At 36.1% G+C, this 116,923-nt stretch overlaps 2 protein-coding genes across 5 annotated transcripts; one reads left to right on the top strand and one right to left on the bottom strand.

The window, feature by feature from the left end:
• The first annotated feature begins 17,651 nt into the window (after window positions 1–17,651).
• LOC129242684 (zinc finger protein on ecdysone puffs) lies at window positions 17,652–27,334 on the top strand. Of its 3 annotated transcripts, XM_054879472.1 has the most exons (5): window positions 17,658–17,810; window positions 18,959–19,114; window positions 19,238–19,583; window positions 22,992–23,209; window positions 25,641–27,334. In XM_054879472.1, exons 2-5 carry the CDS (start codon window positions 19,104–19,106, stop codon window positions 27,106–27,108), a joined length of 2,043 nt encoding a protein of 680 aa, XP_054735447.1. In that variant the 5' UTR covers window positions 17,658–17,810; window positions 18,959–19,103; the 3' UTR covers window positions 27,109–27,334. The 3 variants fall into 3 exon arrangements, with proteins under 3 accessions (XP_054735449.1, XP_054735447.1, XP_054735448.1); XM_054879474.1 differs by lacking the exon at window positions 22,992–23,209 and having other exon boundaries at window positions 17,652–17,810; window positions 25,641–25,820; XM_054879473.1 differs by lacking the exon at window positions 18,959–19,114.
• An 8,295-nt stretch (window positions 27,335–35,629) lies between these two features.
• Window positions 35,630–111,885, bottom strand: LOC129241430 (prostaglandin D2 receptor). 2 transcript variants are annotated; one of them, XM_054877731.1, is made up of 6 exons: window positions 111,376–111,885; window positions 110,909–111,232; window positions 44,909–45,125; window positions 39,534–39,726; window positions 37,117–37,403; window positions 35,630–36,995 (listed from the first exon to the last, which is right to left on the bottom strand). In XM_054877731.1, exons 2-6 carry the CDS (start codon window positions 111,157–111,159, stop codon window positions 36,747–36,749), a joined length of 1,197 nt encoding a protein of 398 aa, XP_054733706.1. In that variant the 5' UTR covers window positions 111,160–111,232; window positions 111,376–111,885; the 3' UTR covers window positions 35,630–36,746. The 2 variants fall into 2 exon arrangements, with proteins under 2 accessions (XP_054733706.1, XP_054733705.1); XM_054877730.1 differs by having other exon boundaries at window positions 110,909–111,885.
• Between the last annotated feature and the right edge of the window lie 5,038 nt (window positions 111,886–116,923).

Here is a 116,923-nt window from a genome sequence, read left to right as displayed (position 1 = left end):
AACAATAAGTAATTGATGTTGTGTTGCGTAAAATGTGACACACAGATGGCGCTTCAAGCAGTAAGAAGGCGTTGTTCTTAGGACTGGTAGAGGCAGGCTAATCCCCTACCCTGTCAGAAATCAAAAAACAGATTAACGAAACCAACGCAAGACTGAGTCTTGTCGAGGCCATAGGCTCCCGAGAGGAGTGAATAAGGAAAAAAAAACTGGTGTTGGGGTCGAAATTAAAATGTCCCTTCCCTTTGGAAAAGAACATTATTATCTTTGGTGATATTTAGTTAATATATAATTTTTGGTTGAAGTTCCTTTTCCGGTATCAGTCTCATTTCATAGTTTTTGTGCTCTAATAGTCGCAAGATATGCTTACTGCTGCTTCTTTTGACTGTTTCAATGACAGTGTCTATGCCGAGGTCGCGGTCGCGGTGAATATCGTCAATTCATATATACCAATTTGCGTTTGTGATTGTCCTTAGCATCTTAGATTGACTTCTCTGTATAATTTGTAGATTTGATTTACTGGCAGTCCCCCAAATTTCTTGTCTGTAGGTACGTGTTGGTCTAATTATTGATTATTAAATAAGCTTTGGAGCAAAATTTCTTGCCTGTAGCTACGTGTTGGTCTAATTACACTGTGCGACAGTGATTTTATACTTTTATGGAGACCTAGTACAACTTGTAGGTACTCCAATAAATATTATGTGTTTATAATGACACTTGTTATCATTTTCATGCTTCGATGCCTACATACCAAATTAGTAAAAAAAAAAAAAAATCTTAAAACTCACACAACTCTATTAATTTTAATTCAATTACAGTCAATTACAGTCAATATCGGATAATATCGTAAAAATTATGTCAAAGTTGAAAAAATAGAGAAAAAATAAAAAAATTCCAAATACTTCCGTCTACAGTCTCGTCAGTTGTCATTTCAGAAAAATTGTCAACATACTGTCAAAAAGGCTTGTTTTTGTTCTTTCGAACTAAAAAAACAAATTCGAAATCGGATGGAAATTGGCGAAGTTAGGAGTGATTCTTCACATCAACCTACTGAAAAACGGTTTTATGGCCATAAAACGAGATTTTGGGGGTGTATTGGAAATTTCTCCTATACCATTTTGTTTAGTTTTTCTATAGCCACAAGTTGTGCTAGGTCTCCATAAAAGTATATTTATTTTTTTTTTGTCACACAGTTAGAGTTGGGTTTCGGGAATTTCCCGACGGGAATTCTCGAGAAATTCTCGATATTTTTCCATCCCGAATCTCGAGAATTGAAATTTTTAGCATTTCGGGAAATCCCGAATCTCGAGAATGTTTCAAGATTTCTCAAGAAATCCATTTTTTTTTTTTAAATTTTTGTTGTCAAATATTAAGAGAAAAAACAACAAAGCAGCATGTTTGAAATGCAATAAAATCATTAAATGCAAGTCGTCGTCAACATCTGGACTTCACTGTCACATGGAGAGGATACACAACATGAAGCGAAGGGAACATGAGGCTCCAAAAGAACAGCCACCAGCCAAGAAGACGCGAACTCTTCACAACTTTTTCAATACTTCTTCCTCGCCTGAATCGCTTGAACAAATTGTTGCAAAATTGGCTGCAAAAGATGGAATTCCAATAAACGCGATAACAAAAAGTGAGTTCATTCGTAATAGTATCAGCCGCTTAGGATTTCATCTTCCAAAGTGTCACAAAGCTGTTCTGGGTTTGGTTATGAAGTACTGCACGAAAATAAAAAGCGATTTGAAGATCAAAATTGAAAATTTTAAATCTGCACAGCGTAAGTTCAGCTTGAGCATCGACGAGTGGACAAGCGTGCGAAACCGACGTTACATGAACATCCATATATATTATGACGATGGACAATCTGACAAGCTTGGCCTGGTTCGCATTCAGGAATCATGTCCCGCTGAAAAAGTATATGAGCTCATAAATGCAAAGCTTTCAGACTTCAATATAAAACTACAGTCCGACATCGTGGCTATTACAAGTGATGGTGCCAGTGTCATGATCAAATTTGGGAGACTATCACCAGCGCATCAACAGATTTGCTACAATCACGGCATACATTTGGCGGTCATGGAGGTAATGTACCAGAAACGAAAAGTCGCAAACAGGATATACGATAGTGACGTAAGCGATGGAGACGATTCGGATGATAGAGGCTCCGATGAAAATGAAAACAATGCAGCCAGTACTTCATTTTCCGACATTAATCCGGAAAACGCTTCCGATGACGAGGATGACAATATCGTATTTGTTGCTGACAAGACGGTCACTATAAAGTCTGCATTTGAAATCGTAAAAAAGGTTCGCAAGATAGTTTTGAAATTCAAGAACTCGCCTGTACGGAATGCCATCTTGCAGGATTATGTTAAAGAGGTCGAGAAGAAAGAGCTTTTCTTGCTGTTGGATTGCAAAACACGTTGGAATAGCCTGGAAACTATGCTGGCCAGATACATTTGCATCAGCAAGCATGTTCGTAATGCGCTCGACACTCTTAATTTAAATTTTATGGCCACTACTGACGCAGAAGGAAAGTATTGCGAGGATATCATAAATGCTGTTAAAGCTATACCTGTTGCTGTAGAAGCACTTAGTCGCCAAAATGTGAACTTACTTGCTGCGGATTCTATTCTCAAATTTTTGTTCACAAAATTGGAGAATCAGCACACCGAATTAGGCAATGAATTCTTATCCAGCCTAAAAATAAACTTAACAGCTCATAGATCTAGCCGTTTGTTATCGGCCTTTAAATATTTACACGATCCAGTTAACAGCTCTAGTGACAAATCTGAATTTTTCCACCTGTTCTAAAACAGAATTGATAAAAGAAGCCGAAAACTACTTGGTTCGTCTATTTTCTACGAGCATTCAAGAAGACCAAGCAGTGTCTAGTTCTAACGATGATGACGTATTTGCAACCAACAACGTCAATGAAGAAGATATGGCGAAACAGCTTGAAAAATACGTTCTGCAATGCTCAAAACTGAAAGCAGACATTGCGCAACATGCGGCGAACCAGATGTTTTCGTCGCTTAGAAACGAGCTAAAACTATATGAAAAAACTGGAGAGAAAACACAAAATGTTGAAAGACTGATCGGGGCTTTTAACACTGTTAAGCCAACATCGATTCAAAATGAGAGGAATTTTTCTACAGCGGGTAATTTTGTGTCCAAAAAGCGTACGCGATTGTCAGACGAAGCCATTGACAGTCTGTGTTTTTTAAAACACCATTTTGGGAAATAATGTTTACAATCACTTTTTTCCCCTATTTTAATAAGTATAATCTTGAATTATTTTTGTTTTGAATTTTTTTGTAATTATTTTTGTTTCACTTTTTTGTTTGCAATAATTGAGATAGTAATATTTTCAAATATTTTTTTATCTAATTTATACTTTAATAAAAATAAATAAAAATAATATTTTATGAAATTCATTGCTCTTACACTGGTTTTAGATTTTTTTTTTAATTTTTTGGAGTTTTTCCCGAATTTTCGAGAATTCTCGAGAAATCTCAAAAATTATTTTCGGGAAATCCCGCATCTCGAGAATTGAAATTTTCGTTATTTCGGGAAATCCCGATTCTCGAGATTGGGATTTTCTCGGGAAATACCCAACTCTGCACACAGTGTTATTGATTATTAAATAAGCTTTGGGGTGATTGTTTTCCTAGTAGCCAGTAAAGTTGTCGAACTTTGTCTTTCATCTCGTTTCTCTTGTTCAGTATGTGTTGTCTCCATGTGAGTTTTGAGTCAATCGTGATGCCTTAATATTTTACACTTGAGTGTATTTTTATGCCTTATCCATTAATTTAGATTGGATGTCTTGCAGATTTTCTCTACGCGTCTATTACATGTTGTGTTTTGTCTTTATTGACCTCAATACCCCATTTTTCAAACCATTGTGTTGTAGCTGACAGCGTATCTTGCAGTATTTTTGTTGTTGCTTCTTCATTTTTGTTAATTGACATTAAAATTGTGTCGTCTGCAAAAGTAGCTATCATGGAGCCTCAAGTAGTTGGCGTTGGTATATCTGTTGTGTATACTAGGTATAGTATGGGGCTCAGTACGCTTGTAGGTAGTCCTTGAGGTAGTCCAGCTGTCGCCGTCAAGATTTCAGAGCACTCATCATTGTAGTGTCTATCAGTTATGTACCTTTTAAGGATATTAAATATGTTAAATGGTAAACAGTTTTTTAGCTTATATAGAAGTCCTTTGTGGCCTACTCTGCCAAATGCTTTCGCGATGTCCAAACACACGGCAATGCAATATTTCTTCTTATCGAAGTCGTCTGTAATTTTGTTTACTACTCTGTGAATCTGTTGCACAGTCGAATGTTGTCTTCGGAAACCGGACTGATGAGAGGGGATAGCGTCTTTTTGTTTTAGAATCGGGTAAATTCTGTCAAGTAGTATTTTCTCACACGATTTGGAGATCATGGGCACTATAGCAACAGTGGCGTTCTTGTTTGGCTTGGGGACCGCTATAACTTGTGCAACTTTCCATGCCTTTGGAAAGTATTGTAGCCTAGTTATTCCGTTGAAAGGGGTATTTCCCCTTTATTTGGCCATATCCCGGTGACTTTTTGTCTTTAAGCTTCTTTATATATATTAATATTTTATTTCTTCTTTTGTCGTGTTTTGTATTGCATTTCCAATTGAGTTTGGCAGCTTAATGCATTTATTATCCATGCTATTTGTAAGTATTGTTTTAAAGTGGTCAGCTAGTATTTCAGGGGTCTCTTAGCTTGTTCTTGCCCATGTGGTTGTTTTTATTGGAGGCTTGTGTATGATTGTTTTAGTGAGCAGCGATTTTCTTTGTTGTTAAAGTGTCAAATATTGGTGTCGATGATGTTACTGCTTGTATTATGTTATCATTTAAGTACATATACAATTGCATAGTTCAGTTCGGTGGTGAATTTCAAAGAGACTCAATTTTCCATGTTTTCTTTTATGACATCACGAAATATATTCCAGTTCGTCTTATGGTTATATAGCGAGGTGATGATTTTTCCAACAGGTCTATCCTGGAGCGTTATTATTATTGGTGAGTGTCTGTTGATAAGTCAAGGCATGATTTTATTGCAATGTTTTCATTTTTTTTTTTTTTTTTTTTTTTTTTTTATTACAAACATAGATACAATATAAAATACATAACAATGTTTGTTGGCACTGCAACTAGTTACAGATAAACTAACGAGCAGTACAATTTTGGTAACATAAATAAAATTTTGTGAAGAGATTTTCATAGTCCCTTCCTTAAATTAACAGCCATCATGCCAGATCATGTGGTTTAATTCGATGCAGTCGTCGAGTTAGGCCTGAGGTGTTGAGCAGATTGCTAGCTTCCTCGTTCACGTGCCTTTGAAGCCTATGGGAGTGGGCTTCTGCTTGTTTTTTAATTTCTTCAGCGACCGTAGGGATATTGAGGTCACGGTGAATATCCTTATTGCGAACGAACCAAGGTGCGTTGAGAATATCTCGAAGGATTTTATTCTGGAGTCGTTGAAGTATATTTATATTACTTTGACTGGCGCAACCCCATAATTGCGCGCCATAGGACCACACTGGTTTTATAATTTGTTTATATATCGCTATTTTGTTATATATGGATAGCTTTGATCTTCGTCCAATTAGCCATTTAATTTGTATTACCTTCAGATGGATTTCATGCCGTTTAAGTTTTATATGCTCCTTCCATCGAAGCTTAGCATCAAGCGTCATGCCAAGGTATTTTGCAGTGTTTGCATGTGGTATTGCGGCACCTAGCAGCATTATTGGATAATGATTCACTTTTTTGTTGGTGAAGTTTACATGTATTGACTTGGTATTGTTCAATTTTATGCGCCAAGTCTTCGTCCATTCTTCAATAGCGTTTGTTGCAATTTGAAGTTTGGTTGCAGCTTCTTCAGCACTTTTTCCAATTGCTAGGATGGCAGTGTCGTCGGCGAAAGTGGCGATCAAGCTATTCGAGGGTATCGGCAAGTCTCTGGTGTATAAAAGGTATAAGAGCGGACCAAGAATGCTTCCTTGCGGCACACCAGCATTTATTTCTTCAAGGTCAGAGTATTCATTTCCTTGTTTAACGCGAAAGTAGCGTTCACTCAGATACGACTTTAGGAGGGCGCAAAAACCGCTTGGAAGGCAGGTATTTAGTTTGTTATTTAAACCGTCATGCCAAACCTTGTCGAAGGCTTGTGCGACGTCCAAGAATACTGCTGAACACACGTTATTCTGTTCAAAAGAGTTTTCAATTTCGGCTGTGATTCTATGCACCTGATCGATGGTTGAGTGCTTACACCGAAAGCCAAATTGATGCGAAGGTAGCAAATCTTTAGAGTCGATAATTGGCATCAACCGATTGAGGATGAGCTTTTCAAATAGCTTACCAATTTGAGGCAGCAACGAGATTGGTCTGTACGAGGAAACAAGATGTAGATCTTTTCCCGGTTTCGGAATCATTATCATTTCCGCAACTTTCCACAGGGTTGGAACATAGTGAAGCTGAATTGAATGATTAAATAACTTTACTAATTTAACCAAACTTATGTAGGGTAACTTTTTTAAAACCTCAGCTGTAATTAAATCGAATCCGGGCGCTTTTTTATCTTTTAGTTGTTTTATTTCCCTTTTGAGTTCTTTTATGGTAATGAATGAAATAGGAGTGTTTTCATCTACAGTATGAGTATACAAATTGTCAGATTGATTTTCGTTGGGTTGGAAAGTTTCTGTTAAGTGTTTTGCAAAAGCTACTGCCTTGTCTTTGTCACTTTTTGCCCATGTATTATTATCTCTTTTGATTGGAGGAACATGACAATTTGGTCTTTTCAAATATTTAGTACACTTCCAAAGTGAGTAGTCACCTTTTTTATCAGATCTCAAGCTTGAAAGGTATTGATTTATTGATTCATTTTTAATACAATTTATTTCATTATTTAATTCTTGTGATGCTTTGTTGAGCTTGGTTTTGTCACTAGGGGAACGAGTATGTTGCCATTTTCGCCGTAATTTTCTTTTGTTTATTATGAGCTGCTTAATTTCTTTGGGGTAGTTAGCTCCATTTGTTACCCTTTTGAAATTGGGTGTACTCATCCAGGCAGCTTTCTGGATTTCTTGGACAAACCTTTGAACTTCTTCTTCTAGTTGATCTTTGGTGGTTACTAAGAAGTCATTTTGTTGAATGTTTTGAAGAATTTTTGCAAAGGATTTCCAGTCAGTATTTTTATTATTGAGCGTCGGTTTACTTTCTTTCTCGATTATGGTTTCACTGATAGTTAAGAATATTGGTGAATGATCAGAATTGAGATCAGAACCTTCGGCTATTTGAATAAAATTCGTTGACAGTTTTTTTACAATGAAAAAGTCGATCAGGTCCGGAGTTTTATTGACATCAGTTGGCCAATATGTTGGTTTCGCCGTAGAAATGAAGTCACATCCAGTTTCTCGCGCTGCTTTGTACAACTCACGTCCTTTCACTGTGGTTAAACGTGATCCCCAATAAACATTTTTTGCGTTAAATGTTTTCATGAGTCAGGTTTTTCGCAATACAGAAGTCGATTAAGTCAGGAAGTTTTTAGTGTCAGTTGGCCAATGTTCTGCTTTCTGCCACGCATTTCATTGTTCTTTTTAGTATGATAGCTGCGCCTCCATGAGCTTTGTTGCCAAGGGGATTTGTATAATAAATATCGAAATTTGGTGTATTTATATAGGTCTTCTCAGTGGAAATAAGCACGATATCAAGTGCATGTCGGTTAAAAATATATGTATTATAATAGACACCAGAATTTGAATTCAGTAATAATGTCTAAGAGCCAATTTACACGACGACTTTTCACCCTGAGATTTTAAAACATTTTTCTGTAAGGAAGTACTCGAAAATCTTCTCGCATTTACACGATGGCTTTTTGCTTGCGCCTTTCCTTCCATAATTTTGATGTTTAAGTGGATAAATTTATTTGGACATTCGTTCGTTGAGCGCGAGCCCAACGTGCACTTGAAAGCGAAATATCAAAAAACCACTCGATTTCACTGACCGTGCGTGTGTGCCTACCCCATGGACTTCTCTACACTTTTTGCCACTAAGCTCGACACTCATGACTTTCCGCCCAGGGTGAAAAGATATCGTGTAAATTGGCTCTAAATCCTAACATAGATAGCAAGAAATTCTCCGTAGTGCGCAAAAAAAAGACTTGATATTTAGGTCCACTCCATTACTTGTACTTTTTTCGGAGCGAAAACCCCCCATTTTGAAAGGCCTAAGATATGTATGTTAATCTAATCCTAGCAATGTCGTTTCCACCGTTATTTTTATTTTCATATTTTGTATTTTTGTATATACTAGCTTAGCTTACGCACGATTGCTAATTTATTGCATCGCATATTTTCGAGATTTATTAAAGCTCGTGCATCTAGGGCCGTTTCTAAAAAAAAGTGATTTCTCAATGCATAGCTAGGGAACATAATACCATTTACCTGAAGATTAGCTGCCTGTAAGCTGTCAATCAAAATAAAAACTGTCAGCTGATGGCACACAAAATAAATTAAATTTATTTTGCCATCGTTTTGGAAGTTGACAAGTTTTAGTTTTTCATATAAAATAACGTATTTGGGACGAATTCACCTTTCATCTATGGACACACATAAGTACATATGTCAAATCCGAGGCTTTTAAATTATTAAAGCTAATTTGTATAGCATGAAATGATAAAATGTCCAATGTTATTGGGATTAACATTTTTTTCGATTTATCTAAATTTTTTTTTTAATTGGCACTCTAAAAATTTGGTAGCTGATTTCTCATTTTATCTTCTATTAATTTTAAATTATGAGCAAAAACACAGATGGCACATATGTATAAACACGTAGAAAGGCATCATAAATTAGGGCTTTTAAGAATCCTTTTCTAAAATATTCACAATGATGGAATTAAAAAAATAGGAGGAGGAGCTCAGCCAAACACCTAACAGAATTGTATGCGCCAATTATTTATTTTTATTATTTTTTATCTAGGTATATAAGTGGATACACTTTTTTTTGTCTTTTCCCACCTTTTACTGTATAACCTAACTTACAGCCTTACTAGCCTATGTTGTTGGTTTGGTGTGTCGTTGATGTAGTGCACGAAAAAGTTGAGAGTAAAGTACTATATATGCATACATAAACATATGCAATTACACAACCGAACTGGAATCCGATGCCGAAATGACGAATTTACAAATGTATGTATGTTTCTAGGCTAGAGTTAAGAAAAAATTAATTTTAAAATTTTCTTTAAGAAAAATGTAAAACTAGTTATTGAAAGATAGAAATAAAAAATAAAATAATTAAATAAATATATATAAATACATAAATATATACAAGGTAGCGAAAAATTGATCAACCAATTTTTCCTTTAAATAACTTTTTTACTAAATAAACAAAAAACAAAAACATTATTTTAAGTGATGGAAATCTTTATGCACTCCATTGCTTGCCTGTTTGTATACTGCAGCCGTCTAATTCCCGAGTGTCATATATAATTGGCATACGACGCCATTTGCAAAAGTTATAAAGCTTCCGATAGGGTGATTAATTTGCGCCACCTTGTATATGAATATGTGTATTTGAACCGTTTGTGATAAATGTTTGCTGTATTATACACAATTATATGGATATATAATTATACACACACATGCGAGGCGCATTTGTATGTTCTTACATACATATTTACTTATGATATATATGAGCATGCATAGCTAAATTTTATGGTTGCAATTGTGTATTTAAACGTACATATAAACATATATACACATACTAATATATATATATATATATATATATATACAATATATATATAAATATGTACGTAAAACATTGACTTTAAAGTGAAATAGAATTTATTTTTCCCACAAAATATATTAAAATTATTGTTTTATGCTGAAGAAAAAACTAATTTACTTATACATGTATATATAAGAATGTATGTAAATGTTTTCAGCAGTCTTTTAATTAAAAAACGAACTTGATTGTAAAATTGATGTTTGCAATAAAAAAAAATTACCTTAAATGGAAGCAAATGGCTGGTGTGTTTTGAGTCAAACAAAACGGATTGAAACCAAATACTTTCAAAAACTTTTGTATGTACATACATACATATGCATCGGGTGTTTTTTAGCTGCGTGAGCCCTATCAACATTGATAACTATGGTTTGACAGCTGAGAATGGCAAACTGTGCAGAAAGATTTGACAATTAATCACAAATCGGTGAACGCCAGAACAACGGTATGCCACAACTGAGGAAAGTTATAAGAAATATCTTCTCATCTTTCAAGCAGACTTATGGTGCTCATAGTCACCAACGTAAACGCAGCCCCATGTCAGCTGCTACCATGAAACTAATGAGAGCCTCATGTATTAGGTGCGCAACTAAGTTCTCGCTGTTTGTCAGTAGATGCCGCCAGCAGTGTGTGTAGTCGATTCTAACATAACCTAAACGACGTAAACCAAGCTTAGACATATGGTTAACAAACTGCTTCGACACATTGGTGATTTTGTTTTGGTATCATAATACTTATGGTTTTGTGAAAATGTCTGATTTTTTCAGACGGTGATTTTAATGTTGACGACCGTCCGCGAGAAGGAAGGCCAAAAACCTTCGATGACGCTGAATTGGAGGCATTGCTCAATAAGGATCTGTGTCAAACGGAAGAAGAGCTTGCTTCAGTATTAGAAGTTACCCGCCAATCCATTTCCAAGCGATTGCATGCTGTGGGAATGACTCAGAAACAGGGGACTTGGGTTCCTTATGAGTTAAAACCAAGGGATGTTGAATGTCGTTTTTTGCCTGTGAACAACTGCTCCAGCGGCAAAAAAAGGAAGAGTTTTCTTCATCGTATCGTAACAGGTGATGAAAAATGGATTCATTACAGCAATCCAAAGAAAAGAAAGTCATGGGGACTGCTTCTACGTCGTCGCCTCGGCCGAATATTCACACTGCGAAGGTTATGCTATGTATTTGGTGCGACCAAGCTCGTGTTATTTATTATGAACTGTTAAAATCAAGCAAAACCATCATTGGGGATCGGTATCGACTTCAATTGATATGATTGAGCCAAGCACTGCAGCAGTTCCATTCATATGAAGACATCAAAAAATGGCTTGATCCGTGGATAGCCTCAAAAGATGAACAGTTTCACCGCGACGGTATACGAGATCTACCAGAAAGATGGGGAAAAAGTAATAGCCAGCGATGGGCAATACTTTCAATGATTCACTTGTAACCATTTTTTCAGAATAAAGTTGTATTTTCATCAAGACGGTCTTTCCACCGCTATAAACGCAGCTGATTATCATTATTATATTTCCATATGTTTCCAAAATTATGTAACAAAAATTCAATCGGCATAAAGTAGTTTTACTTTTTAATTTATTTTACAAGTTCGCCTGTTCAGATGCCGTATTTTCCCCCGCTACGGCGCAGCTGACTAGACTTTTTTTCTAAATGCAACAATACACAAAAAAAATTTCAGTCGGTATTAAATGAGTTGTTAACAATTTTTTTCGACACGTTTCGCAGCATCCCACGCATGTACCCACCACTACTAGACCAGCTGACGGTTGGTTTCGTAATCCATTGGGTAGCGTCTGCCTTCAGTATTAAAATCAGTCGGCATGAAATGATGAGGTCAAAATGACCCCTGGCTCCCGGACTATAACGCAGATGTGGGAAAAAGTGTGTATGCAAAAACATCAATGGCCGATGTCGATACAACCAAACACAAACACACACAAACCGATGTATTGTGTAAATATGTAACTAAAAGAACGCAGTTGTTTTCTATGGGTTAAGTTTTGCTCAATTTTGTGTTCTCTATGGACTGCGTTACATTGGTCAGTCTGCGGACCATTACTAATACCCATTAAATAATACCCCGTGTCAATTTAGGTTTATTTATGCCAGTTGCTGCACGTTCCTGCCATTCGCTAACGGATGGGGAATCGAAACGGCTTCTGTTTCATACAATAGAGGCATTCGAATCGTCTGTATACAATTTTGTTAAAGACCTGAACGGAGCTAATTAGTAGTGAGCTAAGAGTTACATGTATACATACATATACAGATGAAACATAGGGCCTGAATAAACAAGTTATAATTTCGTTTGTTGAGAGCTAGATGTTTAAATTGACGCCAGGAACGGCCTGCTCTGTCCGCCTCTGCTGCTACTTGTCGCCTCCATGTGTTGGCCGGTCTCCCGCACCTACGGCTTCCTTGGCGATCCAGTCTAGCGCTGTCCTTGCGATGTCGTCCCGTGGTTTGCGCAAGGTGTGTCCGATCCATTTCCACTTACGACACATAATTTCTATGTGAACTGGTGTTTGCCCGGTAGCCGCCCAAAGATCAAGGCTAAGAGCTAATGCTTAGTTATTTTGTGCTCAATATTAATGAAAGGCTAAAATGTTAAAGGCTGAAGTGCACCAAGTAAAATTTTTAATGTACACATGTGATGAGCGTGATGAGCCTCAGCCTCAGCCTTACTTCAATGGAGGAGTTGCACAAAAGGAGTCATTTATTAGTAAAAACACAACTAGATCGAGTTGCCTCCGCCAGGGAGCTGGAAATTTAGAATTTCGATTTCTAGAACGTCGGTAAATTTTTCTGGCCAATCGACGTTCAGTCTTTTTAACCCAGATAGAATCAATGGAAATCCAATACTGAGCTCCACAACAGTAACATTAAGCCAAACGTGATGCTTGTAGTGTTTTGATATGGGCGTGTATGTTCGCAATCGGAGTCGGAAATTTAGTCTTTGTTGAAGGTATTATGAATAAAACGCTTTACATCACTATTCTAAAAGATAACCTCCTCCGAAAAGCCGAGAAACTTAGAATCCGTCAATATTTCCGTTACTACCAAAAAACCGCCCAAGAACTCAAGGACAAAAGACAAAGCGAAGCTGATATGGAATTGCCCGCATTTAATGAAACGAACGTGAGAATCCAATAGGCAAATATAAAAAATTTGCGCGTGGCTAACAGACTAGAAGGGTCAAAGGACAGCACACTAAATATAAAAACTTTTTTGTATTCAATTAATTTAAATTTTTTAAAACAATTTGGAAATATTTTAACAATAAATAAATGTACATATAAAAAGAATAAATAAATTTTATGTGAAACAATTTACACGAGACGAATTCTAGTTGAATGAATAGCTTGTTCCAGGGCGCATTTATTGAAGGTAGTGCCACTAGACCAACAACAATGTTTTGTACGTTTGATTGTCACGGCAAGGTATTGGCGAAGTAGAAATCAAAAAATTAATTCGCCTTGTTTTATACATATTGTGCTGATAGCTACATAGACACAGCGAAAGAGAAAACAAATCAGCTGATTTACCAACACCACCTTTAATAGATTCGCCTTTGGCTTGTTTATAGTGCCTTTTTGGACTGCCACTATTATAGGGCTGCCACAAAGTGTCCGTTGGTAAAACAATGAAAGTATTGCCCCATATAAACAAAACAAAAACAAAACCAGATCTTCTTGTCTTGAAAGCAGATATTACATATATTTCGTTGCATATAAACAGCTTTTTGGTGGTTGTGGAATATAAAGGGTGATCCGGTTGGAGGGGGTTTTTTGGCAGATTTTTTTGGCGTGACTACTGCCAAACTAAATACATATTTTTTCAGCATTCATTGACATTTCATCATGGAAAGACTAACGCCTCAACAATGTTTACAAATCGTACAATTACGAACGTCGACGCTCTGTGAAAAGAGTTCAGCGCGCGCTCAGGCCAATTTATGGTCTTCCCTCATGATATGGTTTGATGGCTACGTCAATAAGCAAAATTGCCGTATTTGGGCTGAAGAGCAACCCGAAGCAAATCAAGAACGGCCATTATATCTATTGAAAACAACCGTTTGGTGCGGCCTATGGGCTGGAGAAATCATTGGCCCATATTTCTTCAAAGTCGAGGCTGGCGCCCATGTAACAGTAACAGTGAATGGCGAACACTATCGCGCCATGATAAACGAATTTTTCATACCGGAAATTGAAGCCCACAATATTTGCTCGAGCAAGACAATGCTACTTACCGCATACCCCGTGAACCAACGGATTTACTGCGTCGTCCTTTTGGTGCGCAATTTATCTCCCGCCTCGGACCAATGGATTGGCCAATAAGATCGTCTGATATCACACTTCTGTGGGGGTATGTCAAGTCTAAATGCTTTATGGATAAACCAACATTACTAAAGTTGTTCATGAGATACCGACCAAAGTCCTCCTTCAAAACTAGTGTTTACGGATAGCCGAATTACGGTGCAGTTGCGTCCAACATTTCAAAGGGGTATCTTTAAAAAATAAATGTCAATTCTTTTATACCAGCTCAAACATTATCAGGGAAAAACTCTTAGAATTCTTTGCCAGCTTTCTAAATAACTCAAAATTATTCGTGAAAATCGATTCTATTATCTCTAAATCATTAGCTAAAGCTTAGTCGGGTATTCCCATATTCTGGATTATTATTTTTATAAATGACTTATCGATACATTTTAAGTTTGGCAACTGCCTAATGTTTGCAGATGATGTGAAACTCCTACTTGAGATACCCAAACTATCTGACAGCAATAATCTTCAGTCAGATATCTCGCCCCATAGTCTTCGCTTGTTTGTTCATTAAATGAACCTGTTTTGCGATGTGTCTGCTTTTGCAATAATTACAGCAATATTACACATAGATTCTAATGTTAAAATTAATCTTTTTGTAAAATTTGACTAATGATATTAGTCTGTAAAACTCGCTGTAGACGGAAATACATACTTACATACATAAATGAATATTCACACTCATGTATTATTACTTCATTTAAAGGTACTATGAGGCTATGAGCAGAGAAGCGTTTTGAATCCCAAAAAATATTGTAAACAAATATAGGGTTGCTCGAAGAAAAATTTGAATAGTTCAAAGTTTGCTGAATTGCTCGCGAGTTGTTGGCCTAAACAGCCATTCAATTAAAAGTTGACGCAAAAATTTCATGTGCAAATACATAGCTTTTAACCCCAAAATGAATTTTGCGTTACTTCTACAGGCGCCACCTCGTGGGCAATAGTAAACTGCTACTCTGTGCTGCCATGTGTACATATAAAAGTAACGAGTAAATTGCAATTGAGCAATTCGTTACTTCACAAATTTTTCCTGGCACAGCCGATTTGAGAAAGTAGTAATATGGAGTTCCACTCATAGAATAATGTTAGGCATAACATGAACCATCAATGTTTTTCAACTTGCTTAGCGTTTCATTCATGAAAATTTCTGCGCGGTAGGCACTGAACGTGAATATCCAAGCAATTTTATAGGCAACCCTCTTTCAGCTAATTGGCCTCGGGAGACGGTCCAGCATGCTTGACTGAGCTTTGTGTGTGTTAGTGCAGTCGGGTGTCGTCGTGTCACACATACTTGTTGTCGGCTTTTGAATGATGAAAATCAAAAATTTTAGATATTAGCGTCAATCAGCCGACACGCACACATATAAAGTTCTTGTCAAACAATGCTTGACCGTCACCCGAGGCCAAATCGCTTTCACCAGAGCAGATCGTCAGCCACCTTTTCGCCATTATATTAACTTCCTGCAACCCCTATTAAAGCAACTGTTTCAATTACAATTTCATGTGATTAAATGTGTTATAATTTTGACAACGAAGCGTATACCTCGGGTACATTTTGTCGCATACGCCACAATGACGATACAACCCGTGTTCGGAGGCCTTTAGACGATATCTTCAAAATGTCGATAACATATTATGGCAATGCACACACTTAAAATATTGCCATCGCATTCAATCAAATTTGACAGTTGTCATAAAAGGACAATTGAGTGTGGAGATGTTGAATAACTAAGAAAAATAAGTATGAAAACCCAAATATGTATACATAAATTTCGATTTTGATAAATAACTATGTATGTATGTATATGTAATAATATAATTTAATATAATTTTGTCTTGTGCTAAATATGGGGAAAGTACGCCCGACGTTTGCAATTGGGAAATTCCATACGGTACAAAAGTTCTTATGCTAAATAAATACACTGCCAGTGGATCTCTGGATGATTGCAAGTACAACGAACAAGAATGTAGCAAAAGAGTTTATATGTACGGACTAAAGCACCGTTCTTTTGCCCAACCCGTAGTGGGTTATGGGAAACAAATTATGGCTTAAACAAAGAGACGAAAAGTAAAGTACCACAGATCACAAAATTCTTTAGTTGGTTTTTTTATAGTATTTACATGCAGATATAACAAACGAAAGGTGTGTTGTCACCACCTCACGGTCAACGTTTCATTTAACTTGGTTACAGAAATCTTCTTAATCGAGTATTCCTACTGAAATTAAATGGAGCACGTGAGTTACGAACGGGAAAAATGTGAAAAACGGGAAGTTATAAAGAGGGGATAGAAGGAGTGTACAATTTTTGCTTAAAACTTTTTTACATATGGGAGGCATTCGGTCGCGTTTCAAAAGAATAACCCTCATCAGTCCAACTCCGGCTACGCAATCCATAGTATTTCTTTGTCAAACTCCTATTCGCGTGGGCGGCCTCCGGCCGCGTTTCAAGAAAGTAACCCTCATCAATTCAACTTCGCTACGCCATCCATAGTATTTTTGTCTGCAACTCCTTTCCACGATAAAACCATTGCACCCAAAATGAAAATGTCATACGAGTGTGTCTAGTAAGCAGGCACAATAACCCCTATCCCCATTATCAACACTGAGCTGAAATACTTTTTTTTTGTTCATATTTTTATTATCGTTTGAGGCATCCGGCAATCCTGTACTGTTGTCAATTCTAATGAATTCTTACAATACTTGTTCGTGCTTAACTCCCAATCCGTAATTTAAAAGCGAGATTTCCCATACAAAATTTCTCTCCCAAACCTCAGATTGTAAAATAATCTTAGATAATGAACATACTTTTTGACATACAACCCTGTGTTTTCTGTGTTATCGATAATTATTATTACGAATGTAAGGAGAAACATCAAAATAAAAACTAAATCAAGTGGACGCCGGCAAAGAAAACAGGCTTGTAGACATAATTCTTATTAAATTTTTGTTAAATATTATTAATTATGCATTCATATTACAGAAAAACATCGTGTGCCCTCTTATTACTTATTTTAAAATGTAATATCGAATTTCGAATGCCTATAGCTGCCATAATTTTTTGAAACTTCAGTAAACGTCGTTTACGGCTTTCCTTATTATTAAGAGCCAATTGCGCAATGTGCCAAACTATAGTAAAGCTTCTGAGGGCACTTTGAGGGTAAATAACTATTAAACTATTGTTTCCGGAATGATTGGGAGTTATAAAGGTTGTTCTTGAAACACTCCCTAACATCTCAATGCCCATTTTACATTATAGCAAATTCGAGCCTATATTATTTTACTAAATTAATTTTTCAGACGGGAGCAACGCCGGAATGAACTGTCATGGAATTCTAACTTAAGTGTGATCACTTCACAGAAAGTTTTTGAACGTGTAACTCCACTGTAACTGAGAAATGTACTATATATGAAGTAGAGGAAAGCCTGGCAACTCCAGAAATCTACTCGCTCGTTTATTCGATCCGAAGCGCTTCGCTTTCCAACTTTTCAATTTACTGTGCCCTGTTCATTCATTGTTCGTACATTGGTGGTGTAATACTTTTGTGAGAGTGCGATTTTGTTCATTGAAAAATCACACCGTCGCCATCTTTACTTTTCTTTACTAGAAAAAACTGAAAATTAAATAATATTGTGAGAGTGCATTCTTCAATAGAAGGTAAGAAAATTAAGATTTAACGATAAATTAAAATTTAGTATAATTCTTTACTGGTGTGGTGATTTGCACAGATGCATATATATTCTTGTGTAATTATCGATTTTTGCCTTTTTATTTGAAAATTTACTTATACTAACCGAATCGGCTTTGATTTAATACAAGGTGATATATTATTCTATTGCTTATTGTATATTCCCAATCGTGGCTTTAATATATTTTGTTATACAAATAAATTCTGCCAACGAAGAAATTTATTTTTAAAAAGGATGATTTGTTAACACATGCTGGCGTTGTGAAAGTACAGTTTGAAAAATGTGAAATTTCCAAAAGGTTGCTAAGTAGTTGAAGATGCACACAGAATATTGTGTATTGTTTTTCTTGAAGTGATCTTTTTTGTAAAAAGATTTTACATCCCGATTTGCTAAGAAGTATGACTGAAAAAATTACTGAAGAAAATCCAGACGCCATTTTGTTTTCGGCTTCACATTTTCTCCTTCATCATCCCTCAATTTCGTTTGGTTTTTTTTGTGTGTGTATACAATTATACTTGTTTGACAAGAACTCGCTGAAATTCTGGCAGTCCATTGACGTGTTCTACATCAAGTATTTAGAAGAAAAATTTAGTAAAAACTAAAATTGTGTAAATACCGGCCGGTTTATGTGTTGAAGCACAATTTTTCGAATCATCACTTTGTATGTATCTATGCATAGAGAAATGTAGTACTTTATTAAATGAGGTTATTCACATAGCGCTTAAGCAATTTTTTTTTTTTTTCTACATTTTCTCGTATTTTCTTTTACCTGTACTTGTTAGCTCACTTGACTTTTTGCCAGATTATTCGTTATTTGTACTAGCTTGGGCCGGGCAAACGAAAAATTATTCGTTCTTTCACATTTTGCGAATACACATACACTTCCGTTGTATGGCAAACTTTCGCGCCGAAACTTGGTATACATACACAATCCAGAAAAAGCTGTAATTTTTACATATACGTGTTACATTAGTCAATTAGAAGAAATCAAAGAGTTAAGCCGCTTATGACTAACATTTTCTAAAATTTCTTTTGGAATCTTGTTTTTAAAAACTCTTTCGAACTTGTATTGCTCGTATTTTATAGCAAGTGTTTGCTGTTCTCTTTGTTTTTCAGATATTTTGCAAAGATTTGAATTAAGCTAGTACTTTGATTCCTAAATTAATAAAGTACTCGCTTGTTCAGTATTGGTTGATTTTGTGTGCTTTGTTGATTAGTCAGACAACTTTTGACTTCTAAATTTAAAATTTTGTAATTCCGAATGTCTCCAAGGTATGCAGAAGTCAATGCAGCATATGCGGCATTAACACATATGAATATATTATTTTTAACGCTATTAATATTATGTATAATTTTGCAAGCTCGTTCATGCTAATCTATTTTTGTCTCTCACAGCGTTAAACAAGTAAATAACAGTAATAATAATAGAAAAATGGCATTCCGTGGTAACCAAAATCGCAATCGCAATTTCGGCGGTAATAACTATGGTGGAGGCCCAATGGGTGCCAACCGCATGGGGAATATGAATATGTCGCCGTGGGATACCCCAAATTCCGGAGGTAACTTCAGCGGTGGCAACATGCGTCAAGGCGGCGGTGGTCAAGGCATGAATGCGCAGGCTATTAGTCTAGCCAACAATTTGTTAAACAACTTGTTTAGAAATCAAAATCCCCCATCACTGTTAGATCTGCCACGTGGTGGTGGCGGCGGTATGGGCAATCGCAATCAACGCGGCGGACCGGTATGTATATGATTTTTATTTAGATACTTTACTTTAAGTTAAGTTTCCTTTTAAAGAGTTTTTAATTTTGCTATACACCAAGGCAGTCTGCAAGTGACAAATTTAGCTATAATCCCTACAAGTTAATACCGTATGCGTGATAAAAAATGGTAATCATATAAGATATATGAAGAAGTTCCAAAATTTTAAGGTTATGACGTATTTGTCGAAAACTAATGCAACTACAGGATTCATAATAACTTTTTACCTTGGGTGTGATAAGAATTATGATAAACTTAGGGTGCAAGGTCCGAAATATATGTATCAAGAATTCCCCAGATCTCATTTGATTGGTCCAAGTCAGAAATATCCCTTTCACATGATAGGCGCTTAACGCCTGAAAGTATTAAAAAATAGGCGAAACAAATCGTCCGGCGATATGGGCCGTAACGAGCAATGTTCACACAGGTAATACAAAATGTTTTGTGATAAAATTGAATGGAAGCAATATGAGCGTCAAAACCTGTGTCGTTGTTTCTACTGTCAATATAAAATAGCTGCCAAAACTCTTATAATGCCCATTTTTCACAAAGAAAAAACTCGAGTTGAACTGCACACTATTCAAAAGTCGAACGTTGTGTTAGATGCTCGACATCTGAACATGCGCTTCTTGTTGCTATTTAGTGGCAAATTATAATGTAATATTGCATTCCTTAAACTCCAGTCGTTCTACTTGTGCAATATTTATTGTTCTGACTGAATTTCATTTCATCAGTTGGGGGATCCGGGTTATCAGGCAACATAGAACCGACTGTTGAATGAATTCCATTAATAGATATTTTCGGTTTCGAAAATATAAATTTAGTGGTGGTGGTGGATTTTAGTTCGGGCCAATGCTGCCTTTGAGATATTTTTTCTTTCGCGAAATTTTTTTAATATTCACATTTTCCGTCCAGTTTTCTGAACACAGCATCATATGTGCTCATCAGATTTTTATTAGTAGCGTTTTATCGTAAAAGTTGGACAAATGCTCAAAATTTTTAATCATAATAAAGTGCAATAACTTCCTAATATTATAATATATGGTACAACTTTAATAATTTCAATCGTCACCTCTAAGTCACTGGGCTGGGGTACTAGATACAATGTATATTTCGAACTTTTGGACAACTCAATATATTATATTACTCAAAATTAATATCAAATGTTAGATTATATGTGCATTTACTTTTTTTGAGTTTTATAACGAAAGAAAATGGAAATATTTCAAATGTTAAAGAGTGTTATTCGATTTTACCTATTATTACGCATACGATATATGGAATAGCTTTTAACGTTTTATGATTAAAATATATTTGTATACAACTTTTATACTTAAAGTTCACTATTTTATTAAAAAACTTAAAGTCAACGAAGTCTGCCGAGAAAATTGTATTAGTGTTCTTTTTTATCTAAAATAACATACATATTCTTTATATATTTTCTTCATTTTGAATATGCGAATCTAAAGATTTTAACAAAAAATTGTAAAATGATTGTGCATTGGAGGCTTTCAAGTAAAAAGCATTTATCCATTTAAAATGCTATATTTTTATATTACGAGAGGAGACCAAATTGCTTTATATTAGTGCACAATTTTTTAACAGTACCATTAATTATTCCTTATGATTTTTCAATATAACCTCAATACGATACACTTAGCTCTAATATGGATTATAAGTAATAATGTTGTCGTTGTTGTGATGTTCAACAGAATACCATAGCAAATACTTAGCAGTTTTAGTTTCTCCAACTTTTAACTATAAGCAACTGTCAAGCAGCATATTTCTAATTGATCAATTATTTCATAAATTGTATATTTTATAATTTAAGGCATACAAACAAACAATTTGTTGTACTATATGCGCTGCATAATTCCAAGTTTCTAATTAGCAATTGTTTACTTTCTTTTATTCTCTTCTCCATATACAAAAACAAAACCCTAAATCACATTGAACTGAACCTCTGATTTGTTCAAATGTTCCATCTGCGGCGTATCGATTGTGATCGAAAATGTTGCAACTTCAATATAAAATGCGGTTATGGTTGACGTTATGATAATGCGTATGCTGTTGTTATTGATGTTTTGGCATTGCTTGCGTCTTGTACGCGTTGGCGCGTGATGTGTCAATTGGTTTTCGAATTTCTTTTACGAAAAAATAAAATTCCGTCCCTAAAAAATAATTGAATCGAAAACCTTATATTGCACATGTACGCAAATGCTGCGACCAAACAACCATATACTCATGCATTTACGCAATTCAAATTCACGCTACATAACTGCCGTCTACTCATGCAAATATAAATACTGATCGAATGTAAATGTTGCAACCGATGTCTCTTCAAAATGGTGCGTATCACAACTGTCGATCGATGATGATCTGCCTACTATACTGCGACACACTCTGGTCTGGTGTTTCTTCAACGATTCTTTATTGCAATCTAAATATGCTGATGACTCCAAAACAAACCAAACAAAAACAAAAACCTAAATGATATATTTCAAAAACAAATTCATTTAAATAATTGTTGATGACAAAACAAAAAACGAAATATTAATCTGCAAATGAACAATGCAATACTCTGTTAACGACATATGAACCGCGTTTTCTCGAACCAACTTGCTGCTCACATAATGTGTATTTCTTAAAAAATATGAATGATGGGTATTTCATTAACATCTAAATGAAATGAAAAATTTTCAACGACTATATTTGAACGCTTTTATTAAAAATATGTACTTCAATAAAACTATATAAATTAATGTTGTCTCGTCATACACACTCACGCATTATGCCATTTCGGCTACTCCTGTGCATATGTGTATTGACGCCATTGCTGCTCTCCACCATCCAACCAATCGTCCACTTCAAATGCTCATTTATTGTTGATTGCCAAATATGCCAACGAACTGACACATCTTATAACCACATATTTATATAACAATTATGAAACATTTCATTAAACAAAAAACAAACAAAAAATGCTTTGATATTGTATGTGTTCCAATGATGGTTATTCAAATACTGATTTTGTATTCCATATATGTTATATATTTGTAACGACGAAAAAACAAAATTCAAAAATCTTCAACAAAAAATGTGAAAATGCACTTTGGTGTTACATGATCACATGGAATTATTTGTGCTTCGAAAATGAATTTGTGTTCTAAATATGCAAATTACTGTGAAATATTTACCATGTATTGTGAAAATGTTTGCAAATTTTGTGCATTTCGATATCACGCTACATTTATATGCAATCAACAATGTTTCTGTCTACATCTGGGGAAACAAACGCAAATTCCTGCATGTTTATATCAATTGTGTGCGCATTTCATATAAAAAAACCTTTTATAAAATTGCAAAATTTTCATAACATAAAATAAAGATGGTCAATCGTGGCGCTCCTGGCAATCGCATTAATAATCGCCGTGTTCAAGGAGGTTTTCAAAACCGTGGCGCAGCTGGTGGTAAATCAGCTCAAAAGCAAGGCGCTGGCGGAATTCGCAAGCAGAATGCTTTCGATCGTGCTAAGAAACTTTTGGCTAAAAATGCCAACAATAACAAAAAGAAGGATACCGCTTCTGGCGATAAAAAAACTGAGAGGTAAGCGTTTTTGACAAAAACAAATTTCAACAAGTTTTTACTACAATTTCAATTTCGAACCAATACAAATAAAACCTACATCATTTTACGACAACTTTAAAGCAGAAATATAAATGGGGAATCCTCTATAACCCAATTTACATATACTACTATATAAGCATTGCTACTTTCTATCCCCTTTATTTAATGTTAGATGAGAGTGGGATGATGCTTTATAAAAAAATCAGTTCTCATATTACGAAATAAATGTATTCGTTTGGGAACTCAAAAAGCATGGGACAGGGACAGTGGATGAATGATTATAAAATATCTGTAGGTGGGAATGTGGGTTTTGGGGAAATGTGGGATGAATAATCATGAAATTTACTGCGATTTTTTGCTTTTTTATATTGTAGCATTATATATATATTTTTATTGCACATTTTCAGCGGACATAATTTTATTTTTAATTTTTAAAATTATTATTATTTTGCTATACTTTAATTTTTTTTTTTTTAATTTATTCAATTACCCAACGCGCATTTTCCACCTATACTAAACTTATCATCAAAATGTTATGCCATTATAAATATATATAACCGTTGTTCTTTGAATTGTGACCTATTGGAGTACTTTATTAACCTTGTTAATAGTTCCGGTAACCATCAACGCTCGTTGACTAAAATTATATTTTGAACAGTATTTGAAAAAATGATCATTAAATCCTATATAAAAAAACTGCGAATTCAGTGACAACCAACAATTGCATGGGGGTTTTCCAACATCCAAATAAGAAAAGTGAAAAAATTCGTAAGTCATAATTCAAAGAAAATGCGTTATATCTTGTGATATATATAAATGCATAAAACCGGGTCTGAGGTGATATATACATACTTTATCTATTATCAACAAAATTGCAGAAACTTGCATGTAAATTTCACATACACATGTATTTACTTTAAAACATTCCTTCCTCAGTTAACTTTTAAAAATGAGTAAAGTAATAAAATGGAGCTTGAATAAGTCACTTCAAACCTGGTTCAAAATTTTAATTTAGGAACCAAATTTTGTTAGGGGTGTGTTAAAACAACAAAATTAAATAATAAATGTTTATTTTGATAATTATTTCCCATTTATTCACAAAAAATTCGTGAATTCGCGTTCATGGCATGTGACATCTACCTCATTGTTCAAGAGTCTTTTGTTTTCGCAAAGAAAATGGCAACTCATATGTCGACATCACGAAAATATTGCCATATTGCCTTGTGAAAGTTTTACTTATTTCATATGAGAATAGAACAAAAGGAAATTCAACACTTTCACATATTATATATATAATATATAAATAGAAGCATTTACTTTAATTTTTGTTTTGTAACAATTATAGTTTTTGCAAACTATTTTGACGAACTTATTTACACAGGTCAACAAAAATCTCCCTCGCGTCCTCATTTTCTGTAGAAGGTAGATAATGTCAGTGAACAACAGTTTGAGAAAAGAAAACTAAATTTTGACTGCTCTGGTGCAGGGCGGAATAAATGCGACATTATTGCGAGAAAAGAAAGCATCTTGGCAATTTGTCGAGTGCTATATGGTAACTATTTTTGCTCACTCCATGTACGAACATAAACGGGAAAAGTACTGCGTAACGCAGGTTTTGTTCACGTTTCGCTTATCGATTTTGTCGTCATGTAAACAAATTTTCAGACAATTGATGCAAACAAAGGAGTACGACGAACTTCCCATGGCAGCCGGGTTCTACGTTACCAGAATCACTCGGGGTTTTTCCCCGATCAAGGGCTGCCGCCCCAGTAAACTAGCCCCGTCTAGTGAACCGTCTATCACGATATTATGTTTTTCCACTAAAAAAAATTCGCTTCTTGTATGTCAATGTGCACATTACAATACTACTAAAAAAACGAAAAAAAAGTTATTAACATATTTGACAATCTATTTGTCTTAACATACAATTTTTTTTTTTTTTTTTACATTTATATGTTTTCTCATCAGCCGGCCTCTGTTGCATACCAATAACTTTTGATTTCCCATTAGCAAAATAAAAAAATGAAACCATTCCTTTAAATCTCTGCAAAATTTAGTAATGCTAAAATGTAGAAAGTGCTAAATTGATTTGAATTGTTCTATCACAAGACTACAGATACGAAAACGAATATAATAATATGAACTCTATAAAAGTAGCCTTTCAAATCATCAAAATAATCATATTAATCTTGTCCTTAAATTTTTTAATACACCCCTAATATTTTAGAAGGATAATCGTGAAAATTTGTACGCGTTTCCCCATTTTATGCTGAATTATATCATCACTATTTTGCATAAGTGAAATAGTAAAATTTATATATGAACTCGAACTAATATCTTTCCTTTTCCATATATTTCCATTTCTATCAACTTGGTAAATGAATTTGCTTTGCGAATTCTCAATCAGCAGCAAGGAATCACCCTATGCCAGCGTACCCAACGACATGTTCTATTGCCATTTGTGTAAGAAGCATATGTGGGATGCCAACTCTTTCGAAAATCACATTAAGGGACGTACTCATTTGATGATGCGTGAGGGCATTGAAGAGAGTTACCGTTTAAAGGCCAATATGATTCGCCAGGAAGCTAAGATCGCCGAGCAATTGAAATCTATTGAATTGGATCGTTTGAAGCGCATGGGCAAGACCAAGCAACGCCAATTGGAATACTGTACTATGTGCGATTTGAACTTCCATGGTCATATTTCTGCTCATCGTAAATCAGAGGGTCATTTGAGTTTGAAGAAATTCCTACATCCAAAATGTATTGAGTGCAACAAGGAATTCGCTACTCGTATTGATTATGACACACATTTGTTGTCGGCTGATCATTTGCAGAAGGCTGCTGAGAAGAATACTAAGGTGGGTGAACGCAAACGGAATACTTTGACTATTCATACGGAAGAGGAAGAGGCGAAGGACTTGCGTCCACCTCAAAAGAAGAGGAAGAGGCCAGCTGCCAAAAAAGCTGAGAATGAAGGTGAAGTTAAGAAAGAGGGAGAAGAAGGTGCTGAAGGCGAAGAGGCCGAAGGTGAGGAGGCTGAGAAGAAAGAAGGTGAAGAGGGCGCTGATGAGACCAAAGAGGGTGATGAATTGAATGAAACTCAAGAAGAGGAAGAAGTCGCTTTGCCAGTAGACCCAGAAGATTGCATTCTTGATTTTTGTGAGGGTGATGAGATCCCGACTGAAGTGGATAATCGTCTGCCCAAATACAATTGGACACGTTCAGTGGGTAATGGTCTTATCACCAAATTGGAGTGCTTTGAGTGCTCGTTGTGTGGTAAATTCTTTGATACAGAAAAAACGGTGGAGGTACACTCTCGTACTGTTACTCATCACCGCAACTTCTTGAAGTTCATCAACGAGAAGTCGAGCGATACTAAGATTGCTCAGAAACGCGCAGCTGCTGCTCAAGAAGAGAGCGAGCGCAAGAAGCGTAAGCTGGAAGAAGCTGAGGCAGCAGCAACTGCTGAAGTAAAGAATGAAAACGGCGAAGCCGCTGAGGGTGGTGAGGGTGAGTTGTATGACCCTTCGGAAGCCACTGGGGATGATGAAGATGTTGAAATGAATGAGAATGGCGAAGGCGCCGAAGGTGAGGGTGAAGGTGATGAAGCTGAAGAAGAGGGTGCTGGTGATGAAGAAATGGAGGCACAAGAAAATGAGGCTGAAGCTGAACCTGAACCAGAGCCAGAACCGGAGCCAGTTAAAGAACAACCAAAGCCCGAACCTGTTAAGACACCTGCTAAACCTGCTCCAGCAACACCTACACCATCCACGCCAGCAGCTGATAACTCACCAGCCAAAAAGGCAACACCAGCTCGTGCAGCCCCAAAAGCAACGCCGCGTGGTCGTGGACGTGGACGCTACAATCGTTACTAAGAAAATAGTTTGGGTGTAGACATGACATTATTTACATTCGTCAGCATTGAGACACTTTTAAACTTCATCAATAACAAAAATATAGATTAACGTATTACTAGAGCAAAATAAATAATTTCCACTATTTAAGTTTAGTTGTAATTCTTTCCAACAATTATACCAGAAAACGTATGTTTGCAACTTGACAAGATACACAATAAACTGAAACAACAATTCAATATACATACATACATACCTACAACACTTAAACATTAACAAATGTATTACTTTTAACTGCAATTTCCATAATCATTGCTATATTTAATTGAAAACTTGAATCAAAAATATTAGATGAAGCAAAAAGTTCTGAGCGTTTTCCACTAAATGGTTTTAGTGAGAGATATTTCTCGATGTGTACTAAGTTCAATTTTTTTGCGGTTCGATTAAGATACCTGAATTGTTTTGTTATTCTGGTTCACTCTCTTCATATGAAAGTGTGTGAAGTTTCATTTCAATCTGTCAATTATTTCTTTGTTTACAAACCATTCAATATCGACGTGTCACAGTAGTTTCCACAATGGAAGGTTTAAAAGCAAAGAAAATTTGTGAGCGAATATTGAAAGTGTATAAGAATTTTTTGGCCATAATTAGTACAGTAGAAGTGGTCGACAACGTGGTTGTACAAGCCTTGAAGTCTATCCAAATAAAGGGCGTCCAAAAACAGCAACAGCACCAGAAATCGTAGACAAAAATGTAGGATATCGCTTTTATCCCGCATTGCAGTGGCAGTTCCGCAGTAGCGTTACCGACATGTGCAATTACGAAAGTGCTACTTTGCAAATGGCCCATAAAACCAACTAAAGCAAAGAAAGAAGCGTTCAGAACTTTATATTTCATTTAATATGTTATTACGAATTATTTGCAAATTTTCTGTTTTGGAACCCAAGTTAGACGAAGAGCTACTTAAAAGAATTTCGTTGTCAAAATGGAAGAGTGTGACGTACATGCAAAACTTTTTGCAATCGCGTAAATTACAATAGTATTTAATATTGTCATGTGTGTGGTGATGTAAATCACAAGCAGAGAAGGTATTGAGCTCGGTGTGCACTGGATTTTGCTGTATTATTCATTATACAATGTGAAATCATATTTTAAGAGGTAAATAAAAGAACCTTTAGATGTACGAAATGCAAAAAACAGATATTTTTCACTGACTTGTTAAATATTGGAATAGGTAAGGTTAAAGATTAAATTTCCTGTACAAGGAGGTTTATTGCCAGGGCTTTCACGAGGATGTATGGCACCTGCCATGAGCGTGAAAATTTTAATCAGTTATAACTTCGATACCGTTAGTCTCGAGCTTTTGAAATTTGGAATGAAGACATTTAAGGTAAGTGATTATATTTGGTTCTGCCATAAGTTCTGTTACAAGTTAAGTACGTTGTAGATATGAAATTATAGTCTATTTTTTGATGAATTTAGTTTTATTGTTTTAATCATGTAAAAAAATTCTATTTTCATTCGAAATGGTCACCACAAACTTTAAAACGATTAGGCCATTCAACTGTTAGTGCACGCACGGTGTTCACGGATAATGACGTCGCTGCTCACACCAAAGATTGTTTAAGATTCTAAATTCCTGTCAAGTCTTCGACAGGCCATGTTCTCCAATTCTAATTACAAACTGTAGTCCAATGGAATCAGATCTGGACTTCCAGACGGCCTTGAGCGGAATCTTGATGAAAGATGTAAAACTCTCCATTGAAGAGAGTACTGCTCACCTGCTTCACTGCTGCTTACCTTTTCCTGGCATACTTTTGCCCCGGTCTTAACCCCTTTTTTTCGCAGAAATGAGATGTAATGCCTTTACAAGACACTCCCCACCAAACCATTAAGGAGGCGTGATAGTGGCCACGCTGTACCCTTGCGTTTTTAGAAGTTTTAACATAGGTCTAGTTGTTTTGCTAAAACCTTCTTCAACAGTGAAAAGTACTGTGAAATAAGCTGCTTGCATCTGTCGAGTCTAATTTTCTTCAAGCGCGTCATCAAAAGATGACCAGTTGAGGTTTTCATGTGGAGATTATCTCTAATTAGTCTTGACATGGATCTGGTCGATACATTCATTTCCCTGGACATGATTTTCAGCTTTCTAAGGGATTTCTGCCAAACGACCACTTCTCTTTCTATTTGCTATTGCAGACGTTTAGGTAAAACAACTGATCGTGCGGTAAACAAACATTCTCAAAATATTAAGTTTTTTTCAGCAGTTCGTAAATTTCACATGCACTTGTACCACACTTTCGTAATGCAATCACTGCAATGCGATTTTCCTTAGCTCTCCCCACTCCATTGCTATCCGGCGAAATTTGCCACGAAACTGAGTATATCATAATTTATGGTAGACAATGCATACGAACAAAAGCAAAAATAGCGGACATTTTTCTGCGAATTTGTTATCGCCGTATGCATTGTAAAATTTGTCACAGAATTATTGCGAGCAGCCGACATGGCATGGATAATACCAATTATCCGTTTCGGACACCGTTTTTTCTGGCCATGCTTTATTGAGAGCTTTTACCGAATCCTTGCTAGTTACAGCTGCATAAACCAATTTGCGCTTTATTAACTCCCAAACATGATCAAGAGGGTTTAGGTTTTAGCTGGCGTGGAGCATAGTAAAGCAACCATTCCTGTTACTGATAGTGCGGTGTGCTTAGGATCGTTTCCTGGTGGGAAATTCCAATGTGGTCCACGGCTCAAACTGTCCACACAAGGCTGTAAATATTGTTGCAAAATGCTTTTGTGTAGATGTTGATCCGTTATTCCATGAATAAAGACCAAATCTCCGACCCACCTGCTAGGTTTTCGTCAGGCTTTTGCACGCCCATTACTTCCAAATAAATTTAATTTATATTCACCAATGAAAAGTATAGTTTTCCAAATTTCAACGTTATTGTGTTTGAAATTATTTGCCTGCAATCTAAGCCGACTATTTTCTTAATATATAAGCTATAACTTGCTTTAGAGGAGCTCTTCTATGCCCATTCTCTTGCAATACTCTTTGCTCGGTTTTTAGACGAACTTGCTTATTGGAAGTACTTCCGATATTATTTGCTAGTTGTAGATCACTTACTCTTGGATTCTTATGAGCTTCCTTAAGTATTTGACTAACACTTCTAAGGGAAAGTTTTTTTGTCTAGGCATATTTTCCACAGAGACGAGATTTTTTATATTTGCGAACAATATTTTGTACACTGTTGGTGAAAGCTTCTCTCCTTTTAAATGTTCTATAATTAACATTTTAACACTCGATTCTATTTCTCTTCCTTTGCCCATATTGTCATGCATAACTGGCACTGATAATAAAAACGCAACTAATAACATATCTAGACTACAAAATAACAAATCTGAGCAAATCTACAGATATAACGGTACATAATTTCTGAATAAACATAAAGATTAGTTGTGCCGTAAATTTTGGCCGGCTGAATCTTTTTGTAAAATTTACGGTTATGATTGGGGGAGGAAACTATTTTTGTTGTTTTGTTCTCTATCATTCATGGAATTGAATAAAAGTGCATACTTATAATTGTGGTAAAATATGTACTTATCTTTCAACTCAAAATTTAAAGGGGGTATTTAAAATTGAATCTCTGACTGTATTACAGTATGTCTCACAATTATTGTCGTGCAGATTTATTTGATCTTTTATTTTATTGAAATGTGAAAAGAATTTTCAGATAGTCCAAATATAACATCTTGTTTGACTGTTGTTGTTTCTTAATCACTTTAAATAATAAGATATTTATTCATAAATGGCGGACCAATAAAAATAGTCGGTTTTGCGTCAGTTTCGTCGCGTAATTTTAATCAGCTATACATAATTTTGGAAGAATGAACCATATTACATTGAGATTTTGTTCATAGCTTGAGTACGCTTCCATTAGAACTTTTTTTTACCTTAGTACATTTCTTTTCGACAAAATGTGGAGTATGCATTTGAATATTGAAAATGGTAAACGTGATTGAATATTGTATTTAAAAACACAGTGATGTTGAGATTATCATTCTACTATGTGCGTACCACCTTAATCGAAAAGTTCCCGGAATATACTCCCCAAGCTATAAGGAACATAGGCAGTAGTCCACGCGGTTTGTGGCTACATATTGCTCCCGCCGTCAGGCGCACTTATGAACCGACATGAAATTTTAATGGCTGAGATCAAAGAAACAGAACTCCACGAGAGGAACTACCTGATTACCAGAGAGGGATACAACGTGCACCGTAAAGTTCGCGAACGAGATAATGGTGGGGCTTAGCGTTTATAGTCTACAATACTGTGCAATATCATCTTATCGATAAAGACATCGACCGAGCTCGAAATATTTAAAATCTATCTATCCAAATTATCGCAGGGGACTACTTGTCGCAGAGCAGATATAAGATTCGACATTAAGCACAGTGAACGACGACGCCCGCTTCGTTTCCACGACAGTCAGTTCTATGTTACCGAAATGACGCGGATTTATATCCGGCCAAGGATTGCCACTCCAGCAGCATTCACCGTATGTAAGTATGGGGAATGCTTATGCTGCTACAACAACAACGACGCCCGCTTCGTTCGTTTCCACGGCAGTCGGTTCTACGTTACCGAAATGACGCGGATTTATATCCGGCCAAGGATTGCCACTCCAGCAGCATTCCCCGTATGTAAGAATAGGGAATGTTTATGCTGCTACAACAACAACAACAACGACGCCCGCACCAGGATAGTGGGTAACTGAAGCAGCTCGCCTGACCTAACAATTGCTAGCGCTGGCCTGATAAATAATATAGCTTGCGTCGGACCATTTATGCATTATCATCTCTATTGAAAACCCGATTTTTTTTCCGCGAATTACCTCTCCTGCATTAACTTTGACAAACACCTTCGCCGCTACTTTCATCCCTACTGATGTGCACGTAGGCGAACGCGCATTCAGCAAGGCGCTCATCGCTGCTGCGGCACACTTCATTCCAGCTGGAAGGATCAAGGATATGCGCCCCAGTTTTACAGCCGAAGAAGCCGTTCTAGTAGTGCCAGGTCGATTCCGGGGATCCTCGAATAAAGGATCTCAATTTGGCGATTCGGCAACTGGCCATGCAATGTAAGTGGACCAAATTGGCGAGCACCTGAATACCTGCAACTTCACCTGTGGTGGGAGGTAGTCTGGACCATCATAAGGTACCATAAGTGACAATCACTTTCGACAGTTGTATTGTACTGTCTGACTCGACGAGATGCGCGAGCTTTTTTACCCTGCTTTGTATTATTGTTTTAAGATTTTTATTTTATCACTTTGAACGATGTTGATTATTCTGCTAATTGTTTTTGTTGTTATTGTTGTTGTAGCAGTAACTTTGCCCTGCCAATGTAGTGTACTCACCGTTCGTCTTCGCCTAGGTCATCTAACGGTAGGCCCAGGAAACTTGCTGTTTCTCAGGTTGGGTCCAGAGGGAGAGGGGTGTGAGATGAGTGCAGTTAGATGAGTTATTCTACTAGTATTCTAATATGTATAAACAAGTAATTTTGCTCACAATAGTTTGTTTATTTTCTTTGCTGACGCCACTTCTTCCAAATTCGCAAAGAATAAAGTTGCGGATGGCGTCACCTTTGTATTCCCTATATCCTGCTACGAAAATTATAAAGGGGGTCTTTTAAGAGCTTTAGAATTTAATTAAGAAAAAAAACCGAAATATTGTTGGAATGATTTTTTTATTATAATCAGGTAGATAATTTCATGGCATTTATTTGAATCTGAATATGATATCCCGCATATGTCCATCGCGGTTGCGAGTTACATGCCCCAACCAGTCGAACTTTTGACTACCTTTTTCAATAAATCTGGACGTATGGCGTCAATGGTGGCTTGAATATTGCAATAAATCAGTTGTATTAGTTAAGCGCGCTGTATAGCAAGCTGCGCCATCTTGTTGGCACCAAATGCAGTCGATGATTAGCTGAATAATCTTTGGAAACAAAAATTCAATGAGCATGGCTAGATAGCGCTCGCCATTCACCATAACGGCAGCTCCTTCCCTCATTTCGAAAGAAATATGGGCCGATAATGCCGTCTTCTATGAACTTCGCTAACAGACTTATCTTTTTCAAAGTAAATTTCCATAATTTGGAATCGTTGATCTGGCTATAAACGTTTCATGATGACTTGCCAAAACTTTCTGAACAGGAATGTTAACACAGTTTGCCCATTTAAGCTGTCAAACGATAGTTATAATATATCGATAGTTCTCATGTAGCTAAAAAATACCCGATATTAGCTGTCAAAATCGAAGGATTCGATAAGAAAATCACAAGCGGCAGATGGACTACCCTGTACTTGTTTAACTTCTTTAACTTTTAACAGTCTTCATTACTTTATATGTGATGTTGGAAATGCGGAAGACATCATCTTAACTTTGAACTTAGCACAAAGCACACCATCTTATCTCTGGGAAGATAAAAGAGTAACACGAAAACGACCAACATAGGTTTTTGTTCTCATAATCGAGGTAGGCTGTGTTCATATTTTGGAAACTCGTCTGTTTGAATTTTATGTTCACCATTTTTAATGTTTATTTAAGTGAGTTCATATAGGGTATATTCAATAATGCATTATAATGCGCAACATACCATTTCAGAGTGAGCAGTGCGTTCAAAAATGCAAATATGGCAGTACTGCAAATGCAACGCGTTCTTAAACGTCATTTTTGTATCAAAAGTCGTGCATTATTTGCAGAAAAAATTCTCACACTGCCAATAAATACGCTAGTACAATGTCTGATGAAAAGTGGGTATTTAATTATTTATTTTAGCTTTTAATACAAAAATTGATGAAAAATACGATATTTAAACTTTATTTTATTATACTTTTCTTGGTTTTAGTGATTACTTTAGTACATCGGAGATAAAATTACTGCTCAGAGTCCGACTGAGCATGGAGAACGAGTTTACATCGGGAAGGAGGAAAAAGAGCGTGCTCTGGGCTAAGGTCGTAGATGAAGTAAAAAAAGTTAATAAAGATTTAAAAATAGATAGAAACATCGCCCAGCGAAAATTTTCTAATTTACTCATCACATATAAGCGAATAAAAAAAAGATATTAAACTTTTGATATTAAACTTTTGACAAGATATGTCCTTCTTTTAAGCTTTACACGGTTTTTTTTTTCTTAAATTTAATAAAAGACTATCGGTTTTTTCCTCACATACATCGTCCATGACCAAACTTAGTAACAATTCCATTTTACTGCACAGCGCGTTTATAAATGCAACAAATCTATTTGCAATTTTTCAACAAATCTATCAGTTGCATGAATTGTCACATTGACAGTGCTGCCAGCGCTGCAAGTACTGCGTATTATAATGCGTTTCTGAACATAGCCATAATTGAGTAGCTACTGTAAAGCTAAATACACACCAGGCAACCGTTGCAGCAACACGGCCATGTTGAAGCAACCGTTGCCTCGTGTGTAGCTGTGTTGCCAATTGATTTTCGTGTTGCCTGAAATATCAAATAAATTTGATTTTTGGGATAGGTTGCTGCAACCGTTGCTTCGTGTGTATCATTGTTTACTGCTTTTACTCGTTCAGTTCGTTGAAAACAAGCAAAGAAGAAGGTTCGTGCGGAGTAAAATAAAGTGAAAAAGGAAAAAATGGCAATTGAAAATAATGAAAATTATGTTAATTTTATTAACGAATATAAAAATTTGAGAGAGCTGTGGGATATAAGTAGTGAAAAATATAAAAACAAAAATTTTAGAAAAAAAGCATACGAACAATAAAAAAATGAATACAATAAAATTGATAAAAATTTCAAGTCCGCAAAAGAGTTTCCTGTTGCAAGATACCGCAAAGTTATTGCCAGTCTAATTTCTGCTGATATTGCCTCTCTCATTATGGTATCTTGTTTCGTTATTTTGGCCTTTACGAAGTCCAACAATTTTCTAAACAGGACTTCGTCCATCCTCATGTAATTTTTATAGTCCGCTGGCTCATTTTCCTTCAGTTCTTTCAGCAGCCTCTCTTTCTCTTCTTTTGTTGCATCTCTTCTCCTCATTTTCGTACAAAAGTTCGTCAATTATAATAAGAGAAGTAATTTTACGTATTTCGTCGATCATTTAAAAAATTTAATTTTACGTATCTTCCGCTTGTACCTTTCCTGCACCACAGTTATACACAATACTGAGATTGAAGCAACGGTCGCAACGTGTTTCTTAAACAAAGGCAACCGTTGCTGCAACACGTTGCTTCAACGGTTGTCTCGTGTATATCTAGCTTAAAAGCTATGTAAAATGTATCCAATAAATGTAGCGATATTTTATCGGTCAGAATAAAAAAACGAACCTTTGTTGCACTTGCAAAGAAAAAAAAAAAACAAAAAAAAAGGAAGTTAAAAAATTCATTATTTCAAAAGTTTCTCAACGATTTTTATTTTTGAAATGAAAAAATTAACCAAAGTGGTTTGCATGTGAAATTTAAATTCTAAACTAGTAAACTTATTTCTATTGCGTATTGATAAAAGAAAAGTAAGTAAAAAAATACATTTGATCGAAAGATTTAAAATTTTCTATAATATGTATGTATATGTGAAAAATAAATAAAATTTTAAACTCATACCAATAACAATTGCTGCTAAAAATAGCTTTCAATTAAATTTTTTGGAAATTCGTAATCTTTTGACTCACGCCAGCTTATCAAATACATAATAAAAATAGTCATTTATTTTAAAATCATTTACAACTTACAAGCTAGCAAAGTTTGTGCAGAGCTACATACATACATACGTTCTACATTCAGTTATACAAAAAATTGTGTATGTATTGTATGTATTTAGATAAATTATGGCGAAGGCAAATGATTTTTTGTGACATGTTTTTCCTTGCTTATATACAACTTATGTTTTATGTACACATACATATACAAATTCTAAAATATCTTTAAGTACAGTTTTACAATACAATTTTTTTAGGTGCTTCTAACACTAAACCTATCGCTTCATAGAGGACAAACACAACATTTTTGCACTTCACATACTAAAATGCCCACCTTTTCCAATTTTCCCAAATTGCGTTTACTTAAGATTTTTTCCCCATTTTTCTATATTATTTTTAATCTCTCGTGTCTAACAGGCTAAAGTGCCATTTGAACAAAAAATCTGAATAGGTTTAGTGTTAAGATGCAAAGTATTTTCTTTTTTGGTTTTTCTCAATTACCATTCATGCCAATCATATTCGTATTTTTAAATTTCGATCTCTCGGTATGTTTTTCAGCTATTCGACAACTGCAACAAAATGAAAGTGAATTCAGTAGGCAACATTTGCATGTATTCTGTTTTTGCAATTTGGTGGTTTGAATGACCTAGTTTCAATCGTAGTGTAAATAAAGAAACAAAGCAACAACAAATACACATACAGCTTTGACCAAATTGCAAGAAAAAACAACAAATCAGCTGCTATACTAACTTCAACTCGTATAGATTTGCCTTGCTTCACACTCTTACGATACAAAAGTAATTTACATCCCTCAAAAATGAATAAAAAATATTCGTCAAATAATTATTTGTTTATCTACAATTATAAAATGCGTATACGCACTGGCGTCTGAGCGCCACGCAACGAATCTCAGTTCAGTCCACAATCCGTTGTGTTCTGCTCGACGGTGGTGCGTAGCCGACTCTGATCACTCTGCGAGCGTCGCAGTTCGCAGCGACAGCGCTTGATGCAGCCCAATATGTACGAGTGTTTAGTGCGACTTAATACGTAAATGTATGGATCTGAGGTGAAATGCAGCGCCATCAGCACATCAGCCAAGATAAAGAATGGGTGCGCCTTGGGTACACGATTCGGTAAAATGGCCATGGGGATGGCAATCTAGAGTTAAGTGAAAAAAAAAATACATACATATATAAATTAAAATTTAATTGGTTTATTGAGGTCAATGATTGCATAGGCAACTGTAGATATGTATGTACCATAGTCTCATCATGCTTACCATTTGTGGCATCCAACAGATCACGAACGAGATGCTAAGGAATGCCATCAACTTGGCGAATTTAATCTCATCAGGGGATGCGTCTGCTGTCATTGTGACACTATTGCTATGATGATACAACGACGAGCCGCTGTTCGATTCGCCCTCGATGCGGTGAATGCTGCCTTTCTCACGATTCACCAGATCGTAGTGCATGTGTCGTTTGGTGGTGCGAGTACGTCCAATGAAGCAAAGCACGCGCGTCACGAACAAATTACAAGCGACAATTACGACGCACAAAAGGGTGCCTGCAATGACAACATAACAGTGGGGGGTGAGTTCAGAAGTCAGCGTAAACAATTGCCAATTGAATGTTAAATATTCTTGATATGCTTTCAATTACGACTATATTCTTTGTAATTGAAAGTAAGTTCCCTAAAATTCAAGGATCTCGCTGTCTGCTAGAAATGACGACAAAAACATTTATAACTGCACAGGATTTGAAAATACTTTTATTAGGCTTAAAATGCAATATTTTCTTTGATGGAGTCATTCTAAAACCAAGTCAAGCTAAAACCAAAGTTAGTAAGACAGTTTTTTTTCTGTTGATGAAGGAATTTTCTATACACATAGTAATCCCTAATGTTAAACACTTTGGTTCCTGACTCTTTGTGATGCCGCGGGGACAATTAACCATTACAATTAACTTTATCTCCTAAAACAGATTTGTTCCTGATACTCATGGAAGAAAGGTCCCTAAGTTACTTAAAATATGTTGAATGCTAGATAGTAAAAGAGAAGATTCTAGCTTTTGCTCCTCCGAATTATAGGAACTTCTATAGAAGTCTTTTTAAGGAAAGTTTCGATTTTGAAGCGAATATCTTGCCACACTGAGAGTGAGTAGAGATTTTATGCGAGGGTCACTTATTGTCGGCAAAAGTTTCCGTGCCACTTGCGCAGAATCATATCGCACTGTATCAGCGATGAGACTTTTGGGATATGCATTATCAGGTCGTCATCAAAGATGGTACATTAGAATATACTTATGTTCCTAAAAAAATTTGAAAAAAAACACTGCTCTCAACAGTCCCATTGAGGTTGGACACATCTCTCTCAACAGAGGAGGCTTCTATTATCTCTATTGTGGCCGCCTGTATTGCGCCACAAAGGTTGCTGGCTATACTTCAGTACATTCAGCAGTCTCTTCCGTACATTCCAGATTATGGACTCAAATTTAACCATGCGGCCGCCGTAGCCGATCGGGTTGGTGCGTGACTACCATTCGCCATTCACAGAGAGAACGTCGGTTCGAATCTCGGTGAAACACCAAAATTAAAAAAAAACATTTTTCTAATAGCGGTCGCCCCTCGGCAGGCAATGGCAAACCTCCGAATGTATTTCTGCCATGAAAAAGCTCCTCATAAAAATATCCGCCATTCGGAGTCGGCTCAAAACTGTAGGTCCCCCCATTTGTAGGTCCCCCCACGCCACAAATAGGAGGAGGAGCTTGGCCAAACACCCAAAAAGGGAGTACGCGCCAATTATATGTATGTATATAAGATGAAGTTGAAGCGAAGTCTGGACCAAAAAAAAGAACAATCAGACTAGAATCGGAAGTGAAAAAATTCTCCTATGTATCGACTGGCTCTGCGCTTGTACACGATACGATTACATGAAGTGTTGAATATGATCTTTTACCATTTACTTTCACTTTTGACAAAACGATTTTGGGTGAAGTTCAAGCGGAAATCAAAGGTGACTTGGATTCTAGCACAGATTACATTAAAATGGCTTGGAGTAGGTATTTAAGTAGATAACGCTGCAACAAGCAACGGACACTGTAAGTCAGGACGGGGTCACCAAAATGAAGCGATTAAAGAGCGAAACGAATGAAGTTACGTTGAACTCCCTCAATTTCATCAGCGTGAGAGTTATAGAATAGATTCTAGATTAGGATTGTTCCAATTTTGAACGAACTAAATAAAGAGTGTGTGTGTTTCTAGTGTGTGCCCGTAAAGTTTTCACGGAGCGTTTTATATACGAGTGCTTACACCTTCTGTTGGGTATCTGGCCAATTTCCTTCTCCTATTTGCCTTGCTGATGGAGGGTCCCACAGTTTTAGCAGATTCCGAACGCAAATAGTTTTTATGAGGAGCTTTTTCATGGCAGAAATACAGTAGGAGGTTTGTCATTGCCTGCTGAAGAGCGACCGCTATTGGAAAAATCTGTTTCTATTATTTGATATTCATGCACGGGGACTCGAACCTACGCACTCCCGAGTAGAAGTCACGCAACAACCTATTGGGTTACATCGGCCGAGGTATTTGTATCAAAACGGTATACTTGGATAGTATTTCCGAACTACAAATTGTAACTATGACCTTAACATATAAATTTACATGGTTATATGAATACAATAAAAAAGTTGTAAAACTTACCAAAAAGCATAAACAATACCGAATAGGTTTTATTCCAAAAACCTTCTGCGTCACGATAACGCAAACATTTCGGATTTTCTGGATTACTCTCATCGATGTAGGCGCCGAAACCAGTGAAAGGCAAAAAGGTGATAACGACTGCGATGAGCACCAGAGAATTTATGGTTTTACGCACAAGCTCGTATGTGATATGCTGTAAAGGCGGTGGATGTGGCGGAAAATTGTGTTCAAGATTAGTCATAAAGAAAATTTGGCTATAAAAAGTATTGATTCTACATATAAATATACACAAATCCACATATACATACATAAATATACGAGGGATATACCCCGCGACAAAAAAATACCACATTAATATTTTTACCACATTTGACTTATTTTTTATTTTTACTGTTCATCATTTTATTATAAAAGTATAAATCATTGGCTAAAAAACCAGTTACGTTAAATTTTCAAATTCGATACAAAAATGAGAAACATTTTGCATCCCAATTGCAGTGTTTTTAACTAGAATTTCTAGAACGATGTTTGGTATGCAGTACTAGTACTAAGTCCCAACTCTCGTAAAAAAGATACATTGGGTGACTAGTTCCGAAAAGTCGAAACAACGTTGCAGCGAAACGAAATTGAGCGAGTAACTTTGGCTAACACGACACCGGGGTCTCGTCAGAAAAATTCTCCCCCCTCATTTCACACAAACTCACACGCCCATCCAATTAGCCCAAGGATGGTAGATTTATATGGTTTGCTCTTTAATTATGGTGAAAAAGAACATTCTGATTGCCGCGTCGGTTTAGAGGTTCGTCAGCCGAATACTGCACGATCATTTCATTTGTATTCATACACTCGTCCAATCAGCCGTTGTTCAGACGGGCAACGAAGCTCAAGATCGAAACATTGTTCATATTTACAGAGGCTGATAGTAAATATTCACTGCTCAACTTTACAACAGAATTTCGGGACTGCAAATTAAGAAATTTTCGAAAAAGCATATTTGCCATTTATTTATAGTCTACTCTATTTATTCCCAAATAAATTATATTTATGTAGTTATATGTACATTCAGCCTTTTTATGATGGTAAATAAAAACAAAAAAAACCATAGAATTCATATCCAAACGAAGAATCGTACAATATTGTATGTCTTTAAAATGTTACTCAAAATTCCCTTGATCATTGCTCAACGATCGTCGTGTGAATTACTCCTTATGGGAATGCACGAAATACTTAAAAATTCCATAAATACACTGTCATCCTCTCAAGATAAAAGAAGGAAAATGGGCTAATAACAATTCCCAGAAGCAGAACTGTATGCAAGCTATCTAGCTGATGTTTTTACACCTCATGAAGTAACATGCGAAAGCCTGTGTAAGCCGTGCTCCAAAAGTTTAAAGAAATTCTACGAGTTATAAGCGCCGAACTGAAAAGAAAAATTAAAATGCTAAAAAATAGAAAGTCCCTTGGCTTCGATTTAATCATTGCAGAAATACAGCTTCCTTCTGAAAGCATCCAAATTCTCACTAACTTAATTTCCAATTTTCTGGAAAGCTAACCTTCGTAGCTTCCAAAACCAGGCAAATCTGGAGGTTTCATCGTATAGACCCATATCATTCCTACTTGTGATCTCAAAGCTATTTGATAAGCTGTTGATTCAGCGGCACAAAAAAAAAAAATTCCAACACTTCAGTTTGGTTTTCAAAGTAAACATCCTCAATCGACCAGGCACACAAGGTCACGCATGAATTAGAAAAAGCACTCGAAAACGAAAAGATGTGCTGGCGTATTCCTCGATGTGGCAAAGGCATTTTTGTCAAAATGCTTGCTTGTTAAACTAAAATTAATACTTTCTAAACCACACTACGGAATTGTGGAGTCACACTTATCAGATAGCTACTTTCGAGTCAAACAACATGATGCTTATCCAAGTCTTCAACAAATAAAGGCATGAGCAACTCAAGGTAGAAGCACACTTAAAGTACCTAGGTATGACACCTGATTGTAAAACTCAAAAACATGCAATGGCTAATGGGTAGCAGATCAAATCTATGTATAGAAAACAAACTGTTAATCTGCAGGCATATACTAAGACCAGTCCGGAGTTATGGTGCGCAGCTATGGGGGTGCGCCGGTCAAAATACCTAAAACCAAATCCAACAGTTCCAAAATAAGGTTCTTAGGTGTATTGTCAAAGCACCATGGTACCGCAGAAGTTCCGACATTGAGCGCGACCTTAAAATATACTCCGTTCACACTAAAATTGCAAAGGTGACCCATAAAGAAAGACTAGCCACAGCAATGAAGGAGCACATAATTTAATTGAAACTGACGGATTAATACTAAGGCTCAAACACACTAAACCTAGCGTTCTCACACTTCCCAAAAAACGCTTTATATTATGTAGAGTGAAAAATGTATATTGTTGTCATATTTAAGTAATTTGTAAATATTTACGATAATGCAATAGGTTAGGTTTGGTTAGCCTGGTTGGCAACAATCCACGCATAGACCTTTTGGTTCCTAGCGATACCAGATGGAGACCGACCTCTATGAATACCTAAAGTATACCTCATGTAGGATGTCAGCGCTTGTGGCGAATCTAAGCAGCGCTTGGAGAACCGCTTTTGAGACGTCCTCCAGACCCTCAAACAATGGGGCTCCCAGGCATTTTAAACGCGTTTTTGATAATGCCGGACAAACGCACAGAAGCTGTTCTAAAGTTTCCTCAACATCTTCTGCGTTTCCTGCATTTGTCCGTGTTAGCAATCCCTATCTTGTACGCATGTGCAGCCAATAGATTATGACCTGTTAGCATATCTACGATAGTTCTGCAGCTCTTTCGCGAGAGCGTAAGTACGAATTGAGTCAGTTTTTTGTTTCGTTAGTTCTACACATGACTTTTGCGGTTTGCATGTGGTTAGATTAGTCCACCTAGCTTCCACTCGTCTTTTCATGTAGTCGTCCATTTCATTGTACATATATTATATTTAGCGGTTTTGGTATGTCGTTCTCTTGTTCAAAAGGTAGTCTAACAGCACTTTTTGCTATCTCATCTACTATTTCGTTCCCCATAACACCTTTGTGACCAGGCACCCAATAGATATGCAGCCTATTGTTTGCGCCTTGCCTTTCTATGGCCTCCCTGCTCGGTCGAACATTTTTTGAGCTTACCTATTTCTTTTATTGCTGCTTGTCTGTCCATGTACATATGTATTAATTGTTGAGTTCTTTCTTGTTCTAGTGTAGGCTAGCTCCGCGGCTTTCCCCACAGCAAAAACTTCCGCTTGGAAAATACTGCTGGGGTCTGGCAGCTTGATAGGCTGCCTTATCCCTACTTTTGAGCAGTAGGTGGCATGCTGAGAATCATTTCCAGCGCCGCCGTTTAATGCAATAAAAATTAAATAAAAAAATATGTCTGGTGAAATGTTGTATCATTCGGTTGTTAGAGTTTCCTTCACCTCGTTTGTGGTCCCTAAAACTTTATTTTTTAGTTTTTTGGACAATTTCTCTGAAAAATGCTCGATTTTATTGAGAGGAGGCAATTGAGCGGATGTTTGGAGTAATTTCGGACAGTTGTAGAGTCGCCACATCTGGGCAACCATGGAGATGTCCTTCGGGTTGTTGTTCTGATAGAAAGCAAAATTGTGCAATATACCAAACTGTTCGGCACTCTGCTTAACTTTAGCTTTAAAATTGTGCAAATACACAAACTTATGAATTTTGCCTTCTACAAAATGAATTGTTCCGACACCTGCGCTTAAAACACCATAGAACCAACCCCATGCTTCACAGGAGCCTTTATATTCTTCGACTCAAATTCAGTTTGGGCTTTCTCCACCTAGCACTTTCCATCAGACCCATATTTCCTTTCATCAGTGTATAACATCTTAAAACAATAGGATAAGTACCGAAGGTAGTAATATATGTAGTTATATTTACCGTTTTCCAGTAGTCTATATCCTTAGTTATATATTCAGTGCAAACTTCATGCGGAAGCTCTTGGTTAGCGCGCAATAATTCACCCATGGAAGTTATGCTGCCTCAACACATTTCGAACTGTTTCATCACAAACCATGTTCGATTCTCTATGAGGTTTTTTTTTCTCGGGACAACTAGCAAGTGCAGCACTCAGACATTAATTGAGTCCATTATACTAAACCTGGATTCCTTTTTAATTTTCTTTAAATCTACCCGATCTCCGAAGAAATCTAAGTAGATCTTGTGGTGTCAAGGAGCCAAGATGGCCGCTTCTTAACACATCAGTGCCAAAGACCTCAAACCTGATTCGAGCGAAGTCTGCCCCACACAGGAAGTGGTCCGCCGTCTCATCCTCCTCTTCACAAGCTGGGCAGAGTACACTGTCTGAGATGCCCAACCTTTCCATGTGCTTTGCCCACAGAAAGTGGCCCGTCATCAGTCCAACCAGCCGTCTGCACTCCCCACTGCTTAATGACAAAAGGGTTTGCGACAGTCGATCGGACATGACAGGTAACATCAGTTTTGTCCATCTGCAGCCTCTCTCAGCCTGCCAAGCTTGCTTGTGGGTGGTAGTTACTCATTTGCTAACCGTGGCCGTGATGGCCTAAAGAATTTATTAAGTTTTACGGCTGTGTGGTTTTTTAACTTATTTTAAAATCATGCGTTCTTCGCGATTACTAAGTTTTTTCCCTTCACCTAGGCGGTTCTTATTTGCAATCGAAGAGTAGCTTTTGCATATTCTAATTATGTATATCTCCAAAAGTTTTTCCCGCTTCTTGTAATGTAACAATTAGCCGGCGTTCCTCTTTACTGGTATGTTTTCCTTACGGAGCCATTATGCAAGAACTATGTTTATCACTTCAAAACTTGTAGCAAAATAAAACTTTTAACGTTTTTTATGAATTTTGATGTGGATAGGGACTGCGCGCTTGAAATATAACGGAATCCTGTCACCTTTTATTTATTTTGCTTATTTTTATTCTCAGTATAAAAATATCAGAGGTAAATAATATACATTTTTGTATGTGATCAAATAAAGTACAACCTAAATAAATGAAAACCATGTTTTTTCCAAATAAAATTAATTTATCGTTTCGAAAATCTGTTTTAAAATTGAACGCTGGGCATGACAATTAGGCTTTTGAGTCACTGTATGTAAAATTCATATGAACAGGCACTAATGGATTTTCCCACAGCGTGCTTTTGAGCACCGTCCGGTAGGGCAGGTACCCACGTAAAGCACACCGCAAGCTATGTGTGTTTGTAAAACTATATGCTTGCACGTGTGCGTTCATATGTATATTATGTATATATATTTTTATTTATGAGCATGCTAAACTACATACGCATGTTCATTTATATGTAAGTACATGCGAGTACTGGTAGAAGTGCGTACCAACCTTGTGATAGATGAAGGGTCGTGCTAAAGCCATCCAACGTTCAATGGCCATGACTGCCGCAATGCAACCGGAACTAAGTCCGAAGAAGCGACACAACACTTTCAGCGTACAATCCCAACGCACATAAGCCTTGAACATATCATCGGGCACGTAAACTTTGAGCAAAAGCGTCGATAGCATGCCGAGTAGACCGATAAGATTATTCGAAGCCAAGCAACTAAAAGAGAAGAAAAACATACATACCATACATTAAAATCATCCTTATATTTATTTAATGAAAAGCGACTGTTATGGCATTTATGTATGCGTGTGTTTTGACTTAAGAGCATATGTATGTACACAGCATAAGACCATGCAAAAAATCTAAATTAGAAAGTAAAGTAAGAGTTCACAGAGTTCTCAATTTCGACCGCGACAGCAGTATATGACATTTTGACACGTGCGGTTTACTTACACAAACTCGTGGCGGTCAATTTTAGCGTCGCGTTCGGATGCTCGCAAGCGCTTTCCGATGTGTTTTCTTCATGCCCAGTTTCAGATTACTATTTATGGAAATAATGGAATTTACAAATGGATCCACACCGCAAAATAGAGTTGGTGGGGGTTTTTATTTATAGAAAAGGTCCATCAGGGACCTATTTGCAAGAAATGACAAATGCAACACCTTTCGTTTTTTTTTTCTGAAAATTAGAAGCACCAAAATTGTTTCTTCTTCTCCCTTTTATCTGTTTATAAGCCACTGTGGATGTGGATGTTGGAAAGCGACAGTGGCAAAATTGGAAAACTGTCGACAATTGTCTGACAAAAGTATCGTGACAAAGAGTGAGAAAACTAAATAGCTCCGTTCGAAGAATATTGTAAATTTGTTTATTTATATATCTATAATATTAAAAAACTTTCTACGGTTTGCAGTGAGTTGCTCTGCTTTAGAACATTTTTCCATGAAGCCGCGCGAAAATATTTACCATTTTTCTCTTGGTCCAATAAACCTTTGCTTTTGTCCCTGTTAGATTTCATTTATCCTTTTTAGTTAACGCAAAATGAAATTCATGGATTTAATCGAAAATTTTATAACACGACAACGACAATTTTGGTATTTTTTCAATGGAATTTGTCATGGAATCTAAAGACGTTAGCCACATTAACAAGCCACTCCTAAACTGTAACATATACACGAGCAGCTTGCTTTTCACTTGGTATGGGTGACATGTGGCATCGGACGGCAAGATGCCAGGTAATAAGGTAGCATATGAATATAACTTAGCCGGAAAGAGCTCTTTCGTTCCACTTTCATCGGCCTCTAAATAAATAAGTATGCCCTTTCCAGCTGTGCAAGACGTCTTCTAAGATTCTGAAGGAGCAGACGTTAATTCATGTCCTCTGACTTTTTTGAGAATCTGCGTGAGTATTAATGATCAACCTAACCTTATCTAAAGCAGGATGAAGTAATACATTTCATAATATCCTCTACACCTTTCACTCATTCTGTGAAAACCGCAACTCGTTTAGAGCTACTACGTGAGATTATTAGAGAAATCGGTTTAAATAGCAATTAGTTTCCTTGGGAAGACAGTTCAAAATATTATCGCCTCGGATAATTGCGGTTGACGTTGAACGCTGACCTTAGTTCAACAAAACGCACAATTAATGGTTGACTGACATTTAGCAGTCCTTACGACTCGTATTCCAATATATGCACTGATTTTACAGCCAATTATTTAATAGGTACTTCAAAGGGACAAAATTGGGCGCAGTCCTTTCCGTAAGTCCAAGAAATAATGCGCGAGCCAGTAACTTCCACTGCATGCTGTACTTGAATTACGGTAAAATATCTGTGCACTAAAACCTCGATTTAAACCCACCAATTGACTTTGTCCGCTTCCTAAGCCTTTAATGAAAGAGATGCTGACGGGTAAAACATTGCAGGGTATTGATTATTTTATTGCCCCTTCGCAAAATAAATATTCACATCGTCTTATGTGCGCGTTTTCCAACAAATGTAAGGCCTTATAGTTTTGTGACCTTGTTGTCGTTTATCATATAAATGCACTTGGCGATTTGCCTTTCCCTGTCGGGGGGCGCTCGCTTACATTTTTTAAATAATCTCGCTGGCAGCTTCAAACCAGGCCCAACATTGGCAATAATGTACTAACTCACTCGGATACGGCAACCGCTTTTAAGTAAATTATGACAAATATTTCTCTTTTATATTTAGCGGGATTGATGAAGGTAATTAAAAAATAAAAATTCGACTTACTGGAAATTATAGATGTTCGACCGGTGAGGTAAACAACCCGGGTAAAACACATAAACAAACAAATAATATTATTTTTCATAACCTTTCCAGATGATTCAGAGGTCTGTTAATAACCTACTTTCGGTTGGGATAAAAAAAATATATGGTAAAGGTTGGCTGAAAAGTATTAAAAGTGACGCGTATTAACTAGCAGAGGAATCAAAATTTATGCGACATTTCATCATCATCTATCATGTGAACACAACGCATTTTATTTCAACCTGTCAATTCATTCCTTATATCTACATATATGTATATAATTGGCGCGTACACCCTTTTTTTGGGTGTTTGACCAAGCTCCTCCTCCTATTTGTGGTGTGCGTCTTGATGTTGTTCCACAAATGGAGGATACTTTTATGATGAACTTTTTCATGGCAGAAATACACTCGGAGGTTTGCCATTGCCTGCCGAGGGCGACCGCTATTAGAAAAATGTTTTTATTAATTTTGCTTTCTCTCTGTGAATTCCGAATGGTAATCACGCATCAACCCATTCGGCTACGGCGGCCGCCATTCCTTGCTCGTTAGCTATTTGAGGTTGGCGAAACCGAGTGATAAATAGAAGAAGAAGATAGAGTTTTAGAAGCGATAAGAATGAACCAAGTAGTAGACATTTTCACGTTAATCGATTCTATGTTACCGAAACGACTCGTATTAGCATCCGACCAAGAACTATCAGTCCAGCAGCATTCACCAAAAGCTGGGGAGTGTTTTCTGCAGTTATAAAAAAAAAAATCATGTAGTGGGCGCCCAAAAAGTTCAATAGCACTATGAATGAATGAGTAAATGTATGATATTGTTTGGGAAGATTCAAGGGGACTAAAAGTGTGAAATCGCCAAATCACAGGCATCTCAGATGAACGAACGAAGATGAAGAACGACATATTTTACATAAATAATGGCATACAGAAAAGCTGCTCAGGAAGTAAATGCCGCATTCGTTAACGATTCATCAAAATGCTGTAGAAAATTATTACAGAGATGGTATGAAATGTTTGGGAAAACTGGATTCGCTTATTATTCTTTCTTACTTCTCAACTAACCCTTAAATAAGAAATTAAGAGGAAAAAATGTTTGCCAATTCTGGATTTAAGGAAAAATGTGATTTGCAATAACGCCACATTTATAAGGCAAAATTTTTTAAGTCGTTCTATTTCTAAATTAAATTTCCATAGAATGCGCCAATTTTGCAGTGAATTTAAATCGAAAAGACTCACTGTGCCGATTCATACAAAAATAATTGTACACCTTGCGTGTAGTTTTACGGCCTTTGGTAAACTTTTCATTATGGCTTTGCTCTCGTGCTCACATAAACATACATACATATGCATATGTATGTGTAAATATGCTGAAAACACATAAATGTAGCCTGTGGTACAAGTATGGTTGATGTTTGGTTGATTTGTATACGGTAAAGTATGTGCATTTGTACATGCGTGTGTAAATGTCTATATTTTTACTAGGCATTTTTATCACTGCGAATATAACGATGCGTTATATGTTTATAGATAGTCGTATCAAAACACGCTGTTAGGAAACAGTATTTATACATATCTCCCGAGGATTTAACCTACCATATAGGTATTTATGTATGTTGGCAAGCGTTGTGCCTGTACCGCTAGTAAAAAAATAAAAATAAAAAATAAACTTTTATGTTTCTTTTGATTATCATACTTGGCCAAGATCTCAAGCTGGCAATTTTTACAGCACCGAAATTAAATTGAACGCCATAAATAAACCCAATGGTATCCCTCCTCCAAAGGCTCCATAACTTTCAAAAATCGTGTTAGATGAAAAAATCCAAATATCTTCCCAAAAAACCGTGCAAAAGAAGTAATAATGAGATCCATATAACACACATAAGTATTTATAAAGCAAATAAATTCATTTTTATTACCAAAACAAATTAATTTTAGTGTCTGCTGACAGTGCAATCCATAAGTACAAACAAATAAAAGCTCAAACTAAAAATGGGGAAAAAATCAATTTTGTAACTATTTATCGCTACTTGGGAACCAGCGCGCAGTTTTAATACGGACTGGACCAAAAATGCTATGATCCGTAAATACCATGCATATGTCAGATACGTCAAGCCCATCTGCCGGGTTTTATTCAAATAATTTTTGCAAATGGCGTCCGTACGTCAGTCATATTTGACACTACTAAACTCGATAGCTGCAGTACGAGTATACAAACAGACAAGCAATGTAAAGGTCAAATAAAGATTTCCATCACTCAAAACTAGTTTTTTTATTCAGTAAGAAAATTATTCAATAATTAATGGTGATTAATCGTGCGCCACCTTGTACAATACTTGTTATCCAGCTAGACGAGACCTAAGGATTACGTTGAAATATTAACGCACAATTGGACTTGGTTACTTCTAAAATGTATTTGTTGCTTTTGAACAAAAAATTTTTGCTTAATAAGACAAGAACGAAAATTTCGCGAAAAAAGCGACGATAAGTTAAATCTGCTTTCGATATACATAACTTCATAGCGATACTTGTTACGACTACACTAGAAAATAAAACCGTGTTCAACTCTCAATCTTCATTTTTCCATTCTTGGACCAGAAATATAAATATCAACCATCGTATAATAGTTCTCTCGAATGCTGTTAGTGTCCAAAGGGTATCATCCATACTTATAAACGGCATCATAAGAAATTTATGGTATTGTTTTCGTTAGTCGAGAGGCACCGCTGCCCAAAAGATCACTTGTTGATAAGATTTATTCTTCGCCTGTTCTTAGGGTTGACACTTGTGCTGTTTATATTTGTTACTAAGTAGCTAATGTCCTTAACAACCATCAGTGACCTGTACTTAAATACTTGGCTCTTTATATGTTCCAAAAGATGAGGCGTTTACTGTGCGTCTTATTAATAACACCCAGTCCGGTTCCACATTTATCTGCTATTATTAGCCGAGTAGTAAAGTCCTCTTTCGACGAACAAAACTAACACTCTACAAGGCTCTCATCATGCCTGTCCTAACGTATAGTATAGCGCAGACGATGACAACATTCGATGAAGCGATGCTTGGAGTGTTTGAGAGAAAGATTCTGCGGAAGATTTTTGGACCTTTGCACGTTGCCAACGGCGACTATCGCAGACGATGGAACGATGAGCTGTATGAGCTTTACGACGACATTGATATAGCGCAACGAATAAAAGCGGTTATCGCGCCAATTAAGAAGAAGAGATTTGCCGAATGATGACTTTGAAGTCGTCATTCATAGCTGGCTTACTATAATGCTCTAATAAATTTACGTACCAGCCACCAATTCACATGACCTAAGCACCTAGCTGGCAGACCCATGCCGTAGTTTGATGTCAAAAGTTTGTCCCAATACCTGGACGTTTGGTATTGATGTATGAAAAAAAGAGGTTGTCTGCAAAGTCGGTTTACTGGCAATAGTTTAACGAGACAACGTCATAAGAAAATACTCATGGAATGGTTGCATTTTTCAAAAGAAAATTTTAATTTTATTTGTTTGATAGATATTTTGTATGGATATAGAGAAGGAGGTAGATGGAATCGCCATGGAATTGATCAAGTTACATTTATACCAACGTGAAAAAGATATGTTCAATTTCGATTTCGAGACGTTAATAAGTCAACAACACTAAGACACATTACACTCGAAACACCCCCTTTCATTTCCTACTTTTCCTATCATCGTCCTAATCTCAACAGAGAAATGGTTCATTACCATGCACACAGGAAGAAGGCATATGCAAATACAAATATGTGAATTTATATACATACATACCTATACATACATATATATGCTCACTCAAGTAGGAGAGAGCCAGATGTCGAACGTTGTCGAATGCGGTGGCCGATTGTGCTCTTTGTTGTTCGTTTCGCATGCAGTTCAAGCAAGGTAATGGCGAATGAGTAAAATAACGACGATTGAGCAAGATAACGACACATTTTTTCGTGCGTGCAGCCGGCTAAATCGAATTATACCTAAGACGTTATCACGTCAAAAAATATCGCGAATAGTTTGCTTGTAATATTTATAATTTAGCAGAATTGGAAAATTATGGACCGATAGTGCTTCTGGAATGCAAATTTCTCCAAACATGGTATTTTTCGATATGCATTAGTAGCTGATTTCGGATTATTGTTGCTCCAAATGTGACAATTTTGCTAATTCAGAAAGTCACTAAACCAGAAGGGAGTATGCCTTTAAGTACACGAAATACAAGGTCTGTTATTTTGAATAGAAAAATAATTTAATTTTGTTGTAAACTCGGTAGAATGGTTTCCGACATGCATTAAATGAAGTAAATAGAAAGTTTATAATGATGTGTCTTTATACAGTAACTCAATTCTTGAGTGGTTTAAACGGTTTTATGAAGCTCGAAAAGTTTTTGAAGACAATAATCGTGCCGACAACGGTGGTCTGAGATCTGCTGTGAACGTAAAAAAATGTTCACTTTGCGTGGAAAGTGGGCCCAAAGATAATGCTTTGTTCTATTTCGGTGCTGTGAAGCGTTACTGTCACGGATTCGTTGATACGCCATCATTCAACTTAATAACGGACTTTTTTACCAAAAATGGCAATCTATCTATCAAATGCGCTCCATTTGCCACCGATTTAAGTCCTTCACAGATTTCTTTCCGTTTGGAAAATAACATTTGGTCGCGAAAAGCAAGTGTTATGCAGACATTCAAAGCGTTCCGGGCTGACAATTGACATGCTGAACAAGATTTCTAAAAATGAGTTGTATGAGTCATTTGATATGCGAAAATTTTTATATAGAATCCGAATGGAAATATTTTGAATAAAATACATCCTTTGCCAAAATTGTTTCTATATATTTATATATATATATATATATATTTAATATATTTTTATGAGGACCTTTTTCATGGTAGAAGTTCACTTGGAAGTTTGCCATTGTCTGCCGAGGAGTGACCACTGTTAGAAAAAATATTTTCTATCATTTGGTGTTTCATGCACGGAGATTCGAACTTGTGCACTTCTGTATGATAGTCAAGCACCATTCCATTCGGCTACGACGGCCGCCTTCCCTTCTAGATTTCTTAACTTTGCACCAGTTTGGAAACTTTTGCGACAGGCCTTGTATATTTCTATAATGTGTACGAGTATACGCTGCTCGGGGGTAAGTCTCTCCAAAGTAATTTGCCATTCTGGAGAGAAATATAAAATGCTTAATAAACTTTGCCAAAAATGAACGTTCATAAAGTTTCCGAAAACACTTAATTAATGAACTTTTACGCCGCACACTACATACTTATTTGTGGTGTATTGTAAATGTAAATTTTATGCTAGTTGTGCTCTTCTTGTATGCTTAAGTGTTGCATGTACATAAAGCTTAGATATATATACACTTATGTATGTAGTACTGCGTAAGCTGTATGGTTTATATAAATATTTGCAGCATTTTTGTATGCGTGCGTAAAAGAAACAGTTTTTTAGTTAATAGTTTAGGCAGCTAAAGTTGTAACAGTGGCCTCGATAGGCAACGGCAATTGCCGATTACACTAATGCCATCAAAAACTTCTTATAATCTTCTTATAAGCTTCTTATAAGGCGCTCCGTTTGTAGTGATAGCATAACATCAAAATGCACATGAAAATTTGAAGGAGTAGAAGTACTGATGCCGACAACACATTGAGACCATTTTGCTGGAATGCCTAGCGAAGTTCAACCTCTATGGGCAGTATACTCGTATTTGTAACATTTCATAAGTTGGGTTAGGTTAGCTTAGCTGATCAACAACGACATCAGCAACATACGAGTATACTACAAAATTGATCCCTACTGTTGCCAAGATATTGTAAAGAGACAGACATAGATATATAGATACTAACCATTATGCAATGTTTAAGGGTTCCCAGTGGTCTAGTGCTCGAAAACTTAGGGTATTTTGAAAAATTTTTTTTACAATAATAAAAAATGAAAAACGATATTTAAATTTTTTAGAAGTTAAATACTTCTTTTACATACAAAAATGACATTTTTTTTATTTTAATGATTTTAAAAGTGGCGCTGAAGTTGACCCTCCCGAAAAATTGGACCTGGACGGTGTTGTCCATTTTGGCGCTGCTATTTATCTGAAACGCAAAACCCAAAAAGTTATTAATCAGTATGTTTGTAGCTATGTCCCGTACTAGAAAAAAAAGAAAAAACTAAAATTGACAAAATTGCGCGGTTTTGAATTTAACGCTCTAAAAATCGTTTTTGTTTTCAGTTTCTTAATAAAAAAAATACGAAATAATTCAAATAATACTATGACTCTAGCACAGGCGACAGCGGTTTTGAATTTAACGCTCTAAAAATCTTTTTTTTTTTTTCAGTTTCTTAATAAAAAAAATACGAAATAATTGAAATAATAATATGACTCTAGTACAGGCGACAGCCATTGATGTTGTGAACAACATATTCAAATTTCAGATGACTCGGTTGAATAGTTTTTTTTTTTTTTGACAAAAAAGTAGTTTTGATAAAATTGAGTTTAAAGTTTTGAGAGTGGATAACGCGACCATTGATGCCGCCGCGTGACGAATCTGACTACCTGCTAAAACGGCTGTAAAATCGAAAATACTGGGAATATGCTTCCAAAAATTTGACAGTATTTTCTTAAAAGCCTATACTTTCGAAATATAAAAAATCGGTTTTTTGAGATTTTGTTCTAGACCACCGGGACCCTTTAATGAACTTTAGTGAACTGCTGATCCCCTGGAATGAAGAGCCAAATGAGCAAAGTGACTGGAAAGTAACAATGAACCCTTAGATTCCTCCTTGCACGCTATGTATGTTCCACTCTACGTCAGTCGCAATGCAAGACTTATGTGAATATCACATCTGAGAGCTTGCATGTCTTCCGCGCTTTAGATGGGTACAAGATAGTTGATAATTTTTGCATTGTAGGTATGTGCGTTTTTGATATCGTTACTTTATCTAGCGTAGCTCTAAGGTAGCTGATCGACTGGTAGATGTGCGACGCCCGGCTATTCATAGCTTCAAATTCCTTTATGTCTCGGCAAAATCAATACACACATTTTTCTCTTCGGCTCGGCTAACAGTCTCACATCTCTCAGAAAATTTTCTTTCGTGACAAGACTGCTCTGCTTGAACGTTATCAATAAGTAGGACAATAAAGGAATAAGCGTTACCAAAGAACAGCTGTTGGGTACTGATAAAAGAAGTGTGGCAGTCGGACAGGTAAAAAGTTACAAAATCAATCAATTTTGATTTCAATGTTGATTTTATAGTAGGTTTAGAAGATGTAGAATTTTCAAAATTTAGGGTCGTTCATACTTAATTAATTTGCTCTTCTTAATTTCCAATTATTCCTTTCCTATTTTTTATGAATCTTTATTTTGCCGCAATGTTAACGAAGTGAGTGATGAGTTTATAATAAAACCAGAGCCTGTGCGCTTTCTTGAATTCAGGTCGTTTCCATACAGTTTTGCGTTTTGTTTTTGTTGTTCGCCATTTCGGGGAATAAAATAATATTTCTTCTTACCTTTGTATTAGCTCCATTTGGAAAAATTCAAATGATTTGGTCAAACAAATTTTTAAAGTTGGACGAGGAGGATACAAGATTAATTTGGCCGTTTCGTCATAATAGATTTGACAAATAGAGGCAAATGAAATGCAAATAAAATGTGTAAAGTAAGGTTAGTTGAATACAATCAGTATTCCATTTCCCTTGTTGTCAGCCAGGGCCGTAGAGAGCATACCCGGGCCCCGGGGGAAAATTGCAAATGCGGGCCCTTTCCAATGATGTCTAATTCATATAAATACGTATAATCTCGAGTCCGGGCCCCTCTGAAAACTCCGGACCCGCAGCACATCACTTTTTTAAACAATTTTACATCAAACTAATTTTAAATTCTTGATTAGCATTGTAATATTTTGAATTAGGTTGAATCAATCATAAATCAAATTGCTTAATTTAACATTGTTATAACTTTAAGTTAAAAATGTGTTTTTGAATCAACATTGCACATTTTAATTCAAGCTGTTTCGTGTTAAAAACAAATTTATTTTATTCAAAATTGAGGATTGTGTGATTAATCACGATCGTGCTCAAATCTACTTTGCCTTTTTACCCTAAGTGCATCTTATTTAATATCTACATTAGTGATATTGTGAGCATTATTACTTATACAAGGTGGCACAAAATTAATCATCCGTCAAGTTTTTTTGTGAACATTTTATATTTATAGTATCTATATGTATAATGGACGCGTTCACCCGTTTTGGGTGTTTGACCGAGCTCTACCTCCTATTTGTGGTGTGCGTCTTGATGTTGGTTCACAAATGGAGGGACATACAGTTTCAAGCCGACTCCGAACGGCAGATATTTTTATGAGGAACTTTTTCATGACAGAAATACATTCGGAGGTTTGCCATTCCCTGCCGAGAGCAACCGCTATTAGAAAAATATTTTTCCTAATTTGGTGTTTCCGAGATTCGAACTTACGTTCTCTCTGTGAATTCCGAATGGTAGTCACTCACCAACCCATTCGGCTACGGCGGCCATTTTTTACTAAATAAAAAAAATGCTTTTGAGTGAAGGGAATCTTTATTTTGATCTTTTCGCACCCCTTTGCTTGTCTGTGTGTATACTGCAGCTGTGTGTCAAATTGATTGACGTTATTAATTTTACTTATGTCACCTTGTACCTAGTAGTATCAAAGCCTTTGCTAATGATACCCTAATTATAATAAGTGGCGAAAATATAAACGGAATTGCTACTAAACTGTAGCATGACTTGAACGGAATATGCGCATATAAGTGGATGTGTCTGAACAGCCCGAAGATTAATGTCAACAAAACCAAATTTATGGCTATTTGCTTAAAAAATTATGATATTTCTGATTTACTTCTAACGCCTGGGAATACAAATCGACGATTACAATTTAATGGGCGTATTGGCTGTACTGTGAGCAAAATAGCAAATAAAGTAAGCTCTATGCCACTCAGCTCTACGTTAATTAAAAAGAAAGTACAAAATAATAGTTTATGAGACAATAACACAGGCATACAAAATAATCAACGATTTTTTTATCCAAGAACCAGATCATCCATTTGCTATATAGTAGGGTTTATGGAAAGGTTTTCTAAAGCTTACAGGATGAACTAGAACATGATAACGGACAGATTTCTAACTAAGCTACGAAAGGTACAGAGATGGGGTCTGTGGTTCGAGGAAAAGATACTCAGAAGCGCTGGGTAAAAATACACGTATGCTTCAAGCGGAATGATTCCTGGGCCCATAGTAATAACAAGCAGGTAATTTGAATCATTATATGTACTTATGGTTATAAATTTGAATTCGAGGAAAATCAATTAATGATATCACAAAAATCGATTTTGTGCTGGCCACTTGTTAAACTTTACTTAAGTGTGGTCAAGAGTGCATTTAAGTTAAACGAAGCCGGGCGCTGGAGCTTATGTTCATGCTAGTCTTTTATTGCGACAAACTCAGTTCGCCTCAGGGAGAACTGATTACATCATCCCAACGGTGACATTCAATAGGAATTTTGCCACTCTCTTTCCATCTCGGGAGATCTAGACAGCATGCAAAGTTAGCAGAACATTATGGCCCACCTATAATCACAAAAAAAATGCCTAAACTGATAAATATGAACCGAAAGGATGCCTGTATACTCAGGACAGAGATAAATGGCTTCTGGTCTATCGGGGAACAAGCAGCTAAAATGGGCATCCCTCGCAACACATACTGCAGCAGTTGCAAGCAACGGGAGAAAAAGAAAACCATTTTCCATTTCCTGTCTTATGGAAGGAGAGAATGCCAACCTTGACAAACAACTGTCTGGTCAACAACCTAATGAGGTTCTTAAATCACAAACACTGGATATAGTCATGCTGTAAAGAATCATCAAACAATCACGCTGTAAATAAAAATTAAATATATCCCTATCTAGTGACGTTTTTTATTCTGTTCCAGTTCAATTCACTAAATATTATTTCCTTTTCTAGCTGTTTTCTCCCAGTGTACGCTGGACGTATCCTTCTGCGTGATCCTTTTGGGTTCCATTCCTTGTGCAAGTTTTCTAAGCGTATGACCTATCCAATTCCATTTTCTTTTCAGAATATTTGTTTTGATAAGCGTATGGTTAGTCAATTCCCACAGTTTCCCATAGTTTCTGGCCACCTTATCTTCAGTATACGCCTAACGCAACTATTTGTAAAAGATTGCATGCGTATAGTAAAACGAATATGACGTTGGAGTTAAATATTCTTAATTTAGTGTCTCTTGAATCGAAAAATCCAGAGGTCGAAAAATGCATCCTAGATAGCAAAAGCTTTAAATTGCCTCTACATGTGTTGAGGTTAGTAGGAATGGACGGGTACTGTTTTTACTTATGCGCATAACCTTGACTTTAGAGACATTGATGTTCAGTCCCACTTTGGATGCCAGTGTCGATATTGCTTGGAGTTTTCATGCCATGTCGTCGTAGTTGGGTGCAAGGATGCAAATATTGTTGGCGTAATCGAGGCCGTTTAAGGAGTAACACCACTGTAGAAATTTCAAAAAATTCATTTTTTTTTTATAAGCTTAAAAAAATCTTTGAACCTTTTAAAATACAGAACAAAAAGTTTTATACGTTACCGAAGTCTATTTCATAAATATTTTAAGCTTTTAACCAAGCGTTAGTGACTGCTACCTAACGACTTCTCCAAATTTCCAAACTTTAAACGCGTTTTTCTCAAAACACGTTTTCTGAAATTGGCACGCAGCATAACTCAAACAATTTTAAATATTTTTAATCAGGTTTTTCACTACGTCTGTATAATAACCTTCTTAAGAGAACAGCGTAGGGGATTTTCGATAGATTAATTTAAACGATTGTTATAATTATTTAAGTGCCGTTTTTTTAGTCCAAAATAGAGTTTTTTCCTTCAAATGCTTGCTAATTCCACAAAAATAAATATTTTTTAAATCCCCTACGTGTTTCTCTAGCTATTCTTATCTAGATTAAGAAAAAAAATGTTTCTTTGTTCCAGATTAAAATTTGCACCCTCTGTGCTGCGTGCCGCGGAGCTCCTTTAAGAGAAACCACAATACGAAAATGTCTCCAATGCCGCCATTTTGTAAAATTTTTCGATCAAACTTTGTACTTTTGTATTTTAGTATATAAGTAATAACTTCCCAAATCAGAGTGATTGTTTCCCCTTTCCTTCTATACAAAAAAAAAATCTTTAAAAATCGTGTTTATTTTACGCGTGTACAGTGGTGTTACCCCTTAAGACCCCATGTGATGCCTCTCTGATTAGCTAGAGCCTAACCTAATATAAAGAAACGTCTGGCGCGCTTTGTTAAACTCGGCCAAAATCGCGCCATTTAAGAAGAAGAACCTAAGATGACGTCTAGGACAATTAGTGTGAAGTGGTGTAAAACTGTATGACCATTACATTATGATTCGCTTTCTTTTTTCTTTTCTTTCTTTTTCTATTTATTGCGGTCTCATATTTGCAATGTTAATAATACATTTAGTTGGGCCCTTAAGACATTCGAGTGCCTTTTAACGGACAGTTTTAGATGCATTAAATTTTACTGTAAAAATCTAGACTCAATAGAGCTCTAATAAATAAATAAATAAATTGTTGCCGTTCACTGGCTTATAATGATAATAAATACCATTGCACTGGGAGCACTTAACGCCTTCGCAAATTTTCTGTTATCTACATATAACATGAGCGCGAACAGCAGTTTTGCTAATTAGCAGCTACAAGTGAGTTAACTGTACACGCATTAATATCCTACACATAAGCACATACATCCGCGTATGTATATGTTGGTACATATGTACACATATGTAAGTACATCTGATGAGAAATGTTACACAGTCCAAGAAAATTCCATATCTATTTTTTCCATAGAGTTACTACAATTTGTTTTGGTTTGCGGGTTGCTAGTTTACACATTTTTTGAATAAACGAGCTTTGGTCTTAAAAAGAAATCAATAGGAATGTCTGTCAAAAAAGAAGCGTGACTGCCATAACTTGAAAACTATTTGACCAATTCAATTCTAACAAATTGCATTATATGGACTTATTATAATACATCTTATCTGAAATATGTTCAATAAAATGTACGGTTATCACTATTGGATATAACAGCTTCACGTCTTCGGTTTATACTTTTTGTTAATTTCTGTGCATGATGTGGAGATAATCGGCTCCAAATTAGCCGAATTTGCCTTGATAACAGTTTTCCGTCCATATTTGTTTTTTCCTTTGAGTTTTTGCTTAAATATTGCCCAAACGTTTTCAATGAAGTTGGCATCAGGCGTCTGTGAATCTCAACATTTCAATCTCAATTTTCTGTTTCCACTCTATACACATTCGGCTTCGATGGTTAGCACCGTTGTAAAATCCAAGATGGCTAGTTCTTCGGAACATCTTCGCAGCCGTATGTAGTGATGATATTTGTAAATTTTACTTATCAAAACTGCATTGCAATAGGCGGTAAGCACAAATAAACGGCTAAATCCTTTTCGGAGAAGCTGCCCAAGCATTTACCTTAACCAGGACCGACCTATGCAACTATTCGCCAAAAGGAAGATTCATCCGTGAATATTACGTTTGCCCAATTCCGATCCGAATTTTTGTTAGTCCACGCGTGTCATTTTTCAATGTGTTCCGGAATTTGAGGCCTTCTGATCTTTTTTGGAGATGTATATTTTTTTTGCCTACGTTTTTAACTTCGGCCTACCGTGGACCCATTTATTTTTGAACGCCTTCAACTACCGAAAATATTTTGCTGCAGATACACGTGATATTTGTGGGCCTTTATGATGTAAACATAGGAACACTGCTTCAAATCGTTTTTCATACGCTGAACTCATTTTGCAAAATCAACGAACGATTTCTAAGTTTTTCATAAAATTTGATGAGCAGCTATTTAATTTCATTTATAACGAAACTCTAAGTTTGAATATTGCTGGTCACGCTTCCACTTTTATCTACAAATCTATTTTATTCCCAGACTTGTTAAGATAGCTAAATTTGTATTTGACTCTAAAAGCTGGCCAAAAGCCGAAGTTACGAAATTCATGATACAGTTTATCTGAGTAGTTTTTAAACCACTTGTCGCGTGAGATGAAACTTGTATGTTGTGATAAATATAGTAGTCGAATTTTGCTTTTTGATTTATAAAATCATCTCATGGGCTTATTACAGGAAGCTATGTATTATATTTAATAAATGTTATCTAAAAACATATTATGTATACATACATATTATATATGTATATGGATATAAACGCTCCGGCTCTGAAAGTATACGTTGAGGTACCAGCTAGTAGTAGCAAAGGAAGAGGAAAGCTCGCTCTGCGTCAAAGTTCAGGTGGAGGAGGACTTGATTTCACTTGGTGTATCCAACAAAATCACTGGCGCGCTTTTTTAAATTCGGCAAAAAGAAGAAGAAGGTCAGAATTTATGAATTTTTTACTGCTCCACAGGTTTTTTTTTGTAATTTTAATAACCTGACCACTATAATATAGGCGTAAGATTCAACAGAATTAAAACCCCTAAACTACCTTGGTGCGCAAAAAATCTAAAAAAACAGCAAAAATAAATAGCAAAATGTAAAGCGACCAAACTGCATTTTTACTTCGACCAAAATCAATTCATTTAGAAAGAAATTTGATGAACTTAATAAGTTACTTTATTAAAAATACCTTTATAGTTAAAAAGGGATAACCCCAAGAGCATTCTGGAGTTAAATTAAATCCAAAAACCCAAAGTCTAACATTCCATTTTCAGTTTTTATGCTGGTAAATGAGCGAGTTGTTCTAAAAAAGCAGTTAATATTTCTAGGGTTTTTTTCTTACATTTTTTTGTCTTACTCAGGTGGCACTTCAACCATTTCACCAGATGGTAAACAAACTTTGTACCCAGTTGCCCACTTGCATTCGGGTCGCTTTTATTGTCTGCAGAGGATGTTAGTAAAGGTATCGGTTTTAAGTAGTAGATATCAATTCTAAGTAGTAGGTGTCGATTCTTAGTAGAGGTATCGATCTAAATTAATGATTTCGCTGGTCTTTCGTTTATACTTTTTAAAAAATGCATTTCGCTAATTCAAACTATAAAGATCAGGGGATCTTTAGCGTGCTCTTACCATCTTATAAATTTATTTATTGATGACTAGAAGAAGCTTTATACAAGTTTAATCCCGATTTGTAAAAGTAGTGAAAGAAATGAAGCAACTTATTGAAGACCGAAAACGAAATTGACTAAAGTTGCGTAATTTTTTAATATATTTTTAAAGAGAATTTCTCATTCCCTCTAAGTGGTTCAATCTATCTGAATCTGAATGGTTTTATTGGGCCTGACACTGTATCCAAACTTGCAATTTTATTATTGGGTAGTGTACGTTGTTTTGGTTCCCTCAATTAAAGTTTGAACTTCATATATGCATTAATACCTCTTTCAGGTTCCCTTATGTGAACAAGGTTGTAATCGAGATAGAACTGCAGATTGAGTAACTTTTCATCGACAGATAAGAACTTTAATTAGTTTCACACTCTCCGGGATCATTATACGGGTCAGCAACATTTAGAAAGCTTTTAAGACGTTGTCGTTCTGCGGACATGCTTTGATATTTACCGCAATTAGACGACTACGGTTATCAGTTGCTATTACAAAATTTTACGTAAGCTCAAATACTTATGTACGTAGATATGTACGACTATACATGAATATGATGTTATATAGTGATTAACTGGTCATTTACTGTATAAAAATGGAAAATCGATAGTTTGGCAATGGGTTGAGTCATTTTTACTATAACTGTATGACTATTATTAAAAGGCGTCTTAGAGTGAAAGTCCCTTTTCATTGACTTCTCTAGATTCTTCGATCTCTATTTCTATTTCTATCTCTATCTCTATTTATCTTCATTTAGAAGTGGCCATCAAACTACCGCAAATGATATCAAAAATTTAAGTATGCTTAACTATTTATTCTAAGCCTCAACTTGCAACGAGTTCGTATGTACAAAACGCAGAGGGATACCACAATGAAGCAGTTTGTAACAGTAGTAAATGTTGGGCGCATGTCGCTGAAATATGAGCTATCTTCAATTAGTAAGGGAGATATATAAAATACTACCGATTTGAATGAAATTTGCTTTATAGATTTCAAAAACGTAAATCTAACAGATGGCGAAGCTTAGCAAACTGCGCGGGCGTCACCCAACCAAAATGTTAATGTAATTGTTAAACATGATCTGATTTTGATGAAATTTACTGTCAACTTTTATTTTTACTGAGAAAAACATTATTTAGAAAATTTTTTGAAACATTTTTTTCAGCGAAGTTGTTAATATTACTCGAATTTCACAAAATTTGGCCTTAAGGCACCAACTACTTCTCATAATTTTCCTTACAAAAAGTGCCCAAAGTTTTTTTTTTAATATACCTATGCTTCAGATTTTCTAGATCGTGGCTCTTAAAAATTTATCATTGAGGTGTGAGAATTAATTTTTGAAAAGTCGAAAACAATTTATGTCTGAAAATTTTGATACGATATAATTGAGGAAAATGTTAAAACTTACAAAATAATTATATCCTGATTTTGAGAAATTTATTTTATCAATTTGCAATATCTAGATTCGTCATAGCTGAAAAAAATTAATTATCGAAAAAGCTTGTTTGTTGCAAAGTTCGTCTTAGTATATTAATTCACCAATAAATGCGTTATAAACGATATTATTTGTAACAAAAATAGAATTAATGCTAATTTTAAATACAAATATTTAAGCGTAGATTTGTATATACAAGTGCAAATCTGATAGAAGTGTGAAACAATTAATTCCAACTCATTGGTCATTGTTTGTAATGCAATTCATTAAGTGCTTGTGCGATTTTACTTCATTATGCAATATACATACATACATATGCATGTAATCAGCTACGTAAATGTGCTAGGTTTTTATCAAGTATGTTTTATTCATTATCACAGGAATGTGTGCAACGACACAGTCAAATAAATATAAAATACCACATCAAGTTGTGTAATTTACGGTTACTTGAGTCATATTACTATATTCGTTGAAGTGTAATTCTGAAAATCCACAAACAATTTATAAACAATTGATGTGATGAGTGAGTTTACTTTTACTATACCTATATACAGGGTGAGCGATATGAAGTGTTATGAACTTCACACTGCCTGTATCTGTAAAACAGCTCATGACATCAACGTCAAAATTGTTCTAATGACAGTTCAATATATTGTTTATAAGCCATCAAAAGCATTTGCGTCTCAGTTTTGTTGAACTTTTTTTTCTGTGATGGAATTCAAACGTAATATATTTGGCTGGAAAATCACAACCAGCCATTGTTCGTGAGCTCAGTCACCTTAAAGTGAATAAAATGTTTGTGTATCGCACTATAAAATGTTACAATGATACTGGTAGCATTGCAAAACGCTATGGATGTGGACCAAAAAAAAACCGCAACAACGCCAGAAATGGTTCGGAAAGTGAAGGCTTGACTTGAACGAAATCCACGTCGAAGTGAAAGAAAAATGGCCAAAGAACTGAAAATATCGCAACACAGCATTCGACGCATATTGAAAAATGAGCGCAAGGTCAAGACTTACAAGTTCGAAAAAGCACACGATCTTTCACCCCAGCAAAAAAAGTTCCGTGCGAAAGAGCAAAGGAGTTGTTGCGTTTGCACGTGGCGAATTTCCTAACATTGTATTTTCCCAATTGAGCAGTTCATAAACACTCAAAACGATCGTGTTTACTTGACTGAACGCTCATACGAGAATTTGAGATTACTTATGGCCACTCGAAGCAATTTCCCATCGCAAGTAATGGTTGGGGCCGCAGTGACCGCTGATGGACGCTCTCCATCTCCATCGCTTTTATCGAGCCTGGTGTCAAAGTGAATGCGACTTATTATCGGGAAAATGTTTTACAAGCTGCTTTAGAGCCGTGGACACGCAAACATTTCGGTCGTAGACCATGGACGTTCCAACAGGACTCGGCACCGTCTCATAAAGCTCGTGCGAACCAAGAATGGTTAAAAAATGGCACAATGGCTTTCGAATACGCCAGACTCAAATCCGATGGACTATTCCATCTGGTCCATTTTGGAGAACAAGGTGAGGACTAAAAAATATGCCAGTATGGATGCGCTGAAAAAAGCGATTATACGAGAATGGGCCAAAATACATCAAGATCACATTCGTGCAGCATGCAACTCGTTTTTTGACCGTTTGAAGGCTATTGTCAAGGTGGTCATGTCGAGCTAAAGTGAATATATGTTAAAATTGTCATGATTCAATTATACAAGGTTAAGTAAAGTTTGACAACTGATTTCGGATGCTACTTAATCCATTGATGCAATTTGGAAGAAAGGGAAAAAAGGGCATAAGTTGATCCCCTTTCTGAAAATGTAGTAAACAATTGAAAAAAGTCGTTGTAAGCCATAGAATAATTTTATGTTATTTTATAAGTGGTACTTAATTATTTATATTTTTAACTTAACTATTCCCATGGATTTGTGTCATATAATATATATATATATTTTGACCATGCATCGGATTGGAATCTATAGGTGCCATTTGTAAACCTACACTGAAGTAATAAATATAATAAAACAACTTGAGAATAGTGGAAACTCTTAACGAGGAAAAACCACTCTTATTTCGTCACGTCCGCTAATCATACATTTGATTTTTTAACGAGATTACCTGCAAAGTTACAAGTATAAAATCTGTGTTAAAAAAAAGATAAATTCATATATACGCAGAAACACAAGTAGACGCCCAAAGCATTGCATACTTTACTTACAATTATCTTATCGAATGCTCATTAATCTGAACAATTTTTGTAAAAATGATATCCCACCGTAAAGCTCCCTGCCGTTGAACTGGTTAAACGCTGATTCCAAAGGCGCTCCTCTTATCCTCTATCAACTATGGCGTAGAAATATATGGCCAACATGCTAAAAATAACATCAAGCTCCTAGCGTCTCCTTACCATACTGCTGTCCGACGATCTTTACGTGCATTTCCTACTTCGCCAATAAAAAACATCTTGGCAGAATCAGGTCTACCATCACTAATCGACAATGTGGAGGACAATATAAGGAAGCTTTATCCTAAGCTTGCTCTCACTTCTAATGCTTTGCTACAAAAATGCTTTCACTCGGCAGACGTGCGTGCACGGGCTCCTAAGATAGCTTCATCAATTTCCAAATGCGCCTCTTTTGCAAAAGACAATGGACTGCCCTTAAGACTATTATCGACGAGACTTAAGTTACATGCAAAAATCTACTACGACATCGGTAGCGTATTGCGCACATTTTTTAGAAATTTCATCTCGCTTTAAAAGCACTAGTTGGCAGCTAATCTTCACCGATGGTTCCAAAGCGAATTACACTTCCTTTGCTGTCGTGAAAGAGAATGGAGAGCCTATATCGTATTGACTACTACTTCCGTTTTGTTTAATTTTCACCGCAGAAGCAACAGCAGTTCTCTACGCCATGCAGTATTCGTCAAAATCGAAGGGGAAATACATTATATGCGCAGACAGTATGTCCTGTTTTCAGGCCATAAAGAACTATAATAATTCCAACCACATTATTGGAACCATAAGAAAAATCCTGATTTCTCACCCTCTAATATCAAAATCATGTGGGTACCAGGGCATTCATGCATCAACGGCAATACAATCGCTGATAATACTGCCAAGGATATGAGCATTACTCCTACGATCACATCAAACCTTTTATGTAAAAATTATGTTTATCGACTTATAGAGAAGCATAGGTAAACCAAACTAGTAGCTGACTGGTTTCACTGTAGCCATCACTACTCCAGGATTAATCCTAATCGTACTAAATCAACTTATCTATCATCCCTCCCATCTAAACATACTACGCCATACACTTGTATACGCATTGGTCACAGTGTAATCACCAATGCATATCTACTGCAAGGGAGGCAACCAAGCCAATGTCCATTTTGTAATACTCCAGTCAGTATCCTGCACTTGTTAGCCTTTTGCCCTGGACTAGATAGACAAAGACAGCAGAATTTTGACGGTCATGATGCACTATCGCTATTAATTAACCCTTCCGATTCCAACATTTCGAAAATCTATAAATTTCTGAAGGACTCTGATCTTCTACGACGTATATAAACCAGGAATTCTGCAACAGCCAGCTGAAAGCCTCCGTTGCTAGCGCTGCGTTATCTTTTTGTTTATTTAGCAATTGTATTGTTATTTAAGCTTTTAAAAATAAAAAAATAAATAAAATAAATAATTTTCACAGAACTTTCAATAGAATTGAAAGATGCGAAAGTCTAAGCAAAATGGAATAGGCAAAACAGTATTGCCTGCTAACTTTTTCAGCAAAAATTTTAATTTCTACGCTTTTGAGTACTTTTTCTTTAGAATTTGCTCTGAAATAAAAAGTAGCTTTTCCAAGAGGACAACACGGATTTATTAAGTAGCTTCAAGATGGCTAACACAGGGTGAAAATTGGCTACTTACATCACCTTTAATTATTGCTTCATGTAAAATTGTAATCATTTTTGAACAATTTTGTCTTTGAAATCAATAAAAAGTAATTTCACACAAAAAGTTATGGTGTTTTGAAATATCGTTCACCCTGTATTATAGTATTATGAAAATTTTTAAAATTTATAAGAACATAAATGTTAATTTACTTTAACTAATACTTGATACCATATCACGATAATCTTCACTGTTTCGTGCTGTTGCCCGACTGTTCGAAGTCCAATAAAATCTCTTATCTTCCTGGTTAATTACATACGAGTATTGCTAAATGTACTCTTCTTGAAGACTTGTGTATTTTAAAAGCAACCTTACCTAGTAAGTACTTCCGCGACATGTATAATATTTGAAATGCATTTGTCTGGGATTGTCAAAAAGTTTATCTTTTGCACGCACTGATCCAAAAAAAAACTGCTATACGATGTTCTGATTTAAGTGGTATGTCAGGATGCATTCCATGTCATACTGGTTTGGATACACCGCAGCAAACCCGTGACCGAGTTGTGGCTCATAAGGAGACGAATTATTTTTTCTACAAATTTTAGTCTTCCACCATATTTACTTAAAATTTCTAGCGTTAGTAATCCAGTGTCTTGCTAAATGAGTCGACTGACATGAGAGAATTAGAAGGGCGCTTGGTTGGTTGGTTGATTGAAATAGTGATTTATCCAGAATCAAACTAGCGTTTCCGCACCATTTTGCTGCCACATCTTCGTTACCAACTTGTTTACCGGCTATTTACCGCATGAATATATCCAGTCTGTGCGGGTTAAGAACCTAATTAAGTTGTTGACGTCAGAGCCAGACAGTTGTTCGAGACTTTTAAACAATGATTTGCCCAGGGTTGACATTCTCTCCTTTCATAGGGCAGGGCATTCATAGAGGAAATGGAAAATCATTTCTTTTTTCTCCGTTTGTTTACAACTGTGACAGTGTGTGTTGCAAGGGATGCTCATTTTGGCTGCTTGTTCTTCGATTTACCAAAAGCCATTTATGACTGCCGTTAGTCTCCAGGTGTCTCCTCGTTTCATGTTTGTCAATGTTGACGTTTGTTTGTGGTTCTAGGTAGGCCATAACATTCTGCTAATTTTGCATGTCGTCTTTTCTCTCCATCTATACTCCGTGATTCGGAGGCATTTTGAGGAATTTGTATTCTCAATTGCACCCATTGGTGTGAATACCGATTCTGCAAGAACGTTGTATACGGCAGAACCCTCTCTAGCCAGTTCATCTGCTTTTTTGTTACTTTCAATGTTCCGATGTTTTGGGACCCAGATTAAGATAATTTTATAGTTTACACTCAAGGTGGTAAGACCATTTCTGCTTTGTCCCACCTGTTTAGAGGTTGTTGTAGTTGCAAAGAGAGAAAACTGCTATTAATAACTTCCAAGTTTCTCCAATTAGAAAGCTGCTTACTGAGCAAACCTTTTATTACTCAATCATGATGCTGATTTACTTCCAGGTGAGACTGTTCTGAGGCAGACGTTTCAGGACACCCAGAAACTTCTAAACATTTTAATTGTATTATTTATGTATTATATACATGACTATTTATTATATATGCATATTAGTATATTATTTTAATATTAATTTTTACAATACGCAAACACCCACACCTCGCTTAACGGCCAAACGGAAAACTTGGCCGGCAGCGAAAAGCCGTTTAGTAAATCAATTATATTCATACAAATGCAAACAAATTAAATAAGAACCTTTCCAATTAAATAAATATATATATATACATATAATGTTAAGTGTATCAGGCAATTTATTTTTTAGAGGAATGCTTACTTAAAAAACAATAGCATAACAAGCAAGAACCCATTTCACGGTTGAAACATAACCAAAAAGAAAAAAATGCTTGGGAGCTGTTTTAATCAGATGAAATGCTATTGTCGTCAATTTCCGCTGTTGTTAATTGATTGGAGCTAAAATATTCGTCCAGCTTTGTTTGCTTTGCCCTTCTTTCTACCTTATTGTTGTGTTCTTCGTCGGGTCATTATGAAGAAGGATGCTTATCTAACGTTTTTATTGTTAGCTGCCTGGATAAAGAAGGCTCTGGGTCGTCACACAGTGTTCATTCGCTTACTGAGCGCATCAGCTGCTCGTTTGAAAGAGGGGAGTATACTTATTGCCCGTATAATGAAACAATTTAGGACGCAAATCTAAAAAGTGTCGTAATTAAGAAAGGCCGTTATACCGAAATGGCATATAAAGAACAGTCGCATAACGAAGCATGTGTGTATTAATATAATATTTCACTCAATTGAAGTGCTGAACATTGAATATAAAATATTCTACTAATTTCTACCACAAAAGTGTTGTAAACTCAATGTAGTCTTTCTGCTATGAGAGGGAGACCTGCCCCCGTTTCCTAAAAAAACGAAATCACGGACTTCGTGTCCTACATCCCTAGTTAGAATCACTAATATGTAGTCTATAATGAAAATTATCGAAAGTCCAACCTTCAAAATATGATTAAACTCAACTAGGTCCATCGAATCTTCTACTGTGTGTCGCCCGTACTTGGCGATTTCCATGATTTCTTCAACACTTTCAATGATTCTTCTGGTAAGGCGTTATCATCTTTGACGTCCATATTGCCACAACCGAATAGTTGTAAGTACTTACGTTACGTTCGATATTGTATTGGATCTAAAGAAATGCAAATTTTGGCAGAATGCTCCGACTTTTCATCATGGTCGTACTGGTACTGCAGAATGTATCGAAAATTTCACGAGACACAGAACTGGGCCACATAGCGGTTTCTTTTTAAAAATTAAAAAACGAAAACAATTTGTTCGGGGGGTATATAATTGGAGTATTCAAAAGAACAAACATCTCCATTATAAATGGAACACGATTTCATTCATTGGTCTCCCTCTGCTTGCTTCGCAGTAGCAGCCTGCCTATTAGCCCAGTTTTCCCAGATCCTGTTCTAGGAGATTGTTCGAATATCATCGGTCCTTATCTCATCGCACTCCACAAAAAGTCAACGGCGTCAAATCGCAACTTTGAGATTGTCAATTGATAATCGCAAACCCTCGGTTGCAATATGGCGCACTATACTCGTGAAATAAAAAATCGGCTATAACATATAATATTTTCAATATCATCCACAAAAAATTGTTTATCATGCCCCTGTAGCGTATATCATTGACCGAATTGGCGTTTCCAGTAGAATTTTCAAAGAACTAGGAACCAATGGTGCGAGCGCTCTGAAATCCGCACAAAACTGGAACTCTCTGAGGATGCAATCGCTTCTCGATCAACAGATTTGACAGTTTTGTTTGTAACATAGTCCCCGATATGGAAAGGCGCTTTGTCAGAAAGGATGATTTTTCGCTAGAAATGATTTACTTGCAGTTCCGGAAAGTGATTTATCATTTTGTAAATTACTTCTTAATATTATATGATATGGTACGGATTAGATTTCTAGAGGGAAAGAGTTGCTATTGTGAAAATAACATATATATGATTAAAACAACACTATTTCGTTGCTTACTAAGGAAAGCAGCCTTAATCAATCAGTTATAGCTACCAAACTACAATAGTTTTCATAATTCTTAATTTCTCATTTTCACTGTTTCTGAAATTGCCATAATTTACAGCATTAATTCCCTAGGAACTTAAATGCAATTGCCATCAAAGACTCAGAACCTGTTTCATAATAATAATGCAATAATCACTTGCAATGCCATTGATGTGATCCTTTTATCGTTGGCATTATAAGCTTTGCAATTGTAAATTACGGAGTGAATTGTACGTCTATTACTTAATTCAATCAAATAAAATTCAATTCATATATATTTAGCTCTGTATGTGTACGTGAAGGAGAAACGAGAGCGACATTGGTTTTGATAAATATAATTCGCATCAGGGCACATCAACAACAAAATACACGCCACTGACAAACTTGACATTTCGAGTTTGAAATTCTATACAATTCAATCAGCAACAAAATACACTTCACTTTTTGTTTTTTACCCTACTGCTGCTAGCCTTATTGTTGTGCCTTGGTTGACACATTTGCACTTTAATGCACACGTAAGCAAGCTACTTACTTGTACATTACGAGGGTGGATTTGCTTAGCTGATTATATGTAGTTAAAATAAATTTCTCGAAGCTTTCGGAGAGCTAAATACTGTTGTAATGAAAGTATGGATTAATTTAGAAAGCCATTCATTAATCTTTTATTACTAACATTCACTCTTAATTAAACTCTAGTCGGATAAAAAGTCGAAGAAAACGGAAGAAACATAAGACCATTTAGTTGTGGGACACTTGATTCAAGCATTTTACATACACTTGTATATCACATCATATAGAAAAGTAAAGGGTTACCAGGACTTAAAATGTATAAAACAAAATTTTCCTAAAATCTCTATAAGTACTGAGTACGATACGAGTATAACAGCCAATCTCTGAGCCGTCCTATAAGTGGAATTGCAACAAAGTGTAGGCTAGAATCCTAACAACCGCGCTGTTTTGCTTTTTCCTTTACTTAAAAAAAATACGTCTAAAATGTCTTGATACTCAAAAAAAGGCGTTAAAGCTAAGTTTAAGCGAAAGAAATGGATAAAGAAGCAAAGCGAATGGCTCTGGCGATGAACGAGGACAAAAAAAAGTACCTCCTGTCACTGTCCACAGTTATAATTTTGAGGTTGTAACAGACTTCGTTTATCCAGAAACCAGCATTAATACCGATAACAATGTCAGCCCTAAAATCCAACGGAGAATCTCTCTTACCAGCAAGTGCTACTTTGGACTAAGCAGGTAATTAAGTAGTAAAGTCCTCTCTCGGTGAACAAAACTAACACTCTATAAGGGTCTCATCATGACAATATTCGATGAGGCGTTCCTTGGAGTGTTTGAGAAAAAGATTAAGTAATATTTTGCGGAAAATTGTTGGACCTTTGCACGTTGCTCACTGCAATTACTGTAGGAGATGGAACAGCGAGTTGGACAAGCTGTACGACGCACTAGACATAGCGCAGCGAATAAAGATCCAGCGACTTCGTTGGCTTGGTCATGCCGTCCGAACGGATACAAACGGATATTCGATGAGGTACCAGCTGGTGGTAGCAAAGGAAGAGGAAAGTATCTGCATTGAAGAGATCAGGTGGGGAGGTGGTGTTTCTAACTGGCGCCGGTTAGCAGAGAAAGAAGAAGTAGGCTAGAATCTGTGCAAAAACAGTTTTTATTTTTTGCTCTAAGAAAATGTCGATGAAATTCTTTAGTTACACGTAAATTTTTCCTCAGCAATCTTCTTAACTTTGCTAGTCGTAAAAAGAGATTAAGAGATTTAATAATGATTTAACTGCACACAGGGTAGATTTACAGCCCATTTCTTTCGCTTAAACTTAGCTTTAACGCCTTTTTTTGAGTATCAAGACATTTTAGACGTATTTTTTTTAAGTAAAGTAAATCTAATTAAATGAAACATTCCGATGTTTGTCCCCAAACTTTACTAGATTTAATGGAAAACATTATTGTGAGTTTTACGCCTTCCATTTCTTGTCTGTTTGTATACTATAGACGTTTGCAAAAGTTATAATGGTGAGACACGAGTCCTCAATTAAATATGAGGTAATAAATCACTGCCTATACTTAGAAAACGATATCTGAAAAAATTTTCTGAAATTTAGGTGAACGCGATTTTTATCATACCATGCTGCAAGGTTATTGAGATCTGATTGAAGTTTACACGAGTGGGAAAGTCTTCTAACAGATTTAAAACCTTTCCACATAAAAGAAATTTCGAAAATTGAAAACACTCAGGTATATAAAGGGTCCGCCATATAACTTTACGGAATTAAAAATGCTATAAAAAAGAAACTACTCAATATTTTTCCAAACTGTTTTTTTTTTATTTTGAAGTACAATCCTTTCGATTAATGATGGAACACAACTTCATTCATATGGCTGCCTCGGCTAGCCATGCACCATCCCATACGATCGGTCCAATTTTTCAACACATTTTCGATTGTATGCGGCTGTAATTCAGCTTTGTTAATTGTTGCTGGTTTGTTGGCATAACACTGGTCTTTGACGGCACCCCAAAGATAATAATCCAACGGCGTCAAATCGCAGCTCCGAGGCGGCCAAACGATATCAGAATTTCGGCTGATAATGCGATCTTCGAAGACAGTGCGCAAAAGATTGATCGTAGCGCCATCTTGTTGGAACCAAATGCCACCAATATCCTCCTCTTCAATTTCTCGGAACAAAAATTCGTTCAACATGGCCCGGTAATGCTCTCCATTGATGGTTACGGCCACTTCTCGCTCATTTTCGAAGAAAAATGGAGCAATGATGCCTCTCGACCAAAATCCGCACCAAACAGTGACTCGTTGTGAATGCATCGGCTTTTCTTCGAGTGCGTGCGGGTTTTCTGAGCCCCAAATGCGGTAATTTTGCTTGTTAACATACCCGCCGAGATGGAAATGAGTAACGTACATACGCTTCATTCGGTGCTTTTTTTCTTCTCATTGCCGTACGTAATTTTCGTACACATTCTACAACATTACCATGATTTTCAAAGTAATGTCGCAATATTTCCCAGCGTTCTTTGAGCGTATACACAACCATTTTCGTTCAGCGGAAGAATAAAACTATTTTTCTGTCAAATCAGATGACAGCTAAGTGTTACCATTCTTTAAATAATACGTAGTTCAAATCCGTAACGATAGATGGCGGGCCCTGTATATCATGATGAAGCGTAATGGATCCGGAATACTGCTCTGAAAGACAGCTGGAGAGGCAACAAAAGAAAGAGAAGAAGCATTATCATCGACAACGATTCACTTATGGAGTTAACCCAAAACTAAAATCAAGTTATTGACCTTGTCAAAAGCCTTAGAAAAGTCCAATATAGACTGTGTCGAGCCTTGAGTCTGTCATCGAAAGTAGATGTACAAAATTCGGTGAATACAGCAAGACTAGTGCCAGTCGACCTGTCAGTGTTGACATTATGTTGGTTATTAATTATATGGTATAATGCTTTACGACGAAATACAACTTTTAATTGATAATAAGTTCAAGTCGGTTGATGTCGTAGATAGTTTGGAAATAGGCTTGTGTAGCAGCATCATTCTTGTTACCAGCTTTGAGCGTGCATAAAATTCCCAAATTTAGCACTACGACCTGATAGATCTGTTGTCTCCTTCATGGATTCATAGTATTTCTCTAAGCTAAACTTCCTCAATAAATTGACCCTCTAATGAAAACAGCGCTCCCATCATCACCACTCGGTTTCACTCGGTTTATTAAAGTTGAATTAAAGTTCATAACTCATAACCCTCCCTAAGGATAAACTGAGAATGTTCACTGGCATTCTCACAGGTCACTATAGACTGCATAGCCATCTGAATAGGATTGGGATATGGCGCTCTGACTTCTATCGTTTCTGCGATCAGTCCCCGGAGACTCCAGCATGCCTTCTTCTCGACTGTGACGTAGCGCGAAAAAGGTTGAGACATTAGGTCGGATGCAGCAGGAAGAAAGGCACATATCTCCAACTCAACCCAGCTCTATCTTGCACTAGAGGGCCCTCTATTTTTGGCGTAGCATTTGCTGATCGTACCACAGCGAATCGCACAAAATGGAAATTGGACGAGTCAATTTATACTCATAGCGACTACCTGGCAATTTTAATGGACGTACGCACAGTAATGCCGAGGACTGCATCTAAGACAGTCAAGAAAAGATGAAAGCAAAAAGATTTTAACGCAGTGGCTTTTGGACTAGTATGGATAGACCCTTACATCTTTCGCAAATCAGCAGAGGAGATGATAGAAGAAATAGCCGTGGGAGCTTCCGACGCAACGATACCAAGATCTAGATACCGGGGAAACCGTCAAAGCTTCCTTCAAAATGCTCCTCCAAAGCGGTCTATCTTGAGCTGTTGCTTCGTAGTTACGTATTCCCAGCTTCTTAAGATCGTGTTCCACTGCGTCTATCCAACGGTTCCTCGGTCTGCTTTGGCCTTCACGCCCATTAGCTTTCCTGTCAAGGCTTTCTTCACGGTGCAGTCAACAGGCATAAGCACAAAAGCTAGCATTTTGGTGGAGAGATGAAATAGCTAAACTACGTAAGAAAAGGTCAAACAGCGCGAGGTTGTACAATCTACGATGAAGGAAGGAATATAAATGCCGAAAATTGTGGCTTAAAAACGCAATTCAAAAAAGCAAAAATCATTGCTTTAAGGAGCTGCGAGAGCAAGCCGACAACAATCCTTGAGGATTAGCTTGCAAGACAGGTTTGAGCAAAATTTAAGGACCAAGAGCGCCACAGTTGACCAGTCCGGTGCTAATGAAAAAAATAGTTTCAGTACTCTTTCCCTTAGAGGAAGTAGGGGACTCACAAATACGGGGACTCACAGAAGCAATACGGTCAACTCCGGAAATTTTTTCAGACCCATACACGGCATGCCTTACAGAAGGAAAGTTCCCAGCGAGATGTAAAATACAACGTCTGGTTCTCCTGCTTAAAGCAGATAAACAACCCGAGCTACCTCTGTCATACAGACCCCTGGGCACAGTGGGAAAGGTCCAGAAACGTATTATCTACGAACGACTTCAGGAGCATTATCCGCAGTTATCTAAGTGAGGGCATTCTGCGATATGAAACTGAAAATGGTCAAAAAACGTACAAGGTCTTCGGTGGTGTACCACAAGGATCAATGCTGGGACCAACTTTGTGGAACATCATGTACGATGCAGTCCTGAAGGAGAAGTTTCCGCCAAACGCCGAAATTGTGGGATACGCCGATGATATTGCCCTGGTGGTAGTTGATAGAAAACTTGAGCACTTAAAGGAAAAGTGCAACGATGCTGCAGCGAGAGTGCAACGATGGCTTAACGAGGCTAAGTTATATTTAGCCGATCACAAAACCGAAGCAGTTCTAATAAGTGCAAGGAGCGCGGCCCACACCAGGAGAAAAAGCAGGGGAGCAACTGCTGACAATAGGCCGGTAGCAGCAGCAGTGGGATGAGTCGCAAAGCGTTGGACTCATACCACGTGTTGATGGCTGTTTTCAGGAATACCTGCACCATTTTAAGCTGGCAGACAACCCTTTCTGTCCAAACTACCCGAATACTGCCGCCTCTTACGACAGGCATCCGTTACCGCATGTACATTCTAACCTCCGAACCCGCTGGTACAATTATTAAGTGAAGTAAAAATATTTGAGCATATCCCACTTGAAGTCTTTAGAGATCCATACCTCACTGGCCAGCCACAAATATACGGTGATTTAAAAGTTCTATGTTGCTTCAAAAAACTTATTTAACAGTTCACAAGTCCGTCCGACTTGAAAAGTTCTTTGACGTGAAGATGTGTATTACAGCCTTCCAAAGTGCAAGTAAAAATAGGGACAATTCGTTAGTTCTTCAGTAACTATGTAGTATGATCAGGTTCAAAGAAGGAGCAGGCGTCTATTGCTATTTATGAACATGCAATAGCAAGGCGGTAGCTCCAAAGGTTCCCTTCTGCCAATATGAATGTCAAAGATGAGGAAAACCGTGATATACCATTCCTCTAAAATGGCAATAAAATCGTGGCGTGTCGGATCAGCAAGTGGGTGAGCATTCCATTGCCCAGGAGTTAGAGATTAGTAAGAAAAGGTCCATATTCGATTCAAATCGGAATCTTATCTAATTTTATTTCATTATCGAAACGAAGCGAGCGAAGAAACGCTCAAAACTTTTCACTTCACCTAAGTGATATTTTCCATCATAATTTGCCAATGCCGTGATTTCAAGTCATTCGAATTTAGTTGTGGATTGCACTAGCATATTTGAAACCTTAAATGTTGGTGGTTTATTGCTATTGACTTGCAAGTTAAAACATTCCCACAGAAAAAAAATATATATACTTATATATATAAGTACATATACAAATATAGTTATAGGCAAGCTTGAAAATTTATATTTAACTTGCACTTCGCTATTAAATCTTTTTCAACGCTGTTGACCTGTACAACCATTCACGTTGAATTATTAAGCTTTTCTACTATCTAACTTTTCTAACAAATGCCAAAAGCACGATCACAAAAAAAAAAAAAAAATAATAAAAGTGACCGTCAATGATAGGTCCTTCTAATTAAGAAAAAAAATGTACTCATATTTATATATAAAGCGGATATTAGAGAATTAAATACGTTGTTGTTGCTAATTAAGTTGCTTTATTTTAAGAATATCGCTCCTTTGACTTCTTTAAGCAGTAGAAATTTTTAAGTTCTTATCACTAAGCAGCCTAGCGTGCTGGCTTTATAATCAATAACATTTTTGAAATAATTATGATATATTTAGTTCGATTTATTCATTTTCCCGCAAGTCATTCCACGAGTTAATACTATACATTAACCCAAATCAGGCACGAATAAATAACAAAAGTCCTCGCAAATGCTTTGTTAGGCAACGAAAATATTAGGTATTATATACATACATATGTACGTATTTAATTTGACTAGTGCCCACACTGGAACTCTAGTAATTTATGATAATGAATTATTTAATTTATTATATTTGTTGAAAGTAACGGGTATTTTTTACACGTATCAAACCTTCGATAGGGATATCTGTCAAATTAGCTAATTTCACCACCAGGTAAATAATTTTGGTCTTCTTGGTTCCTCAAGTTCAATACCAATTGTTTTAGTGCGAATTGGTTCATGCCCTCATGTACCTCATAAACCCTCGTCTTGTCTCCAGTTATGATGCGTTTCTAAATGCTGGGTCGAATTCAGCCTTTGAAATCATGTCTTTGGCGATATCAACGTGGTTCCTCTTTTGCAGGAAATTCAGGTTCTTTGGGTCCAACTCTGCATCAACGCAGCACAAACCTAAATCTTTAGCTATGTATAATGTTCTAAACGGATACATAAGCAATGATCACGTCTTCTGTCAGCTCTCTGTTGGTAAATTTGCGGCTATTGATGAGCTTTTCTGTCACTTTATTGATGTTTTCTTCTGTTTTCTATGTCTACGGCTTGCCACTACCATTCCAAATCCATTTTTAATGCAAAATTTAATACAAGCTCGTTGCATATTCAAATCCATAAAATATTGGACAGGGGTACATAGGTAGATTTAGCGAAGACTGCGTAACTTTTACAAATATCAAGCAATGGCTACAAAATTTTGGTAGGAATGTTAATCACAGATGTGGCAACTTAACGAAAAATATAGAACTCAAATCAGTTGACGTTCTAAACCTAGTGGTTGTTCACGAAACTTTTGGATCAAGGTGGTATTTACATACATATTTTTTGTTGTTTGAAGTTTGGAGGAAGTATGCTTTTATACTTACACCAGAATTGAGAACTGCTTGGGGAAGCAAACTTTCTGTAGAAAAAGAACTCAAATATTGATTTACTGCTCAAATGGATGAGTGAATGCTGTATACGAGTATATGGCATGTATGAATTCAATCAAAATTGGCCCATACTATTCGGACAATTTCCACATGAGCGAGTATGTATGTATAAGTAGAATTTCGCAGAATTTTATTTTACAAAAGCAACAAAAAGTGCACAAGTTCCGGCGGAACTGAATTTCATATACGCAGGGAATGTTGTTGTGAATTCCAAGTTGAATGGCTCATTTATTTTGACATATTTGTATTTAGTTGGTGATTTTTCTCATGTTAAAATTTTTGACAATTTTTGTAATTTTAAAGTCTTTTTTCTAATTTTAAATACATTTTTTTATATGAGCTTCAACTATTATTTCTTTTTGAACTTTTTGGATTATTAAATTTATATTCTTATAAAAATTTTGCTCACATTGGTATATCGCTTTTATTTATATTTATATATTTATTCATTTCATTCAATCCTAACACAGCTTATAATTATTAGTGCTAGTCACAATATGCTTCAATTTTCATGGTAAAATTTACAAATACAATATATTTTAAGTTTCAAAAGAAAAACAAATCAAGTTAACATTACTTATGAATTACTTACATTGCTTATAGATATTAAATTTTGGGGAAGAGAATTTCAAAGTCGAATCACATACACCAAGAATTGCCTTTCCGACGTTTGTGTTTTGTATCTAGCAGCGAGAAGTTTTGAGTGAGAAATGACTTCATGACAGTTATTCTGAGGGCAAGGTACCCAGGTAGTTTCAAGTAGAAGATTTTGTGCAAAAGTAAGAGGGATGTAAACTGAAAAAGCTTATCCAAGGACAGGGAGTAGATTGTGTGAAACGTAGTGGTGCCGAACACATAACGAGCAAAGTGCCGCACATTATGCTACTGTGCATATTGGTCCCCAATATCTAGATTCTCTTTTAATATTACTTTTTGAGTAGTATGGACATCAACTATATATTTCACAATTTTATATCTCCGCCGTAGCCGAATGGGTTGGTGCGTGACTACCATTCGGAATTCGAAGAGATCGTAGGTTCGAATCTCGTCGAAAGTCTAAAATAAAGAAAAAGTTTATTCTAATAGCGATCCCCCCTCGGCAGGCAATGGCAAACCTCCGAGTGTATTTCTGCCATGAAAAAGGTCCTCATAAAAAATATCTGCCGTTCGGAGTCGGCTTGAAACTGTAGGTCCCTCCATTTGTGGAACTACATAAAGACGCACACCACAAATAGGGTGTACGCGCGAATTATATATATATATATATTACTTTTCCTGTGAATAAAATGCACAAGACTGTTATAACTTTTGTTCTCTCAACTATGACATCGCACAATCGAATTGCAAAGCCATCTGGATTTTGTGTCCTCAAGACAGCCAGCGTACTGGTCCACTAAACTTAAAACATTGGAAATGGAAATCTCATTACCGCTTCAACTTGTGCCGACCTATTTTCAGATTACTCACCCGTCATAATGGTACTGCATGCGCAGCCATACTTAATTGATAAATTATTCGCCGTAACATGAAATAAAACAAATTGGAAATTCATTAGCAATCACGCTCATAGATATTGCAATAAGAAATGAAGAAGATACCGACAATAATATTATTATTCTTTGATTATTATAACATCCTACTTGTAGCAGCTGGTGTAATAGCTACACCAAAACATGTGGCTGAGTAAAAACTGCTCAAAAAGAAAAACTAAAGGTTAGATTGAGCGTGTTGTTATTGAATGATGGCAAGAAAAAAAGACGATGTCGAAGAGAATGGCAGATATTCAGATCTTCTACCGCAAAATTTAAACTAAACTAAAGAAAGTTCTCAAAACAGAAGAGGAACAATATTTTCAAACGTTTTATTTTCATCATGGAGCCGAAGATATTTTCTATGGAAAGGGAATAAAAACTTTTAGCCACAAGTGGACACTGAAATGCCAAGAGAAAATGGCACTTAGGCTTGAAGTCCCGACGAAAATGCCAATTGCATTTTGAGACGAGTTTCAACCTAACAAAGCCTTAACAAATTTTTCATTTCCCAATAAAAGTAATGTTATATTGATCAGCCGTATCAAACCGGAAATTAAAAGTATAAAACAAATGTTATATACAAAAATATCACCTGTATATGACAGCATTATCCCAAATACAATTACCCAACACTGATATCTTTCTAATCTCCAAACTTTTTAATCTTTGGTGCTTACACCCTATATTAGGTGTGTGGTCGATCTCCTCCTTCTATGCGGTTGATGGTTTTTTATGAGGAGATTTTCTTGCAGAAATAACCTTACAGGAGATTTGCCATGACCTGCTAATGGGCGACCGTTATTAAGCTATCACCCCCATTGCGGGTGTCGTCTGGTGTATCTATCGATGTTATTGTACAAAAAAGGTTGGTTAGTTTTTGGAAAAGGACTGATATCTAAAACAAATTCTTTACTTAATAGTCATGACTATTATGTCAATATATCAATTTGAAGATCGTGAGAAATACGGAACTGTTGAACGCGATTATGCGTTGCCAATAAAAATAAGAAAGGCATTTGAAAAAAAGAGGTATTGCTTCGCAATCTTTCTTGATGCCAACTGAGGCATTAAAAGTATTAGTTTGGGGAAAAAGAAATTCATAACTTTTGTGTAATATTTTTGCAAAAATGGTTTAAAACTGTTTTACTGTTTAAAACTGTTTCATGGCTACGACTACTTGCACGCTGGTCAACTTCGATTATTTTTTTGATTTTAATGACATTTTCTACGACAGGCCTGCCTGTGCGGGGTGTATCTTTAACATCAAAAACTGGTAAGGGAATCGATGAACCAAAATAGCACATAATTAGCTGTTACAGTATCGGTACCATAAACACCACTCACAACTTCAGCAGTCTGGATTTCCTTTTCGCCTGTATTTAAAATTTATCGAATTTTCCCTCTCCGTTGCTAACACTCTGTAGGTAGGTAGGTTTGGCAGCCGCATCGCACATAGAGACAACGATGCCACTTAGACCACGGAATGGGTCCGTTGTGAGCCGCGGGGGCTGGGCTACATTTCCCTTTCCATATTGAACCATCCTCAGCTTTTGACAAAGCGTAAAAGGTTGTTGATACCTAAAGTGTATAGATTATCTATGTTCGTTAAGAAGTACGATTTTAAAAATCGGTTTCTGCTTCTGGATAGAGCCGGGCATGTGCAAAAGAGGTGTTGAATTGTTTCCAATTCCTCCTCATTTCTGCAGCTACGACAGAAATCATGCGTGTATACGCCTAATCTCCTTGCATGATTTCCTATGAGACAATGTCCTGTGAGGGCCCCTACTAAGGTCCTGATTTGAAGTCTACTCAGTTTTATAATACTCTTGGACAGACGTAAATTAAGCCTTGGCCATGTTTGCCTAGCAATTTCGCAGGTGTTAGCGCTAATCCATCTCTGATTTGCAGAATTGATTAGTGCGTCCTTAATGAGAAGCTTACAAGTTGCGAGAGGTATCTCCATAAACACTCTGTAACTCACAACTGAATAGAGCAAACAAAAAATAGCAAAAGAATATTTTTAGTGTGAAATGTCACCGTGACAACGACCATAAACCTTAAATTGTTTGATCGTTACTTTAGGTGACATCGATAACTACAGCCATCTACCCAGAAAATAAGGAATTGATTGGAGATCGGCCCGTGAAAGCTTGAGATACGTAGATCAGAAAGAGCCCATTCAATGGGCTAATGAGCAAGAACTCCATGCCAAGCGTTCCTAATGAAAACAAAATTTAAAGTAATGCGTTGAGAATATGGAGTTATCAAATGAATACTGCTTTCAACAAGATAAAAACTCTAAGTACGGCCCATATGGTCAAGTTATGGCCTTCTGTAATGTACCCATCTACTGCCAACACCTCCACAGTTACTGCATTTAAATCCTATTGAAACCTCCTCTGGAAAGAAATATAAATAATCACCTAATTATAAGCAAAGAGGTCTTGATAGATGTTATGTGGGAGAAGTGGGAGTAGATTTCTGTCGAAGATACTACCGAATTGGTAACTCTATGCTATATGAGTAATAAGAGAACAGAAGAAACGTTAACGGTATCCAAGAAGCTACTAAGGACGTGGTTTTTTTTAGTTTTTTGAATATTGTAACATTTTTACAAATGAGCGTAGACTTTTGGTGTATGTAATGTTTGCGTTTCAAATAAAATCTATTATTGATTTGTTAAATGGTGTGTCTAAAATGAATTATGTTATTTATTTAATATGTTTATTGCCGTTATATACAACGCTATAAAAAAATTTATTACAGAAACTCAAATATTTTGTTTTGTATCATTTTTTCAACTACACTTATGACACTAAGTGAATATGTGGCTGCCTTAAGGCCTTAATATAAAAAAGCACACATTTCCGCATTGCATTTATGCGACTTTGATTTTATGAGCAATTCTGACATAAGTTTATTCGATTTATTTAATGTCTACTTAATACATTTGTGCAAGTGCCTCCATACAATATTTTTCATTATTGAAAATTTTTAGAACTCATTTTTCTTTTTAATTCATTTATATATATAGTTAGATCATCACATCTTTGGCGTTCAGGTATGTTTTTATGGAACATGAGCGTGGTTGTTAACCAATTTCTTCATTTTCAAAAACCAGGCAGGTTGCTCAAAGTGTAAAATGTACCCCAAGCCGCATCGATTTGATTAAGTTTTCATTACATGAACGAATGGACTGATGTACATCTTATTTTCGCCACCATTTGCGGGATCTAAACTACTGTGCATCGATCGGAAAATTTCACTATACTCACACATTGCATCTGTAGTGTCGTAATCCATGAAAATAATGAGAAAACCGGCTTTGAAAGTGTCAAATTGAATTTTTTATCTTCTTTATATATAAAAATGAATGTTTGTCTGTATGTCAACGATGAACTCAAAAACTACTGGACCGATTATTATACAAATTGGTATATATATGTATCTTTCCACGGAAAAGGATTGTAGAGTATTGAACATTGTCATAAAAATTAGTATGACCATGTATTTTTACACAGAGGAAACGAATACGACATGTTCACGAGAATTAAGGTTAGAAACTGATCGAATACGTAAGCATACGCAGACCCGTTCTTCTGAGACAACTAAGCTACGGGAAAGATGACCATTGTGATCGTACACAGCGAGATTTGAGATGAAACAGATGGATTTTCGGTGGCGCAATAATTTTATTGTCTGGTGATTTTCGACAAACACTGCCCATTATACCACGTTCAACACCCGCTGATGAACTTAATGCATGTCTTAAATCATCAGTTCAATGGCGTCATTTACAGAAATTGACTTTGAAAACTAACATGCGTGTACAACTACAACAGGATGCATCGGCTGGAAATTTTGCAAAACAATTACTAGATATTGAAAATGGGCAAATGAAAATTGATGAATCAACACAATGTATCACCCTGCTAGCAAACTTCTGTAAGATCACAGAAAGCATCGCACTACACAAAACTACAAAAACCATCAGTGGCTTAGTACACGTGCTATATTAGCAGCCAAAAACATCGATGTCAATATCATCAACTTCACCATTTAGCATGGAATAGCCAGTGAAACGACAACATATAAGTCCATCGATACTGTGGAGAATCAAGACGAGGCTGTCAACTATCCAACCGAATTCTTGCATTCGCTTGATTTGCCAGGCATGCCGCCGCACGTTCTTACATTCAAAATTGGCGTACCCATCATTCTTCTTCGAAACATAAACCCTCCACGACTTTGCAACGGAACCAGACTCTCAGTCAAGAAAATTATGAACAATGTTATCGAGGCAACAATTTTGACTGGAAAATTCAAAGGGAAGACGTACTGTTGCCACGTTTCCCTACAGATATGCCATTCGAATTCAAACGTTTACAGTTCCCGGTGCGACTCGCTTTCGCAATGACTATTAACAAAGCACAAGGACAATCGTTACAAGTGTGGATTAAATTTGGAGAATCCATGCTTCTCACATGGACAGCTCTATGTGGCTTGCTCACGTGTCGGAAAACCTTCTGATTTATTCGTCTACGCACCAGATGGAAAACCAAGAAATATTGTGTATCCCACAGCACTTCAATAAACATCGAATTGAAACTAAACTTTGTAATGTCACAATTTTTTCGAAATAAACAAAATCAAAAAAATGATGTAGAATGAATTGAATATTTGTGTACTGATTTTTCTTTAAAGTTATTTTTTAAGGGGTAACACCACTGTAGAAATTTCAAAAAATTGATTTTTTTTTTATAAGCTTAAAAAATTCTTTGAACCTTTTAAAATACAGAACAAAAAGTTTTATACGTTACCGAAGTCAATTTCATAAATATTTTAAGCTTTTAACCAAGCGTTAGTGACTGCTACCTAACGACTTCTCCAAATTTCCAAACTTTAAACGCGTTTTTCTCAAAACACGTTTTCTGAAATTGGCACGCAGCATAACTCAAACAATTTTAAATATTTTTAATCAGGTTTTTCACTACGTCTATATAATAACCTTCTTAAGAGAAGAGCGTAGGGGATTTTCGATAGATTAATTTAAACGATTGTTATAATTATTTAAGTGCCGTTTTTTTAGTCCAAAATAGAGTTTTTTCCTTCAAATGCTTGCTAATTCCACAGAAATAAATATTTTTTAAATCCCCTACGTGTTTCTCTAGCTATTCTTATCTAGATTAAGAAAAAACATGTTTCTTTGTTCCAGATTAAAATTTGTACCCTCTGTGCTGCGTGCCGCGGAGCTCCTTTAAGAGAAACCACATTACGAAAATGTCTCCAATGCCGCCATTTTGTAAAATTTTTCGATCAAACTTTGTACTTTTGTATTTTAGTATATAAGTAATAACTTCCCAAATCAGAGTGATTGTTTCCCCTTTCCTTCTATACAAAAAAAATCTTTAAAAATCGTGTTTATTTTACGCGTGTACAGTGGTGTTACCCCTTAAATTTATTTTAGTTGTTAGCGTAGCAATGCGCGCCGGGTACAGCTAGTGTATTATAAATCTCTCTATCTGGCGTTCATTTCTACATATTTATTTTGGATTCGTATGTTACAAACAATCGTTATTTGAATAAAGTTCGTTAGCAGTTTCCTGGGTAGAAAAAATATACATGTGATACCAGAAAATATTCGATATCCTTGTTTGCAGGCCAAGGCAAGCATATGTGCTCATACATATGTACGTACATTGTGCTGAATAAATTGCAGACAGGGCGTATGATGAACTTTTGTAAATGTTGTGTGTAATAACTTGTAGTCAGACATTTTGTATTAAGAAGACGTATCATATAATTGAAATTCGAAGCAGTGGCATCAGTAGTAATCGTAAACGCGTGAAGGCTTAGTATAAAAGTGTGTATGGTATAATCCTTTTGCCAATCAACTACCAAAAAGGAAATGTGCTTCAGAAATGTTGCTCATACGACACACAGCCTCACTTTTATGCTGGATTAAATGTTTATCAATAAATGGAATGCACATTAATACACTTATACAAACACGTCTTATGGACTCAGCGTCAAATGTGGTCACCCATCGCATTCTCAATAAGTCTGTCAATCCATTTATGATAAGTAATTCCAACAACCACTTGTGTATATTTATAGATACACGAACGAGTACACAAAAAGAAAAGGGGAACTTTCCATAGTGTTTTTATTTGCAGGTTGGAGTGGCTAGTTCAAGTGCGTTGGCATCGCTTTAATGTTCTAAGAATTTTCAAATGCCCTTAGCATGTCGAAGACCAGTAAGGGACTTTTCGTATAATAGAAAGAGTTGGAAATATATAAATAAAATCTGGTCAAACGATTTATTTAATAACTTTGACACTGCTTTGCGAACAAGCGTAAAAAATCTATGCTTTATGAGCAAAATCGCTCAATCGTTCCTAATTAAGAAAAAGTTGTATAAAAATAAATTCAGTGTAAATAAAAACTAATCTTCATATAATATAATTTTTTCATCGCACCATTAAAGAAGGCTATAAATAAAAAAAAAAAATGTATGTAGTTTGTTTAAAATCAAAAAAATTACGTTTTTACTTATTTACAACACAGTGGAGAAACTCCCCGCAAAACTAATACGGATGTGCAAGATGACGTTGTTGAATACCAGCAGCGCCGTTAGAATTGGAAAAGTCCTCTCCGACCCATTTGATACCAAACTCGGTATAAGACAGGATGATTCGCCTTCGTGTGGACTCTTTAATTTAATGCTGGAAAAGGGTGTGCGAGCCGCAGAACTTAATTGCTCAAGCACAATTTATTAGAATAGCGTACAAGTGCTAGCATATGCTGATGATTTTAATATTATCGGCCTTAACAACCGCGCTGCATTTTAGAAGCTGGATAAAGAAGCAAAACGAATGCTTCTGATGGTGAAGGAGGACAAAACAAGGCACCTCCTATTATCAAACAAACAGTCGGCATATCGGCGTATCTGAACCTATGCCACTGTTCACAGTTATAATTTTGAAGTTAAAGTCTTTATTTATTGAGGAACCAGTATTAATACCGCTAACAAATTCAACCCTGAAAGCCCACGAAGAATCTCTCTTGCCAACATGTGCTTTATACTGAGTAGTCAATTGAGTAGTAAAGTCCACTCTGGGCAAACAAGCTAAAACGTTATACCTATGGCTTTCATGACAATATCCAAAGGGCGTTCCTTGGAGTATTCGAGAGAAAGATTATGACGACGAGTATCGTAGGCGATGGAACAATGAGCTGTATGAGCTTTACGCTGACATAGACTTAGTGCAATGAATTAAGATCCAGAAGCTGCGCTGACTAGGTCAAGTCGTCCGAATCGATATAAACGCTCCGGCTCTCCGCGCTGAAAACATCAAGTGGAGTAGGACTTGGATTCACTTTATGTGCCCAACAGGCGCCGGTTAATGCGAGAAAGAAACTTTGTTAAACTTGGGTAAAATCGCTCAATCGTAATTATCGCGCCAATCAAGAAGAAAAGGAAGAGAAACTCGAAAAAGTTCGTTGCAGCAATAAAATAATAAATACACCTTGCGGAAAGTCATACAGTATAAAATTACTTTGTATTTACTTAATTCTTAAATATGAGATCGGTCATTAAGCACAAGTAACATATGGAAGAACTGTGCGCAAGTTAGTGCCGCATTCGTTAATAATTCAACAAAAAGCTTTGGTATTTGCCAAAACTTCCGGAAGATAAATACAAGGGTGGTATGAAGTTATTGGAAGATCATTGGAGGGAGATTGTATTGTATAAACATAAATTAGGTTTGCTTATAAATTCACATTTATTCTTTATTTTTGTCCTTTGAATATTTTTCAATTTACCTTTACTTACAGGGTACTCGATCTCAACAGAATTATTGAATATCTCTGCTAATATGCATATACAATGAAAATTAAATTTATTTCAATTTAAACAGATCTTATCACAGCTTTCACCGCAATCAAAAATTTTAATTTTAATTAACTTTTATTATTTTAGCTCTTAAAATTCGTTCACATACATACATACATTCATGCGCAATGAATTCCTTGTAGGTGTGTGATATGTTGACCAGTTTTGGCTATTTTGCGTGTGTTTATTTATAATATATTTCTTATTGGCGCTTACACCCTTTATTGGCTGCTTCCCAGTTTTGCCTCCAATTTGTGGTGTGTATCTTCATACTTCTCCAAAATGACCTACAGTTTTATGCCGCATTTGAACGGCAGATGGTGTTTTATGAGAAGCTTTTTTCGTAGCAGAATTACATTCGGAGCGTTTGCCATTGCCTGCGAGCCTGTGAACTACCGAATAGTAGTCAGGCACCGATCCATTCAGCTACGGCGGCCAAGTACAGCACTCAGACCCAATTAAGTCTTTGTACTGTGCTTGGGTTCCTTTTACATTTTTTTTAAATCTATTCGACCTCCGAAGAAATCTGAATATATCTTGTGGTGCCAAGCAGTAAAGCCGACACTTCAGTGCCAAGGACCCAAACCTGATTCCACATGCTGGGCAGAGTGCACTGTGTGAGATGCCCACCTTTTCTATGTGCTTTGCTCATAGAAAGTGGTCCGCCATCAGTCCAACCAGCTGCCTACAGTCCCTTCTGCTTAATGACAGGAGGAACTGCGACAGTAGGTCAGACATCACAGGTAACATAAGTTTTGCCCCTCTGCCGACATAGTTTATTCTGGATTTACCGTACTCAAATACCCTTGAATTGTTTGAGGAGCTGTCTAAGGCCATGAGCGCAGCTTTGCTGCACCTGCAGACACATACAGATCTGCCTCTTCATCTGCTTTCTACAACAAAGTTCATAGCTTCTTGAACAACATACACTTCCGGTTAAAACACAGATGCGTGTATTCCAAGAGCGAAGTGTAATTTTCCCCCGCTGGATTCCACGTAGAAACCAGAGCTGGAACCGTGCTCGGTCATGGAGCTCATTTTTTTGAGTTGGACCACAGTTGCGCCTCTGGTAGCAACGTTCTGTATCTCTTGCCAAGTACGACTCTGGATGGTATGGCGTCAAAGCGGCCGCCTTACTTAGTGTTTGTTAATTTTTGTTTTTTAATTTAGCTCATTTTACAATAAAGACTATCGCTTTTACAAACTTTGTGAAAAAATAATTTCAATTTTGAAAAATCTGCAAAGTTTTAGCAAAAATTTCACACTTCTCAGTTTTACAGCTGATTTAATTGTAGAATAATGAAGTCTAATTTGCTAGTGCCTCTAAATTACCGAAGCTATTTTCTTTTATACAAAAAAATTGTCGAACGTGCCCCATTTTGAAAAAATACATGACACTCTTAACAAAAAAAGTTATCAAAAATCAACGGTATTTTGTGGCCTTGTGTTCTAGGATAATGAGCGGTATTTTTGAACCACTGTCAAGTTGCGCCTTACTGAAATTGAATGGGCTGCATGCCAACAAGTATTCTAAACGCTAACACTAAATAAACCAAACCGGTCAAACTCTCGCATACCCGTTTTATTACCCATATCGTCTGTCATACTATCTACCAGCAAACGAATAAAAATATTACATAAGTTCATATGTGGCTCGGAAATGTGCGAGCAATAGCTCAAAATATTTAATCAATTATCCCAAACATCCCAACAACGCAATAGAATGGTAATTAAAATTCTTACGGCCAACAGAAATGTGTCAAATCATGCAAATCACTTTATATACTACTATGCAAAATGCCTCCTTTGGCACTATTCGAATTCAATCCACTCGTAACGAACAGCTAGAAATTGTATTCTGTTGTTTTTCAGCAATATTAATGATAAATACAACATTTGCTAACTTATTTTATGACTATACGTACATATACGTGAGGCATTTGCCACCCATCCGACTCATAATTTTTTATTCGTTTACTGAATTGCAAAATTTTTCCATATTCGATAATGGCTCGTGTCATCATCATAGCAAATTTTCTATTCTATAAACATATTATGCCCTGTTTGCGTTATGTACACAGCAGTCCGGGCAATTAGTGAATGTATAGGAAATAAAATAGATAGTAAAGGGAATTTGAATGCTTCTCAGGTGATTGATGGTAAAAATAGCAATGTGGGGCGGTTCGAGTTTTTTATAATTCATGCAATGCTCCCGGTAGGTAAACATAATTAGTAAAAACATTGTGTTTTACTTATAATGCAGTTAGGAATATAATCAGCTGGCTCGGCTTACTATTATTCGGCCAATGCAAATCAGGTCAAATTGCCGGGATGGCGAAAAATTCAAAGTTCTGGGTTAGTAGTTTTGTTGTTGTTATTTAATTGAAAATACTTAAAAAGCAAAGGCACGTACATTTTGTGCAGGCAAACTATAAAACACCACTACAAAGAAGTCACTGAGTCGGGTCATTTGAATGAATTTTCGGCACGCAAATGCTAGCGGGTTCAGTGGTGATTGCTCAGCAATAAATGCGTCTTTCTCAAATTCGCTTGTTTATCAAAAAGTATAAAAAGTAAAATACTGAAATGAATAAGTAAGTTAATGGACTATGGTTAAGTTCGTGCGGTTTTTTTTCGAAATTTGAAACTTTATTGACGTAAAATGGTTACAAATTTAATATTCAAAGTATTGTCCATCGCTTGCTACTACTTTTTCCCATCTTTCTGGCAATTCACGGATTCCCTTTGTGAAAAATTCGGTCGGTTTTGCCGCAATCCACGAATCGATCCATTTTTTGACTTCATCGTAATTACGGAAGTGCTGGTCAGCCAGGCCATGTTGCATCGATCGGAAGAGATAGTAATCGGATGGCGCAAGGTCTGGACTATACAGCGGGTGGGGTAGGACATCCCATTTGAGCGTTTCTAAGTATGTTTTGACCACTTGTGCAACATGTGGCCGAGCATTGTCATGTTGCAAAATAACTTTGTCGTGTCTATCGGCGTATTGCGGCCGTTTTTCTCGCAGTGCTCGGCTCAAACGCATCAATTGTCGTCGGTAGACATCCCCCGTAATCGTTTCATTCGGTTTCAGTAGCTCATAATACACAACACCCAGCTGGTCCCACCAGATACACAGCATAACCTTCAGGCCATGAATATTCTGCGCCGACGTCGATGTTGAAGCATGGCCAGGGTATCCATACGTTGCCCGACGTTTTGGATTGTCGTAATGGACCCACTTTTCATCGCCAGTCACAATTCGATGCAAAAAACCCTTTCTTTTGTGCCGTTGAAGCAGTTGTTCGCATGCCATAAAACGGCGTTCAACGTCTCTTGGCTTCAATTCATACGGCACCCAATGGCCTACCTTTCGGATCATTCCCATGGCTTTTAAACGTTTGGAAATGGTTGATTGATCAACTCCCAAAGTTTTTGCAACCTCTTCTTGCGTTTGAGCCGGATCTTGATCGAGCAATTCCTCCAATTCGGTATCCATGAACTTTGGCGGCGCACCCTCGCGTTCTTCGTCTTCCAAGCCAAAATCACCACTTTTAAAGCGTGCAAACCACTTCTGGCACGTTCGCTCAGCTAGAGCATGCTCACCATAAACTTCCACCAAGATACGATGACTTTCGGCTGCTTTTTTCTTCATATTAAAAAATTCCCCGCAAAAACACATTATTTGGCACGAAATTCGACATTTTCAAGTGTGGTAAAAATATTGTTGTTTACGCTTCAAATAAAAAGCTTATACTGACGTTTGTGCCTTACGACAGTAGCTCTCCAATGAATGTTTGGAAATGTGGATCGATGGAATAATAATCAAGTTACGCCATCTGTTGTAAAACCGCACGAACTTATCGATAGACCTATTATTTAAAAAGTTTTATATTTGGCTTGCTGTGCTAGTTTTCAAGCTATAATAATATAATATTTGACGATCTTGATATTTTTCCGAAATGGAGGCATCTACAGATTTATGCTGACTCCAAAGGCAGATAGTTTTTTTTATTCAGAATCTTTTTCATGGCAGAACCCCACTCAGAGGTTTGAAATTGCCTGTTGAGGGGCGAGAGCTATTAAGCTATCACCGCTATTGCGAGTGTCGACTGGCAGTAGATAAACGACTCTTGAGCGATTATCGATTAGGGATACTATTGTGAGTGTCGATCGCTCGATAAATCAGCGAATATGAATAGTTTTCAATCGCTTAATGTTTGACAACAATTTCTTAGTCGTTGAAAGTAAATGCGCAAAGGAAGTAATAAAAAAAGCAATTTGTATTTAAAATTGCAAAAAATTTATGAAATTATATAAAATGAATTTGTTACACATAACAACAGTGGTAAGCGAGCCTGGTCCAGCTGATGCAGGTTCTTCAAGATTTAGGGAAGGGCATCAAGGAGATCCTACACCTAGTTGGTATGGCAGAACCTCATAGTTGCTGATTACTTTAGAATTGTGGGAATTGGTGTATTTCGTACAGCTGCTGGCAACGTGCTTTCCAAAATTGTAAACAAATACCTAAACGCAGCTTTCGGCGATCGAAATGTTTTCAAAAATCTGTACAGAAACATATTTTAACTAAATTTCTTAAGTTCCTCCAACTCCAGGGAATTAGGGGTATCTCTTAACTTCCCACTTTCATTTTCACTAAAGCTCAGCTCAATAACATTCATATTTAGTTTTTTTACAAAAAATGTATTTCAAAGTAAAATGTAAATCAAATTCCGTAAAAATGTTAAGAAAGTAACACAGCAGTTTAGATGACCGTTCACAATAGAGTAAATTTTTGTCGATCAAGTTATAAAATACAAAAATAAAATATAATCAACTCAATCGACAAGAGTCTATTCTACTGTCAGTCAACATTCGCTTACAAAGCATTCTTGGCTTTATGGCTTCAGTGCTTTAGTTAGTTGACAATCTTATAGTTGAAAACACCTATATCGCTTGGTATGAAGTTGTACTTTAAAAAATACTTTTTCTATAATTTAGTGTTTCATGCCCGAGGTTTTGTGCCCGGGTGCTTTCAAATGTTAGCCACGCGCAAACCCATTCGGCTACGGTGACCTACTTTTTACTTCTCCAAGAAATGTTTCATATTCATTTTAATTTAGTTTTTTACCTTTAAACTAAATTACTGAAATATTTCACATAACCAGCGTATAATTTGTTTTAATTAGACTTTTAAAGCAGGTGGAAAACTAAGCCTCTGTAAACCTCTTTCGTTTGAGACACATATTGTGATACATTGTATTCCAATTAACTTACGAATTAATGTCAATTTAACTTTTTAAACAGTTGGCAATCCTCTTTAAAAACCCACAAATTATTCTTAATGTTAATCAGTGTTATAAGCGATCTGTGTGCTGAATTCCATCTCAATATCTAACAAACTGTGCAGATCTGATAATATCCACAGATTGCGTATTATATATTTATTTATGCAAGGTGGCGCATAATTAATCATAGGATTTTATATTTGAATAACTTTTTTACTAAATAAAAAAATTATTCTTTTTTTACTAAATAAAAAAATTATTCTTTTTTTACTAAATAAAAAAAATTATTCTGAGTAATGCAAATCTTATATTGAACTTTACGCGCTCCATTTGTTGTCTGCTTGTATACTGCTGCTGCCTAGTTCACAAGAGATTGATGGAATTGTACATTTGCAAAAGTTATAAAACTTCCGATAGGGGTATTAGTTTTGCGCCACCTTTTACATGGCAAGTGTCGAAGTGTACAAAATATATTTGATTTGAGGTGATGTATATGGATTAAGATCTATATGTTTCAAACTTTCCTTAATTGGCTTAGCTTAAATTTAGCTTTCCAATGATACCAAGAAGTGCAAGTTCCAAGACACTCGATTTTTGCATTTTCGTCCAAGCTCGGGGCTCTATGCGGCGCAAAGAGCGCTTCATAATTAATTATTGTTGGTTTTTTGTTGTGCCTCTTTTGAAAAAAATCAAGTACATAAGTGACAAATGCATGTAAGCAAAATATGTTGTAAAATTAGTTTTAAGAGTTGTTCCTCTACTTGAAATTTAAATGCGTTTTTCTAGGTAAAGGCACCGTAAAATCTTCATACGACGGCATATTATTTGCCTGTGAAGCAGTTGATAAATGTGGGTACATATTCATGATTATTCTGAGCAAAACTGAATTGATTTAAAGCTATTTAAGAGCAATACATTTCTATCATTCCGTTTTTCTTTGAAACATTTTTTAATTTCTAAACGTATGTACGAGTATGTATGCGGGTGTTGCACTCACCAAATGTCATGCAATGAGAGTAATTGCACACTACAGAGCTGAATGCTTTAGTAAATACATAAAAAAAAAAAACAAATATAAGCGAGCTTTCGCAATTACATTTCTGGGAAAAGTGTTTAGTCATATCATCATATTCTAATATATGTATGCGCGTATTGTTCACAGTGCAATAAAAATGACGGCAAAATCGCGTGGGTTTTTGCGACTTACAGCTTTTCATGAAACAACTCGGATAACCCAAAGAGCGCGATAAACATAACTTTTTCTTTGAAATTCAGCTACAATTCGCTACAAATAAATTTATGTATGTCTGCATGTATGTGGGTCAGGGTTAAGAACTTGAAAAATACAAGTTCCAAAAAAATTTTTGTTATCGGTCCAACTGACCGCACTTTATTCACTCACAGTTCTTAAACCAAAAAGCCGCTTAAACAAGTAAACTACTTAATTTATATTAATAAAAATAGTGGCGTGACTTAATTCTAGGAACTTAAATAAGCAATTTTAAAATACTTGCATTATAAGCTTGTTGCAGAAATCAATATGAAATTTGAATAAGCAATTTAATTAAAAAGAATAAATGAAAAATATAAGAAGCAAAGAGTTTGTTAACTTGGTTTAGGTTAACTTCTATAAGAATAAATGCACATCATGCATGTAAAACAATAATTTTTAATCTTGGTCACCATGATAAAGTCAACTAATTTCATGAAGCAAGCAATATGAGATTATAATGGAAAACCCCAAACATATTTAAAAATGATTAGATTAAGGACCTGACTTAATACTCGTATATGTATTGCATTTAGTAGGAATCAAAAATGAAATTTATAATTCATTATTTGCTTATTTTTGGGTTTAGGTCAAAAATGAACATCTCTATAATAAATAACAAATTATGTACAGTTGCAAAAAAAAGCAATAAAATATAGCGAAATGCAAAGCTTAAGAGATAATCGTCCAAGTTAGCCGGATTTAACAGCATTTTTTATACTGTCAACGCAGTTTTAAACATCAAGAAATATTAGGTGTAGTAAAAAGTTTTGAACGTTTTCCCTTGTCTGTCTTTAGTGAGCCATATCTCACGAAGTATTCAAAGCACCATTTAGAAAGCGATTTAAAGGTGACGATTTAAAAGTTCCTTAACGATTTTGTGTTTTTTGCAGGCAATGTGTCACAACATTCTGAAATTGAGGTAAAAAAGAATAAATCGGTGCATTTGCACGATATATTTCATGTTGTCCTAGTTGTTCATAGTTTATATACTTATATTTACAAGGTGCTTCCATATATCTGACTGTAACTTCCGAAAACCGTTATTTTCTCCTTCCTTTTGCTTTTTTTTTTCAGATAAGACATGCAGGACTACAAATTAACTCAAGAAGTGAAGAGGCATGCAGTTGTCGTCGCTCATTTCTCTGAAATCTCAAATTTTCTTAAGGGGGGGGGCGGGGGGGGGGGTAGGGTCACAAAATCGAAATTTTTTTCTTCACTCATCTTATAGTAAATCATTTCAAGGATGTTGTGTCAAAATTTTAAGTGGATCGGAGCAGAACTCTCAAAGTTATAGCCTTTGTAGGCACTCTACCTCGAATGCGGAGCATCGATAATTTCTCAGAGTCATTTTTTCAAACGCGTTTTTCCCGAAACGACTTCTTAAAAGTCGGTGCCAATCACAACTCCGAAACTATTCAACCGATTCTTTTCAAATTTGGCACACGTTTTCTAAATCAAAAATACCTCCCCCCCACACTGTTTTTTTTATTTTTTGTGTTTTAAGGTTGTTTTTCACTTACAAATATGGCGAAATTTTTCGCCAAAAATGCTCGTTTTACGTTTTTTTGCCACCAAAACTACAAAAATGAAAAAAAAAAAATTTTATTAATGTAGGGGGGAGCATTACGTCATGCTTTAACTGAAAAATTCGACTTTTTTAGTTTCAGATGATTCTACGACGAATGCCGATTGGCACCGCAGAGCACCTCTCGAAAAACATATCTCCAAAAAAACTCTGTCATGGGCTTATTTGTCAATATTTTATTATTAATATTTTTTAAAAACTTATTGAAAAGATGTACAATAACATGTAACTGATTTTATTAAAGTATCTTAAGCCATATTTCTGTAAAAAATTCACAAAAAAAGTGTTTTTTTTTAGCGCTAAACCCTACCTCCCCCTTAAGTGGGGACATTCGTTCATAAGGTTCGCCGTGAATTGGAAGCATCAGGCGGCGATGTAGAATCCGTTGCAAAACGAGGAATGTTCTGACACTGTCCGATCTACAGAATTTATTCATCTACTGCAAGTGATCATTGACGGGGGCTCTTGAGAGGGAGCTTTATGCTTCTGAGGGTCTTACCCGTTGAATTTTCCGTGGAGATCTCCGGCATAAATCCTACCTTATGCGTATAAGACAGTTTATGTCGGAGCAAACACGAGAGCAGCGAGTTATTAAACCACATTCTAAATAAAATTAAACCCTCTGAAGCGTCTGAGAATGCCGAACTTATAGCCACCTAACTCCCCAGGCCTTAATCCCCAGGATTACTATGTATGGAGCGTAGTTACGCGTGAAACCAATAAGCATCCATATAACACCATTTCTTCTTTGAAGGCTGTGTTTAATACCGTTATGGGCAATATGAATAAGAAGCATTTAATCTGTCTATGTAACCGATTCCGGACCCAGATCGAGGTTATTGCAGTAAATGGAAATTTTTTTGAATGATTTTATAGATATATACAAAAATGAAGTTGTGTAAAAAATTCCTGAATATCCATTTTGTTCAAAAAAAGTTAGTTTTACGGAAGTCGTCATTAAATACCGTACGCACCCTGTGCATATATATAATTGGCGTTTATATCCTTTGCTTGTTCATTTGGCCGAACTCCTCCTCCTATTTGTGGTGTGTATCTTGATGCTGTTCCACAAATAGATGGACCTCCAGTTTTACACCGCCTTTGAACGGCAGATGGTTTTTTATGAGGGACTTTTTCAAGGCAGAAATACACTCGGTTGCATGCCACTGCCTGCCGAGTTGCGACCGCTATTAGTATTTCCTTTTCAATCATTTGGTGTTTCATTCCCGTTGTTTCGAACCCATGCAGTACCAAATGGTAGTCGCACACCGATCCATTCGATCGATATACACTCATAAATCCACTCGGATGATCTGCTGATAAGAATAAAGAATAGATGGTAAACTGAATAAGTAAGGAAGCCTAAATCGGTCGGAACCGGACTTTATACATATACTATATCTGCGCACATTTTACTAAATTTAATTTGGGCTGGCTTTTAATTTTTGGATTCAGACAATCTCATTGACAATGGGAGTTATAGATTTTAACATAAGTGGGACGGACGGAAAATTAGTTTTGACATATATAAAGTGGACATGATTTTTATCCGATCTCAAAAATTAAGTCGAATTTAAGTGAGATGGGTTGTCATACGTATACGGAGTTAGAGCGGATTTTAATAAGTCGTTATCGAGATACACGCATTTACCTAAAAGTTTTCTCCATTTCTAACCGAAATATCACGTTTTTCTTTTTCAAAATTACCATTACATGCCCTTGTCTAGTGGAACTCGCTGTTCTGGAGAGAGTTCAAAGGTCTGCTCTCAGTGGGGCCTTTCGAATCCCTTCTACTCTAGCGCTGCACATGCCGCAATCAGAGTGAGAGGGTCGGGATGACAGGGTTGACGGAAGAGTACTCTGTGAGGCGCTCCCCATCAAAGTTAAGCTCAGGCTAGCATACCTCTGTATTGTGTTGCAAGCTAAATTAGCCGCAATCAAAGCAGCTTCTGATTGGCTGCTTACATATGCAATAATAATCACGGATGTTAATATCTACTTCGCAGAAAAGCAGCAATTTTTCATCTGAGTATCTAGTCATAGTGACATTGCAGGAAAGTGCGTAGCAGGTGTGCTAGTTTGACAGAGGACCTGTGAGGTAGTTTCCCAACGACATGGGCGGACTTATTACACGTGATCCACTCTTGGAGAGGTGGGTTTCGCCTTAACTTAGCGAGTTTTGAACACGTACACAAACTTGTTATGTCACGAGATCCTTCTGGCCACGGGTGGCTCCGAGGCGCTCGCGGAAGTTCTAAAGCTAATAAAACATCTGCTCTCGAATTTTGTGGGTGTCCTAATAGAAAATTGACCGCGTGATATTTAAGTTTTTATGCTCGGCATTACTGCGAGCCCTTTTTGCGTCAGCTGTAGGGAGAATGAGATTAAAAGATCTCAGCATCTTCTCCAATATATAAACCCTTAGAATTATATAAAAAATACGGTTGCATCATAGTACAAACCAGAAGCCCCTAATGTTCAAATTTCAATTCTTTGCTTGTAGTTTCCCTGTTATAAAAAACAAATTGTCAATCGATAGGTTAAAAAAAGGAAGTTTTAGACTTCAGCACACAAGCAAAGTAAGCAATTTATTTGACTTTGTGCCGGCTTACAAAGAAATGAAAATTTCGCTATAAATATCTGCCTTTTTTCGCGTACGTGCCTAATCAAGTAAACAAAAAGAAACAAAAAATTACCATAAAAGAAGCTGAAAAATAAAGTACAAAAGTGGCGAAAAGCACATTTTCATTGTCATTGAGTTTGGAAAGTTAGTGGCCTAAAGAAAAGTAATATTTCCTAAAAACGGTTCACAGATTTGTCACTTAAACGAAATTTGCAATTTCTCTATTGCTTCTCCAAGCGAGTCACTTACACTTTACTTATGTGTGTACGTGTGTATGTGCTTGTGTAGTATGTAAGCACGTATAAGGGATATTGTCCAAATCCCGTAAATCCCCAAAATATGGGCGCTCATTTCACACGTATTCCAACGCGCTTCCAATTAGTCGTTGTTCAGAAAGTATTATAAAAAAGTAACACAAGCCATGACTGTCATTAGTTTTTGCGTATATGACCGACAAACAATCCGCTGTCACTGCTCTTATTACTCATTAGCAAATTTGCTAATTTCTTCAAATTCGCTGAGAGCCGTTTAGCGCTTTGATGTTGGCCAATACTTTGCAGTCTGTATGTCGTGACCATCCACCATCAAAAAGTTTTGAGCAAGAAACATGAAGACCGGAAGATACAATTCCGATCCGCTCCCCTGCTTAAACTCACTAACTTATTTAACGCCGACAAAAACAAAACAATTGTCGTCTGTTTGATTCCCATTGGAACCAAAGGGGTTTTTATCTAGTTGTTAGTTGAGTTTGGGCAGCCAGATGAGCTAGGGTTGCACTCGCTAGTTTTCATATTTTACTGTTTTGAAGCATTTGAAAAAAGGCAAGATAAAGAAAGAAACTTAACGCGTAGGCTTCACTGATGTAAATTGAAAGTGAATCTTTTTATATGCGAAACGCTATCAGCATTATTTAAAGCAAATGTTTTCTGTTGAAGAGAAACGTACCACATACGGCAATATGAGATATGTAGATCATGAGCGAGCAAACTATAGAAGAGTCGAAGTTTGTCAAGGTTGTCAATGTTGCGCGTTTCGTGGTATTGGAAGGGAATAAACATGTTTTAGTACCGCTACCACTTACAAAACGACTAATTCTGTTCACTGCCGTCTGTACGAATTTGGTTGCGAAATTTGTATTGCGCGTGTCACACATAGATATACTACATAAGTAATGCTCCGCTTGTCCTTTATTGGCTTTTTCTTAGTAATTACTAAACTATTGTACATTTTAAGAATGTATCCATTCAAAGAGCACTTAACAGACCAATCATCACTTACGCCTCTGTGGTCTGGTGGCGACGGAGCATGGTTAAGTCCACAATCCGTGAACTAACTATACAAGCTACAAAGAAGTGTATGTGTATGCATCACGGGTGCCATGAGTACAACCTCTGGTGATGCCCTAAATGCTATGCATGATTTGCTCCCCTGGATCTTAAGATACAACATTAAGCAATAAAAGCAATGTGTAGACTCCATAAATATGGTTTCTGGCACGAAGACGGAACTTCGGGACACAGAGAAATCTTTAAGATGCTATCTGAGCAGTATCCACTGTTTTTGGCACCTAAACACGACTGATACCCACAGTTTCTTTTAGAAGGAAATTTGATGTCAGATTTCCTTTGCGTGAGCAATGAGCAATCCAGAATGCATGCAGGAGTTTTGACGGATATTTTCTTTACCGATGGGTCCAAGAATGGAGTAGGGTCTGGAGCTGTCGATAGTAATAAATATCCCTATGCTATGGGGGAAATGACAACTGTTTTCCAAACGGATGTGTTTGCCATCCTGAAAGTAGCAGAATGGATAATCGAGCGGAGATGGAGCGGGAAACAGATTGGAGTTTACAGTGACAGTCAGGCTGCACTGAAGGCCCTAGAGAACACGAAGCAAACCTCAAAGATTGTTCAAGAATGTAAGAAGAAGCTTAATTCTGTAGCAAGACAAAACAGGCTTGTACTTATATGGATTCCAGGACACTCCGGTGATCAAGGAAACGAAATTGCCGATGAATGGGCCAATCGTGGATCAGCGGTGCCCCCACAAAGGCCACAGCCAATAATCGAAATCAGTTCCGCAGGAATCATGAATTGGATCAGCGATTATGTAGACAATCTACATAAAGAGCGATGGTCCGGTCTAGAACGCTGCAGAACTGCAAAGTGTTTTGTGAGATGTCCGAACAGAAAACTGTCAAACTTTCTACTACAACTTGGAAGGACAGACGTTCGGTTGATGGTCGGTATCATTAAAGGACACAACCCATGGGGTCAGCATATGACCACCATTGGAATAATTGAGGACCCAATGTGCCGGTCGTGCTTGAAAGAGGCGGATAGCACTGAGCACTTTCTCTGTGAGTGTCCTGCCTTTGCTAGAGCACGGCTACGAGTTTTGGATTGCGATGTCGGGAGAATGAGTAATATTCAATCTCTAAAACTGGAGGATATTAACAGATTTGCCAAAGAATCTGGGAATTTCTCACGGAACTAACTATCTCTATCTCCGTGTCTACAGGGTAGCTAATATTCGACGGACCCACCTGGCAACCCAGTATCTTTTGACTGAGACGTCAGATCGCTTAATGACATACCGCGTTGGAAGCGTCAGTCCAAGCAGATTTTTACCATGGAACAATACACGCCACGCGATCGCTTCCAAATTGTTGAAATTTACATTCAACAAAAGAAGCCAATTTTGAAGACTCAACGTGCGTATAAAAAATTAAATAATGTGAAAAGTGCGCCTTCTAAGAACACCATTAAAAGTTTGTACGAAAGGTACGACCAAGGCGATCGGATGAGAATATTGCTCTTGTACGGGCCAGTGTTGAGACGTCGCCAAGGACATCTCAAAATCGCCGTTCTCAGCAGTTGGGCTCGGACCACTTTACAACGAATTATCCGCATTGATTTGCATTTATTCCCGTATAAGATTCAATTGATGCAAATATTGTTGCTGCGGACAAGCCTCGTCGATTGGAATGGGTCCAAAAAACACATGGGTCCGTCGAATATGGGAAACCCTGTATTCTTTCCTATCTCTTTCTCTGATACTTTTCTCCTTCCCTCCTTGATTATCTTCCTTTTTCCAGAGCTTTAAATACAATGGGCTTTTTGGGCTGAGTGATTTAAGACGTACTAATTCTCCTGGTGCTCCTTGGCTCGACCTTTTCAAATTTCAATCCATTCAAAGACAAATAAACGATAAAATAAATAAATAAATATTCCTTTTCTTTCATTACTGTATTATGAAATCACGCCCATAAGCGTGATGGAATAATTTTTCTAGTAACACAAACTGGCTTAGCTTTATTATCGAACTTTTTCGACTACTCAATATTTACTTCAAACTGCTTCAGAGCCTATGCCAAACGGTTGACAAATTTTATGGTGAGTAATGTGGAGAGACATTTTCTTTTTCCTGCTGTGCCCGTAGGTAAGCTTTTGTTGCAGAAAAACTTTGCCAGCTGTTTGGTCTCAGATAAGGGATATAAAAGTTAAAACAAAAATCTGGCAAATATGCCGACAAATATTTGCTTTTAGTAAAACACAAAAAAAAAAAATTAAGAAAGTTGGTAAGTCCGTCTGTAGAAATGTTTGACTCTCTACTATTTACTTAAATATGTGCGGTTCTTTTAAAGATGTTTTATATGGAGATGCTGATCGGTTAATCTAATCTTATTGTTGCATAAAAATACATTAGGATGATCCAAAAAATAAATTGGAAAATAAATAAAACTTTTTCTATGGCAAATTAAATTTTTTTTCTTAATCTTATTTCAGTAAAATCTGTGCCGCCAACGCTTTGGAAATGACCATTGAGTTACAAAGCAAGAAATGCGTTTTTTAATCCAAAAATTGATACGCTAGTTCTTACTAAAAAAAACAATAACTGATATCCTAAATAAAAAAAAAATTAAAATATAAAAAATATTAATCTCGTTTTTATTTTTATTTCTGAAAAGATTTTTTCCGACTTTTGCGAAGAGAAACTAAAACAGGATATGAAATAATATCGGCTTTTAAACATTTTATACCACGACATGTGTTAAATTTGAAAATACAAATTAAAGTTTGTTTGGGTGCGAAACAAATTTAAAGGGTACCATAAAAAAACTATTTTGTTTAGGTCATCTTAATGTATATATGCAACACATGCACTTTTCGATACTCTTCGTCATTCACTTTGTTGTCCAAATAAAAAATTGGTGTACATTTTTCCATTAACCCTTTAATTAAGTTTAAGTTTTATTCACTTCATAATTGTCAAAATTTTCCCTTTCAGGCTGCTTTGTTACCTTTGGCATAGACTTTCAGTGAGCACAGCTGTGCTCCGCTTACATGTACATATAGTATCTGTAAATATTTACAAAATATTTGAGAATTGAGCAATATTATTTTTTTTTTTATTTACGTTTCAAACTAAATATATTGGTATTTTTATTTTTATTTTTATTTTTTATAAAAATGCGAAAAATATTACACTAGTAAAGAAATCTTTGCTTTTATCTCCAACGATTGTTTACTGTCCAGAGGTGCGAAAACGATAAGCAGGTTGCTGCGAAAGAAGTGTGAATGAAAAAATTTTATCTAGGGATTATTTGTAAATTTACTAATTTGCTGGAATTGCTGTCTGTCAAAAGCATGAAACAGGATGTGGCGCAAATGTTTATTTATAGCTAATTATCTACTTTGAGCCAAAATATTGATGCTATATATTTTAGGAAGCACTATTCTCACTTTGTGCTTAAGACACAACGAGCACAATTTTTTTTGTTGAAGAATATTTTATGAAATTTATTTTTAAAGCGATTGTGTTGTGTTGTATTTGGGGTATAATTGCACGGTATGAGTATCAAAAATTCATTTAGAAGCTCAGTCCGTAAATCTCAAGAAAAACTTTCCATTATTTCGTAGCTGTCTAAATTTCTTGCCAAACTAACGGAACGTGCATTTATTTCCTGTACAATCAGTGATTTTTATTTTAAACAAAAGGTAGTAGGAATAGGTGTTTTTTCTCTGGAGATCTGTGGTGCATGTAAAGCAAGTTGTGCACAAGACATTTGTTTGAGTATTTTTTACGTGTTTTTTATAAAGAGTTTTTGATTTCTCTGAGAGGTGACAACAGAGCATGAAAGCTTTGTTTTCAATATTAATTATAAAGTACCCAAACAGTTGGAAAGTAAACAAAAAATTAAAAAAAAAATAGTCCGAAATCAACTCACTCTGACAGAAAAATTGCCGCAGTGGGTGTGAAAACTTTCTCTCACGTCTCACTCTGAAGAAAATTCTAGTGAAATTAGAAAAAAGAGAAGGCGAGTTTGACTCTTTTTAAATCCGAATAAAAAATTTGTTGAACGAAATTTGAAGTGAAGTTGAAATGAAAGCTTAAGGAACTTTGAATTTTAAAGTGCAAAAGCAAAAACATTTGTAACACGAGCGTTAAGGAATGATTTTTTTGGGGTTTACTAAAGTCCTAATTTTAAATTTTCAAATATTGATGCAACGAAAACGTTTTTGGCAACATATAAGTAAAGTGATTATTCTGCCGATACTTAATTGTGCTGCATCAAATTGGGCGCAAGGACAATAATGAATGAAGCTACACTCTGCTTAGCAAGCAGTTGTACTCGTATTGAGTTCCTATCGCAAGGAGAACCCTTGCACTTACTTGGTTCAGCCAGAACCGCCTCCTAGTTACATTCAAAGTCGCCCCAGTTAGTTCAAAGACGAGGTACAGCAATAAAAATGGACCTGTCGGACTACCGATACGCTATAAACGGCATTCATTGAGTGCCAATTAGCACCTTCATAAAATCTCATACCACAAACATGGTTATCGCAGATCAATCCCGCATCGCAGACGAAGAGCTCGAGCTACCGCGTCTAACATTGGCACAAATACGTTCTGGATAATGTGTGTTATATCTATGAGAAGAATCCCCAAAAGGTACTAATCACATTTTTCACGTACACTTAAACCAACTCTTGTAATACACTTTTGCCTGTGAGCCAACTCCGCTGAAATAATACGTTTCTTGACAGGTCCTCGTTGACGAGAAATCTACCTAGGCAAGGCTTAAGAGTTGCCGCAAGTATGACAACAACAATAACGCAATTAAACTTAAAAACAACAAAGTTACTCAATGGAAATAATTTTCCGTTCGAATTTTGACAGTTAATTTGTAAAGTCTACCAGTTAGAAAGAGAGGGAGATAGATAAAGATACTTCGGAAAAAGTTCATAGAGGCGCAATGGGCTTATTTACAACTTAAATCCAATACCAAGTTAAGTCACAAAACATTTATAAGGTTGAGAATAGACAACTGGCATATGGCAGCACACAATTGAAACGGTTGGATAAAATGTGGGCTTCTAGGCTATTGTCGTTAGTCGCTGTAACGCGTTGATGGGAAAAATGTTTTTTGTTAGTGGTTTACTGCTATTTTCATTTTGAAATAGCTATAGAAAAATAATATTAGTAAATAATTGCTTACCTATCCCTACCTGAATAAATTTTATTTAAGTATATGTACACTTACAGAATTAAGCCACTTTATTTTTTTACAATTTTCGTAATACGTTTCATTCCAAGTTTTTTTTGTAAATTTTTTATAAAATATAGTTCATTCTCATAAGCAAACCCTTGCACGAAATTCACAGAAATTTCATCAAATTTGAATTGAATTCATATTTTTCTTACATATAAAATACATGCGAACATCGTATGAAAAAAAGTTGTCAAAAATCAAAGCGGCTATAAACTTTAACTTAGCATTGTGCTAAAATTGAATGGACTATAAAACTACATACCGCCAAATTTTCTCAAGATTCCGATTGAAAAGTTGAAATTTTTGATGACAATTTTTGAGATTTATTGAATTTTAGAGAAATTTGTACAAAGTTTGGAGCTATATGTTTTTTATAAAATATTTAAAATGAAAAATATCAGGTAACTTGCAGAAAGATAAAGTAACTTGATTATGTAAGGCACAAGTGTACATAACTAACAAAAACTTATATTAATTTAAATGTAGTGAAGGAATATTTATTATAAGTAACTTTGTCAAGCGCTTTATTTAATTAATTATTCGAATTTAGAGTTAAAAGCCATTTTTATACCTTTTTAACTGCTTCCAAGCAATTAGCTAAACCATTATTTTTTATTTTATTTTATTTTTTTCTATATTGGTTTTGTTTACGCGCATTAAGTATACGCTCCCTAAAGTATAAACAATAAATGCATACAAAAACAACCCACAAAATCCCCTTAAAGCCGCCAGTTAGGCTTTTTAACGAGAGAGCACTAAAACTTTATTAAAACAAATCAACTGCGCACAAGTTGTACGTCTGACTATGAATTTGTAGGTGCATATATAAGTACGTGTGTGTGCACTCATACATACCTACCATACCTAGGTGCTACATATATGAAAGTTTGTTACGTGAGGATTTAAAAGTAGTAACTTGTTAGCAGGGTTTACTATACAAGTCCGAAAGAGTCCCATTCCTCAAGTTTTGCAAATAAACAAGCAGAAAGGAAGCGCTTAAGGAGAAAATTCTCATATCTTTGATTTTCTATCATAGCTAATTCAAGTTTTAGCAAATGCTCTAACTTCGAAGTTCTGATTTCTGGTTTCCAACTTGAAGAACAAAAAAAGTAATTTAGTTTGATTGTATCTTACGCTAAGGCGCTGGTTTTCACTTGTTCACTAATACTTAAGTTAGATTCTAATGCACACAAAATGGTTTGAAGGCGCAGGTATCACAAAAAAGAGGATTTTACTTCGTAGTGATTCTTCATTTAGTATTATTTAAAGTTAGATAAAAAGCAGAAATTGTATTTAAAGAACAACAATGCAAAGCTTAATAGAACTGGATGCTGGACTAACAGGATATACTCGTATATGCATGTATGTGACCGCGCCAAGCATTGACACTTCCGGTGTAATGTTTTCTAGTGAAACCTTAGTTATTGGCAAAAGGGAGGTTTATTTATTTGTAAATAAGTTTATCTACACATTGTGCCAATTATTATCAGGATTTGAAGAACATCTATCATTGAATACTTGCACTAGAAACTACATACATAGAAACCCATACCGAACATGGCTGTCTAAAAATATTTCATAGTTCACTAAAAATACTTGTAGTAAATATTTGTAGGATTCACTTTCCAACCAGTACTTCCACTATTTACTTAGTACCCAATTATTCAAATTACTCTAATGAGGTTTTATGAAAGTTAAGAGACGCAAATTGAGAAATCCAGTTGCTTGACGTCGTCGCCTTGTTACCTGTTTCTATGCGCTATGTAGGTGGATATTACATGGCTTGAGATTCACAGCTTCACAGCAGCAAATTTTTATACAAATTATGTATAAATTATTTAACAAATAACTGCTTAGCACCGCTAGCAACAAAGGCTGCCTCTAAATTAATAGTAGGTTGTAATAGATTTGTGATTGATATTACATTCGTTTCAACAGATCAGTCTCTTTCAGAAACTTATGCAGCTTATTAATGTTTCCAGTGGTTGTCTCTCTCAGAAGATTGAGAAGGTCGATTGCGCCAAAGATTTCGTGTCGGAGTGTGTCAATAATGTTTTGACATTCTACCAGTATGTGTATTATCGATGCATATTTATCGCGAAATGGGCATTTGCTAGGAGAGGCAAATATAAGATGAAAGGTTTTATCTTTGGAATTCGAATGTCAGCGGGAAGATTGAGTTTTGTTCTGGATGGATTGATATCAGAATAGTAATGTTTGTAAGTTTTCCAGTCGTCAATTAGTTGTCTGTACCCCTCCCTTGCAATTACAGCGAAGATATCTTTTTTTGTTGTGTAAGTGTTTAATTTTGAAATTTATTCAATGTTGCAAATTTAGGTACTGGGCTTTTGAAAATGAAATAACTTCGAGTCTTCTTAATATTTTAATTTATTATTTGTTTAGAATTAATTATATTTTTTCGAACAAATTTTGGCTCTGTAAATAATTACTTTTTTTTTAAATAATTATAGTTTTGTTTGGGAAAACATTCTTACTTGTTTTGAAAACAAATTTTTTTAATTTTTTTGTTTTTTTTTTGTTAAAAATTTTCGGCGTACTGTGTTTTGTTCTTTTGTAAAAACATCCTCCTTCAAATTTTATAATTTCTTCATAATTAGCTGAGATTATGCCAAGTAATTCCCGAGAGATTCCCATAATATTTTCTCTAACAAAAAATTTAATTTTTTTTCCAAACATTTTTTGTTTAATATTTCAACTAAAAAAATTATAAAACATGAAAAAAAATCGAAGTTACCTTAATTTAAAAAAAACTCAATTATAAAATTTTCAACAATTTAATTTGAAATTTTTAACAGTACACAACTACAAACAAACCAGTACTCAGCAAAATTTATGACAATGTAAATAATACTTGGATCACCTGACATGAATTCGCTCATATGTGAAAACAAAATAAAGTTGCTCAAAATTTAGATTAATTTGGTCAAAATGAAATTGGCCGTAGACGAAGCGTATATTCTGTACACCAGCAGGGCCCCTCTGCATTAAAGGGCCCCACGGATGCTGATGGTCCATTGAAAAGGTTTAAGTGATTTTTCACCGTTACAATAAAAATGCCTTTAGTTTACGTTGCGGTTAGACGGATTCGATCCAAGCCTGGGCAAGTTTGCACTTTGCCTTCATAAACCACTATTAGAATTTCCTTTCTGATATTCAATAATATAATAATTTCGGCATTCTGGGGTTCCAAATGCCAATAAAAAAAAATTTCCAGAGTAAAACAGCGGCGGGATTTGCAAGAATTTTTGTACGTCCGCTCACAGTATCTAATGGAATTAAGAAAAATTTGAGAAATTCACTTCCATCACGGAATAAATATTTCGCATTTCATTAAGTTTTAGACCTTCCATTAATTATTTTATTAAACGCACCAATTTATGAGAGTTCAGCTCCGATCTTAGTTCTCTTTACAACCTCATCCTTATTCACCTCACGGGCTCTCTCTTCTTTATCTGCATTTATCTAGATACTTTAATTATACTGCCATAAAATGAGACTTCAATCAATGCAAAAAAACTTTATTCGGTTTGACCGACGCTCGGTACATTTTACTTTACCGATTCCTCCTTACATCTAGTTATATCTAGTTTTTTTTAGCTGGATGTCAGCTAATAAATTTGAAATCCTTAAATACCAGAAAGTCTATTATCTCGATCACATTTGATTTTGAGATTTTGCATGGTGCTTTTGGCAGCTCATTCTTACTAGAGCGCATTCTCTTTAATATCTCTGTAAGAAATCTTCGAAATCACAATATTTTTTCGCTAGAATGAGTTCGGACATTATATGACTGTAATTTTCATATTTTAAGAACTATTTTAAGAACTTGGTTTCTGTTTAACAAAAACTAAACTTACATTATTAAATGAATTGTTTAAGTTACTTCAATTCTTGTCTTAGTTTTCTCATATTAGCTTTTAAGAAACTTATATTTTCTAGACTGTAAATATATGAAATAGATAAATTACAATAATAAATCTTCTTAAACCTGAAATATAATAAGAATTCCTAAAACATTAAGCAATACCATTCAAATATTACAGAAATATTGTTTTTTTTTTTTAATTAAAACCTAAAAGTAAAAATAAATAAATAAAATAAATGAATAAATTTGAAAAATGACTCTGCATTAATATAAAAAGGGATAAAATGTATGGAGAACTATTTTCAAAAAAAGGTAACAAAGTATAGTTGCCTATATCTCCCAGAATTTTGATATATTTATCTGCGGGATTTTGACCTGAATATAGTGGGTATTCGTACTTCAACGCTTTACTTTCGAAATATTTTATATAGCAGGCTATATATTTTTGGGAATAGGATAACAAATTCTTCATGAAACATCGAACAGTTTATGCAAATTAAAAATTATCCTTTGTTCATATGCGAAAACTTATAGCTTCAGCATATGGTACGCTGCTGACATAAAAGTTTCCGTTTTTAAATATTAATACGCAAAAACTTTACAACTGTAGCTAATTCAAATTAAAAATATATTTTATTGCTAAACCACAGCAATAGCAAATATGAAAAGTGAAATATTTGAAGACCTAAGAGGCACCTATTGCTTAAAATTTGCTAGTTGTAGTTCTTACTTATTTTCATATACATAATTACACATGTACATTAAGTAGATTGTTTACACATAGTACAGTGAGTGTCACTGAAAATGGTACAACGCTTGCTTTGCATTGTTTGCAAATTATACTTTTTTTGTTCATTTATTACAATATGAAAATATATTTTATATTTTAACAAAACCGATTTGAGTCAAAGTGTTACAAAAGTGCAAATTCGAAAAATTGATTTACGAAATTTCAAATTCTCTAGATTATTTTGGAAATTGTTTTGAATAGCTTAGAATACAAAATGGCTCTGAGCTATCAGGTACAACTTACACACCAATTTTTATGAGTCCTTCGTCTCAAGTTATTATTACATTATGTAGGCTGCTACCTAAGTTTTGAGTTACAGAGCATCAGTGTACAAATATTAAATCTGGCATTTCCATTATAAAGTTTGACATTTTGAATAGTAATCGTGAATATAATCATATTTTGTCATGCGAGTTCTATATGTGTTACGTAAAAAAATTGGTCACTCATGTTGGTCAAAAAATTGAGTGTAAGCGTGAAAATTTGCGTGCGTTGATTTTCTATATCTTTAGACGTGGATTAAACCAACCACAGTGTGTCAACCCACTTCGTTTCGACTTTTGATTATAAATCCCCACTTTGAGTTTGCAGGAATGCTTGAGCATTAGCTCCCCTCGCATATGTTAAATATCGCATAAACATTTGCTGGTCGAAAAGATTAGCTACCGCATAATTTAAACAGGCTCAAATGCTTCGAAAATTTTGTCAAACACATGCCAGGGATGATCTTCATAAGCAGTATGTAGAAAAAACAAAACAACACAATACAGCATTTTCGATTACAAAAATTCACTATTAATTGCTCTGTATTTTAGGCTAGTACTGTTGTAATTTTTGTTTTTTTGCTTTGTAGCAAGTTTTTTTCGCTCATTTGACAAAATTTTGATGAATGCGATTCAGAATCGCTGTTGGCCAACACAAATCAATTTTATTTAATGAAAACATGGCAAAAAACCGTATGCAATGCGTGAAAAATATTCGAGTTTTAAGCTGTTCAAGAAACTTGTCTAGCTTTTGTATACAATTTTTTTGTGTATCGCCTCTCTAACTCCAAATTTTGGACAAAAATTTGTGCGCAGTTTCATTGCCATGTAATTGCAGTCAATGAACAGCTAACGCACCGTCAGCTTAGCAAAGTGTCCACTAGTTATGGCACCTTGAACCTCATTTAGCGCCAATCGGTCACTGAACCAATTAAATGGTGCACCAATCCCCCACCTTCCACCAGCGCACTTACATGCCTATGCATATATCTACATATATATGAATAGAACGTAAAACAGACATTCACTTGCCCTGCCAACTTCTCGTATTTATCATTCAAATATTCGTTCTTACCGTAACATTAACGTATATTTGCTGTTCTTGGTCGCCTTTTTGCGCGCCAAAATCAACAGCGCCAAAGAATTGCCAATAACGCCCAGTAATAGTACAATGCCGCTGAACAAGAAACGTCGCCGGTTGTGATATAGCGCCAGTGGTTGGGCGATGACGCTTGGCGATGCAGTTGTGCTGACATTCCAATCGAAATCATTCGTCGACTCCTCAGCTCCGAGCGAGATCAAAGATAAAACACTGGTATTCTCCATATCAGTGATTTATGGTATGAATTGTGTTTCCTAAAGCAGATGTATCTGTTCTCAGCCGAGCGTATACAACTACCTAATAATATTATTTTACTATAAGTCTAATAGTTCGCAATGTAAAAATACATTAATCGCAGTTTTTGTTTGTGTGCAAACAGCGATAAAATGTTTTAATTAAAACACTGTACACTGTCCACTGCCCGAAAAACACTGAATTACCTCTGCTACCGGTAAAATTTGCTTTACGGCTGTTTTTTATTTTTACTTTTTCCAGCGTTTGTTGTTGCTGCATAAATTACATGCAAACTCACTTAGACGCCGAGTTATTTAAAATACATAATTTATTAGCTGAGCGTATTTTAGCATTTAATTATTAATGTTGCACTGCACTTGGAAGCTGCTGCAATTGAGCAGCACCATTGGAGCAAAAGGAAACAAGTTTCGAATTACGTTTCAGCGGCGTTATGCCGATATGGATGTAGCAAATTTTAATATAATTAAATAAATAAATTTTTTTTCTATTCACTAAATTTGCGCACAAATGTATACATGCCAATATATACTAATATTTATTATAGGCAACTAGCCACCAATTCGTTCTACTTTGCCAATTAACAATTTGAATGAAATCTTAATTTAAAACTTAACGTTCGCATAAATACACAAATAACAATTCACTTTATAATTGTACTGTGCGCAACTATGATTTTTTGCTTCCAATCGTTAGCGCGGCTCGTGGCGTACTGTCTGAGCGTGTGCCACTGGAATGCTTTAATTGCCGGTAGCAGCATTACAGCTGCTGGAGCTAGCGCCAACGTCGACGCCAGTGCTAATACCAACGCCAACAGAGTTACTTTATGCCGAAGTGTGCCAAAATATATGTGCAACAATATGCGCAGCAGTGGTGATAACGCATACGAAGTGAGTGAAGGTGCTTCGCAGGCTGGATGCTCGTATACTGCCACTGGCGACGACGTCGGCATCTAGACGAAAGGTTTGCGTGTGCAATATAAATATACACACATACGTGCGTACATATATATTGATCTTATCACCACTTCCGACAATCTGTTGTGCTTTTTTTTATTATTATGGCGGTAATCATGTGGTGGTGTTCCCTGGGCTTTTACTGATGTCCAATTGCTGGCCTTTTTGTCACTAATGAAACCAAGTTGTTGTCCCCTTTCTATCTTCTAATGGAAGTGACTCTTATCCAGGCGAACGAGAGGTTTGCTATAGAATTAATTTATTTTTAGAAATAAGTTTCACTTGCTTGCGAATGTATTTTGGATGAATTTCGTGCTCTATAATGAATTATTATAATACAGATTTAGAGGTTGGGTTAGATTATATAGCTGGCCCAGTAGATAAGCAACAAATAAAGGTCTGTTGTGGTATCATCGTGCTAAATAAGGCGAGTGCCAGAGAAACGGAACAAGTTGATGAATTTAACTATGACGATTTAAGAAGGAATAATATAAAATCGGCGTAGATTCGAATCTCGGTGGCCCACCACAATGATGAAAAAGTTTTTTCTAAGGGCGATCGCCCCTTGGCAAGCAATGGCAAACCTCAGAGAGTATTTCTGCCACGAAAAAGCTCCTCATAAAAAATATCTGCCATTCGGAGTCGACTTAAAACTGCAGGTCCCTCTATTTGTAGAACACTTCAAGACGCACGCCACAACTAGGAGGAGTAGCTCGGCCAAACACCCAAAAAGGGTGTAAGCGCGAAATATATATATAGGGTGATCAATTAAGAGGACTTTTTTTCATTTGCGTTTTTTTTACAGATCGCGCGCGAGTTGTGGCAAACTGTCATCGTGGATTTGTTGAACAGCGTTTGGCATTTCATCATGGAAAGACTCACACCGCAACAACGTCTACAAATTGTTCAACTGTATTATGAAAATCAGCGTTCTGTTGCCATACAGCTCGTGAAGCAATGACTTTATTGAGAAGTCATTTCGGAGAGCAGCTGATTTCACGTTTAGGACCTGTGAGTTGGCCACCAAGATCTTGTGATATCACACCTTTGGACTTTTTTCTTTGGGGATTCGTGAAGTCCAAGGTCTATGCTGATAAACCAGCTACGATTGAAGCTCTGGAAGCCAACATTACGACATACCAGTCGAAATGCTCGAACGAGTGATTGAAAATTGGACCTTCAGAATGGACCACCTTAAGCGTAGTTGCGGCCAACATTTGAATGAAGTCATATTCAAAAAGTAAATGTCAAAGAATGTCCTTTCAAATGATAAATAAAGGTTTTGAACATAATTTACATTTTTGTTTTTTTTAACTATTGAAAAAAGCACCTCATGATTGATCACCCTATATATATATATTGTATATAAAAAAGGCGTAAACTATCTTCAACATCTTCTCGGACAGCTTAAACTATTCAAAAACGTTTGTTGGCTTACACTTCTTTCAATAATTTATATGTTGCAGTAGTGGGTTCTTCAAGTTTCATGTGAAGTTCCGCGACAATTCATTTCCATCCTCTATGCTTGAAAAAATTACCTCAAGGGTGCCCTACTTAGACAGCTCATTGGCCAAAAAGTTTCCTGCAAGCCATTGTGAACTGGCACCGTAATAGCTTACTAACAAAATATTGAAAAAAAAAAAATTCTTGACTAATTTCGAGCGGCGTATCAGTTAGTCCAGTATATCAATTGGTGCTCGACTACCGGAATAAATGTGGATCGTAAAGAGTACAAGTGGAACACTAGTTAGCCATCACTCAACTGCTTCTTAGATACAATAATTTTGGTGCGTAAATTTATTCTAAATGGAGAGTTTTTTGTAAGAGATTTCTCCAATAAGCTTTCCATTGAACTCCGAATTATTTACGACATTTGCAATTTTGGCATCTCACCCAATCTTCACTTGAGGGTATGCGTATAGAGAAGGAACTACATGAACTCTATGTATTAGGCTAGTCACAATGCAATCAGTGCAGATGGGTGGATACGATGTTGCTAAATATTCTGGAGTGGTCGTAATATAAGTCTAACTTACAGCTCGGTACCTTTCAACCAATTGTGGTCGTAGCTATTAATATTTCACACACCGTTGAGCACTAAGGTCTTGCCACTCACTCAAGCTGCCTAACAAACGTAGCCGATTCAAGTGAATTACTTACTTAATTCACAGAAAAGGATTCACAAAATATTATAATTGTTATATTATACTTATATATTAATACATACATAGTTTCATAAAATCAACAAGGAATTCAAACATTGCCTAAGAGATTGACGAAATAAGTGTTTGTCGATGGACAATACTATGAATAAAAAATCTCACAGATTTGTAGTCTGTGTCTTGTCAATACCCTATAAATAGAGGGACCTACAATTTTATGCAATTTATGTTGAATAACTGCTCAAAGTAAAAAGAACAAAAGTTTTCAGATTGTGCTCTCAATATTCTCTGCTGTAACCTGCAGTTAACTGATGCCTTATTTATGCTTTCGCGAATATTGTGCTTTCGGAATAATTTTCTCTCCAAGATTAAGCACAAGTTCTTAACCCTTTCAACAAAGCACATTAAAGGATCTTTAATTCTAATGCTAAATCATCTTTCCTCTATGCCTATGAAACATGGAATGCAAGAGCGGCCCATATAAACGCTCTGCAAGTTTTAACTAATTGATGCCTTTGCAAAATCCTGAAAATCTTCTGACCAAATACGATCTCGAATGCTGATCTGTGGAGAACTACTCAGCAATCCCCTATACTCCTTGAGATTTGCAAAAGAAAATTGGGTTCGGTTGGCCACATACCTTGTAGACAATGTGCTGACCTAACAAGAGCCCCTATTGAGTGGAATCCCCAAGCCAGCCGTAGACGAGGAAGGCTATCGAACCCGTGGAGACGATTGTTGGATTTAGCAACGCGCGCCATGGACTTAACCTGGAATGAAGCTAAGAGGCTGGCGCAGATCAGATGTGAATGGAACTTGATACGGTCATTTAAACCATAGGAAGTATTAATAACAAACCGTTATAATATTAGTTAAAAAATGGGGTTGGTGGCACATATCGCCAACTTGGCACAAAGTTATAAACCATGACGGCGATATGATTAAATACGCCATTTTAGCAACAACGTACTATTTCTTTCTATACACACATTTATACATTATACATTTTTGAATTAAATTGATCTAATAAGCATTTTTCCTTAAAAGGGCATATATTACAAGAGGCTCAAGAGTATTGCAATAAAGCATATGCAAATTATATTATCCTCTCATTGTCACAAAAACAAAAAAAAGTAAAACTGAACTGGTGACACATCCTAATCAGCTTGCAAAATTTGTTTAAAACGTACGAAATACCACACGACTACGGAGAAATGGCTTACTTGCCCAGCCGCAGATTTCCAGGGCACGTCATATACTAAGCAAATTCTGAGTCAGAGAAACTAGTTTAAGATTCGAAAACTTCCTGTGAATCTTTAAGTAATAGGGAAGACTCAATAATAAAATATTAAAATTATTAAAAAAAAGTTATGGAAAATATTTTTTTCTAATAGCGGTCGCCCCTCGGCGAGGATGGCAAACCTCCGATTACACGTCTGCCACTGTTAATAAATTCCCTCAGTTCACAGCAAAATAATTGATTACTTTTTCAGTTCCTTAGAAGAATTGTATTTTGTAATTGGAATTACTTATATGCTAATGATGTAATTTTTTTCCAAGTACTCTGAAAGGAATTGAAAATATGGTACAATCTTTTTCGCGTAATTCCATCACTTGGAATTGTAAGCTTGTTTTAGTTTTTCCTCAAAAGCATTGTAAAATTAATTAAGAAGCTGAAAGTTCATTCCCAAACGTTAAATGAGACATTTTGTATATTAGACATTTTTGTACCTTATTTCCTAGCAAAGTAAATCCAAGACAAATAGTTGCAAGGAAACATTTATTTGTGAAGTCAACAACAAGCGATAAACTGCAAATAAAGAGAAAATAGGTTTTCTCTATATCACTTCATTAAATGTGTGTTGGCTTTCAGTAAAGTCAACATTTCAAAGTGACACTCGGAGAGAGCACTTGCAAATAAAAATACCTTATTGATCAAAAAGTTCCCAGAATAACCACCTGGTGATTAACATTTCTACCAAAGTTTTATCGCCATTGCTTGATGTTTGTGAAAATAACGCCGTATTGAGTAAATCTACCTCTGCACAAATTTTTAATTCGTTACAGTTTTAAATATGGACTTGAATTTGCTACAACGAGTTTGAATTAAATTTTGCGTTAAAAATGAATTCAATGGTGTGAAAACCTTAGAAATGTTGGAAAACTGTGATGCTCTAAAGAAAACAGGTGACAGCCGTTTACGAGTGGCAGAGGGATCGTGAGCCCATCGCGGATGACGAATGGTCTGCGTGATGGCAGGCCGTCGACATCGAAAACTGAAGAAAACTTCAACAAAGTGAAAAACCAGTTGATTAAGAACTGTAAATCAACCATCAGAGAGCGAGCAGAGGATTTGAACATGGCTTATGGATCCAATCAGGAAATTGTAGTTAACGATTTAGGTTTGCGCTGTGTTGCTGCAAAGTACGTGTCAAAGGACCTGAATTTCATCCAAAAAAAGGACCACATTGATATCGCCAAACGCCTGATTCCCAAGGCAAAATCCTGAATTATGAATACGATACGCAATCCAATCTAGCAAATGGAAATCTACGAATGAACCAAGACCAAACAAAGAAACCAAGCCGTTTTCACTTAGAAACGAAAGCAATACTTAC

The sequence above is a fragment of the Anastrepha obliqua genome, chromosome 3 (assembly GCF_027943255.1).
Source record: "Anastrepha obliqua isolate idAnaObli1 chromosome 3, idAnaObli1_1.0, whole genome shotgun sequence".
In the NCBI taxonomy this organism is placed as follows: Eukaryota; Metazoa; Arthropoda; class Insecta; order Diptera; family Tephritidae; genus Anastrepha; species Anastrepha obliqua.
The sequence above is the reverse complement of the archived record's forward strand: the minus strand, read 5'-3'. Positions and strand labels throughout refer to the sequence as shown.

Excerpts from the sequence above, each read along its gene's own strand:
- LOC129241430 (XM_054877730.1), bottom strand. The coding sequence starts at position 111,159 with ATGGAGAATACCAGTGTTTTATCTTTGATCTCGCTCGGAGCTGAGGAG. Across the intron at positions 45,126-110,908 it reads AAATATACGTTAATGTTACG|TTGCTTGGCTTCGAATAATC; the intron begins GTAAGAACGAAT and ends CTTCTCTTTTAG. Across the intron at positions 39,727-44,908 it reads GACCCTTCATCTATCACAAG|CATATCACATACGAGCTTGT; the intron begins GTTGGTACGCAC and ends CCGCCTTTACAG.
- LOC129242684 (XM_054879472.1), top strand. Across the intron at positions 19,584-22,991 it reads GCAATCAACGCGGCGGACCG|ATGGTCAATCGTGGCGCTCC; the intron begins GTATGTATATGA and ends CATAAAATAAAG. Across the intron at positions 23,210-25,640 it reads GGCGATAAAAAAACTGAGAG|CAAGGAATCACCCTATGCCA; the intron begins GTAAGCGTTTTT and ends CTCAATCAGCAG.